Source organism: Micromesistius poutassou (assembly GCF_964030765.1).
Source record: "Micromesistius poutassou genome assembly, chromosome: 17".
Classification (NCBI taxonomy): Eukaryota; Metazoa; Chordata; class Actinopteri; order Gadiformes; family Gadidae; genus Micromesistius; species Micromesistius poutassou.
The window spans coordinates 11,927,538-12,057,579 of record NC_140287.1 but is presented as its reverse complement, the minus strand read 5'-3'; the positions used below and the strand labels follow the sequence as shown (position 1 = coordinate 12,057,579).

Below are 130,042 nucleotides of genomic sequence, written 5' to 3'. Positions count from 1 at the left end.
TTGTCCTGAAAGCTTTAAATCCAGGGCAAGGGTTAGTAAATAGATGAGGTAGTGCAGCTGGAAATATGCAGCAGAAATAATAACCTTGTGGCCTTCCCTAAAACGAGCGAGAGAAGCAAACAGCAGAAGAGAAAATTATTTTTTTGAAACTAAAGAACCACAAAAAAAGTACCCTCCCTCTCTGCTACCTCCCACCTGTCTGTTGCTATGCCATTGAGAAGTGTTGCATCTCATGCACCTGTGATGGACAGGCAGGATGGATCCCCTTATCCAATCAGTGAACTCGAAATATACTATAATACTCTGAGTCACAACAACTTCTGTCTGAGTCCTCAGTGCTCGAACAACTCACCAAAATGTAGTCTGAGATGATTCACAGTACGTGAGTCAGAGTCCTTCAAATTCAAATAAATGAAATATAAAATATGAAAATAAATGTATGTATATTATTATATATTACATTCATAATGATTCTCATTCTATTTTACCATTTTTCAAATAATTTGGTTGATTTTCGCAGAAATTTGGAATAAGCCTAAATAGTATAGCCTCGCTATAACGCTTCATGATATATGCAGGCTGCCAATAACTGTTCAAGTTATCATGGATATAAAACATTCAAACCATACTGTTTAGCAGTTCAACCCTGCAGCTTTATGACAATAAATTGCTGAACGCATCCCAGTGCACTAGCACGTAGTCTCACAGGAAACGGGGGTGACAGTTTTAAACTTAAAGTTGTTTCCAACATGACCCCATTTTTGGAAAAAGGAATGCAACCCCAACTTGCGTCTGCTTCCACACACAGACACACATCTCATTTACCCTATCAGCGTCACATCACTACTAGTCGTTTGCAAGTGGGGATGTATCATAAGCGCAGTCGGTTTGTGTACACATAAAGAGCTTTTACAAGACCTTCCAAACCTGATCATCCTGTTAGGTGCCAGTCATCATATATCTATAGCTAATAAGTCATCAATCAACCACAACTGTTCATATTAAGCTACCCAAACTTGGGGTCCTAACCCCTTAGTTTGCAAACCTCTGTCTGCACAACTGCTTCCCAAGACAGGGAAGCAATCCAGAGGGTTGTGAGAACAACTGCAATACATCCATTCTATCTAAAGTGCAAACAGCACACAATGTTCCTTCCCTGGCTGCCTGTGCTGTAGATTCACTGGGATATCATAAAAACAAGGACCACCAGGTTAAACAGTCTATCCACAGGCTGTGGCAATGTGAGCTGTTATTACATTGACTCAGCCCACTACTACCCACAGGGAGGAACATACAGAAGGCTTGATCCTATCCATGATGAAACTTCTGAAAAACAGCTGTAGCTTCTATACCCCCCCCCCCCTCCCCCCACAGTAGACTACCACTCCAGACTGCACGAGTGGGCCTCAAATACACAATCTATACTTGTTTATTATGTTTACTTGCTTACAGTTGCAATATATTTGTATTGATGTAGAGAACAGGATGCAATCCTTGTACTTGTTGCATAAGGAAAAACAGCACTGTATCGGTCGTTGGTAAACAAAAGGTACTGTTTACATTTGGATCAGATTACACCTGATGTTGGGGGCGGGGGGAAATGGACAAACACTAGGGATACCATATAAACTGCAGATTGAGACAATGCATAGAAAGAGTGTTGTGATGGCGAGCATTAGCTTACGTAACGTGCCAACTTGTCAGCCTAAATTGTTACACATCCATAACCAGGAGAAAGACAGCTTTATGATGAGCTACACATTGAAACGGCAAGTTCTGACTATGTTACTATCCATGACACAATATGTAAATATATGGCATCTATATGTAAAACAACAAACAAATCGAAAGGGGAACCTGCATCTCCCTTAAAGTGATTTTTCCCTGCGAATGATATAATTAGCTTGCCATTAGGTCTGGTTTTGTACACAAAGAGTGCTCATTATTGTAGCATGCCTCCCATGATGCATTGTGCTGCCCAAGATAAAAGCCATGGAAATTGCAGTCGGAGAGCAGATTAATTCAAACCGTTTCTTTTAGCCGGCCCGGTGGTCTTCATTTGCTGCTCTGTCTCATCTAGAATGAAAGCAGTTGTTGGTCAGAATGTTTTATCTTGGATCTTAAAATAAAGGAAAACCAAACCAACCAAAATCGATAAATCTAAGACTTTCGCATACATTTATTTCAATATTTGAATTCACAATTGAGATTATTAGAAATATGTTTGCTCTTGTCTAGACTGATATGAAATAGTTCATTAGTCTTCAATGTACTGAGTGAGCTCCTGGACATCATAACATGAACTTTGAAGAGGTTGATACAAAGTTAGAAGACCGCAGGGGTAGTCTTTCAACTATGTTTTACACTGACAGAGCTTTCGTTGATTCAGCCCATTTTAAGGCTTTTTATTATCACTAATTTGAGACGTTCTAATTTATTCTGCCTTGAAGGCAACTGTACCTCCAAGTCAAGTATAAATTACATTTGTGAGTTGAATTATACTTTCAGATCTACAGTCCTAGTGGGAATTAGGCTAATTCTAGTGCCAAATATTAGGATAATGGGATAGAATCTTAATGTGATGTGGCCACTTGTATATGGTGTTTATCTGAGCCCCCAAACCTCTTCAAGGGAACCCCACAATGTTATTTTTAGAATATACTGTGTGTGTGTGTGTGTGTGTGTGTGTGTGTGTGTGTGTGTGTGTGTGTGTGTGTGTGTGTGTGTGTGTGTGTGTGTGTGTGTGTGTGTGTGTGTGTGTGTGGAAGGGATATACACACACACACACCACACACACAAAGACTATGTGGCATTGATGCAGTGATATTGATTTAGTCAAATGCCCCAGATATTGACACACCAGTTGTATACTGTAAAGATGGGGAGGCAATAAGACCAAAGCAAGACCTACGTATCTTCAGGAGAAAAACACTCAAATGCGCTTTTTCTTTTTTGCCATGCCAAGTTGCTGTACGTTTTAAAGATGCATTTGATGCTAATGTGGAAATTGCATATTATTGTACACACACACACACACACACACACACACACACACACACACACACACACACACACACACACACACACACACACACACACACACACACACACACACACTGGCCTCTAAATCCTACATAGGGTTTTTATTCCAAGCCCTCTCATAGGGGACTGTTTGTTTTCTGCTGCTGCTGCTGCTTCCTGCCTAACCTTGATATTTTGTGGTTCTTGTTCAATGTAACCAGGTCCCTATGCATGTCCCCATAATAATAGCTTTGGTCTTCTTAAGGTCGGTTCAAACAAAAAATATTTTTGGGATGTTTTTAGTACAGAATAATCATTTTAAAACTACTGTTTAAGATGATTTTAATATAAATGACCACTTTAAAACTGTTTTAGATACATTTATATATATATATATATATATATATATATATATATATAGAAGACTTTTTTCTTTTATTTTTTTACAGAATGATCACGTTACATGTTTTTAATATAGACTGATCACGTTAATACTAAACTGTAAACATCAAAATGACGAGATGAGTTCTAACACCATTGATACAGTCCCATGGTGGTTACTGTGGTCAGTCAACACTAGACGCTGATTGACTGAGTGAGACAGCATCAATTTGATGATGTTGAATCTTGAAGACGGCTTGACGCCTACCGGAGACGTTCCAAAACACTCTGTCTAATGCAGTTTAAAAATCTGTCTTGTCTCATCATTTTGTTCTGAACCTTAACAGGCTCCAGTTATCCAGTTCCATTGTGAGGATTGTTTCCCTTATCTTTGATCCCTTTTCAGTACTATAATTATTACCCAAAACGTTTTTTTTTCCTACCTCACAATATAAGCTTAACCATCATGGATACCTTTATTCATGCTTCTATCAAATTCAGTCTCTGTTTGTTATGGTGCATATTCATTCACCGGCCTTCGAAATACAGGTACTTGAAGCTCTCAGCTTGTACATTACCATTCAGCTTGAATTCTGGCTGGATATTTGGAGTGTTGCTAGAGGAAATATTCTAAATGGCTAAATATATTTTATGGGCTCATGCTAACTAAGACTTCATGACCCTGGCTATTGGTCTTTTAGAATTACATCTTTTCAAAGCCAAGAGGTAGAAAATAAGAATTGATTAGTATTGATATTGTTAATAAGTTAAACGAAAGTTAAGTTCAAGTCAAGTTAATTTATTGTCAACATAAAACGTGTGTCCCAAACTCTGCTTAACAATGCAATAATATAAAATATAAAAATAAAATAAAAATTGTGTGTGTGTGTGTGTGTGTGTGGGGGGGGGGGGGCAGGATCTTAGGGTTTAACAGTCTTGTGGTGCTCGGAAAGAAGCTGTTCTTGAGCCTGGTTGTTCGTGTCCTGATGCTCCGATACGTCTGTCCTGACGGTAGCAGAGTGAACGGTTTCTGGCTAGGGTGGCTGTGGTCCCTGAGAATAAATAGTCTGTGCTTTTCTCCTACATCTCAGAGTGTAGAGGTCCTGTATAGATGGCAGATCAGACCTGGTGATGTGTTGTGCAGTTTTCACGACCCTCTGCAAAACTTTGCAGTCGCAGTGGATTTCTCTTGGTATGAATAAGTAAACCTATAAGACCCTGTCTGTCATTAATGGGGTGTTATTTCACACACACAAACACACACACATACACACACGCACGCACTTGCACACGCACACACGCACACATATACTCCGTTCCCTCATTGCATTCATCTCAGTATTAGTTACTTGCTGCAGTGTTGACTCATCATAGCTCTGTAGAGGTCAATCTCCTTTCATGTACACCTGGATGTGTCATCATATTACCCCTCCTTAAACCATGCCTGTTTAAGAGTCATCCAAAATAGTACAAAATAACACTTTGACCTACTGTAATTTCACAAAGCTCATCTATAACGCCTCTCAACTGTAGTACACACACACACACACACACACACACACACACACACACACACACACACACACACACACACCATACAACAGCCGCCACCCCCTGCCTTAAATGTTCTGTTTATTTTATCATCACGTGAAGTGTACCCAGATTGCCGCTGTTCCGGCGAGCTTCGTAGGATGATAGTTGGGTGTTTGCTTTCGGGAGCTCCCATTGGCAATCGGATGCACTCACACCCACACACTCATGTGGAGATCACATGCATCAGACAGACATAACATCTCCGTTGTGAGGGGCGACGCGCGGTGGCAGCTTTGTGCTCGGAGACTGAGATCCCTGAGTGCTTTGCTGTGTTTCGTCTAAATGACACACCTCCACATAAATGTGAAGGCACTCTTAAGAATACACTTACGGCAGACAGACAGACAGACAGACAGACAGGCACACACATGCAAACACACATTCAAGGGCAGACACATGTACAAGCACACAAAGTATGAACTTGTGAGTATGAAGTTAACTATTGATAAAGATCTATAATCTTGGAAAGAGCTGTCTGATGCTTTCTTTGATATTTGTTTGGATTTCTGTCTGATGTTTGACAGGGATCTGCTGAAACACGGCTTCCATTGACCTAGTTTAAATTCACAACAAAATATTTGGGGAAACAAATTACCTGTCAGGGTTGTCAGGTGTGTGAGTTTATGGCTCTATCGGTTGTGTTTGATCGGTGATCTGTTTGAGGATGGATGTCAATGGAAATGACAAGACGGACCCCTTTGTCATGGATGCTGCAGTGAAATTGAAATGAAACCTGAGACGGCCATAGAAAAGCTAAGGCATGAACTGACGAGAGAGAGGCACGGAATGACGGAGATAGGAATCAAACCGCTGCCAAAGAGGAGCAGAAAACTGAGGAGCATCACGTAATGTGTTTCCTTTTTCAGCAGTGACATTCCATTTTGAACGTCTCTCCTGAGAACATTTGCCACAGTAAACTTCCCACCTAGATTGGCACATGTTGCGTGCTCGTGAGGCATTCCACAGCCAGACAGAAACAGAAACACAGTGGCTGCACACAGCAGTGGGAAATAACTCAAGGAGGGTGGAAACTCTCTTTGTCTCTCTGCAGTTTTTCTCTGCATGTTCCTGGAAGAAGGGGCGAACCAAACAAAGGATAATAATCATCCTTGCCACAACGCACGATGCACCAGACCCGTCAGAAGGGGCTGCTGGGGATGGCCACCTTATCCGTTGTCATTGGGCTCTGCCAATCCTCATCATGGCTGGAATGGATGGCCTGACTAATAATTATACGTTTATTTGTTTAATTGTTTAATTGTTTAATTATCAAGAACAATGCAGAGAACATCAAACCATACAGGTTTAAAAACATGACATGGAAGATTTCTTTGGGGGCCCTATTTTGGGACACTATGCCGAGGGGGAGGGTAATCCAAACCAAGTCAAGGGGCATGGATTTAACATTTCAATGCATTACTCTAGTGCACTTTTAAGAAGAAAATAAGTATGATCCGTGAAAAATACTTAAGAACCCTTTTTCTCTCAAATTCAAATGAGAGAGAGCCAGTGGGGGGCTCTTTATAGCCCCCTACAAAGACGAATAGGATTTACAGAAACTGCATTTAAAAATGCCATTTTCCATAATTTAGTTAATACCATAATTTACTTTTCTGAGGCATTTTGACGTCACAATGCGAGACACCAGCGCTGAGGTGTTTTGCGGATGTGTCGAGCTCTGTCTTGGCAGCAGTTGATTTTTACCTCTGCATCTGAGAGAGGGTTCAGCTTCTTGCACACTTATAGCACCACAATGTGTGGAGCAACTCATACACAATATCGCTAAAATGTAAATATATACACACAAGGTGTCACAAGGTCGGCATTGGTCGGTAAGCCAAGGCTTTCGGTTGTATAAATTACAGAACCCCAACACATATGTTTTACCTTCTTTGCATGCATGTCGTCTGATTTGAATGGCAGATTGATCTGGCCCAAGTTCTTTGACTTGTAAGTTTTCCTTCCCAATGTATTTTGATGTTATTGAATTTTGGGGGAGGCTGAAATTCTGTCTCTTGAGTACCCCGCGTTCATCATTGTCAATGTTAATAAGGCCAGGTGTAATAGATTAATTGCCCTTTAGGCATCTGATTCGAAAACGCTGATTGGCAAAATTAATGATGCTATGTGCACATCTTGTGTCAGCAATTGGCCACGCTGCTGCACTGACTGGGCAGTGTTTCTATCGCCCCAGAAGAGATCATCAGTGGGAGGGGATGGACATGGTCACTATGATTGATATTTTATGTATAACATCTTATTGTGCAATTTAAACACACATACTCGAAATAAGTAATGATTGTTTATTTCAGAATATATATATTTTATAAAGAAAAATCCAAACACACTTTTCCCCAGAGACGGCTGTGCCCTAGCGCTCTCTATTGGCCAGCCAGCACAGATATAAATATAAAGACGAATAAGATAACAAGTAATAATAAGACTAACCCTAACACATAACAAACCAATAATAGATAGATAGATAGACAGACAGACAGACAGACAGATGTGTTTAATGTTGAGGTTGACTTTCTCACAAGACACAGCTTCCAAATCCATTACAGCACTTTAATAATAAAATATATTTTTTGAGAGTTAAAGGTTCTTTCAATCAAGAAATTTGAAATAAATAAAATGATATAAAACTATGCAACTGCATAGTCGCACATAGAGTGAAACGGCCTAGATGAACTGATTGGGAACCGAGGCAAAATGTGTGACCCCTGTCCCTTGGAAGGCTTTTCTAAAAAACTGTGAACCTAAATACCCATTAATATCCTTCCAATACAGATTAATATCTGTAATATATTAATAAAAAGTGGACAAACAGGTTAACTCTTAACTAAAATAACATAGATGGAGCTAATGATCAGTGACTTCTAAAAGCCTTTTCTGAAAATCGAGTCACAGCAAATGTTCCTAAATTTAGAAACATTTACCAATTTTGTTAGTGGTTAGTGGTTACACACAGTATGAAAGATCTCTTTATATCTATCTAGTTATATGCCAGAAATATCACATTTGACCACATAGGGGCTCATTTCAATATTTCTGTCCTATGGTTGTCCTCTTGAGGAGGCCTGGGACCAAATGTGTGTCAGTGTGTGAGAGTTTGCACGCACTCGCGCTCGTGCGTGCATGTGTGTGTGTGTGTGTGTGTGTGTGTGTTTGCGTGCCTTTTTTATAGCAAACATCAGCTTCTCGTCGTTAATGGGGCGTGTCGTCCAATCACAGTCTCAAGTTCAAGTGTAACAGGCAGAGCACCACCGTACACACCTCAAGGCATTGAGATGAGAACGTTGCCATGACCACAGAAGGGATTGACATAATGACATTATGGTATGTCCAATGAGCCAAAGCTCTCTCTCTCTCTCTCTCTCTCTCTCTCTCTCTCTCTCTCTCTCTCTCTCTCTCTATATGTATGTATCTTTCCTTTTTTCGTTTCTGACTTCAGTCATTTTGTGGGTGATTTTTTGAATTGTAAATTGTGCATTGCAGTGAAGCTATTTTTCACTTACAGTTTCCATTAAAAAGTTACAAAATTCTATTTAACTTTTATTTCAGTTTCAAATAAGAACCATCGTTCCATATCCAAGCAATCTTCATCTCTTTGTTTGTATATGTGCATATGTGGAAGTGAGTGTGTGTGTGTGTGTGTGTGTGTGTGTGTGTGTGTGTGTGTGTGTGTGTAGGATAGAGAAAGGTAGAGTATGGCCAATTCTTGGTAATCTTTTGTGGCTTTATACCTTGAAAATCTTAGTATGAATGTCTGTCCGTCTCAGTAACTCCATGTTCTGTGTGTGTGTGTGTGTGTGTGTGTGTGTGTGTGTGTGTGTGTGTGTGTGTGTGTGTGTGTGTGTGTGTGTGTGTGTGTGTGTGTGTGTGTGTGTGCGTGCACAGTGTGTGTGTGTGTGTGTGTGTGTATGTCAGTGTGTGTTTGTGTGTGTGTTATAGTAATCTTTTGGTCTCAGTCATCTTTGATGGTTCATGAGCGGCAGCCATTTTGTGTTTCAGCTTGGAGAGCCCTGAGGTGTGAAATTGGTTTTTCCTGCTCACACACGGTAACACAAAAAGACACACACTCCCACGCAAACGTATGAAGGTAAACACAAAAGACACACACTGACACATCAACACAAAGACACACACACACATATATTGTACACCCACACATATGTGTGCGCACACACAAAAATTTACTGCCAATTTAAGCACTGATGAGCTATGACAGGTAGGCAAGGATGTGTGTGTGTGTGTGTGTGTGTGTGTGTGTGTGTGTGTGTATTGGTGTGTTTGTGCACGTGCCAGAGGCTACGTTGATGACCACTAACATTACAGACCCCTGGATATTTAAAACTGAAAACTTAGATTACCTTTTTAATATTGCAGTTTCTCTCCTCACTCATCTTATTATACTCTCAGCTCCCCATGACAGACCCCCCCCCCCTCCCCCACCCAACCCCGTTATCCTTCTCTTGTCTCCTCACCCCTCTCCTTTCCTTAAATTACACATCACCTCAGCATGTAAATAGAAACAGCCCATCGCTTGTAATGACGAACACTGCAAATCAATTAATTGCAAACTAATTGGAGGGGACAGGCACACGCATATGTGCACACACACACACACGTCCGCAAATATGTTGAATAAACATATTCTGATTTTTACCACACTGAATCAGTATTGTATATATGTGTGTGTGTGTGTGTGTGTGTGTGTGTGTGTGTGTGTGTGTGTGTGTGTGTGTGTGTGTGTGTGTGTGTGTGTGTGTGTGTGTGTGTGTGTGTGTGTGTGTGTGTGTACAGACAAAAAAAAACTATACCAAACCAAATGAATCAAAAAAGATAATCTCATAATGGATAAGCCATACATCCTTATTATATATTCCATTGTTGTAATGGGTGCAGAGATTTGAAAGGAAGTTCATCCATCGTATTTATCTGCTTCACTTGTTCAGGATCATGGACAGCTTGAGCCAAGTCACTGTGTCTGTGTGAGGCAGCCGGGTGAAGGGACGAATGGAAACAGTCCAAGGTCAAAAAGAGCAGACCACATAAAAGGTTCACTTTAAGACCTCCCATGAGCCTGACCTGTACGTCTGTTTTTGTGCCGGTTGGCAAAATACTAGCAAAACATTTGGAAAGAAAATGCAGTCCACAGAGACCAACCAAGTGTCATGAGGTCCACTCCAAATGGGCAAGCTTGACCAGAGCACCTCATTTCAAGCAAGGTCCTAGAAAATGCAAGGTAGACGGGCATACTAAATATGCTTGGCTTCTATTTTTTGCCTTCAAGAGATCCATATATCCAATAGTTGTAATGAGCACTTGGAGATTCATAGAAGTGGCCTAAGACTTTCCACCCCTAGTTTAAAGGTAGATTTAAAAAGGTAGTGGTCGGTGCAGCAATTATTTTTAATTGCTATGAGGGAGTGGACGGATAATATTCAACCTGACCAGAGCAACAAAGTTCTGTTCAAACGTCGGCATGAAACACCTTCCGTCTGAACCCAAATGCTGGCAGGCGGAGTTTAATAATGAAAGTTTTCCTCTTTCTCCTCTATTATTCTATGCTGCTGTCAAACTTTCCTGCTGCTTTGATGTCATAATGGTTGCCTTCCAAGAAATACATGCAGCACCAATATGCATGTCAACAATCAACTTTGACAATAAACAGCCCATATAGATTTCCCTTTACATTGAAGGGAATACATTAATTAAATACGTTTATTTATATATATATATATATATATATATATATATATATATATATATATATATATGACACCTCAATTAACTCAATTAACTCAATTAAAACTTGAGTTTGCCCACATTGATGGGGGAATGCGAATCACCTTGCACGTTATTTTTTCTCTGTGGAGGGATGAACCTACTTTAAAGGGTACATTGTGAAGTTGTTTGTTATTGGAAAATACATAAGTAGATTATCTCTTAGTACTGTCTTAGATTATAATATAGTACAAGGAAGACAGAGAGCCAAAACAGTTATGCTGTGCATGACATTTTGAATCAATCATTCTTAAACCCGCTGGCTTATATGGCTCTTGTTTTGGTTTCTTTGAGGATCTCAGTTTGGGATATAATCCTAGGAAACTGCAAAAAGAAATACATTAGCTGTGTCTGAACTTGTTCCCTGAATAGTGTATGTTTTGGGGCATCATTTTGTAGTGCTCTTTCAGTGTCTAAATGTGGTTCTCTGCGTAGTGCACTACTTACTTACGATGCACATGCAATGTACAATTATGTAAACAAAGTGTACAATTGATGCACACTTATTTCATCAATATATCCCATGATGCATAGCAGTTTTCATTGTCATCGGATTCATCCAATAGAGGTGGTCAGACATTTACAGGTTCCTTATGCAACTGACATAAAGGGCCTAGGGAATGAGGAAGCAAGTGTAACAATTTGGTCACTGTCATTGTCTTTGAAGGCAAGTGACCCCCAACTGAACACTCAATTACCATAAAAATAAAAAAAGATATCCCAAAATTGGCGTATGTAGGCCACAACCATGTAGATAATCCCTTCTTTCATTTCATAGTGTTTACATTTCCTAAATAAGACTCATGCTCTGACTTCATGTTGACCAAGGCAAAGGGGATCTCCTGTCCAATCGCAGTGGACTGCAGACCGATTCCCACCTAGATAAGATGGAACTTTATGGATGGTAGATGGAAGATAATCTTGAAGGAAGTTCTTGTGCCAGAGATTGCTCAAAAATGACAACAAACAAAGAAGAAATCATTTGCATATGCTAATTATTGAATTAATTCAGAACATGATAGCCAGGAAAGTTCTGTCCTCTAAATGCCAAGCTTGAACAGTGCATAATGGGAGAGCTGAGATAATCACACCACAATATAACACTTTTTATGTTTAGCTCTATAACTGTGGTTTAAATGAGCTCACACTATGAGTCATTTTAATTAATTACAGGGAGGGATAGGGACATTTGGACATATGTAAATCGTCAAAGAAATTTTAACTTTATAGTTTAAACTCATATGGTTCCTCTAAAGATACCTAGAAGTTGCATCAGGAACATCAAGCTTGTTTATGTACTTCAACAATGCATTCTGGGTCTATTGAAGAATTGATACTCAAGTTGATAATTATTATACAAAATTGTTAACCCAAATGAGTCTATTGACTATTGCAGACTCACTATATCATCAACACTCACAAATATAAATTTTATTATCATAATACACATAACAATTTAAATAGGAAGAGTTGTTCTGACATTTTCAAAAGGATTGACTATAAGGGGAAGTAAACCACAGTCTTCTATTAGTGTTTTCACTGCCTCTATTTAATTGGTAAGCAAGTACACACGTTGTTGTTTACACTGTGTTTGATTATTTAATGAAATGGCTAACATCCTGACAAACAAGCCCAACAGCTAATTAGATGTTTACTTTGGATTCAGATGAGGACTTAAGACAAAATGTCACTGAATGTGTTCTTATTATTGGTTTAAGTGTAGCACCTCAACTAAAACAACTGAAAATATGAAAAAGTACCAGAATAATCTAGCCATCTAATCTTAGATCCAGCAGTCGTACTGGGTTGTAGCAGAACTGAGTGTGGGCTGGACTCCAGAAACTGCAACAGGAGGAGCTTGTTTCCTGTTTTTTTTACAGCGATATTCTACCAAAGAAAACATAATTTGCAGGAGCGGATGAAGCTTTCAGTATGTGATTTTAATAAGTGTATTTCTGACAGTAGCCAGCCACTGTCATTCCACTTCAGATTACTAGTGCAGGCCGTGTTTGTGTTAGCTAATAATGCGACAGCAACATGATTGGTCGAAACAAATATGGAGGAAAAGAAAGTGAAACACCCGGTTAAACCAGATCGGAGCTCTGCTATCTGACTTTAGATATTAATCTTAAATCTGATTTGTGACTACTAGCCATCCAACCTTTTCTCTCTCTCCCTCTCCCTCTCCCTCTCTCTCTCTCTCTCTCTCTCTCTCTCTCTATCTGTCCCTCTCTCTCTCTCTCTCTCTCTCTCTCTCTCTCTCTCTCTCTCTCTCTCTCTCTCTCTCTCTCTCTCTCCAAGTGTGTGTGTGTGTGTGTGTGTGTGTGTGTGTATTCATTATTATTAGTAAATTAGCATGCATGTCGATCAAATAAAACAAAAAGAAACAAAATCTGGAAAACGTTCATACATCATTTAAAACAATATTTGATCATACAGGAGGGGGTCAGGAACTGAGACACAGAGTCAGCTCTCCAAGAGGTTGGAAGGAGGAATTTGATTCTCTCACTTATAACATGATACACAATATGATTATGAAATGATATTATGTCTCTGTTCATTTATATTTTGTGTTATGTGATGCACTTGTTATAGGGGGACTCAATTCATCATTGGAAAATATCTCCATATTCCTAAATAAGAGAACACTATTAAAACAGGAAAGTAAATTCAGGGATAATCATAAATTATGATATGAGATGAGCTATTGACAGATTCCATTATGATATTGTAAGGCAAGGGAGACGCTCAGGACAAAGTATCTGTGCCAGAGTGAGAAACAGATGCAAGTTAATGATCCATATGGTGCAGCAGATTATTGTTGTGAATCTTGACAGACAGAGGAATAAGGTCCAGTACCAAGGACAGCGTTTGGCTGATAGACATCAGCTCTGCTGTGTGCACCAGTAGGCTTAGAGAAATTGGTCCCAACCAGTTGGTTTAAGTTATGTTCTTCCCACAATTGTTTTCCCTCAAAGAAAATAATGTTTGTTTTGGATTGCCATGTACTTTTGACTCCACCCTTCTACTTCTGTCTTGATTTTGAATTGCTGCCTTTTTGTGAACACACCTGTTGCTAAGGTCTGTCGGATTGTGCCAGTATGTTACCTGTGCCTTGCTGGAAATAAACTCAGAGAAAGTTTTGAAACTAAGCCATCTGTCTGCAATTGGATCCTTTTCTACTGAAAGCCTAACAGGTATATTAACAGCTATAGTATTCAAACAGGCAGGTTAGACTCAACTGTGGACAATTCTTTAGTTCCACATGTTGTTTATGCGGTATGAAGGCCTACACAAAGTGTAAATAACAACACAACAGAATACATTCTGCTACTAATGTAGTAGCCACTGGTTACCACTAGGATTTACTTAAAGGTCCCATGGCATGGAAATTTCACTTTATGAGGTTTTCTAACATTAAGTTGAGTTCCCCTAGCCTCCCTATGGTCCCCCAGTAGCTAAAAATTGCATTAGGTGTAAACCGAGAAGTAGCTATCTTACTCCGTCTTTGACCGGCTTCTGGTCCCGTATGACGTCATACGGGACCAGGTTACCTCCCCTTTCTCTGCTTGGCCCGCCCAGAGAATTTGGCCCGCCAATGAGACAATGAGCTAGGACTGTGTGAGCGCCACATGTGTGTGTGTGAATATACACACTGTAACGCATAACACGCAACACAAAAACGCAACCTTGCATAAAGCTCCCATTTGGTGAAAAGACTGGACTGCGTCGGGTTGGTTGAGGATCCCCGTCGGATCCCCACTGCCCGCTGAATGCTGGCCGCCCCCAGCCCCGCTGCCACGCCAGCGGTCCGTCGGAGCCCCACTGGCTGCCCGGCTCCGACGGACAATCCTGGGCAACAATCCTTTTCTCCTCCATGTCGTGGTTCCCAATTCCTTCTCAACCAACCCGACGGAGACAACCCCAGGCAACAATCGCGGGCAACAATCCCCTTCTCCTCCATTTCGTGGTTCAGTCTGTACTTAATATTGACGTGGAAGTGGAAGTGTAACTCTGCACCAAGGCTGAATTTCTTGAACGTCTTGTACTGTATTCGGGGCCCACTAATACCTATATTAAAGCATCCATAAAATAGCATGCCATGGGACTTTTAAAAAAAAAGTCAGTTGAAAAACAGCCCTTGGGGCCCGGACTGCAGAACTCAAATTAACTACCAGAAGAATAAACAAAGTCCTCCTACAGCGTGTTTGGAGTTAGGTTGCTCACTAAGTCGCCTCTTTCAAACTGATTAAGTAGTGCAAATATTCATACCCATACATGTGGCATTACAGGCTGGGATAATGATACACCACCAAAAACACATCAAACTGGAAGATAGGAGCTAGAAAAATTTATGTGCAAAGGAAATTAAAATAATAATTGTCAATGCTATTTTGCTGATGTTTTAACACATATTAAGGATGTTAAACAGCTTTTAGGGCAGATAGGAGGTAGGCCAGGGAGCATACCACTGTTGGAGCTTCCTGCTTCTCTTGAAAGAGCGGAAAAGGGAGTTGTCGCCTCCATGGGTCAAAAGGCGGGCCCATCATTCCTTCAACCTAATTGGTCCCAGAAGATCATGGAGCCTGTGCTGCTGAGGAAGTGATCATTGTTGGGAAAACAACTTACTGCGGCTTAGAAATTCACCAGAACTGTAGGACTGCATATCTTACGGCCTGCGAGTCCTCAGGCTCACCATTGGACTAGATTTTATGCATGTTCCCCAGAAAAAGACTCTCTACACTAAATTATAACTGAGGCACCACCACTGTATATGAATTTGATTGATTCCAACATTTACATTTTACTGCGTCCCTACACACAAGCTTGGTTTTAAATATCGATATACAGAAATCTGTAATATGGCTACTATATCTGGACTTTGCCGGCAATGCTTCCGACACTGTGGCCTGTTTTAATTAAAGGGGGGTTTGACAAGCTGCTGGTTTGGAATCACTCCCCCCCCCATCTTTGATATTCATGAAGTGGTACTAATTATATTCCTCCCAAAAAACAAAATCAACAGGTCTGGAATGGTCAGCCAATCAAGACAGAACAGAGAGCCGTGATGAAGAGACAATAAGAGAGATATCTGTCTCTCCATCTGTCCAATGTCCACTTTGCTCTGCTGTTGGTGAAGTAAAGTGACCAGTGGTCTGAGTGTGGTCTTAGTTGATGAGATTTCGGCCCTCCAGCGCCTTCTCTAAAGGCCAATGCACGGCTCTTATTATTACTCAAGTGGCATCGGTGATGCTAAGTGTGTATCTGTCAACGTCACTGCTGTGACATTAGGCGGCTTCATTTGAATTCAGCATATAAACTGATAAATGATGGATGGGAGTTAGCTAATTGAACCCTCCGGGACTTCGCGAGTTGGGGCTGTCGACATCTTGCTGTCGTGCAGTTGGTAGGAAAAGCATTGGAAATCTATTTTACAGATTTTAAGTTTGTGAGCTGTAACACATTTTTCTCCATTCACTCAATCAATCAAAAGTATCTTCGAGGGTCTTGCCCAACAGTAACATGCAGAATCTTAATGTCGCAGCTGGTACTGGCAGACAAATCCTTCTACTTGCAGCTCTTCTCTGGTTACCTTGTTAGCAGCAGACAACAGAAGGGATGAGTTCAGGACGAGACCTCATTCCAAGGCAGAGGGCACAGCTTTCGCAATAAATTAATTAGTTATTTTGCAGCACACACACATTGTGATGCATGGAATCCTTTTGAAACTTAAAGTTTTACATACAAAATGAGGGTATATTATCATCATCGAATAAAAGTTATAGAGCTATAATTTGTGTAATCCATTAGCAATGGCATCCGTCAACTATTAGTGGGTGAAGTGCACTGTGTGAATTTCTGTTTAGAGTTGACTGTGCCTGCCTCTTTGTGAGATTTTATTAAATTTTTTGGCTCATATCTGACCAATAAGGACATCTCTTCCCATATTGGTTTGTGAAATCCATTTTGCAAACACATTTGCGCACACTCCGTTAACATCTAGATGGTCATTATCATCTTTCCCGCACATTGAGGGGCTACGGTTAGGGGGATGTCATAAATATATGGCCTGTTAAGCCCTTTGAGACTGTCACTGTGATTTAGGACCATACAAACAAAATGGACTTGACTTGGCGGAGAAACATAGGGAGGGAGGGAGCAGAGATGAAGGGTGCGCCATTTGGGTTGTCCCGTTTCAAAATCCTTCTCTCTTTTTCCATTCTATCTCTCTCTTTATAACTCTGAACTCGTACCTACAATTTTAAGAAGGAAACAAATCAAAACAAAAGCAGGGACTGCAGAGAGAAGTTGTGAATGGGGGGCCAAATAATCATCAGTATCATTTTCAAGTATTTGAAAAGAAAAAGTATTTGAAAGAAAAACAACACAAGTGAAGCTATAGGCCACACATAGAAGATGTGTGAATTAATGAATTTATTTTTGCATTGTAAATCCCTTATGCAATATGTCCGTGTGTGCTTGTTTCGGGGAGCTGTGGATCGTGTTGGCTATATTTTAGGTAGATGAAAGGCTAATGCTGCTGTGCACAACAACTGTTCTGTAAATCAACTGTGTATACAGACGCACTTGATTTACAGCTGCTGCAGTTAAGATTCAAGGGTTATTAAGAGAGAGAGAGCAGAAGAGGGCAAGACTTTGAAACCTCCCTTGTTTTTCCACCATTGAGAACTGTTGCACCTGTGATTCACAGGCAAGCTGGATTCCCTGAATTCCCACAAGACATGCCCTGATTGGTATGAAATATGCTGGGAGCGGTCTAAAATCTAAATGATCTCATACAGAGGCAGACTCAGTCAAAATATATTCTCACATTTCTAATAAATAACCCTTAAATGATAGCTCTTAAATCTTACCTACAGCACCTTTAAGAGGGGTCACAAACTCTGAAGCCTTTCCTATCAATGTGATGCACCGTTAGCTATATCAAATCAGCACAACACACACATGTATTTTTTTAATGTGAACTGGACTATAGAAAAACATTTATATTATGGAGTACACAGTGTTACACAACAACCACGTTCACTACGGCTACAAAGCTGGAGGAAATTTGTTCAGAAAAATAACACACTGAGTAGCAATATATGAAAGTAACCAAAATAGCAATTGGCTAGAACATTAGTTCCATAAATATCTAAGCTGAACAATTATGCCAGCTCTAATGTGTAGTCAGTTTGTACATAAGTGTTTTTATGAAGATTACTGTTTTCGAGTTTTCATCTTAGAAAATGATGTGTGATATTTACTTGGTTGACTGTTAAACAGTTCTAAAAACAATTGTTATTATCATCAGCCTAAAAAGAGAGACAGAGAGAAAGAGAGAGCGAGAGAGACAGATAGTGTGAGAGAGAGAAAGAAAGGGAGATAGAGTGTAAGAGAAAGGGAGAGAGAGAGAAAGAGAATGCCTTCTGGTGTTATTTTAATAATTGATTTGTTTTTATTTCATGTGAGTCATGGATGTTTTGATGTTAAGGCCTGCCAACTCAACAAACCCAATCACTGTCTACAGACAGAGGACACACACAAGCAGCACACTGCTCTATGTTGTTGTTGTTGTTGTTGTTGTTGGGTTAGTTCAGAAGAACAAAAGAGTTACATTCAAATCAGTTGCCTTTTTTTAAAGAATTGAGTAAAAATTAAAACAGCCAGAAGCAGAAGAAAGAAGAAATCCTACCTGGGTAATGTTCCTATCAGTGCTCAGTGATCTTAGGTTTCTTTTTCATTCTGAATGAGTTCCACAGACCTGCAGGGTCAAAGGATTTGCAAGTCCTGTCGCAAATTGAAATTCTATTTTAACAAACGCACCAAAAAAAAGGTTTATTTATTTGAGTCCAATATCAGCATGAAAACGAAAAGAAAGAAACCAAAGACTTCGACATTGACTGAAATGGAAAAAGGGACATGAATAGAAAGAGGGTCAAAACAGGAGCAAGAAACATTGTGAGTGGGGGTGAGAAAGAGAGAGAGGGGGCGAGGGGGGAAGAGAGCGAGGGAGATAAATAGCAGCGTTTTAATAGAATTACCTAAAACAGCATGCTGACGCTGCCCTAGGGTGAGATACGTGTTTATGGGTGCTGAGAGAGAGAGAGAGAGAGAGAGAGAGAGAGAGAGAGAGAGAGAGAGAGAGAGAGAGAGAGAGAGAGAGAGAGAGAGAGAGAGAGAGAGAGAGAGAGAGAGAGAGAGAGAGAGAGAGAGAGAGTGTCTGTGTGTGTGTGTGTGTGTGTGTGTGTGTGTGTTTTTGCGTCAGAGAGAAAGCTTGGTAGCAAGACGTTTACCGGTGCGTAGCGTTCCCCCTCACCCTTCTCTCCCCCCGGCCGGATGATTAATGGGCCGCTTAAAATTGTGTGCACACGTACACACACATGCACACACACACACACGCATATGCACATGCGAACCCACGCACACAAATCGCAACACTCATACACACAGAGGCACACACACACACACACTTCTCCCTATTAATTTCTCAAGTCTCTCTCTAAAACACACACACATGCTCATACACAAAACACACACACACACACACATCTCCCTATTCATTTCCTACAAACTCTCTCTCTCTCTCTCACACACACACACATAGTCACACACACAAACACACACACATAGTCACAGACTCCTGCTCCTTATTCATTTCACACTACTGCTCTATGTCTCTTTATCTTTATCAAACACATGCATAGACATTACATGGTTTTTGGATTGTTACAAATCTGTCTATGCTTTTCAATTTGAACAATTACATTCATCACAGTATTTGCTGAATTGAATAAGGTGTGTGTGTACTGTATATATATATATTTATGCATAAGTTATGATTGTTGCCAAAAAGGTAATTCAATTTTTTTTTTATTGGGCACACATGCACACACATATAGACACACACACATACTTATTCCTATTAACATACTCACTTGTTTTCTTTTGTTTAGTAGAATACATGCATAATACGACTATGAAGAAAGGAATACAATTATAGCCACAAAAAAGACACTTGCATATGAATTTATTTGAAACATCCATGATCACATTATCATGCTTTCAAATAACGCCTTCGATGTGCCACAGCAAGATATGACAACATATTTTTTCAAAGCATAAAAGTTTGACTAAACATGACAAACATTTATTTCTGAAGGCTCAGTGGAACTAATGATAATATACACAACCCAAACGTATGGTGTAAAGGCTGTGTTTGTTTATATGGGCGTTCATGTAACCGACAAAAACTATCCATGCCATTAATTATGGATTTAATTAATATTGTTTTGATTGGAGGAATAATTTTAAGGTGACAATTATTGTTTACTCGTATTCCTTGCTTAAATTAGTTGATTTTGGCTTCCCAGGTTTCATATTGCTTATTTGTTCCAAACAGTTCCAAACAGTTTATTCATTGGGTGACCTGGGAATATGGACAGACAGTTGAGCATTATGCTAATGAGATTGTGGTCACTGTTCTTCTCACACGGGTCCCCTTGTGCTGTCTTTCCTGGGGCTAGGGCTCAATAGTATTTACTTGTTTTTGTTATTTTTGCATTTTAAATTGTTTCTTTTTTAGATAAAAGCCCCCATTTAATGTTAAATTTTCTCAGTGTGAATTTATTAGAAGAAAATGGGCTATTTAATTGTGATTTCACTTGGCTATGGCTTGGAGAATACATGTTGCTCAGTTTTTTTCAATTGAATTTCATTTAGATCCTTAAAACAACTTTTTGTCCTTGATTATGATATTTAAGCAGCACAAAAATAAGTAGTAATATGAACGCCAATAAATATTATTATAAAGCCAAGGCTCCACACTATCATCAACCCTTTTATCCAACAGCCACGGTAAGACACACGAGGACATGTCACTGTTGAGGACAATAACATTCATCTTGAGGTGTTAAGGCCCAGATATAATGCAACATGGAAAATGGTGGTTAGCAGCTATGTTCTGTCTGATTTATCGGACCAGTGACTCAAAGTTTTCCTCCAAACTTTTGTATATTTTGCGGTTGGACTTGAGGTACCTGTTACATAAATCAAAAAGAACATTGCCTGCTAACCGCCGCTTGCTTTGTATCGTATAACCCTGTGCAGCCATCAGTGAAGCGGCCCTTCCTGGTCCCCTGCCCCATTTCACATTTAATGTTATCCTTACTGTAGTTACTCTAAGTACATTTTATCACCTGTGCCCCCTTCCCAGATCCAGTCACCCAGAAGCTGAGGGAATCACTGTTGTGGTCCGGTGCTCAGTGGCACTTTGAATGAACACACACGCACACACACACACACACACACACACACACACACACACACACACACACACACACACACACACCTAGTACTTAAAAGTAGTTAAGTTTGTGATAACACTATATTTAAAGAATGATCATAATTTAACACACACACACACACACACACACACACACACACACACACACACACACACACACACACACACACACACACACACACAGACACACACACAAGGCACGGACAGGGGATAGAGGTAGAGAGAGAGGCATTGGAGAAAATGTGACTTTAAGAAGTGTATGGATGTCGTCCATAACGGTTTCAATGTGTGTCTTCCTCAATCTCTCTATCCCTGTCAGTATGCCTCTCTCGCTCTCTTTCGCTCCCTCTCCCAACATTCCACACCTGCGCCCTCAGCCGCATTCCGCCGCTGTCCAATCGGAACGAAGGGTCTTCTCGGTGGTGGGCGTGGTCCCGTTATGAGGTCACGGCTCGTGCTCGGTGGCTGTGTAGCCGAGAGCGGGCAGTGCGCGCTGGGGCTGTTACGGTAAACACGCAGGAAGGAAAAGTCCATGAACAGGAAACGTTTTGCGGAAGAAAAAAAAGTGACATTCGTTAAGGGATATTGAAAAACAAGACGCAGCAAAACCTTAAAACGTTGGCGTTCCACCAGAGTTTCTAGACGTCCACTGGCGGGAAGAGTGTTTTTTTGTGTGTTCGGTAATTGCGTATGAATGCGGGGTTTCTGCTTGTCGTTGGAACAAATCAGTGGACTTGGAAGGCAGACCGACATTCCACCCGCTCTTGCTGCTGGCTGCTGCTGCTGCTGCTGCCTGAGTCGGGAGGAGGGCTGAGCCTCGCGGACAAGTAACGTTCCACCGGGGAGGAAAGTTTCCGTTGTGTGCGTTCCGCACAAACCCCCACGGAGAGTACGGGAGAGACCGCGGTGCGTTCTGCACAACACCCCCCACCCTTCACCCCCTTCAACCCCACGGAGAGGACGGGAGAGACCCGAGGGACAGAGGACGTTCAGTTCGGATAGTTGAAAACACGAGTTATTCGAGTCGTGTCTGAGACTTGGACGTTTTTTTTTTTGTCGCGGTAAGGTTCTGATTGAACAACAAGCGTTGTCTGTCAGTTCGCCAAACGTTCATTTGGACTGTTAAGATCTTAAATATTGCCAGTTGTCAGGTGAACATTTTTGGTGATGTTGTCAAACAGGAGTTGAACTGATCAGTCTCGTTAGTATACTGCGTTATAACTGTCTAATATAGCAAGTGTTGGAAGAAGTCTGTTGTTGTTTTTTTGCCATCACGCATGTGGTTTACAGGCTCATATCCAACTCTATACGCAAACGTCACACCTCGACCAGACTTTAATCTTAAGTCTATTTCAGCCTATTTCGTAGAATCGCTGACTTTAGTGCTTAGAACGAGTATTATACAATAACCATCATTCCAGAGTGTTGAGTTTACTTGTGCTATTCGATCGGCGCCACTACTCGAGAACAGGACTGAAACTGTCGTGTACTCTACGAGGACTTCTTCCTCTTATTAACGTGACTGGAACTACAAAGCACCCCTTTTGCGTTCTGCTTACGCAATAACATAGCAAAAACTTGAACGGTTTACAGTGGATAATAAAACGGAAGTTTCCTCACCAGGGCCCAGAACTGCTTCCACCGGGCCTTCAACCTGGGATACGGAGTCAAGACACAGACTATTGTTCAAACAGAACTGGTGAGATGTGGGTCTCCACTGGGAACAACCGTTCGACCCATACTGGGTCTGCACCCAAAGTTTGAAAACCGTTTTTGTGCTTTACTTTTGGATGGTACTTAATTTGTTGATCATCGTTTTGGGTCATAGTAGATAGTTTCGCTCGCTTGATTTGAAGTTTGCCAAATCATGCCGTGGTCTGCTACCCTCATGTCGGTCTTACCATCTCGGACGACCTACTTTGCGCCTCTTTTTGTAGTTTGCTGGTTCATTTTTGCTTCGAGCGTCACACAGGCGTTGCTGTGTCTGCCGTGCGATCAGTCAAAGTGCGAGGAGTTGCCGGTTGGCGCTTGCAAGGGCTCGGTGGTGCCGGGGATATGCGGCTGCTGCCGCGTTTGCGCCAGGCAGCGAAACGAGTCGTGCGGGGGCGTGTTTGGACTGCACGGTACCTGTGATCGTGGGCTCAGATGCGTAATACGACCACCAGAGAACGGAGACGGAATCACTCAACATGAAGTTGGCGTATGTGAAGGTGAGTGAAGATGATGTGCAACGGAAGCGCTCACCCCATGGACATCTCACTCAGTCACTCAGTCAGTGAGTCACTCAGTCAATCAGTCACACACACACGCACGCACGCGCACGCAAGAAATAACGATAGACTACATTGTCCTGACAACTATTATCCTTCAAATAACTCGCAACAATAGTTACTTAATTGCTTACGGGCAATGAGTAAGAGGAGGGAACTGAAGGGCTACAAGAGTACAGAAATATTTATATCAATTAAATGCAGTACTACCCATCGTCCATACATATGTTTTAGTATTGTGACCAAGTCCAAATTGTGCTATTTCTTGATTCCCATGTAAAAGGTCATGATAAGATAAGATGAGTAATGTCTGAGCAGATAGTCGTGTGCTCCATATCAGAGTTTGCGCTTACTGCTATTCTGTTGATTACATGACATTGACATTATCTTCTCATTTCAAAGGCTTGGTTCAATACAAACATAAGACTGTATTTCCTGATGTAGGTTATTGAGAAACTGCCAAAGCATCTTGGCAGACCTGTGTTATGTGCCATGAGCGACTATTGCGTATGCTACAGGATAGGCCTGCCAAAAAACAGACTAAACTACCCCAGGGGATTATAATACTTGGCATTTACAAGGGTTTTTCAATATTTGGCCTATTGTTTCCATCATCATTTTCTCTCAATGACTACATTACCACAGAACACTTCCTTTGTCATTCCTCCGGAGAAGTGGTTTGATTATGAGTGAGAGCAGTTCATTACAAATAAGACAGACACCATTGTATCCAACCAGACTCTTGATCATTGTTGCTCCATATAGTGTTTAACAACCATGTCTTTGACACTCTTGCACAAATTCTTGAACACGACCAGGGGAGTGTCACATAATCTAGGTTAGATCGCTAGGAAAGATTGAAACGATGATATTGAAGTATGAAAATTCAGAAGACATTCTTTCTTCGTGGTTATCTCCTTTTCAAATCATGACATTAATTGCACAGATGGTCATGCAGTACTAGTGGTGGATTTCATGATTTGTTTGCTTGATTCAGTTCGCGTCGGTCAGTTCGCCAAGAAGAATCGTTCAGAATCGTTTGTTTGTTAATTCGTCCAGTCGCGTTTCCGGTAGCGGTGAATCGCGGTTTTCAGCTGAGTCGGTCAGACTCAGCTCCTCCCTCATGCTCATTCTCAAACAAATCACGATCATGCAATAGTGCAAACGGTCATCAATCAACACAACATTAAGTAAGTTCCTTTCAGCTGAGGAGCGCTTCATGTTCGGAATCGGGATGTTGTTGCCCGTCTGGCTCTCGTGATGTCTCAGTCCTCGAGTCTTCACCATTTAACACAGTCAGTGAACGGACAGCGACTCGCCAGTCAGTGTCAGCGACTCAGCGACTAGTGGGTGGGTCTGGGAGTCGATTCTCGGAGAACGAACGAGAAGAACGAGAGAAAACTGAAACGGGGAATCAGGTCGGTTCGTTCTTGTTAAAGAGTCGTTCATTTGAACAGATTTGTTCGCAAACGACCCATCACTATGCAGTACATTACGTTTTTAAAATGCTTTTGCTTTTGAAGTGCAGTGCAGTCATATGGAGCCCATAACGATGCATTAAACATAGCTATTAAAATGTGTTGTTGCTATTTTGCAGACATGTACGGTGACTTGTACACAATCCCACATTGAACATTCAAGATGATTAAGTGCAGATTGTTGGTTGTTGGCGGGGGGGGGGGGACTACGCTGATAAAGGATGCTCTGCCTCCGATGCGAAAATCTGAGGGTAATTCGCAATTGAGAAATAACAACAGTGGACCTGTTCGTAATTAATTTATATATTTTGACCCACCCAGGTACTTGGGGCCCTACACGCTCTGCGTACTCTGTGTATGGGGAGTGGCGGCACTGATTAAGTGGTACGGTTTTTACTCACCTAGGTTTCCATTCTTGGACATGTGAATTATTGAAGCTATACCCACTTTCTACTCCTTCTCTTGCTTATTATACTGTACTTCTTGTTCTGACTAATTCAGGAGCTAGTCATGCAAACAAGTCAATCAAACATCACAATCATAAGTGGTGCAGCAAGGGTAAAAGAAAGAAAGCAGAATGCCCCTATTTCAAATTAAGCTTACCAGGCGATGTGCGTTACAGTCGATGTCGGAGGGAGGTCAACTCAATACATGTGACTGTTGGGTTTAATAAGCCTGTCAGGAAGCAAAACTGAGATGGATGAAAACCTATGGATTTCACAGAACCAGATTTTCTTCCCTGGGGTTCCTTGCACAACCCATGTAGAAAATTTCAATATCACTTTCCACTCTGACCTTGATAGCCATTATACCAGATCATCGAGTCCAGGCCTCCTATTCTTTTTTTTATTTCTCCTTTTAATTATTTTTTTTCACACTATGCATGTCATGACGCATCCTTCGCTCGCGCGGCATTGTCTGGTGCCATAAAGACCTTGTTTGATGCGTCTATAATTTTCAATATACATTTTGTGATAGCTTTGAAGTGTAATGTCTCATGAATATGCGTGAAGCCAGGCGTTTCTGCATAATTCATTGGCTGCCTGTGAACTGAGGAACAGGAGGTCAGGGGCTGCCTTGACAGGGCCGTCTTGCTACCCGCTTGCCTTTTTCCGTGAGCCTGTCTACCTACACTGGTCTTTGATTGGCCCAGAGAATATCTAACATGGCTGTCCTTCTGTTCTAGGAATGCACAGCGAAGTAGTATCAGGTGTAGGTCCAATGGCAGGATGAAGGAGATCCTTCTGTATTCCAGTATTTAAATAAATACAAAATTCATAATGGGTGGATTTTGACAACTAACAATTCAGAAAGCAAATTTGGACCAATTACACATTTTTATTGTAGGGTCCGGTTCTCGTCTGACTTTTCACCCTGTCACTGCATGAAATGACTTTTGCCTGCCAATTTTATTTGAACTGACAGCGTCATTACAGCATACCAGCATTAACCCTGAGCAGCCTCAGCCTGACCACCCCCAACGCAGCAGGTTGAAGTAATTGGTTGGACCGAGGTTTGTTAAGCTGTGTGTGTGTGTGTGTGTGTGTGTGTGTGTGTGTGTGTGTGTGTGTGTGTGTGTGTGTGTGTGTGTGTGTGTGTGTGTGTGTGTGTGTGTGTGTGTGTGTGTGCGCATAGCCCCCAATTGGAAGCTGAGTATGCTTTCCTTTACCTTACATAGGGCCTTATAGCCATCTGTGCCTGCAACCTGCTTTAATGAATTCAGGATGATGCCTGTCATGTTATAATAATAAATGATGAAAGAAAAGAGTACTGAGGTGTATATGTAGTTGTTTTACTTTGTTGTTGTCTGTTGCAGGAGCTATGCTTTCTCAAGAAACCCTTTGCGTAGCTGACTGCAGTTCCCTATGGTTGGAAGAACAAACTTTCTTCAAGAGACGATTAAACTGCAATTTTTGAAAATGATTAAAAGATGGAACCGCATCTTGAATATGCAACATGCCAAATAGAAATGCAAAGGGCCTGTCAGTAGAGACGGCAGCTAAAATGCAGGGGTTTGACCGACTCACCTGCCATCAATAGTTCCATTAAAGCTTCAGGTTGAGGGCCAAGTTGTTGAGGGCCTTCCAATGGAGTGTGCAAGAAATGTTGTCTATTTACTGTAATGGGTTTCAGGTAGCATTATATATATATCTAGCTAGAAGGTCAGGCGATATTTATATCTTCTTACGTGACTTGTGATTTTATTCTTGCTTGTAACGCTGTGGCTATATGGCAGTTCTTCTGCACAACATCTTCTAGGGAATGAGGCTTGATTTTGTCAGTGTGTACCGAGGCGTTATGCGAGCATCTCATTGTGAGTCCCTAATCAGAAAATCTTAATCCCGCACTCACCTGTTGTAGAGATGCCTCTGAAAGTGATTTAGTTTGTTTACAAAAATAATTCCCTGTTGGTATTTTCTATTTGCCATCTAATATCCAACCGACTCCACATGGAATACTGTTTTCGTTTGAGCTTCTATTTGGTTACAGTTATCATTTGGATTAAAAAATTCTATGTTTAATTGATAAAAGATATGTCACCTTGCTTTACCTTGTTTTCATTAACGGGGGTAGTATTTTGATTTTGACTACTATTCGTCATGGAAGTTAAGGTTCTGAATGCACTCCTAATGGACATGACGCCATGCTTCCTAGAGGGCAACGTCAATAGAGTCTCCGCATATTTATTGGCTATGCGTACATGTGCTCCCATTGGGAGGTTTCAAACCTCCCATTCACCTCCTCCCAATATGCTTAATTGGATTGAGATCTGGTGTCGTTGCAGGCATTTGCAGTTACAATGAGTAACTGTCATGCTTGGGGAAGTTAGCTTTAAATTAGCCATTTATTTGAACCATAATCTGAAAATATGCAAGACTAAGAAACACTGCTAAACGATTTCTCCCATTAAATGTCTTTGAGAAAAATAATAAATGAGATATGGAATCCAAACATATTTTGAAAAGGTCAACGATACAGTCCTCCTATCCGTTAATAACTGATCCACAATAACACTACATATAGTAACTATACCAAGCAACATCTCAAGGTATGAGGATAGAGTATTTATTTGTTATCCATTGTGTTCTTTATCAGTTGGGTATTCCAAAAATCACACATTTTATTGACCCTTTTAAGCAGACAATTGTTAATAAAATTGTTCTAAAACTGGTTAATATGTTAATTGGTACCATAAGTTGGAGAATAATGATGAAATGTTGATAAGTTATCAGATATACCATTATTAGATTAAGCAAATAGTTAAAATGTGTTTGTTTATATCAAAGTATCTAATTCAAAGTGTATCTAACATAATTGATAAGGCCAATTGTCAATTTTGGGTTAGTAGCATACTTTCCAACCTTGAGCCCTCAAATTTAGCAAGATTTTCCATAGCCACCAGGGTCTGGTCCCTTTGCTAGATTCTTGAGACTTGTAAAAGGTGTACTGTGCATCATTAAGGAGCAGATAGCAAATCAGTCAAAAAATATCACCCAATATGTATTTTAAAGATCCACAAAATTCAATTTTTTATGTGTTGCATTATGATGAAATAGTTACTTCATATTGTACTATTACAGACAATCCAATAAACAATACAAATACGTATTTTCTCAGAATTCGGGAGAATTGCCAAAGAATTCTGTCTCCGGGTAACTTGGGAGAAGGCAGTGACTCCTGGGAAAATCATGATGGTTCGCAAGTAAGGAACAGAGTGTAATGACCTTTCAAGGTGAAGTCTCCCCCCATTTGATTGGACAAACAAGACTTTCTTGCAGTCATGTTGAATTTCACAAGTTTTGATGCATTATCTTGCTCATCAGGTTGGGCCATTCTGAGTTACCCAGGTTTATGCATAAAGTACACATTCTGACAAGCAGCAACTTAAATGTTGCTGAATGACTTGACTTGTTTCAACGATTGTTTCAATGTCATTCAAATAAGATGATTGCTCATCTGGTGTCCTGCCCATGGCAGCCTGATTACTCCCTGATCTCTGATCGGAAATTGTATCATTCCTCACCTCTCCACTGTGATTGCTGGTGTCGGATGAGCGTTCTGGTTGAAAGATAGCTGCTGTGCATCACCCAGTTGGGCGGCACACATTGGTAATGGATGGGGTGTGGTATCACAAACACACTCTATTTAAAGCACTAGTGAGTGCCCTGAAAAGTGCTGGAAGGAATTATTATTTTTATTATAATTAAACTTGATTATGCTCAGAACTGTTTCCATCAAATAATGAATTCCATAAAAGAAAAATGAAACCATAATTGGCTCTGACATCAACATGAAGGCAGTGACTTCTTTAGAAAACGGCTACAACTCAGACAAATGACTGGGAAATACAGAAGACGCAATGACCCATGGCTGCACAATTTGCTATATATCTTAGCCCAAGGAGCTGCACGGACAATCCAAGGGCTCAGGCTAATGACAGTACAGACAGGTCAAAGGTCAGTGGTACAAGAAGAGGGGCAAAGGCACAAGCTGTAGAACACACACAAAAGAAACTTCATTCCGTTTCACCATTACAGATGATCTGTGTTGTTGTTGAAAGACTGCACAGCCTTCCACATATAGCAGCTAAAACCATTAAGTGACTTCTGCCATCTCAGACCCTTGCAGAAGTGTGCAGAGAGTACATAACATGTGGCAGTGGAATTCTGACAGTGTAGGGTAAGACTTTTCAGCATCTGAGTAATGTGGAGATAAGGCACATTCCTCACTCATGCAGTCAGGGGATGCCCAAGTAATCTTCAGAGTTATGTCCACAAGAGAAATACCGAAGAAATCTTCAAGGGTATGAGTGTCAAGGAAATGTTAACAAAAAATAACAGTCAAAGAATGTAAATGTTATGGAGTCTACACTTCATAACACAATGAATAATCAGGTAAAACAACAAAATTATTATTGTTGCTCAAATGTTGCTGTTAAAATGACTAATGAAGTTAAATGTCTTTCAATGATATTGGAGGTTACACCTGAGAAATGCCTGTGACATTCCAGAAGTTGTTAACGAAGCCACGAGACCACACCAGAAACAACATTTACGCTGTTGTTATCCCAACTTCACTACTGTGTATTTGCACAGAAAATCCTGCAGCTATTGCAAACGGCGATGACTAAGGATAGGCCACAGGTGGAGAATACAACAAAGGAGAGAATGTGGCAGTTTGACTGTCCAAATTTAGACTAGCCTTGCACTGCATCTCAGAACGTGTCCGATGCTGGGTGGAATGTACTCCAGTGGGTGGAGGGGTAAATTGTTACCATGTTGGGTTATGCTTTGGATACATTTTTCAGTAGATCTGGAGACAAGGGTAAGAATGCAAAATTAGACACACACTTACTGCTTACTTAGCTTAACACAAGGTTCAACTTGGAAAACCAAATGCTTGACTTGAGGACACATAATGGCCAGGTCACCCTTTCAGGGGAGAGATTTTTTAATCTCAATGGGTTTCAACCTGGATAGATAAAGCACTAATAATAAAAAGAATAGAGTATATTCATGAAGACCGTGATAAGAATTGATTTCACTTTGTGATAATATATCTCCTGAACACATTTTCTTTGATGGAGCCCGGGATCATTGGGCATTTTGGGCACACACCAGACCCCCCAAACCATGCTTGATCAAGCCAGAACTTGTTCAGGTGGCGTGTGCTGCCAGTTTCACACAGATATGATCTCATGCACAGCCATCTTGGGCAGTGTTCGAGTGTGCTCAAAACCCTGTAGCGTAGTGGCAGCTAGCCTACAGCCAACCTTAACGGGCCTTCACTGCTCCTCCAAACCCTGCTTGGCAACACAATAAAGAATAAGGTCATTTCAATTGATTACAGACCGATATAATTAGAATCTGAACGGAGACATGAGGCGTTTGAAATGTTTGTTTCATCCATACACATTTCTGATCTGGTGTATGTAATGCAATTGGCATGAGAAACTTATACCAAATGTCAACGGCTTACCTCAGTAAGCCGTTGACATATAACGTCTTGCACCCTTTTTAAGATGTAATATCGGCAGATGATATCCGTCAATCTTAAGTTTCGAAACAAGCCTGTGGTAAGATTATTATTTTATTGTGAGTTGTCTTTTCCTCAATATATGTTCCTGCAGACCATACATTGCTAATCCTCATGTTTTGTACTGTTTTTCAGTGCTGGATATCTAATAAAAACGTCACCTTATTATCCCATTTTTAGTCATTATCTGTGGCCGCACGGCACTACACAATAGCAGTGTGGGCGTCAATACCCCCGGCGTCTCAAGTGAAGTGGTTTAGATGTTCATAGAAACAGCTCCCTACCCATTGTTATGTCTGAGATAGGCTACATTACACACTTGTTGACCTATCAAAAACCTATCACTGTTGAACAAAATAGACTATGAAAGCCCATTGTGTGCACTGTTCCACCTAGTTCATTCACATTTAGATGCTGGACCATGCGACCATCTCAAAATAGTTTTGAGTAATATTATTATAAGGGTGTTGTTATAGGCATGCTAAACCTCTTTGAAAAAATAGAGGCAAAGTTGGCAAGCAATATGAAATCATTTTAGAAATACTGCTGCAAATGTACAAAAATATAATTTCCTCCCCCTTTTTTTATTTATCTATGCACATTTTTTAACACGTATTCCTACTTCCACATAATTGAGCTGTCCTTAATCTCGAGGAAGTGAACAGCGAAACGTGGGGGCTTCAATACACGGCAAAGTGCCTTGTATTATTTCCCGTCACGTCTGCATATCCAGTTAAATAATATATTATTTTTAACCACAGAGAATTGTTCAAGATCAAATGATTTATTTAGGTATCCATTTATTTATCAATGTCAGCCATTTCATTTATTCATCAGGCAAAGGGTTCCTTCGAAGAATGCAGAGGAGGGGTTGTACACCGGTGCGGATACACCCAAGCCTCCTTCATTTCTCGTGTTATCGTCGGTCGGAAGTTCAAGCGCACCGATGTGCTCGTCCCCAGAGTAGTTCCCCCGCCTCACCGGCTGACTTGCATTTCATGTTTTGATACATGCATGCTTTGCTCATGAGAGAGAAAGGTAGAGGATATTATTAGAGTAAGAAATGTGAGTGAGTATGAATATATATACAGATCTGCATTAGTACAAGTAGGGAGGCTGGCGTTCATTCTAATTAAGTGCTCATGGACTAGTGCACTCAAATTCAACGCAGCTTCTAAATGAATGGTAATATACCTTGATAATTATTGCTCAGTATCTGTTAGTTAACGTTACACTGGCTGGGGTGAGGGTGAGTGGGTTAGGGTCAACACTAACCCTTGTTTAAATTGATATCTTAGTTAACATGACCCCCATTAGTAAATGAGGAATAGACAATTAGTTGACTGTTAGTTAATGCCTTCTACTGTAAGTGTTACCTATTTATTTAATTGAAAAGAAAATGATCTTTGAACTCTAAAGGAATAATATATATTTTCTTATAGCTTTACTGAGTCCTCTTGTTTTTTTGCAGTTTTAACGATAACGGTCAGCGAAATGTTTTTATTCAACACTTTTAAAATGTATTGCAGGAATATGGCAATAAACAAAACTAAACAAACTCGACCACTTTTTGGCAAATAGTTAAACTGATGAAACTTGGTAGTAAGCTGATATAGCAGCCCAGGCTCGTGTGAATAGGACACCATGGTGCAATCAATGACATGACTTGAAAGCAAGTGTTCATAAGAGGATTTGCGAAAGTGAAAAAAAGCTGTCAGTGGAAATCCTTTATTTGCTCTTCTGTATTACTGTGTACACAGATAAACCCTAACAATGTGCCAAGACTCATGTGGTGGACACGCCGGTGTCTTTCTATGCTAGATTGTGTGTGTGTGTGTGTGTGTGAGTAATGGCGAGGTGGTTTAAAAACAGCACTCGACACACCTGACCTTGTTCTGATAGACAGAGATCAGAGAGCACTGTTTGTTACTGAGGTAGGCTGCCCATATCACCTGTGCATGGACCATGTATGAAAGACCAAGCTGACAAAGAACCAGCCTCTAGCTACATGCATCCACAATCTAGGCTGTAGGTGTAGGATCATAGCTCTCATAAGTTGGCAGCCTGGGACTTGTACACCAGCTAGCTGTTACGGAGCTTACCCAAGAGCAGATCTAAACAGCTGGCAAGGTATTGCTTAATCCCTGCAACCATGGGCAGCCTAACAGTGGGGAGAAGACAGCACATCCTGTACCCCTGAAGTCCCTGTATGTCTGTAAATCTCTGCATATTTTCAATTCCAATGGAAATAAATGTAATTTGTGAATTCATTGTGTGTGTGTGTGTGTGTGTGTGTGTGTGTGTGTGTGTGTGTGTGTGTGTGTGTGTGTGTGTGTGTGTGTGTGTGTGTGTGTGTGTGTGTGTGTGTGTGTGTGTGCCATCTGACGAACCTGCCAAGCCTGTGTAATTTCAGAGTTGCCAGCAATCAGTTCTGTTTTTACACTTGATGGCTGATGCCCTGAGGACCAAGTCACAATTGGCTGGATGTGGTCAGCGGGGGAGGGGCAACATCTGCATAACTAGCATATAATTGCCAGTGGGCAAGTGTTCCTGAGCACATGCTTTGTTTGCATGTGCATATGAAGAGTAACTAGTGCACGTAATCAATGTCTTCCAATGTGGTTGAGATATGTCTGTGAACAAGTGCTACCATGGAAACAAAAAGCAATTCAGCAAATTTAAAATTATATTTTCTGATTAGTCCATTGGATGCCACGGAAAATGCATCACTATAGGTCCAACATACACTATTTTAGATTTACATAGGGTCTGTGTGTGGACGGGAATGTGGTTTTTCGTGTGATTCTGGCCCAATAGATGGAAGGCAAATGCAAAAATAAGAATAAAGCATAGAAACATCTAGCACAAATCCCTAATTTAAATTATTTGGGTTGTGCCTTCTATGTGAAAGTTGGAAATCTTGTTTGAAAGAGGGTCCTCCTGATATGAAGTTAGTCGGTTTTCAACTGCTGCTTGGAAGCAGAAAGGTAATATCCACGGAAATGCCATGGAAAAACATTACATATTTTTAAGTTTAATATTATAAGGGTGTTTCATTATAAGATTGCCGGTAATGTTTAATCATTCATTAAGCCACATGAGAATTCTCCTTTTGCATGCAGAGGGTAGTCACAAACCTTATATTCATAACTTTATATTCTGTTTGATTTGGTGTTTTGGAGCTGTAGGGTGGATGGGGTGAGAGATTAAAGAACAAAGTTCTTGTTTGTAAAGAAAACCCAAATTAGGGTGAAAAGTTCATTGCGTCACATAATGGCACTCACTGAGTATTAAAGATCAGCCAAAAGTAAAATCGATCCTGAGGGACATAATCATATCTGATGAAGCACAAGCTATCACAACTGACCTCACCTGATTTGATCATCCCGTGATTCGACCCAAACTGAAACCACAAATGTGTTAGCCTGTGTTTGATGATGTCCCTCCAGGGGTGGTATTTTGCTATTTGGTGTAACTCTTTTAAAGCAGAAATCCTACGTTGTGTCGTCCAAAACAACCAATTCAGATCAGAGCAGACGGATCCAACAGTCAATGCGTTAGGCAGTCCATCAGTGGCTAGCACATGGATGTGTAAAGGTGGACTTATAAGTGCTCTGTATCAGGCCTAAACCAACTAAGATCACATTGTTATTGAAGACACAACGCCCAAACAACTCGAAGCCAAAGCGTCCTGCAGCCCCACACACTCAAAGTTAATCTCACAGTGATCCAGGATACAGGGTTGGTATTCTTTTTTGTAATTCTCCCTCCAAGGGATGAGTTGTTTGTACGGAGATGTGATAAAATGCTGTCTCAATAGACTATGATCAAAGACAAACAAAAACACATTTCTTTATTATCTTCTCCTTCTGTTGTCACCCAATAATGGAATTGTTTTTTAATTGAAAAATGTTTTCATTCTTTATCCATTTGAACTTTTGCTCTCAAATGCAAATCCGGAACTGAAGTGTGTGACATGATCAGTGCTTCTGATGGAGATAGTTTGACACACACACACAACCACACACAACCCCGCAAACAAACACAACCCCACAACCCCACACACACACACACACAACCCCCCCCCCCCCCACACTCACACACACACACACACCCACCCACACACACACACACACACACACACACACACACACACTCAACCACAGCCACACACACACACACACACATTCCCATTTGGAGGAGGTGAAGGTGCAACAAGTCAGTTGACGTAGCCGGTATGATTACTGTCCCCCATCTGCAGCAGCCTTCCCTTGCTATTACAATCTGAAATGGATCTCAACATTTTCATAAACGGCTTTCGTACACCAGGGGCTCTTTTTCTGCTGCGAACATCGAATTGTAAACGTGCCCGAGTTTGGTTTCAGAATAAGATGTCGGTTTTTTTTACCAACGATTTATTTATAAGCACAACACCATCCAAGCGTCTTAACATTGTGGGAATCTAATAAGCAAGTCGCACATGTTTTTAAGGCCATTTCTGTTGTAGTATAATCTCCTTTTGCTTGAATTTTAAACTTGAGGTACCAGATTTATGCCGTCTACAATCTTAATATGGCCCTATCTGACAGCTTGCGTGCGATTCCCAGCCACAGATAGATTATTGTAACAAAAGCTTTATCTCTCACTCTTGACTCCTATTACATTCCACTGCCAGATTGGGGGGGGGGGGGACAGAATACATTGAATTAATATTTTCTGGCCCTCAAAAGAGAAAAGTGAATATATCTAGCAAACATGTCCGCTCATATGACAAATATAATCGTGGGATGTTAATGATAAATCATTTACCTTTATTAATTGCCCTGAAGAAGTAAAAATAAATTATTCACTGACGGTTTTGGTTTGGTATGTTCTGTCCTGTTAGTCTAGAAATGGCAGTAATTGCGCCCCATTTCACATTGTTTTTTTTGCTGCGCCAAGGTCAGGCGGTCAAGCAGCCGTTTAATTTTCTTAAGATTTCTGTATCACACCGCTCCTAACTTTAACTGTGTATTTATTTATAAAAGCAATAGCATATTTCACTGAAGCCTAAAAATATGTTGATTGATGGAGAGGGTGGAAATGTTGTAAAGCATTAGGCACACGGTGAGTGAACTCGATAGTAGGCTAAATTGCCGGTGAAGGGTTCGAATTATCTTTTCATCTTTAAGGGGGTCTCTCTATCTCATAAAAAAAATTGGTGCACCGCGCACATAGCCTTGCCATGCGCAAAAGCGTTGGTATTCGTAACCTCTTCTTTAAGTTCTACCTTAACATTTCTTGTGTTTCCCGAAACGTTCTTTGCTACGAATCTCTTTCGTAGGTCGTTTGTTGGTAAGGTTGGTCTGAAGTGCTCGTAGTGCTCGTAGGTTACTGCAGTCTCTGCAGTAACCTTTAGAAATCCCTGTTGCGCATGTTCATTCCAAGTTTGCATCTGTAGCCAATTGAGGCCAAATGAAACGCCATGTTTGAATTAAGGATATTGTCTCGGCTGTTCTTTATTTTGGGCCGTGGGTACAGCAGGCAAGGTCAGCTCGACTCACTAATTTCAAAAACTCGCAATTTTACTCGCAAAATTATTTTATTTATTTTACAATTCAAAAATGAACAAAACTGTCTTCTAAATTAAGGAAATTATACTGGGAAACGAATTAACCATTATAAGCAACGAGTGAACTTAATAAGCGATCAAAATACTTTTTGCAACCAACGCCTCTTTCCCTTGACATTTAGTTTTCACCTTAAATATGTGACAGATGTAATTAAGGCAACCTGGTCTCACAGGAATCTGTGAAATGAGTCGGTCTACGTCCCGTTTACAAAAAATAATGTCCATAAAAGGTTTGAATATTAAGGGCTGCCTAATATTCGTTTGAATATTATAATTTTTTAGAATTTCGAATAACGAAGTTTGGAGTCAAAGCCCTAGTCCATACACAGGTAATCAGTTACGGCGTTTGTTTTTTCATTCCACCCCTGGGTTTTTTTGTCGTAAGCTTTGGAAAATGCCTGCGGAAGCGATGTCTGAGATGCAGAGACAGTCTCGTACAGTGTGGAATGAGAGCTTGTGAAGGGACGCAGGTGCACTTGCTGCGCGGCTGCATGCTTGCGCAATAGCAGACTACCTGAGAAGGCAGTATCGCTGTCAAATCTGTCCCTGGGAAAAGTAACGTTGCGCCAAATTGAAAAAGGAACTACGTTTCGTTAGTATTTTCCCATATATACCATATTTTCAGTAGTTACGTGTAACTTGACTTTTTACATGAACAAGTAGTTACCTAATGTGTTACACACAACACTGTCTACTGGTCACACCGGTGTCACGGTATCGTCAAAATCCATACTGTTGCCGTACCGTACACCCCTACTTTGATGTTGGAAATGGATGTGGGAGGGAGGGTATGACAGGACAAGAGGAAAAGACAGTCTGCAGGTGGAACATTTAGAAGAAGTCAGATTGCAGCCATTTCTTCTTTCAGGTGGGGGTGGGGATTGCAAGTTGGCCTGTGCATGTGTGCATGCTGAAGCATTTGACATGCACACTCTAGGGAAAGGCCTTGAAATAGGTAAACACATTTCTGCTCTGCTGCTACCCTGATGACAAGAGACACACACACACACACACACACACACACACACACACACACACACACACACACACACTCACGCACACAAATGTCAGAAAGGAAACATCCACGTAGCCTGAAACCCTGAGAAGAGATAGCGGGGTCAGCTGTCTGTCCAAAACTTTTTCAACCTGAACCGAAGAGGATAAGCTGCCACGCTGAGTTTGAGAGCTGTCACTTTACTCAACCCCATAACCTTTACAATGACACAAATATCTGTTTTTGTTGCTGTTCAGAACCTTCAATGCCTCTTCATTTCAGTATTTGCTTTTTGGCTTGTTGAATTCATGAAGCATAGCCAAAAATGCAAAAATATAGCTCAGCATGGTGCCAGGTAAAGTGCATTGAACCACAAACTACGCCTAGCTCAGACTTCACACATAAAGCCTTTGATAAAGACGAATACTTGAAAATCTAGGTGTGAAACACAAGAGTAGGACTAAAATAATAATGCAATTGGCATGAAACTAGTGGGGCAGGCTGCAACCATGCAATTTGTAACATTGGACGACCAGCCACTAATCAAACAGAAGTGTTATAGCAATTTTGGGGGCGGTGAAAGAATATTGAGGGGTTCGGAGGGTGGGAAAAGGTGCCCCAACCCCACTGGCAAGCTCCCTAATTGGTGTATTCTGTTCTCCTATTGGCAGATGAAGACTGGGAGGAGGGCCAACTGCTTGGATTTGAGCCCTGCAGCGAGAACCTGATCACCGGCTGCAACATCCAAGATGGCCGGTGCGTCTGCCATGCCTTGCGCACGTGCGCCAACCCCTTCCAGTTCCCCTCACTGGACAGCTGCAAGACAGCCCTGCGACAAATAGAAGGTGCGCCTCATTTTTTCCCTTTCTACTTTATCTCCTGGGCCGTCCGTCTGAACCTAGCTCCTCTGACTGGTGCCATTGTTTACAGCGAGGAGTTACGGCTTCCGAAGCTGCCATCTTCCTTACCGCCAGGGTCATGCCCACTCTTTGCAGTTGTCAACATTGTTTAACACCGTCGGTGTGCCTTCCCCACTTCCTGCCTGACTGTTTTAGTGTTCATGTTGATGTGTGATCCCTCGCCCAGAAACTTGCTGCACTCACCCTTCTCCTGTGATGATTCCTGTCTCTGTTGCATTTCGCTTCATGTCTCGCCGTCCCACTGGTTTTTAAGCAGAGTGCACATCCCACCCATTTTATTCAAAGGCCTTGTTTAAAACCGAAAAAACAAAACCCCATCAGTTAGTTTAACTGCAACGATGCTTTAGATTTGCATAAAATAGACCACCATTAAACTATGCAACACAAATGTATTACAATGCAGCCACGCACCTGTGCACATGAATGGGCACATTAAATGCAGCGAGAGAAAGAGAGAGACTGAAAGCCCAAATCACAAATTAACAAGTCTTACACAATTACTCCTTTTCCAATCACCCATGCACCCACCAAGGTAGGCCATCGCACACCGGTCCGGACAACACATGGGGTCGATTTGGGTGAGATAAGCAGAAACCATTTCTGTCTGGCTGCAGCCCCTGACAACATCGAGATGGGCAGATATTCTTTAGCTTTAACTCGCCAGAAAACGTTGATGCGTCCGAAAGACGTCGACACTGCCGAAAGACGTCAAGACAGTATTGAAGTTGTATGTTACAGAAACCGAGGCAAATCGGTCGGGCTTGGTTAGATAGTTACCACTGCGACTACAGCGAGTATCTTAACCCTCTGATACAGGAGGTGTAGAGTTTACTTTCAGAGACTCCTTGAATGATGACGGAGGGCTGTGGCAGAAAATGCTAGACTATTCCATTGTTGTGCTACCTTCGGTGTGCTGCGGACATAACTGGTCGACATCAATGGGATTGATGAACCACTTGTAGTTTCATTTAATCTTGATTCATAATAAATCTCTACTGTTTTTATAAGATTGGTTTTTTCTGCTTTCGGGGGAACGGTTGTGTGTTTATGCACACATTTTGTGCTGCTGCAAAACAACAATATACCTTGTACAAGGAGGTGTGTGTGTGTGTGTGTGTGTGTGTGTGTGTGTGTGTGTGTGTGTGTGTGTGTGTGTGTGTGTGTGTGTGTGTGTGTGTGTGTGTGTGTGTGTGTGTGTGTGCGCACATGTCCATCCATTAGTCCTTTGACCTACAGTATTTCCGAGTTCTGAATTGAACTTCTTTTACCTTCGTTCCTACACACTTGTTTTCCGTTGCTGTTTGAATGGTGGTGGGTGGATGGGAATGTTGGCCTCATTATGTTTTCAGTGTTTCAGCACATGGTGGAGCTTAAAAATCTGTAAGACGACATGAAGCCAAAAATTATAATGCAAGCATAGCAAATTCCATTCCCAGGAAAAATAGTCTTCAGTGTCTATGAGTTAAACAGCTAGCATGTAACTCCATCTTGGAAGTTGCATAGACTTGACTGTTTATTCTATTATTATTATGGCAATAAATAATAACATGTACATATTATTATTTACGTACACATTACGTTGATTGTAACATCAAAAAACTAGGTTAGGACATTTCAACTGGCACAAATTGATATTTGTAAATTTAATTAACATTTCGGGGATTTAGCAGATGCTATTATCCAAAGCGACTTACAACATGCACATATTCACAAACCGAGTCCACCATATGCAAGGCGACACTCAGCTAGGAGGAGCCGGGTGTTGAACTAGCAACCTTACGGTTACAAGGCAACCCGCTCTACTTCATGAGCTAAGCCTCTCAAAAAAAGGAAGTCCTGCACAGCCAAATGGTTTTCCAAACAAGGTACAACCTGTTTTATATAATACCCTCCTCTTAATTATGCTTATGTTGGGGTATTAAGATTCCTCAGGTTTTAATCCAAGGATTGGCAGTGTATCAGTGCTAGTGCTAGGCCGACATGCCACAGAAAGGATTGTCATTGTTTTAACAAAGACAATTAAAATAAGGGTGTTTAAATAAACATGTTCAAATACATGAACAAATAAACAGCAGCAGAATGCAGATACAAAGTAGTCCTGAACCATTAAGACGCGTAATGTTCACGGAGAAACAGTAGAAAATATTTCAGGTCAACATAGGCGTACAAATAAATTTAATGCAATGTTTTACTTTCAAACTGAGATATGTTTTGTAGATATGTATTCTGAGTTCAAGCTCAAATACATAGTCTCAAGTGTTGAGAGTTGTTAGCAGGTGTAATTGTTGTGTACTGTGCCTCATAATCATTAAAAGATTATGCCATCTGTGTGTGTGTGTGTGTGTGTGTGTGTGTGTGTGTGTGTGTGTGTGTGCGCCTGCTCAGGGCTTACCACGTAGTAATAGTGTTTGTCTTTAAGTGATTGTGTGAGTATGCATATGTGTAAACATTTGTACAAGTGTATGTGTTAGTCATTTGGGTGTGTGTGAGGGTGTGTATGTGTCCGGCCACACAAAACTCCCAACAAAGAATGCATGGAATGCTGTGAATGTCCTGATTCCCGTGTTGTCATGACAATTGGGTAACGATTACATAAAGGGAAGTTCCGTTAAACATAACAATCTGAGGTTTTCTAGTCTGTGCTGGCTGATAAAACATTCTTGAAAGTAATCATTCTGAATGTATAAATTAACTTTTTTCTGACAAGCCATTGAAATATTTTTGAAGAATAACATTCGTTTGGGGTCATACTTTTTGGCTTAAATTATTTTAGTAGTTTTCAAAAGGAAGTTGTGTCAAACCCCACGTCTTTGGTTGGATTTGTTCTCTTTGACAGTTGATTAAAGATACGACTTTGATCCCACTACTGCCCCTGGGATACATTGCAGTTATCTGGGTTAGGGTTAGGGTTATATAAAAAAAAGGACACACACCTTTAATAAATTATCTTCCAAACTCCTGGTGTGTGGTTTTCTCAACAAAAAGCCTCCATTTGTTACCAAAAGATCAACTCCAGAAAGCATAGATGGATAATAGAAAACTTCTGAAGACAAGAGTATAAAGAAAAAATAAATTAGAAAGCTGAAAACAAACAGATTTGTGTGTGTACGCTTTCTTTCTTTCCACATATTTTCCCTCTCTCCCCCTTTCCGGACTTTTCTTTTCCTTCCTCACACACTCTTTCTTTCACTCTCTCACTTTCAACAAAATAAGGGAGGAAATTCTTTGCATTCCTGTGTGTGTGTGTGTGTGTGTGTGTGTGTGTGTGTGTGTGTGTGTGTGTGTGTGTGTGTGTGTGTGTGTGTGTGTGTGTGTGTGTGTGTGTGTGTGTGTGTGTGTGTGTGTGCACATGTGAAAAGGCCACGTTTAGGCTAGTTGTATCTAGTGGTGGCATTTGGCATATCTGGTTTTATGTGAATTTGTATGCTTAATAATGTTCACTGGTGGCTCAAATAGGAACAGATGTTTAGTTATTTTAGTAGCGCTTCCTGCCTTTTTTTGTGGATGCAAAAAAACTGATCTAAGCACATGAACTAGTAGTTGCACCTGGGACAGTTAAATTGCTACCAAGCAGATGTACACATAATTCAAAAGCTGATTCACACATATGCGTACTTAAGGCTATTTTGTTTTTAAAAAGAGGATTTTATTTGATACCGTCTGTGCATAAATATATGTGTGTGTAAACACATTTGCATGTGCCAAGCTCCTACGTGTGGCTTGTGTACCAGTCAGAGATGATATGGCTATTTGTTATCGTTGTTTAGACTCTGGCGACGATGACAAAACGACAGAGAAGAGACATAGAGAGAGGGATGGGGAGGGAGAGCAAGAGCGAGATGGCGCAAGCGAGATGAATAGGCTTGTTTATCGGTCATACGTTGCCCTGTTTCCACCAGCTATTTGAAACCAAAACAAACCACCTTTTGCTCTGGGCAGCTACACTGTGCGTGTGAGTCTGTGTCTGTGTGTGTTTGTCTCTGTTTCTGTCTGAGTGTGGCGCAGGTGGGTGGCAGAGAGCGTTCACATCTGCTGCGGCTTATTTATGCCTCTCAGCCATTTATGATAATAATCATTTGTGCGTGTGTGTGGGGGTGTGTGTGTGCTGTAGACAGGGATTGCAATAGGTGCCTTTGCTCACAGCAAGAGCTGACTATTAGGTACATGCAGACACCCACACACGAAAACACCCACGCACATGCACACTGTGAGGGGACTCAAATTTTCTGAACAAAAAATGTTATGGAACATAGCTAATGGCTAAAGAATTGTTCTAACCAAACTTAAAGACTGTGGTACATCACAGAACATAATTCAAACCGCAGACAGTCATGGCCTCTACCACAAAGTACTCACCCCACTAGACAAACATGGGGAATATGTATGTAACCAAAGAACGAAAATAAAATGAACAGCACATCAAACAAATTTATAACCTCAATTTCAAGTTAGATCACTATACAGCCAATTGATGAGTTAAGTACTCTCTATTTCCTATTACAAAACAAGAATGGACCTAACATTTCCTTGAGTAAACTATTATTTTATGATTTGATTCACTGTATGAGAATACTACATGACACAAAAGCTATGCGTTGTCACTATTTGGTTTTCATGTGTGCAATGCATTATCAATGATTGGTGTAGAAATCCTGTAATATACAACTAATTACTTAACTTAATTACTGACCTGCATAACTGTATGGTTGGGTATGCAGTCCCTTATGCCCCCTCCTCTGGAGTCACGCTGGGATAGCCAGACAATTCCAAGAGGTAGTATTTGAAGGAGTCCAGAGCCCACTTAACAACCATGCATTCCTTTTCCACAGTGGAATAGCCAGCCTCACAGGGAAATCGCTTCCGGCTGAGGAAGGCTATCAGATGAGGCATCTGTTTGCAGTGAACAGTTCTGTCCAAAGTCGAGTCTACGCAAGACTGGGTTCCTACTGAGTGCTTGTTGGATGTTGCGAAAAGTCTGCTCCCCTTCCTCCATCCGCTGAAGCTGATTGTTGTTTTTGGTTGAATCCTCTCTGTAAGGGTTAGAAGCATTCAGATGAAGGACTGTTTTTTTTTTTTGGACAGGACTGGTTTTCTTGGACTTTCTGAATTTGGGGCCTGATGACTCTATTCCAAATCACATAGCCCAGATACTCTGTCTCTGTTTTGGGGGTTGACGTTCAGGTCGGCTGTCTGTAGATGGGCAAGGATCACTCCAACATACTTCAGATATTCACTCAATGTTGTGCTGTGAATGACAAAGGCATCCAGGCAAAATATGTTAGTCCAAGTCCAAAATCGAATAGTACGCCTCTGAAAGGTAGCCGGTGCGCAATGCTACCCAAAGGGCAGAACAGTACAGTCCCCATGGGGTCTGAATGCAGTCAATTCAACAGGTTGTTGGCTAAGGCAGTTGCATAGGTCAATAATGGTTAAGAATTAAAAAAAGCCTTTCCTGAACTCATCAATGTGAGAAGTGGGGTATGAGTCAAATGTTGAGATATTATTCAGGTAACAAAAGACAATACAGAACCAGATTTCACCATCCTTCTTGGGGACCAATACGATTGGATTGCCCCACTCACTTCTAGTTAGTTGTTGACAATGATCCCCATTGCAAACAGAAGGTCTACCTCCTTCCTCATGGCCACCAGGAGACTCTTGAATCCTGTGGCTCAAACATCTCATTGGTGCCTTACCTTGTAATTCAATGTCATCTACAAGCATAGCAGTACTACCAGGGTTCTCCTGTAACACATCTGGATCAAAACATGCTCTCACCTTGAACAGCTGGTTTTCTGAGAGGCAAGGGATGAAGAGGTTGGAACTCGTTATATATGGTAGGGAGTAGTTCTTAAGCCCTTAAACAACTGGTGTACGTCCTTCAGCAAATTGGACATGAAGTTTGTGCCTTGGTCCGTGATAATCTCACAGGAAAATCCTTCCCGTTCTAAGAGCTCTACAAGGCAACAGATTTGACCTTGATCATTTTCAGGGGGAAAACCTCAGGGTACCTGGTAGCGTACTCTGTGATTACCAATAGGAAGTCATTTCCTGACTTGCTCCTCTCTGCAGGGCTAACTTTATCCTTCCTGAGCCATTCAAATTTGATTAGGAAACGTTCACCATCGTCAAAATCAGTCAACTCCTCAAGCCTTGGTTCTTTAAAAGGAAGGCAAGAGAGAGAAAAAATGCTAGAGGACATTTGTTTTTAATTATAAATACATTTAAAATCATGACAATAAAAATAAAAAATAAATAATAACATATCTATAAATACATATATATATATATATATATATATATATATATATATAGATATAGATATAGATATAGATATATACAGATATAGATATAGATATATATACCTGTGTGGTCTACGTCCCACTTATGCCACCACATACGGAGAAGGAGACAAAGTTAGGGTGGAATAAGAGTTTTATTGACTCCAAATTTTATATGAACAAAAAATAGAGCAGAACATGATTAATCTGTGTAAACTGTTCTAACCCAAAAATAAGACTGGGAGGAAATATAACTTGGGGTGCACGATAATTATCGGGCCGATAACAGTCAGTGCCCTGCTCCCACTAAGGCTAAATGAAAGGTCTTATCGTAACCCTAAAAGTACACATCATACAATCAATTACAATACATGAGTTCACAACTGCACGCGGATATAGAAAATGTTTTTTTTAATTATTATGTTACACCTTTCCTGCTGTCGGCTCCCAGACCGTAGTCGAGGAGCACAGTGTCGATGTTCTCTCGGGGGTACCACCCTTCCACTTTGACCGGCAGTAGCCGCGTTTACATGGACACTGGGTCTGCTTATAGGTCGGAATATGGTCGGAATGAAGCGGCTGCCGATGATTGACAGGCTGGGTACTTTATTCTTAGTTTCACTAACGTTACAATACACGTTTGCACAGACACAACCGGACTCGTTCGTTACTTCACTAAACTGACACACGCTACCGCTCGCTCTCCTCGCTCGTCCACTCACTCACACACACACTGCCATTCCCGCGCGCACACATACGCTACTCTCGTAACCGTGCGTTCACACCAACGGTGCATTATGCCAATTCATTCTCATCAACCATGGCCGAGATAACCACCATTGCATGTCTTTACCTGTTGTGGAAGAGGGAGAGACGTCGGAATGCCCGTCGTTAATGGGTTAATAATATAATCCGGAGGCACACACCGCTTTGTGCCGTGATATTATATATATTGTATATATATATATATATATATATAATATCATATAATATTATATATAGAGCTCCGGGAGTCGCAAACGGCAACAATCACTTTCTCCTCCAAGCTGCGGTTCACTGCGGAGTGCAGGGAACGGTTGGCCCAGCCGGTTGAATGGTGTTTGGCTGTTTTACGTTACTTCACCCACGTTACCCACAGGGAGTGAACGCTGATTGGCTGTCTCACGCGAATGCCGCAGCAAAGTTCAAATATTTCAACTTCAGCGAAACTTGTCGCGTTGCAAATCCACGTGAACACACTCGCCGTTCACGTGGAAAAATGACGTGCCGTCAATCAAATCTTGCCGCAGGTTTGTGCCGCGTCAAATTTCGCCCGATACGCGTCTCTACGTTGACTTTGTATTGAAACGTGTCGCCCCGCAACGTTTGGTGTGAACGCACAGTAACACTTATTATTGACAACAGTTAGCTGAACATTATAGCCTTCCACTCCCTGTTTTCTCAGTTAAACACAGATATCAACTACATTTGTCCCAGCGTTTGTTAGATGTGAAATGAAGCAAAAAAAGAAGCTCTCTTCCTCCTGTAACGCAGTCGTTCGCAACGCCTTTCTTATTCATTGTTTCTTCTATTTGTCTGTAACTCATGCTCCAATCTTTCATCGATTGATGCGGATGTTGTGGATGCAACGGAATATATGATGCATCGCTGCAGCAACATTTAAGATGATCGCGATGAGTTCTGCCCATTCTGCCTCCGTTGCTGTCTGCGGTCAGACCAAAACACACCTGAGTGACAGGGGCCGTACTGTGAACCTCGACCCTACGTCATATCCTGCCCCTTGCAAGCCAGCCCCCCTAAACCCCCAGTTGATTCTACTGATGTCTGTGCGACAATGTCATGATCTTAGGTCATGATCATATATATGGATATGTGTGTGTGTTATCGGTATCGGTATCGGCCTTTAGGAGCTGAAAGTTATCGGTTATCGGTATCGGTTAAAAAAAGTTATGCTGCATCCCTAAATATAACAGAACATAATTCAAAATTCAGACATTCATGACATCTACCATAAAGTCCTCCCCCACTAGACAAACATGGGGGATATTTATATTCTATGACAAACCAAACAATGAAAATGGGTGTTAACATCTTCATTGTATTGTAACCTAGAATGATTGACCACTAATATATAAATAAGGCGTTTATTAAAGTAATACTACAGTCTAAAATATTTGACATTGTATATTAGACATTGTGCTTTAGGACGAAGAGTTTTTCTCCTAAAGCGAGGGGTACATGATCAGTGTTCTGCAATGCACCGCTGGCTAAGCTAAACTTAGCGTTGCCAGGCTAGCGCTCTCAGCCGAGTCCCCAGCTCTCTAATCATGCATCCGTTTTCACGAAGGGATAGTGGAAATTTGATCGCCACACACACTATCTATCCTTTCTTTTGGTATGAGCGCTGCATTCAAACAACTCAAGAGTTGAGGAGGAGCATGCAGGTCCTGCCGGCCACGCTACCTTGATAAAATGAACAAACAACAAATCTCATATTGCGTTATTGATCAAGATCCTGCGTCTGTGTCATAAGCTCTCCCCGCCGGTCGAACAAAAGGTTGCGTGTTAACGCACTGCATATCGTTTGGCAAGGTGGGGAGATTCAAGCTCAAGCATACCTATTGTTATTTAAAAAATATATTTCTGGGGGAAGGTCCCCTTTGTATAGTTTAGTCGTGTAGTATGAATAGTAAAGCTTGGTGTATCATAGATGCTCTTTTGGCTAGATATGCCAGACTGAATTGCTGGGGTATTTAGACAAAAATTCCAGCTGGTGCCATTAGTGCTATAATTGCTGCATTAACTCCACTTTCTATCTCATTGAAGGATTGAGTGTGTGTGTGTGTGTGTGTGTGTGTGTGTGTGTGTGTGTGTGTGTGTGTGTGTGTGCGCGTGCACGCACTACGGCCCCTTCCCTGGATGGTGTGCACAAGCCAGCCAGTAACAAATAACCAGGATTTTGAAGAGTGCGTCAAAAATATATTTGTATTCCCTCCAAACGAAAACAACTAAAGTTAACAACAATACTTAGAGGAAGAGGACACGGCAAACCGGGGAAGGGGACTCTCAGTGGCAGAAGCCTGTGCTGACCTTAAACTACTAAAGCACAATTCTGATCTGGGAACAAAATTGTGAAAACAGGACTCTGGGCCTCCATCACCGTATTGAAGAATAACCGAGGTATTCAAAACCACCTGTCCCTGGTACACATTCTTCCTCTGCACCTCCAGCACACCTATGTAGGCCCGCCCATAATCACCTGTCGTCTCCTGCTCCACGACCTGGGAGAACCTATTCGCAGAGTGAGCAAGGGAAAACCAATGGAAGTGTGTAGCTCTGTGTGTGTGTGTGTGTGTGTGTGTTTGTGTGTGTGTCATTATGCTTCTGTGTGTTGGGCATAGTCTAAAAGGTACACTGAAGCCTCCAGTATAGTGGCATTGATGTGCCGTGAGCGGACAGTCCATGCATGGCCAGGGTATTTATAGTCACCATTTGGCCCAAACACCGGTCTCAACGCACAGTCATGCACCCTCCATGCAGACTTTCAATGCTTAAGGTACAGGCAAATCGACATTGGAACATGGCTAGGGCCTTGATGACAATTGTTTTTATTCACGCACAGCGACTATGTATTAGGAAATTAGAATCATTCTATTATTCACACAATATACCAAACACCATTTCAAGATGCATCCTCAAACTGCACAGTAGACATCATACCCAAAAGAGAGAAAAGTCGGCCGTTTTATTATAAATCGATCCTCGGTGTTAGAAAGAGCAGTTGCAATAACCGGTGTGTTTCACTTCATGTGGTATTGTCCCGAAGGATTAATTTCAGTGTTTGTTTACTCTTCGATATCTACTGTGACTGGAGTGTACACATTGTCTTTTAAGTGAACAAACAACCTTGGTGATATTTAAGTCTCTTGGCAATGGATCAACCTATTACAGTCTACTGTTATAGGTCAATACTTAATACTATTAAGTAGAAGGGCTCCAACTGGGAAGAAAAGTAAGGAAAAACACCAAGTACCTTTTCTAGGACTGATCAAATAAAGTCAAATACAATCTTGGTCGGCTGAAATTCAACCAACTCTATGACTAATCGAAAAAAGAAATCTGTACCTTATCTCAAGATTACTTTTCTCTGCCACAGTATATTCTAGTCTACCTGCTATTCTAAATATCACATATTGCTGTTTATACATACAAGTGCTGTTTGGAGAAGGTCAGTTGGCTTCAGATCTTCAGATCTCTTAAACTCCGTTATAAAACGTCTCACACATCGGACGATTCTATCTTTTGTTCTGGTGTTTAATACAATAGTTTTCAACGGATGGAGCAGTGATTTGTGCGTTAAACATGGAAGTTGATTGAGAATCGCAGACAACATGAAAAAAAAATAACTTATGCCCTATTTTCGGTGATACACCTACATAGATTTAATTACTTTACTCTTGACATACTTTTCGTCTTTTTTTAAAATAAAATAGTGCCAGACCAATGACTTCTTTGGTATCAATAAGTCTGGAGCCAAGGGCTTCATTATGTTTCGACTAGCAGTCGTCCTTAACTTGGGCTAATTCAAAGTTGTGAAATCCGGGGTGTTTTTACCGCCGTCTTTTAAGTTGTATAGTCTATCAAACCAAACCATATGATTATTAAAAAATAAACTACAGAGCCTTCACTATTATTTGTATTCAAAATGAATGTTATTTCTAACACAATATATCACTCAAAAATAAAGTACATTGGCCGGCATATGTCCCTCCTGCCGCTGAAAACAATGGATTTTTTCCTCATGAAAAAGACACCAGCGAGCAATGCTAATTTGGTCCATATCCACCAACCAACTGACCAATCAACCAGAACTTGACTAGCATTCAAGAGTTGTTGACCTTTTGACTGCCACTCTACATGGAACTCCCACATGTGTTGCACTTTAACTCTTATGGTCTCACTCTGGTGTGCTTCCACCTGGTGGAGAGTACAAAAAGACACGACATGGCAAAAAAAACAACTTAAAAATTTCAGCTGTGTGGGTGTGTGTCTCTGTGTGTCTTGTTATATAACACCTCAACATGTTTGGACTTTACTTTGGAATGTACTGATCCTCTTATTCTCTCCTCTCTCTCGCACACACACTTTCTCATTCTCTCTCCCTCCCTCCCTCTCTCTCTCTTTTCCTTTCTTCCTTACAGTAAAACGGAGGCCATAATTCATGTTTCTGTGTGAGAGAGCAGGCCTTGTTTTCTTTTTTTGTTCATCCACCTGCTTGGCTGAGTATGCACGCATGCGAATGGGTCATTTTACAAGCGTGTGTGTGCACACACACGCACACACGCACACATACACACAGGAGATTGGGACCATGGCAAAGAACAGAACGATTGGAATGGGCTTTCATTCCCCTTTGTCCTTGCATTACAGTTTTCTGTTTGATTGTCTCTCTATCCTCCAATTATGATTCAATTGATATACTTCACTGCCCGAGCCCCATTCTTGTCCCATTTATAAGTCTTTGAATTTGGGATTGTTTCCATTTTTGTGATATCAATTATTGAGGTGCGCCTGGTGTCTTCATTGGGTATGCATGCAGCAGCGAGCAAGCTTTCTCTCTGTACGGTCTCTCTGAATAGCCATTTGAAAGAAGAGAGAAAACGAAATGGCTCGGAAAATGTGACATGTACGCGGAACCATGAGCCCTTTTTAAAGATATCGACTGCGGAACGACAGGAGAAACGGAGACGGCGGGCGGCAGTCTGCGTTAAGAATCATTGGGTCCCCGGAATGAGAGTTTTTCCAATATCTTACATCTCCTTTCCTAAAAGGCATTCCAAAAGGCCGCCGCTGCCAATCAATTGATCATGCCTTGAATTGAATACTGAAGGCAAAAAACAAATCACCGTCTGCTTATCCACTTTGATAAGTGAAGACTGAGCTGGTCTGAGATTTTACTGAAGTGAGTTCCGTATTTGACAAGCACCCATTTTCATTGTCAGGCCAACCGTAAAACTGCGGTTCATTCTGAACCTGTTCCACAATGTCCCTAAGGCCTGTAAAAAAACATGAAATGTATTTGCATTCTCAGTCCCTGCTTACAAACATGCTGAAGACACAAACATTAGAAGAAGTGTTTTTTGGAAAATGTTATTGTTGTCTATATAGAGATTTGTCTTTATAGAGTATAGGGAATTTTTCATACATTTAATGCATATGCAGTTTTCGGATATAATACAGGAAGGTAGTACGGTGTTCTTACACAGTAATATTCTACAAGTGTATTGTACCTTTTCCTCTTCTTATTTGTATTGTATTCCTCATGAATAATGTATTATGGATACTAGCAATTCTAGTGGAGGATAACTGTGGATAAGAAGACATTAACCTCAGATTTTCTTTTTAATAGGTGCAATAATTAAGACCGCTCAATACGTGCCATAATACAGCCTATAAGATCTACTTTGCCAAGGAAAGCGTGGGTCAGCACTATGTTTCTCCACACATGCACACACACGCACACACACACACACACACACACACACACACACACACACACACACACACACACACACACTGTTCAAAATGTTAATCTCAAAAACATCACAAAGTAATAATAGAAATGAATCGGCAGAGAGGGAGACAGAGGGAATGGCTAAAAGACAGGAAATGGAGAAGCAGAGGTGAATTGGAAGGTATACAGTGAAAGTGTGCAAACTGAGATAAAGGGAGAGAGAGAAAGAGAGAGAAAGAGAGAGAGAATGGTGGCGATGACGGGAGAGAGGGAGAGCAAGCGCCAGGGAGGCAGTCCATAGGAAAGCTGTTGCCGGCAAAAGGAAATGTTTCTCTGTTCTTCTGTCAAGCTACTTCAGCTACTGTGACATGCCTGGCAATCAGCATTGTGGCCTACCAAGGCGTGCGTGCGTGCGTGCGTGTGTGTGTGTGTTGGCACCAGTGTAAAACTAGTGTGTGTCAACATGAGTGGGAAGAGTGTGTGCATGTGGTTGCAACTTGAAGTGTGTGTCTTTCAGTGGTTGTCAGCATGAAGTGTGTGTTAAGCTGTCACAGCTGGTGGTGTTTCTCGCTGAGGGTGAAATTGTTCATTTTTGTGCTTCAGTCTAAAGCTGGCACTCTGCATTTCAATGCAGACACACACATCTTTCTCATGCACATCACACCTAAACACACACAATCTGTCTAGCCCTCTCTGCCTCCATTTTTCAGCCTATGGAAGTTGCCTAATTGTTTACTTTCTAGTTGTTTGTGATATAAAAGATGTGACGATCCACAAACAGCACACAAAATAGTACGCACACGCGCACACACGCACACACTCACACACACACTTTTAATAGGTACAATAATTACAACCGCTTTTTGGTAATTATATTGCCTACAAGATCTTGGCCCAAGTTCGCTACAGAAAGTGAGGACCAGCACCATGTTGCCCCCGAATCCCCTTCCTTCCTATCGTTGCAGTAAGCCTCTTCATGCACGGCTTCCCCCGTCCCGTTCCAAAGTTCAAGCTGTGTCACAGCTTTAGGCTCGGTGTTCTTGGAAATTACATTCATACTTTTTTCCTTCGCTCCAGAGTCAGGGCTCTTGTGTGCCTGTGAGGGTCTTTATTGGGAAATGCCTCTGAATGGGAGTCGACAGACGAGACGTTTTGCCTCCCAGTGTTTTTGTGCTTGACAAGACATTGATATATTTGCCATAAGACCCTGAATGTCTTGCGTTGAATTTAGAATAGGGCCTGTGGATACGAGTGGGTGTACACTGTGTTGTACCTATGTGCGGCATGTTTTTACACAGACTGAGGTGTCGGGGAAATGACTTTTGTAATTTTGTGGGCTTTTCTCCCCACTGATGCCCTGATAAGAAAAAAAAAAAAAACATCTCCAGTAAGTGGCGAGGTGGGCTAGGTGGGAGAAAACTTGGGTGGACTAGTAAGAAAAAACCTCGCTTTGAAACTAGCTCTCACGCTGAGCTCCTGCGGATCCTGCCTCCAGCACATCTCTCACTCTCTCTGTCTCTCTCCCTCTCTACCTCTACTTCTCTCCTTCTCTCTACCTCTAAGTCTCACTTCCTCCACCTATTTCAAATCAAAGTGCTTTATCGGCTTTAGAACACGCTATGCTTCATCCGTGGATTGACGTTCAAATGCTGCTGTAAAAAATGTAAAAAATGCAGTAGCCAGCGATTTGGATCCTTTTTCACACAGCAAGCCTGTACACAGTTTGCACTGATCCCCCACCCCGCCCCCGTCCCGTGAGACGCAGCCCTATTGGATAGATTACATTTTATTGTTGCTAAATCATTTTGCCAAACGTTCCGTATCATTATAATTGGCCATTATAAAATCAATATAATAGGCCATCAGAGAAGCAGACCCAACTCTGCAGCCTCGAAACACTGCTTCGACGTTTCTCTTATTCTGTTCATGTTAAGATAATTAACGATGCATAAAGTATTTATTCGTATAAAAAATATGCTGTTTTTATCTCATGATTTACTCATCTTCTAAGCGTCGCTTTTTTATTTTACTATGCAGGTCTTCATGCACATTTTGCAAAAAATACCATTTATTTGTGTTAAGTGTGTTAAGGTTTAAAATGGGTTTGCACTAGACCTATTAAAAGCCTTCACAGGGGTCAGTACGAAAGCTCTTCTATAGTCTCCACTTATACCGACCAGCAAGATCAGTCAAATGCACCTACAGTCCAGTGCTGCCAGCTCCCATAATACTCACCTGGCCAAGCTTTATTAAATATGGAGCCGGTTGCTAAGGTAACAAGTCACAACCAGGGGCCCCGTGGTAACCCATTAGTCTCTCTTCTGTTATTATTGTTGTGTTCAGTTTTCTCACATGACATTCAAGACCACCTACTCTATTTTATAGTGTTGGTTTCGTCTCATGTTTATTCAAAAGTACATGCTTGTCTGAAATTCTAATAAGCTGAGTGAAAATGAATTACTAAGCTGCCGCGACTCAACAATATTATGCCGTGATACTCAATTAAAATACAAATCGATCATATCAATGATAGGCTTGGTTCGCAACATTGTGTCCAATTGATAATCAATGCTAAGTGAATAAATCAAAGTGGATGAGGATGACTGACATGCTTCTCGAGACGCCATTACTGTTTCTCCAGCGGCGGCATAGACTACGATGCCAATCACTGATTGGCCCGTGTAAATAATCAACTACGGCCCAGTCCCTGATTGGCCCCCGATTACATTGTTATTACCGGAAATCAATCTGGGCGGCTAGAGGTCCAGACTGATGACCTGAAACAGAATGTGAAGTCATGTGATCAGGATGGTCTGCAGGCTAGGAGACCAGTGGAGACCGAAACATCCTTCACTGTCTGCAAAACTGTGCTGTCTATGCTGTCTGCCGGTAGATAGATAGGTAGCTGTAGATAGATAGGTGTATACTTTATTGATCCCCAGGGGAAATTCAAATTCACAGTTGCGTGAAGATGTCACACACAGCATACGCATATGCACACTGTCAATGCATATGAACATGCTCACATGGAAGGAGCATGGTTGTGTATTTATTAAAGGCACAAGATGGTATGGTGGCTTTGCTGGTGTTGAAGCACATAGGGGTCTGGGTTATAAATACATATAAACTGCAACAAAAATCCTTGAAACCGTCAAAGCTCCTTTCTTGATTCAGCAGTTTTTATCTTTACTTTTCAGTATTTCTCTGAAACGTTGTTAAAGGTTAGGTCGGATGTCGTTGTATTCTATGTTCCCCCGGCTCACAGGTGTAGTCCGCCTATTGATGGATTTAGATGGTTTTACAAAAATACAACCATACAAAAAACCTCCACAGGTTACATTGGTCAGCTGAGTCCATTGTCGCGATTTATTAGATTATGGTGCTTTTCTCTTCAACATCTATTGATCAGGCATGATGGAGTGAGTATGTATAGTATACACACACGGTGGCATAGAGATTTGTTAGTGAAAAGCCAAATCCACCGTGAGGGTTCTTGAAGAGTTGGAGAATGATCTATTATTATTATGTCACAGATGGAAAAGTTGGGACATGGGAGGACGCTTTTAGTGCGCAAATCCTGTCAACAAACTAAGTTGTCTTTTGTTGGAACTATTGAAGGGCGGAGACGGAGCTTTGCTCAGGTGGAGAAGGAACGAATGAAAGGAGCAGTCTCACGTGAGACGTCTCTGAGTACAGAGCGCAATAGTCACAGAGAGAGAGTTAGACACAGCTGAGCAGAATGAGCGTGTATTTCAGAGCACTGATCCGACACCGAGCCCAGAGGAGGCGAGGGAGGAAAACAGAAGGCAAGAAGATAGGGTGATCAGGTAGAGAGAAGGAGGAGAGAGGGAGGGAGAGAGGAGGAGAGAGGGAGGGAGAGAGAAAGAGAGGGAGAGAGCGAGGGAGAGAGAGATGAGAGTGACATGACAGAAAAGGGGGTTAGGAGAGGACGTGCCTGTGTGTGTGTGTGTGTGTGTGTGTGTGTGTGCGTGTGCGTGTGCGTGTGGGGAGCAGTGGAGAGAAGCGTGAGGGATAAGAGATGAGAGGAAAGGAAGAAGGTAGGAAAGGCTGGGTGGATCATTGTGTCGTTGCTTCCAACAGAATCCCCCATGAATAAAACAAGAAGACACGCCGCCCCCTCTCTCTCCCCTCACCTCCACTCCACTCCACCTCCTCAGGTCCTCACTGCCCCCCCCATACCCCCCAACCCTCGCCCTCTGATCTGCATACATACCCCAGTGTCACCCACATATATCTCTCTCTCTCTTCCTCTCTCGTCTCTCGTCTCTCTCTCTCTCTCTCTCTCTCTCTCTCTCTCTCTCTCTCTCTCTCTCTCTCGCTCTTGTTTCTCTCTCTTGCTCCCTCTCTCTCGTTTCTCTCTCTCGCTCCCTCTCTCTCATCTTTCTCTGTCTCTGTCTCGTCTCAATCTTGTCCCTCTCTCTCACATCTCTCTATCTTGTCTCTCTCTCTCTTTCTCGTCTCTCGTCTATCTCCGTCACTATCTGTCTCGGCTCTCTCGTCTCTCGCTTTCTCTCTTTCTCTCTTTCTTTCTCTCTCATCTCGTCTCGCTCTCTCTCTTTCGCTCTCTCTCTATCCGCTGTGCTGCAGAGCTGATAACTAGAGCTTGTTAGCTTTCTTTCGATGCCTCTTCATTTCACCTTTTATTGCTGTAATCTCGTTGCATCATTTGTTCTCTTTTTTTCTCTCTCTCCCTCTCTCCTTCTCTCTCTCTTTCTCTCCCCCCCCGCCCCCCCCATACCAAATAATCAAAGAAGAGGGAGAAGAGAATAGAAACACTGCGGTTTGGATTAAGGGGGTTTTACTGGCCAAGCTGGGTCAGCACTTTACGACGGCACGTCAGCAGGGAGACAATGGAGCACGGTGCGGGCGGACCAACAGGTAGTCAGACACAGGAAGCAAGGCAGTGGGGAAGGCCGTACTGGTGTTCCGATACCCACCATGGATAGGCCCCGGATGCGACAGGGACGGGAACGAAAGGAAAGGGCCCCCGTCTTTGTTGTTCTGAATATCGTAAAAAAAGCTTCATCTCGGAAAGCATTCCAACCTTCGACTACACACGGGATGTCTCTCATGTGTCGTGCGACGCTGCAACGTTCTGGCAGTGTGTTGTTCCCCTTTACGGTTGGACGTTAGCGCACAGAGAGACGCAAGGAAATGAGAAGGGCGTTTAATGGCTGCTCGCATGACCTTACAGTTAAAAAACAGAAAGGCCCCAGCTATAGTATGTATTGTTGTATTGTGTTGTCCTATTTTTAGTGGGGACTTTAGGTACCCACAAGACCATTAGAGGTTTTCATTGACTTGTTTTTGCGCACACACACCGATACACACTCGCAAATGAACACATGCCAACCATGATAAGCCCCATCAATTACAGTAATGCTTTCTTATTGATGTTGATCCCTAGCAATATTTGAATTTCTACAGTGACTAGTTGAAAGGTTGTTATGGCAACCACTTCACATATTTCATGATGGATTATTAAATGTTTGGTTGCCAAATGTGTGCTCAGTTTTGTCGGCGTGTGTGTATATAAGGTCCAAGAAAATCCATGGTTGCAGCACTAGGAGTTCATTTGTTTTATAAATGTGTTGCAATTTAGAATTTAGAATTCGGTTAATGCCTGAAAAGTAGTCTTCACAAATGTAGCCCTCATTGAATCATTAAGTAGTAGTAGATCTGGATAAAAAGACCCACCATGCTTCACCCGGGGTCTTCTTTAAAGTTCTCATCAAGTTACAGCACGTTCCACAACTCTTCCCCGCAAGTCTCCCTCCAACGGATTTGAGCCGTTAATAATCAGATTTTCCCATCCTATTTTCTTGTAGTGGGTCATTTCCATATTTCCTTTTTTCCTCTCCTATTCCTGGGTATTCAGTTTGTTTACCCCGGGAGGGATCCACAGGCTCTTTTTATTTGTTGTGTGTGTGGCTGTGTGTGTGTGTGTTCCCACTCTTTCATGTAGTATTTTTTTTCTTAAAGCTTGACTCCGGGTCAGTGAAATGGGATCAATCTTACTGGCCACGTATATCTCATATTCATCTTTATTCCAATATCTGACAGCGTTCACGGTGCTGGATAAGCTGCCATTATATTGTCTTGTCAATTTCCCTTTTCCGTGCTCTGCCCTCTTATTGACAATTCTGTTTTGGATCTGAGCTATTCTGTTCAGTTTGAAGAATGGCTGTGGCCAATTTCCTATAGAAAGTTCCAATAAACAAACGTTGACACATATGAGCTGCATTTTCCACATCTCTCAGATGAACATAGTGTAACTATAGCTGTCAACACTTAAAAGCTGAAGTGTGGTGTAACATCAACGGACCGGACCAACTTTGTATCTGCCTTATACTTAGCTTAGGCTGCTGAATCAGTATTCAGATGACTTTAGCGTTGGGTGGGTGTTTTGGCCCAGCTCCACTGGAGCCATCAAACCTTGCTTGTAATGAGGGTCCAATCAGCTTCTGCGTCGGGCTGGTGGGGAAACGCTGCCGTGACAAACAGTGGAAGGCGCTCCGCTGCCCGTCTTGTGCGGCTCCTCCGATTGGCGCCACCCGAGCGCAGAAAACATGTGCGTAGCTTAAATTCCCGATTTGAATTTTTCCCACGTTGTGAAATTGTAAAAATGTTTGCTTGCGGAGCAAGGAGAAAGGGCCAATGGCGCGATGCTAATGGCGACACAGTGAGACGTTCACAAAAGAGCCCCGGTGCCTGTGTAGCATTCCACTTCTGTTCAGTTTTTCTTTTCTCTTTTTGTTTAAAAGCGTGTTCTATACTTTTCTGTTTCTTTTTGTTCTGTTCTTCTATTCTGTTGTATCGTCTTGTGCCTCTCTCTGTTCCATTTCATCCTGTCGTGTCCATTTTTGTGTCAGGCTTTATTTCCCCTCCATGTTTCCTCGATGCCAGGGGAACTGCCAGCAGAGAAGGAGTTTCTAGAAATATTGGTGGTGGCTCGGAAGGGTTGGGATGTTGCAAGTGAGAGAGAGCTGTACCATCAGGGGAAGAAGTATACAGAAGAGTGGGCAATTATGTGGCTAGAGTAAAGGGAGAGATGTTGGATTTTCTTCAGATATTTAATGTGTGTGTGTGTGTGTGTGTGTGTGTGTCGGTTTTTTAAGCTCTTCTCTGTCAGCAGTCTATTCTGATGTACTTTTTCCCTATTCTAGGACAGAAGGCATTTGGCTATCATGAAAAAATTCAATCTGTTCTTTTCTTACGTTTTTTCAACTCTTAACTCTTTCAAAGAAACGCCACTGTATCTTTTGAAAGTCCTTAATGTAAGAACCAATAGGTAAACAAATGTTTGTATTTTGCTACTAAAATCAATTTTATTTTGGTCTTTAGCGTGCTGGCGTAAGAGTGGTAAATTAACTGCATACAAATTGATACCAACATGTGAGATTTTAATATCGGGGGCTGGTCTCTTTTGGGATCAATTGTTCAGTGGACAAACATTTGAGAAGTATGATTTGTGAAACCTTTGGTTTTTGCAATGTACCTCTACCTCCATGCACAAGTATAGGCTGAAAATAGCTGATCACTCTGTTGGACAATAACTGGTGTCGGTGACCTTTTGAGGTTCCCCTGATTAGTTTGTGGATCTGGAGATCGGGTAAGTCTCTGTTGAAGTGGAAGTCGATGTCCAACCAAATGGAATCCTCACAAACCAGAGTTTCAGCCCAAGCTCCGAACTCCGAAATTGTTTTTAAAAAACGATTTGTGTGCCTATTATTGCCATTTAGCGCAGGCCTGAATACTTCTCAATTCAATGTTTTCATAATGAAGAACTCTCTGGGGCCGTGTTTGTTAAATAACAGACAGTAAAACAGTCAAAACTTCTGCGTTAGTGCACATGTTGTGCTTGGCTGATGTGTGTGTGTATACAATCTTGGTTGGGTATGTGTACTTGAGTATGACTTGTGTTTGTGTTTGGTCGTGTTCTTCAGCTTAATTAATTTTTTGTTTGTTATTGTAGCAATATAACAGTTAGAGAGTGTAATCGCTCCTAAACACAACCCCTGCAACACACACACTGCCTCTTCTTCCATGCTTTCTTCTTCTAAAACATGCAAAGCCATACTTACAAGCACAGCCGTATAGAAGGACAATCACACACTAATACTCTCACATTCTCAGATCTTCCCCTTGAGAGTTGAAGACAGAGAAACTACAAAGGCTTAGCAATGAGTGTACTACACTTGTTCTTTACTCTCTCTCTCTCTCTCTCTCTCTCTCTCTCTCTCTCTCTCTCTCTCTCTCTCTCTCTCTCTCTCTCTCTCTCTCTCTCTCTCTCTCTCTCTCTCTCTCTCTCTCTCTCTCTCTCTCTCTCTCTCTCACACACACACACAGGTGCTGCATAGCAATACCCCAGACCGTGGCTCTGTGTGTGAATGTGGTATTATTTCAACAGTATCTACAAAGTATGAAGCAATTGTACACCTAGAGAAGGAATATCGATAGCATAAATATATGCAAAAGAATAATTCTCGCATTTGCATTTGTTCGCATTAGCAATTTGTATCTCAGCTCAATTGCAGATGAAAAAGCCCAACAACCTCTACCCAACATATTTTAATGATATATCTATATTATTTAAAACTAGTAGTGCAGAGGTATTGCATAATTAAACATAACACCGGCGATAACTCAATATTGGGTGAAGGTTGTGCTGATCTGGTGGGCCATGTAGTGGTAGAACAGGGCTTACAAGGAGCCAGCGTCCGTAGGAGAGGTCCTAACACGTGGCGCTTAACACTCTGCTCCTCCCAGCCTTTGGAGGTCGTTTCCAGAGAGAGCCGGTTGGTGATGGAGGCTGCACAGGGCGTGACCCCTTGGTCTTTTCTTGGGGGAAGTCTCGGCTGCTCCTATCAGCGCCGGCCTTAATTAAGCACCGTCAGTTCATCTGACAAGATAACAGGAGCGCAAACAAGAGCAGGGGGCCAAGGGGGAACGAGCCCGGGGTGCTGCCTGCAAGCTAACATCATCACCCCTGGGGTAATGAGACATATTACCTTCATCAGATGTGTACCATCGCCATGGCAACAGAGGCTTACTGTGTGTGTGTGTGTGTGTGTGTGTGTGTGTGTGTGTGTGTGTGTGTGTGTGTGTGTGTGTGTGTGTGTGTGTGTGTGTGTGTGTGTGTGTGGTGTTCTTGGGATATCTGAATTATTTCCCGAACGGGAGTTATATCCTCTATTATAGAAAAATCCAGAGCGGAAATGTGATGGAACGCTGGAAACGGTGAAGTCACAGTGCCGGACGCTGACCGTTGATTCGTGTTTGGCTTTCAGCGAACAGATTAGCACGAGCTTGGCACTTGGTGTGAGTGCTTTTTTAAATATAATGTAATATATTTAAAGGCCCCCAGCTGTTTTCATTTCCACCGTGAGACTGCAAACCACCAGGACTTGTGTGTGTGTGTGTGTGTGTGCGTTTCTGCGCGCGTGTGTGTGCGTATGTATGTATTAATCAAAAACACAGAGAACGAATATAACTAAATATTCATATGGAACGGTTTCCCGAGGAGCTAGTCTTGCTTCTGGAGGTCCATACTATTGAATAAAATAACATTTCAGACACACACACACACAGACACACACAAATCGACACACACACACACACACACACACATACACACACACACACACACACACACACACACACACTTTGGACTTGTCTGTCAGTTAGGATGAGGTGATTTAAGGATGAATGACAGCCACAGAAGCATAGAGGTGCCTGTGCAGTGTACACATTGTGTGTAAGGCACCGCTGTGCATCCTGTCTGGCTGTATGACCCGCCTATACTGTGTGTCTGCCTTTGCAAGTGTGCATGCCTCACACTGCCGCACAGTCTCAGAAGCCGGCGACGGGAAAACTTCAAAATAAACATAATGTAAATGTCCTTATCTCGTCTCAGCCGTAACCGCAGGCTCTGTCACTGATTTTAAAAAGTGCCGTCAGTTCCTGTTGTTCACTCCACTGTGCGCTGTCTCTCATTTCTCTCTCTCTCTCTCTCTCTCTCTCTCTCGTCTTTTCTGTCTCTCTGTGTCTCTCTCTCTCTCTCTCTCTCTCTCTGTCTCTCGTCTTTCTCTGTCTCTGTCACTGTCTCGTCTCTCTATCTTGTCCCTCTCTCTCTCACTCACTCACTCACTCCCTCTTCTCTTTCAGCTCTCTTTCCCTCTCTCTCACTCTCACCCTCTCTTCTCTCTCTCTCTCTCTCTCTCTCTCTCTCTCTCTCCTCAGCTCTTTCACTCTCTCTCTCTCTCTCTCTTTCTCTCTCTCCTCAGCTCTCTCTCTCCTCAGCTCTCTCTCAGCTCGCTCTCTCTATCTCTATCTGCTCTCTCTCTTTCTCTCTCTCCCCTCCCCTAAAGCTTGTTGCAGTGGGTAGAATCTCTACGGACTTTACCAGGCCAAAGCGTTACCTAAACATATGACATCTTACCTAAAACCTGACCATTTCTAACCCAGTATGGCTAACCATCGTTTATCGTTTCTGATCGTTTACTTCAACATGTTCCTCCAACACGATGCCGTCCGACAGTATTAGCCCCAACCATGGTACCAAGCACAAGTCCTAACTGAGATTGTGGGTAGCAGCAGTTTTAATCCCTGGTTTCCAGGCCTTTGATGACTTTGGCTCCCTTCTTCTGCCACGTGTTCAGAGGCAGAATGTCCATGGAGACCAGTTGGGGGATTTGGCTTCCTTCACTATGACAGCCATGAGGCTCAGCCTCTGAGTGCCTAGAGACACCAGAGCGATGATCTCCATTAGTGAGCGCTAATTTTGTATCCCATAGGACTGCACATTAGGGATACAGTACATTATTTCGATTGACGAGCGATATGTTGTTGTGTGCTGTCTTAATAAATATATATATATTGTTCATATTCTATTCTATAGAATATAAACTATATATTGTCTATATTCTATTCTATAGAATATAAACAAACTTACGTTTGTTTATATTCATTAATAAATCATTAATAAATCATAAATCATTATTCTGAACTTATTATTAATTATTCTGAAATATTACAACTGGTGAACAATTCATTCATTTTAATTATTTTGTGTTGTGTAATAAAGGAACACTTGCATGCTAATTATATTAAGTTGTCTTGCACTTCACCTTTACTTTTGAGTATGTTGCATTTTCAAATACATTATGAAAATGTTTTACTGATTGGGCAATTAATAGTGTGGTTATTCATTTAAAAACGTGGACTTTAAATATTTAGTGCAATGTCTTATGTAAGGCTCTGAGGAATGAAGAAGGACATCTACTGTTTGGTAGATGCTGTTCTGCAAAGTTCCTTACAATACCATTCCCTTATAAATAATAAGGGGGATAATCCTTTTAGAGGGTGAATTCTTAGCCCCTGGCTTGAGCTGGAAATCAAAACATAAAAATGTGTTTTGGGCTGAGTGTTCGAAGAAGGATGGGTAAAGTGTAATGTTCTCTCCATGGTTATGGCCCACCTCAACTTTGTACATTTGTTATTTGTATGTAGCACACGTTGCGTATGAGCACAATAATAAGCGATGGTGTTTTTAAAATATTTATAATGCTGCTTGGCGTGCTGTGTGGGGCGGTACTGTAAGTGTCCAAGAAGCTTATCCCTCTTGGAAATGGCCAACCAAACACTGTGGCATTAGCATGCTCTCTCAGCGCCTGCATCGCAATTTGCTAGAAATGCCAAAGCCATCTGTCCGCTATTAGTGTGTGAATTCCCCTGTAAGAATAATCAGGGTTTTTTTGTTGAATGCACCTCGATTTGAGACTGCTGCCGGCTCATTTCTGACCAATCAGGTCATCTCTGCCCTGATTTGTTCAGGAGAATTCCGCCTGTTGACCACAGGTGCGTGAAATGCAACACTACTCAAAGGTGGAGAAACACAGGGAGGGAGAGTGGCTGTGTTTTTGGTTGTTTAATGGCGTGTTACCACTGCGCGGTGCGGTACGGTTCGGTGTGGTTAGGTGTGGTACGGTTCGGTGTGGTTAGGTGCGGTACGGTTCAGTGTGGTTAGGTGCGGTACGGTTCAGTGTGGTTAGGTGCGGTACGGTTCAGTGTGGTTAGGTGCGGTACGGTTCAGTGTGGTTAGGTGCAGTACGGTTCAGTGTGGTTAGGTGCGGTACGGTTCAGTGTGGTTAGGTGCGGTACGGTTCAGTGTGGTTAGGTGCGGTACGGTTCGGTGTGGTTAGGTGCGGTACGGTTCAGTGTGGTTAGGTGCGGTACGGTTCAGTGTGGTTAGGTGCGGTACGGTTCAGTGTGGTTAGGTGCGGTACGGTTCAGTGTGGTTAGGTGCAGTACGGTTCAGTGTGGTTAGGTGCGGTACGGTTCAGTGTGGTTAGGTGCGGTACGGTTCAGTGTGGTTAGGTGCGGTATGGTTTGCGTTTCCACAGCCAAAAGTGGGCGTGGTCCCAAAATAAGCACACTTTGCCGAGCTTAGCCGTACCTATTTTTCGGTACTCTCGCGGTCTGAAAGGGTGCCGAAAAGTTTGTTTCAAAACCGTGCTCTCTTCCTTCTCTTTCCCTTCTCTTTCCAACTCTGGACTTGGTGCACACGGCGGCGTGAATCCGCTCACTCCTCTAGAACCCCAGACTGTCCCATCACCTCATCGTAACACACACAATGCCCTTACAATGCTGCTTCTCCCCCAGACTCCCGTCCCGACTGCTCCAAGGCCCGGTGCGAGGTGCAGTTTTCGCCCCGCTGCCCCGAGGACTCGGTGCTCATCGAGGGCTACGCACCGGCGGGCCAATGCTGCCCCCTGCCATCCCGCTGCGTCTGCCGCCCCTCCGGCTGCCTCCGCAAGCTCTGCCAGCCGGGACACCTCACCATTCTGGTCACCAAGGCTACAGGCCGCCCGGGCGAGTGCTGCGACCTCTACGAGTGTAAGCCCGGTGAGTAGGTCGCCTTTGAAATTCCACGCTCGTACCTTGTAATCTTTCCAAGGTTTTTTTTTTTCTTTTTTTTTTGTGAGACAAGGATCAAAGATAAGTTTTAAGACGTGTGTGTGTGTGTGTGTGTGTGTGTGTGTGGAAAATTCCTGGAGGGAAAAACGCAGGGCTGCCATGTTCTGCACGTTCAGCCGATTGTGGTGGTTAGATTGTTGATGCACTGTAGAGCTTGTTGGCCTTATAGGCCATATTGGAAAGTTGGGTGGGTATAGCTTCTAGAAGCTTTGGGGGAAACTATGGAAACCCATCAAAATGTTTTCCTACGTCGCTGGGTGGGGAAATGGAATGCAGGACTACCAGTAATGCATTGATTGGATGGTTAAGGTGAATGGGGTCTATTGGGATTTCGAGAAGCTCCAATTCTGGTTCTACGCACAGACACCGCTGTAACGGTACTATACCAGATGTGTGGTTAGGTGTACTCATTTAATACTGTAGTGAGAAGAGTGAGACCTGGACTTGTTCCCATGCAGCCCATTTCATTCATTCATTTGCATACTTGCTTTCAATGTCTGGATAGGCTAGGTAGTCGCAACGGCTGTAATCATATGTTAAAGTTCTCCATGCGACCACAGATGCATGATGCTGGTTTACAATTTGTGACGTCAATGTGAGAACCATCCTAATTGAACAGGATCCCTGCCAGGAGCCCCTCTCCATTCAGCTCCACATCGGTACAGCCAATGAGGTCTAACCAGGTGTGCATGGTTAAACAGTGACGTGGATCATGTAGCCTCCTCCAAAAAGTCTTACACAAATTTGGTGTATATTGTTGTCTCCAGTCTACAGCGTGGACTGCAGTGCCGTGGAGTGCCCTCTGGTCCAGCAGGGGAACTGCCCACTAGACAGCTATGAGACCCAGGTCCGACTGACCGCCGACGGGTGCTGTACTCTGCCTACTAGGTGAGACAGAGACGGGCATGTTCAGAAAAACAAATGGGTACAATTTCGTTGTTGGCTCCCTGATCATCGATAAGCTCGATCGCCTGTGCATTAACTTCTCGGCAAATGAGTGTACATTTACTAAGGCAAATCAAGTCTGAATCGAATATACAGTTTCATTGACTTGGTGAAGATTAGGCTCCGTCTTCATTGTTTATCAGCCTTTTTTACAGTTTATGTTGAATATAGCGGTGTTGGGTTTTCCTCCTGTTTAGTTAGTACATTTGCACGGAAAAGCCATGCTATGCGTTTATGTGACCAAAGGGTGAATTTTACTCTAAAACATATCATGTTGAGTCTGTTATCGAGAATATTTCATTCTGAAAAGAATGGATGTTGTTTACAGAAATATATGTATTCGGAGGATATGTTCACTGCCTCTTAACACCTTATACCATTAGACCACCAAAGTGTTCGTTCAGCTGTTATTCACTTGACAGCTTGCAGGAAGTCTAGAAGCAGAATAGATAAATATTCATCACCTACCTCCCCCCCTTCACACACACACACACACACGCACGCACACGCACACACACACACCCATTGTGGTGAGTTCAACAGAAAGAGCTGCTGATAAAGCAGCCTGAATATTAGCCGGTGAGAACTGATGTGTGCAATAACTAACAGAGACTACCATGTGATTCAACAAGCCGACTATCCGCCCTGCTTCACTGCTTTCTCTACTGACGGAAACGTAAATGCTCTTTCATTGTAGAGTGAAAATGAATCATGGGCTGTTGTGTTTGTGTGTGTGCTGTGTGCGTGTGTGTGTGTGTGTGTGTGTGTGCTTGTGTGTGTGTGGGTTCTTGCTTGTGTGCACGTGCTTGTGTGTGTGTGTGTGTGCTTGTGTGTGTGTGTGGGTGTGTGCTTGCGTGTGTACAGGTGTGAGTGTCTTCCAACAGGTAGCTGTGTCGTTCCCTCCTGTCCACCAGGCACCTATCCCCAGATGGTCGCCAACGGCAACGGCACTCCAGGGAGTTGCTGTGACCACTACCAATGTGTTAATGGTGGGTGAAACACACACACACACACACACACACACACACACACACACACTTACTCTCACATGCACACATTGGATGTTGTGACAGTCACAGGATTTATTAATATTTTCTTTTATATGTAGTAAAGCATACAATTTTACATATCAGTTCCAGAACTCCCAATTATAAATAAAAACACATGAAGTTGTGGAGATCATTTGATGTGAATATTATTGGGAGTGATCTGAATACCATGGGTGATGCTTAGTGTTGAGTTTGTCTGCCTACGGCGTGGCAGAGGCTGCACTATGTATGCCTTTTTTTCGCAAGACAAATTACGATTTTTCTAAGTACGATTTTATGGGTTTGTAAAACAAAGAGAGGCATATTCTTTAAGGAGCGGTTTTACCCCTATTAAGCCCCCTTAAAACAAGATGTTGCAAAAGAGCGTATCTAATCATCAAAGAAACAAATAGGGTCTCCAGCAATGTTTTTCTCCTTTGTACAAAGAGTGAAGCTATACAAACGATTATGCTCTATGGGTTTGAAACAAAACAGAACCCAAATATCTTGAAGTCCCAAAGCTACAGCTTTGAAGTAGTGAGGTAAATATTGATGAGAGGGAAGAAGAGAGGGAGAGAGGGTGAACGTGGGAGAGAGACAGAGAGAACCAATGGCATAAGAGACAGCAGGTGCAGCACTTATAACATCATCAGTCAAACAAACATCTGTTCATTGCTACGACAACTCTGTCACTATGGCAACGTGCTGCACAGAGATCTAGCAACAGAGGGGTGTGTGTGTGTGTGTGTGTGTGTGTGTGTGTGTGTGTGTGTGTGTGTGTGCCTTTCACCACGGTGAAAGGCATTGTGCGTCTGTTTGAATGCGTCAGTCCAAAAAAAAAATCTTTGTGTGTGTGCAAAAGAGAGGGAGATATAGAGAGAGCAGAGAGATTGAAAATCAATAGAGAGCAGCTGTAGGGTGCATCGCGCTGCAGTCCCGATAGCCAATAATAATCCCGTCTGACCCAACACTATTGGAATCCACTCAGGAGCCCCATTTGCACCTGCAGTTTAAATCATTTTCTGATTCCGTGTTCAGAAGCCAGTGGCGTTTTCTCCAGAGGAGGAAGGGGGGAAGAACGGTGGGGGGTTTCAACTAGAGGGTCGGTAGTTGTGAGCAACACTCGTGTCTCTTCCTCATTGTGTCTGCTGTGAAAAACACAGTCCACTTGGAAGTCGATTAGTTTAAGTCTTCCTACGGTACTCACAAGAAGATATGCGCTTCAGGGGAAGAGGTTCCTTAATATTTATTCCCACCCCCAAACACACACGCACACACACACACACACACACACACACACACACACACACACACACACACACACACACACACACACACACACACACACCAGACACATCAATTACTTTTCCACACTGCCTGCTGCTGTCGCTGTAAAAGTAAAATGTCACAGGGGTAAAATGTTTCTTTGCTTTGCTAAAGGCTTAACTTAATTTATTTTGAGTGAACAGAACTCTCAGGGAGTTGCCTAGATCTATTTGAGTGATTGTAAAGCCGAGCAAAAATACAAATAATAATCTTTGTATCAAATTATCAACCTTTTATTGAGGGCCGAAGTTGCTGCTAAGTTGTAGTGTAAGAGTAGTGTAGTCTAGTAGTGTAAGAGAGGAAGCAAGCAGAAAAACACCCTTTTCCTTATGGATGTTAAAGGAACATGGAACAGGCTGTGAAGGTTTCCTTTTTCCGCTTCAGCACGCACATTTGGGAATCATTCTGAAAACGTATAAGCGATGATGGGCAGATGAGAGGGTGAACGAGGAGTGTGTGTGTGTGTGCGTGTGCCCCCACTACAAGGGAGATACAAACTACAAAAGTACTGCTTTATGTGTCAACGTAGTGGTTGAAGGAAGCCATCTGTGCTGGAGTACATGCACAAAGTTAATATCATAGACTCTCTGGCATCTCTTTGGAGTGGTCTTTCTCTTAACTCAACACACCACACATATATACACACACACACACACGCTCTCTTACTCACTTAATTATGCCATAAAAGTTTGATGCAGAGTACTGGCATTTTGAGTTAATTTGTCCAAAGCTGCTCAGCTTGGATACACACACACACACACACACACACACACACACACACACACACTTACACAGATGCAGAGCCTTTGTCTGAGTGTGTGAGAAGGTCACACAGATCATTTGACTAACAATCCATATGACATAAATGAGCACTTACCTGAATCTATAATTACACAGAAAGACGCTCACACAATCACACATACACAAAATCACACAAACACACAAAATCAGAAATGCACACACACGCACAACAGTCATGCATACACAGACATCCATGAGCACCATCAGCAAAGCACATTCTGATTATTCGATTAATCTATTGATGCACAAAATTAAAATATTCCCATATGATGATTCTGCACCTATTAAGATTCACAGGGGAATGTTGTTATAAACTAGATGTAAAGTGGTAAAGTGGTGTTTGTATTCATTGTCATACTTACATTTGCTCTAATAAATGAGTTATTAACACAAATTGACATCAAAGTCAAATTAGAGAAAACTGAGTGCTAAAATACTCATTTGAAAGAAAAATGCCATGTTAACCGTAACAAGATTCGATCCATTCCTCTATCTGCTAGGGTACATTAGCTTTTATCGGCCGGTCACACAGTGAGCCGCAATTGGGAGTGAGGGTGCAATCACGACAACTTTGAGCAGTATAACTGTCCTTTGTTAACAGCCCAAATAGAAAAAAGAAAAAAGAAAGAAATGAGCAGGGAGGGAAGAATCCAGTTTTAATGGCTGCCAAGCATGTTTGGAGCCAGTGTTTTTGAATCCTGACAAGCCTTGCGTGCAGGTTGTATATGGACTTTGGCTGGTGGAGGGATCTGGCAAAAGGGAAAATCCGACTTTGGAAATGGGGTGAAGCTCGTTAAAATGAACGCTACCACGTACACACACTGAAACACGTGCCGAGTACACAAAGGTCTCTCTTGGCATATGCCAAATTCAAGATGCTTTCTGAGGCAGAGCAGAGGAAGGGAGGAGAGAGATACAGGGACAGAATGAGAAGAAAGGGGGCAGGGGAAGACTGAAAGAGGAATGAGACAGAGGGCGGGGGGGGCTCACAGACAGACAGACAAGGACAGGATCGCCCAAGGCAAAATCAGTGAAGTGACCTCCATCTCATCTTTCAAAGAAATGCAACTTCTTCTTTTTTTTTTTTTCACCAAACTCCCTTTCTCCGTCTAAATATTTTTCTCTTGAACACTTTTGCTCTCTTGTTGAGACATATTCCACTTTGATTAAAGCCTTCTCTAATGGGGGGGTGATTGTTATTCCCCAACTCCACCAAGGTTGTCTGCCCTGAACACCCCATACATGCCATCAGTCACATCCAAATGGGACACACGCATCATTGCTAAAGCACGGATGGTCATGGGGAATTTGATGGAAGGGAAAAGCGGGGTTTGGGTACAGTAAAGGCCAATGGAAAAACTAGGCCTTATCCTCCTCCAGGCCTTCTAATACTGGCTATTTTCAACATGAGCAAACTGGACCCAAAAAAAATGCTGGTAATCCAGCCTGTGTATGCGTCCGTGTTATCCCCTTCTCTGTGTCATGAGCCAAAGGGAGTTTGGGAGGGAAGCAGGTGAGGTCTGACAGCCTTAAAGCCCAGCCTCACAAAAGATGGTGACCGCTCGCCAAGTCTCAGCAGCAAGTGGCTGTCACTAGTTCTCCAGGAGGCTTTCCATTGGTCATTAGCGGTGTTGTCTCGCAGCGAGTGAGAATGGGATGAATTCCCATTTATTTCGGCTTTTGTATGTGTGTGTGTGTGTGTGTGTGTTTGTGTCTCACCACAAGCAACACAACATGGAACCCAAGAGGAGGCTTTCACTCATTCCCTCACTAGTTGTCTGTATCTTTCAGCCAGGGTGCCTTTCAAGACCAGTGACTCAGTGGGGGTTGGGTGTGACACCTGGATTCTGGGATCAAGGCTTGGGTTACCATATATCTTTCAAGCGTATCTGCAGTCTTTCTGCGCTGATGTCTATGTGACCACAGTGACATATCTGTGTGAAACACCATGGGGGAATATATGTGCATGTTGATAATATCCCCTTTCTTACGCTGGCTCCACACAGGCAGCATTGCCATTCCACTATACTCGCAGCAAGAGAAAGAGAGTGTGATTTGCCAGTGTATTTCGTACTAGAAACGATTGTTCGGGAATGTTATTAAAACACATACACGTTAACGTGTTATATTAATTAAACTGTATTTGCCTATTTTTGCGATACACATATACACACTGTATAATTAATCCTTCCGAGCATTCAACTTTTTCCTTATCACAACAAGCTTATTATTTTTTTTTACAAATAAATTCCCAAAGTGGCATATATATTGACAGACATCTAACAGTTTCTAATTAAACATCTATGTAGCTGGAAAGACCAGTGTGAAATTGATTGGCTACATTGGTACTTCAAACCTTAGCTATTCTTCTATTGTGCCAAGTAATCACAGATACATGTGTGCATCATAGATGTCTATGCATATAGCATGTAAACATGTTCAGTGTGAGACATTCAGCACTTTAAAGCGTAGCAGTTCAGTAATTCCTGTGGCAACCTCTGAAATTCGCCGTCAACTCCCAACTGCCTGAGTGAATTCAGCGTTCACTTTAGTGGATCATCTGTAGTAATTTGATCTTAATTAATGTTGCTTTATTTCACCTTGATCTGATTTTAATGATTGGTGGATTTTAATTCATTCATTCCTAGAAGTGTTGCTACACAATTAAACATGATTATTGCATGCGAAATGTTAAGCTGACATCAAAAAATGTAAATGTATGTTAACTTAACGTTTTTATCCAACAGAAGAAAAACTATGCAGTACATTCAAATAAAAGTAATAATGACACTACTTTTTAACCCAATTTTCCGCCCGGTTTGCGCCACCCACGGCAGGTTCAATTTTTAAGTCTGGGACACCCTCTTCCTTCAATAATGAAAAAAGAAAAATAGGTGGAGGGAGAAATGATGGCGAAAGGGAGGGGATTGGCAGAATAGAGAGCGCAGAGAGCTAAAGTACAGGGGGGAAAGGACAACGCTCTTAACCTGAACATGGGCTGTTGAAAAACAGGGATCAAATGTGTGTGTGTGTATGTGTGTTAGCTTGTGCCTTTGGTTGCTATGGATACCAAGATGTGGCAGATGTTTTCTGTTTTCTTCAGACATACACAACACATGTGTGCGAAGAAACACACAAACCCAACCCATACCTGTAATATCTAGCCTGCGTCTGTCAGTTTATGTTTACAATTCAGTGCAGGTGTTCTTTATCAGTCTTTTCCACATGTTCTCTCCTCAACCATTCCTGCACCTTTTTGCTCTATCCATCATTGTTTTTGGCCTCCATATGTTCAAAGTTGTTCCCACACCCTCTCATTCATGTCAACCGCTCCTCTGGATTATCAACAAAGAAAGAGAGGTTGAGCGATCCACAAATGCATCGGGGGAGGCAGCCAGACATGGTCCTCAAACACATTGCACTGTGGGAAGGGTTTGATTTTCAACTTGCGGTTAAAACTTGGAAAAACCGGGCATTGGCCAATGCACAACAGGTATGCAGCCCCAACCAGCCCTAGAGTACAAGACTACATGACTCTGGCCAGGTGAGGCTGTTTAATCCAGTCACACCCACTCACAAGCATCTTAGGTCAATTTAAGCCCCCCCCCCCCCCTTTTTTGAATATACCTTTAGTATTCTCCTTCCATTAGTTCTTGCTAGGAGTGTCAATGAGCCGTTGCATAACTTTCATCAAGTATTTGCTATTTGAATGTGCATTGTTAATAAAATACCAATCTCTTACATGATCTTGGGATTGTACCCTCCCCCTTCTGTCGTTTCATGGTAGACACCAAGTCAGTGTGTCTGTTTGGAGGGGTGGAGCGCGAGGAGGGCGAGCTCTTCCAATTGGACGGTTGCCGTTTCTGCCGATGCAAAGGGGGAGTGGCCAATTGTTACCATGCCCAGTGTGGTAAACTGCGTTGCACACGGCAATACACTCCTCCCGGAGAGTGCTGCCCCGTCTGTGAGGGTAAGACTCACACACACAAACACACACACACACACACACACACACACACACACACAGACACACACACACACACACACACACACACACACACACACACACACACACACACACACACACACTATTTCCAGCTTACCTAATGTTTTGTTTGTTTTTGTTTGTTTCCATATACTGCTGGAAGCCGAGCTATCCATGTCGTTTACTGTTACAATGATAAATGGGGAATGTTAATACGAATAAAAAATGACATGACACATTGACACCACCATTCCCAATCGTTACAAACCGTGAGTAACTGTTTCACCCCTAATATATATATATATATATATATATATATATATATATATATATATATAATTATTTTTTTAAGCAAGCATGGCAGAATCTTCGGATCAATGAGCAGGCAGAGATTTCCGATTGACACACTCTGATTGGCCTTAAGGGTCACAGGCAACTCAAACTGCATAAAATCCACTGACACGTTATATTATATATATTATTCCATATTTCACATATTTACCCTGCATAACCAACAGATTCCATTCAATCTGTATAGAAAGCCAGCCGTGACTGCTTGCACTCGGTAATGGATGTGAGGTATCTTGATTCAATGTTACACACTGGTGAATGTGTCCAGCACTGGCCTGTGAAAGTTGTTATTTCAGATCGCACCCTACCCTAACGCGGAGAGAAAGAACACAACGTGCTCTTTTGAAAATGCATCGATTCATTCAGGGGAATTGTTTGTGCAAGTGGCAGAAACACACATCCCTTGTTTATGGCGTCCCTGCTCGGTGTGGCTGTGAATGCATATGAATGTTTCTGCATATGCAACGGCTATCACAAGTTTATCCGTGATCGTACACATCTCCTATTTAATATCACTTAAAGGTGGCATCCGTTTTGAAAATCTGCCTCTTCAGGCATCACAAGTGGGTGTGTCCACCTAGATGTGTGCTGGATAGATCAGTCTACCAGCCCTCCCAGTGGACTGTAGCAAACGTTGCTCATCCATCCGTCATACATCGAGGTGGACACGCCCACTTGTGATGTCAGAAGAGGCAGATTATCAAAACGGCTTGTAATGGCTAGACCCTCTCACACCTGGTGGTATAATATGTCACCTTTAAAGATTTTCCAAACTATTTTTTCAAAAATGGTCAAACTAAGATTCCGCCCCATCCTGACCCGCAGATCCCATCTTCCCCGCGCTGAGCGCCGCCGGTTGCTACGTCAACGGCCGCATTGTGGGCCACGGCGAGCATTGGCGTGAGGACGACTGCACCTTTTGCCAGTGTGTGGCGGGCGAACGGCGCTGCGTGGCCGCCGCCTGCGCCCACAACTGCCTCAGTCCGGTCAAGGTTCCCGGGGAGTGCTGTCCCGTGTGTGAAGGTAAAGACGCACGCACACACACACACACACACACACACACACACACACACACACACACACACACACACACACACACACACAGAGACACGCATTCAGGCCCACACACACACACGTGTGCACAAACACACATACCAAGACACTCACGCACACACACACACACACACACACACACACACACACACACACACACACACACACACTGAAATACAACTTTAGGGTAAGTACAATCTGTAAAATCGTTGTGTCCGAAGTCGTAAAATCAGACCCAACAAATTGGCGTCAAGTATTCACATCAGTTACGAGGCGAATATGATGCATTATTCAATGACAATTTTGCCAGTGAAAGAGACTTTCAGCCCTCAACCTATAAAGCCGGATGAAAACAAGCTTATGCTCCGTCCTTTAACCCAACATATCATATGTATTCAGAGGATTCAATTATAATGGAGTTTCACTCTTTAATCCAACTGTAAAATAGTGTAGCGAATGGCAGTTCACAGAATGAAAGTAGGTCATCACTCTTTCAGAGAAAGTTAGTATCCAATACTAAACTTTTTCTATACAACTGCACCCCGTGATGGTGTCAAAAGCAACCTAGATTCACGTGCATGTAATTAATGGCTTTTAGCACCGACTGCTATTGAGATGAAGGATGAATGCATGCAACAGATGGTGATAATAGGTCTCTGAATGTATTTCTTTCACTATGGATGCAGTAAGAGGACTGTGTTGAAAACCATGATTTGGCTATTACCTCCACCATTTCCTCCAACCTGTACGGTGACCATGGTGACTGACAAAGACTCCTTATTGTGATTGGTTAGACAAATTGATTTTGCAGGCTGGAGCCGCAAAACAATCACCCTTGGTGCATTTCAAATTAATGTCGCTTTTTTGGCAAATGGGAATCGTGTCGGATGTAGTCAGTTCCATAATTTATTATAATTATTTTACTGACATGGGAAATAAAACTCTGCATCTAAAAATGTCATGTTGCAGATAGTTATCGTGCAAATATCACCAGCTGTGTTGTGCTTTACCCACCTGAAACAAACACAAACACACAGCAAGACAACCACACACACAGACATACAGTATACATAAAATAATATGCATATAAGACATGCATTCTCTGTTGTGCAGCAGGTATTCCGTATTTTTCGAAAGTAGGCTTTTATTCTTGAGCGGCTTAGGTAGATTTTGCAAACACAAATATTTCAAAGAAAAAACTATTTTTCTGTGATTTGCGTTTCAGTTATTAAATCTGATGTTCCTAATGCTTTCACGATGTAAAGCCCATATGCTAATTTACATTAGAGGTTTGCGAGTAAAAGATGTATAGTAAACATTTGCATCACTTTATCACTTCAACAACACAACCCCATTTTGCCGCACCTGCGGCTTATAGAAAATGCATCTTTATCTTCAAAAAATACTGTCCACATCACACACTTACATCAGGGAGTAAGTGTATATGCACGGCTTAGTCAACATACAACTGAATAATAGGTTATGGTTATTTCCCTGTAAGCTGGTGAAGCCCAGATTAAATCTTTGTGATTGCACGTTTGTGTGAAAAGCTTGCGCACACAAACATCAATTAGATCAATATTTTTATCGTTGTGTAATTAAAGTTACGGAGAGTCGATAAAAGTGATGTCCGCACACCCCTTATAAATTGATGTCAAACTTGGCCACAAACAAATATGTGAAAAAAACGTATTTTTATTATGTTGCCTTGGAAACAGACGGAATACAAATGGCTGCAGAGGTACAGGCACGCAGGTGTTCATTGCTGGCCCAATTTTTTTAAATATGGAAGAAAAATATGTGGGAATATGGTTAAAAGTAACAAAAATTTTAGTTCTTGACTTTGGAAAACACAAAATAATACGGTATGTTGAAACGGGTCATATAAACGAGAAGACAAGGTAACACCAAAGACACTGACAAAAAGTAAGAGAGTAAAGTAATAGACTGAAGGGGTGTGTGTGTGTGTGTGTGTGTGTGTGTGTGTGTGTGCGTGTGCGCGTGCGTGCGTAGTAGCGTGTGTGTGAGAGAACGAGGGGCGAGTGCAGGGAAGCTGTTTGTGGCAGTCACCTTGAGGCAGATGGCCACAGTGTCAGTTACTGTTTAATGAAGTTCACACACACACACACACACACACACACACACAACCACTCACACACACACACACACACACACACACACACAAATTAGCTTATGCTTATATTCTCTTTTATTTCCTCCTTCCTCTCAAACACACTCCCTCAGACTGTTGGTGTTTTTTTCTCTCTTCCTGCTTCGATGATTTTCCGATTCCCATGAGAGAGACACATGCCTTGTCTCTCCTCTTTCAGTCACCTTACACACACATACACACACACACACACACATACACACACACACACACACACACACACACACACACACACACACACACACACACACACACACACTTACACACCGCTTCTTAGCCATCAGAGCCCTGTCTGTGCCTGACCTTGGCTATCTCACCTTCTTTCTTATCCTCCTCTCCGCTCCTCCTCCTCCTCCCCCCCATCGCTTCCTCCTCTGTCCCTCCTCACATATTTGACCATCAAGCACTAAACGACCACTGATGCTATCTGCAGCTATCTCCCTACAGCAGGAAACAACACCGCTGATACGATCTTCCCGGGCCCTCCTCCCACGGCCACTAGGGGGTTTCCCCGCCCTGCACTTTAGTGGGCGGGGCTTGTGACATTGTGTCAACAAGTGTGATGGAATGGCTTATCACGGCTAGATATAAAGACAAGCCACATCGCCAGCCAAGTGCCGATACCATTTTATTGTCTTCATTTGTCTGTATTTCGGAGAACCTGTTTATCTTTCTGACATGACAACTTTTCCACGTCGATTGAGATGTGTTTCAAAATTGGGTGTAACACAAAAATTCTACAAACTTCCTGTTGGGCCTTTTGGTCTCGAGTGAGGCTATTTGGGAAATCCCAGTCGTGTTTGATCCCTTCAGGGTGCGCAATAAAAACAATATTTTTCAAAAGAATGTCTTCATTGTAGTAAGCTGGCATCGCCAGACGAATTGCAAACTTCAATTCGTCTGGGGATGCCAGCTTACTACATATATAAATATAAAATGAACGTTCATTTTTGATTTCCGTCACCAACGGGCACAGACCAAAATGCCTCTGGACGCGATTGGATAGGCCTACAACCAATCACAGCAGCGAAACGGGTGACGCAGCACTGAGCAACGCAAAAAACACATATATTCTCCCAACAAAAGCTTTAGGGAATATAAACCGTCCAGTTTGTTCAGAACTGTTTCAAAAGCAAAATCAACAGACATTCTACATCAGCGGCAGCCTTCTTTGTTGTTGTTGGAGTCCCTCTACCACGCTCCTCTGCACCGTCATCATGTTTATCCCGCCTCTTATTAGATAAGTGGCTGTTATTGGTTGGGTCTATCTCAAAATCTTCTTGTATTGTAGGGGAGCACGACCCTTGAATATAAATTGGCTATATTGTGCAGCCATTGGACAGGTGTGTATGTGTGTGTTCTTTTCATAGTCAGATAGGGGGCTCGTTTTCTGGTTGAGTGGTGATTATGAAAGGCAGGTAGGAACGACCAGCTCCCCCGACTCAGGGGATGGTGACAAGATGTCCGCAGTTCCAGTTTGTAGCGTTTCTGCAGGAAGTAATTATCACCGAGCCCAGGAGCGCTTTGTGGTGGCGCTCGCTGCTAGTTATTGCTCCCGTGCAGTTGCTTACGCTGTGTTTGGTTGCCGTGACAACGTTGATGATTGCCAGTGTCTAAAGATGATGGTCAGACATGCAAATTGACCGGCGGCCCACAACACACATCCCACACAGTACGTAAGTGATTCATAAAATATACAAAATCAGTCAATCAAAATCATACACAAAATCAGTCCTAGTTGCACACTATGCCTTTGCCTGCCCTTGTAAGAATCATCCCAAAAGTTGTAATTATTGTAAATGCTCATGTAGAATTGTCCCAATTTATTAAATTGGACATCATTCAGACAGACCATTATATTTTTTCTGTGTAATGCTTACTGAACTCTGGGAGGATGGGATGGTGCAAATGCTAAGTGCTTTCCTAAGTGTATGTGATCAAAACACACCTAAATTTGTAGCTCAGAGAATCGCACACTCTCACACACACACACACACACACACACACACACACACACACACACACACACACACACACACACACACACACACACACACACAAGATAAAGCAAGGTCCATCATAATTCATAATTATTTTTTGAAATATAAGAACAACAAGCCACAAATGGTTTTATCAATGTCTATATGAGTCTATATGACTCATAGATGTGTGCAACTTCAAACACGGTGTCATATTCCTGTAGTGGTTAGGGTGTCATTGTACTCGAGTCCTCGTGAACCTCAGGCCTCCTGACAATGACTTTAGAATGGGAAAACAATCCAAAAGATAAAGATGGTGCCTGAAGAACATAATTCAAAGCATCTATTGGGGTTTTAGAACTCTGCCAGTGGCTGTTCTCCCAGAATAGCTGCATATTCCATGAGCCATCGTGTCTCTTATTACAAAGACCTACCTAAACCCTGCATGTTGTGAATGGGGCTATTAGAGTCATATTCTAAACGTATGTAGAAATGTACCATCTACACACTGATGCACGGATGTCAGTTCTATAGAGCAGTGTTTCTCCAACAGGGGTATGCAAGTCCCTGAGGGTCATTTGAAGGATTTCAGAGGTACTTGCGACATCAAAGAATATATTGAGTACATTTTGATGTTCTGATATTGGTTATGAGTGCAAAATACTGCCATTGTAATATAAGTGTGTTGAATAGGAATAATAACTTATAACTTAGGAATAATAATAACAAAATTAAAAACACTGAGAATACTACAAGGTCTGTATATCTTTCTGCATATTTGCACCACCCATGTTCACGTTTATATCAAGTAACGTGCACATTCATTATTTATATTAGTAATTTTCCTCTACAAAAAGTTTTTTTGCTGGTGAAACGGAGTGCTTGGCTAAAGATAAATATCCTACTGGGGCTACATTAGTAAAAGTAGTTTGAGATCCTCTGCTGTATAGCACAATCGATAAGGCCTGGTTCAGAAGGCTTAAGTCCTGCTCAGCATTAAGAGACAAGGATTCTGGATTTTCTAATTAGAACAGTTGGGCCAGTGCCAGGGTGCAGCAGAAACATGGCTGGACTTGCACCTTGAAAATGTGTCCTTTTTATTATCTTGGGTATGAAGTCATAGGGTATGAAAAGCGTGACACATTAAGTTATTCTGTATTTTGTTGGTATGTACGCCTGTGGAAATGCCTTGCCCAAGTGCACCTTAGTAATGGATTCAGAGAGGAGTGTACGACCATTACGATCTTTCTGCCAACCAACCTCAGTGTCACGGAGGTTGTTGGTTTTGGTTTGAGAAAAGTTTAAAATCCTCTCTCCGATGGTTACTAGTCATTGGGATCCTGGCTCTTCACCTGTTAAAATTATGTTCCTGCAGTTATGCTGAAGTACTAAAATGTCTAACCATCTGCTTCAATTTTGTGTGTGTGTGTATGCGTGTGTGTGTGCGTATGCTGCTCGTGCTTTAGAGCCCAGCTACATCACCATGGCGCCCCCCACCTGTCCTGAGGAGAACTGCCTGCTTTCTGAGAGCGACTGTCGCTACGGTTACCCCACCGACTCCCGGGGATGCCAAGCTTGCCGCTGCCAAACCAGTCAGTAGAACTTTGTCCAATATCTAATATATTAACACATACCACACCACTTTGTACTAAAAAACATGTCACTGAAGAGACAGCACCTTGCCTGGATATTGTTTTTCAACGGAAAAACATTGGTGCTGGGTGATGACACATCCCCTGTCATCAGTCTTGACCAAAATTCATGTCCCTCTATATTTTAAATACACTGGAGCGTTTTTAACGCTTGATTTGCAGAATGAGGTTCTGATGTGATTTCTAATAGGTCACATTAAAAAATTGTCTCATTCATGTCGATATACTTTCATCCTTCGTGACGGGGCTAGTTTTTTTTCCGCAGGTGGGAAATACACTACACTACCCCCGAAAATTGGTTCTTTGTCCCAATTTTATAGTCTTACGCCACTAACTTAGAAAAATAACCACTCAGAAAATGGACTAATCCCTCCAGGAAGAAACGATCCAGTTACAAAATGGGAAGTTTAATGGAATGTATTTCTCAAGTGATTACGTTTGTATTTCCTGGAACGAAATGGTATTGTTAAGTGACGCTTGAGCCTTTTTAATCGCAGGCTGAAACTGCGATTGTGTCCTGGTTAATGATTGTTATCAGTGCATTTAATCAGAGCATATGTGTGAGTGATTCCCGCCCTGATCTCTCTGTAATGGCCCCAGAGTTCCGCGGTTCCGCTCTGAAACGTCCCTAAATGGCCCCAGATAATATATGACTGGTTTTCTGTCTCCCCCGCCTGGAAAAAACACGGAATTGAGTCTTGAGGCTTCCAAAGGCAAAGCCATGAAATTCCGGACGATTCATTATTGAGCTTCAAGTTCATGAAAAATGTATAAATATAAATTATAAAGAGAACAACGTTGCAGATGCCAAAAAGTCTTTACCCGCATCACAATGGCCATCATGGCTTTGTTTACCGTGTACCATAACAGGTCCAGAGAGAGGCTCTTCTCATGAACTGCAAAAATTAATGATCATTATAAGGTCTAATTGTTACTAAACCATGTCGCCAAATGTCATATGGAAGTCTAGCACTCCAAAAGTGTAGCTCTTTACCCATGACAGAGGAAGAATACATTGCATGTATGTTGAATCACATGTCTGTGATTTTGTGTGTGTGTGTGTGTGTGTGTGTGTGTGTGTGTGTGTATTTACTTTTGGGTGTGTGTGTGTGTTTGTGTCATTTTGTGCATGCATGTATATGATTTTCTGTGCGTGTGTGTGTGCAGGAGAGGAGCACTGCAGTGCGCTGATGTCCGGATGCAGTGTCAAGTGTGTGTTTGGCCGGCAGACGGACGCCGATGGCTGTGAGACATGCCAGTGTCGCCCACGCCACAGACGATGCAAGATCCTGGTCTGTGACCGGGCCTGTCCCTTCGGCTACCAGTAAGCAGGCGCCAACGTCTATACACACACACACACACACACACACACACACACACACACACACACACACCGATCAAACAGATACGTCTACGTTTCCCCAGACTTAATATGAATTCCTTCATTTCCCAGGTTACCATTAACCATACGTTCGTATAAGAAACACGCGCAAACGCGCACACACACACACACACGTGTGCACACAGGCGCGGACAATGGGGCACATGCTAGACGTACTATATCCACACGCCATTACTTTCCTTTACTTTCTCGCTTTCTCCATCTGTCATTTCTGGTGTATTCGTCATGTTCCAGCCCCCTTCTCCATTCCAGCGCACAGCGGGGGCCCCGGCAGGCCTCGTCTCGTGCCCGTCATCTCCCATTCTAATTTAAGATTGATCTCCACCAAACTCTCTTGACACCCCCCACCCCAGCCACCGAGCCATCGCCGCTTTGGTCTGAATTATTCATTGTCACGGTGACTGCGTTGTCACGGCGGCTCTGTTATTATTATTATTATTATTTGGCGCACCGCGATAGGCCGAGATAGCAGCTGTTTATCAGCCAACCAGACGTTGAGCCAACGCGGACAACTTCCTGATTAGGAAAGTATCGGAGCATGGCAATAAGGAAGGGGAGTGGGGTCAGTGGAGGGGGTATAAGAGATATAGAAATTATATCTTGACAAAGGGGAGCTGTGGATGGGAGAGGGAGGGGAAGAAGGAGGAGAGGATGAAAGCCATTGGGTTAAACGGATGCTGTTGACACACCATTTCAAAGTAATGGCTCTAGTGTCTTAAGCTCATTAGAGGTGTTTCTTTTCTTGGAGTGTGAACAATCACAAATCAATGCCAAATATAATTTCAGACATTACAGCCTTGTTTTGCATATAAAGCCAAGCATGTGAGAGTTTAGGTTTAGGTTTAGTTGCTTTCGTACATCGAGTGTGTTTTCGTACCACGCGTGATTGTGTTCTTTCTATGTCATTCTAATTATTTCAAGAGCTGTCTCTTCCCTTCCTGTTGAAGTGTGGATGCATGTGGATTCAGAATTTAATTTGTTCATATTCCTGTGCCCAAAAGTGCTGCCTTCAACTCCCACAAGGACCATTACTCACAAGACTCATTCTGCCTTTGTCAGAGTATTTGCGAGCAGTGGTTAAAATAAGCTTGTTGGAAATTCTCTCCACTCTCTCCACTTTTTGAGAGAATTACAGACATGTCTTCAAGAAATATAAAACGAAACAATGTTTTGTTTTTCAGTGATGCACGTCGGTGTCATGGGCTCAAGGATAATTGAACTGCTAACCAGCCACAAAAAAGCAATCAATGCTTTGGATTGGCTTGGAGTGCTCCAAAAAAACCACACACTTTTCAGTGCATGTTTCTATGGTTGGATTGTACCATAGAAACTTTACTTTTAAATGAGGTAGTGGTGACATCAAAGAAAAATACCCCCCTCCTAATCTTTAAAAGGGGTTGGGCCAGGTTTTTGTCCATACATTTGTACTTCTCATTCATCATAGTGTTGTGTCCAGAACTTATCCAGCACGGAAGGAGCAGTATTCGTATTTGTGTTCACATGGGTTTCGTTTGTGTGTTCTGGGTATTGTACTCATACATTAAGGTTTGAAGGTTAGTCATCTCGCTGGCCTTCGAACACTGGCTCAGCTCTGCATTGCGTTCACAGCCACAGTGCTGGGGCTGCCTATGGCTTCTAGAGATGTGTTGAAAACGGGACAAACTGACCCAAGGGCATCAATAAACACTTGTACTAATTCCTATGTTCATCACTGTTAATAATTCAGTAGTAGTAGTTGCTGCTTCATAATATCAATATCTTTCTTATTGTCATTATCTCCACTGACTCAATCCTGCTCTCTCTCTCTCTCTCTCTCTCTCTCTCTCTCTCTCTCTCTCTCTCTCTCTCTCTCTCTCTGTGTCTCTGTCTTCGTCTCTGTCTTCGTCTCTCTCTACTCTGTCGCCCTCTCTGACTCCATGTCTCTCTCTCTGACTCCCAATCTCAGTAAGAACAGGCACGGCTGTGACACCTGCAGATGCAAGAAATGTCCAGAGGTGCCATGTGACCTGTCCTGTCCAATGGGCTTCGAGACAGACACTCTGGGCTGTCTGCGCTGTGTGTGCAGAGGTGGGTTAAACCATGATCGGACTGGATAATATACAGACTACTAAAGTTTGACAAGAAAAGATTCATGAATGTTAAGTCTTAAAAGTCAATCTTATGAAGACAAAGACAAATTAACAAACCCCCCCCCCCCCTCCCCGTCTTCAGTGGTCTCTTCCGAGGCACCGTCAGGTGGAAAGGGCACGTGTCTGTCCATGGACGGCCTGCATCACGATGATGGCGAGAGCTGGCACGATGGCTGCCGTGACTGCTATTGCCACGGCGACCGGGAGATGTGTTCCCTGATCTCGTGTCCCGTTCCCGAGTGTGAGAGTCCCGCGATCCAGCCGGGGCACTGCTGTCCTACTTGTCCAGGTAAGTCTTTTCCTCCTCCAATTCCATTACATATATATATATATATATATACATATAGTTGATTGTTGTTGGGGAAGGGAATTGGCAGGGACCCCACTATTCGTTATGACAACGGTTTTAGGGCACCAATTCGACGTGGATTGTGATTTGGCAAAAATTGCAATTCTTTGAAAATATCATTGCGATATTATGATTTTTTTGGTCCAATAGATTTTTTGTCGGGCTTCAACCATGGGTATAATGTTGGAGTTTGGGTTCTATAGGTCCGTCGGTGTCCACAATTGTTTTTTTTATATGAATGTGACTGAAAAGAATCAACTATAGGCAAATACACTATATTTATTTATAAGTTTCCACTGCCCCGTGATGCTTTGTGCAAATTGTGGGCTTCACTACCGGTCACTACGAGATCGATGTAAACAATCGCCGTCAGTCATTCATTAATTCAATTATTTAATTTTTTCCGGTTGTAAGTACATCCTCGAAAGGCACACGTTGTTCCTGAGCTTTTTAAAGCCATCATTTTATTCAGAGACAGAGCGACTATATACAGTGATGTGATTAGCCTGCCAGCTGATCAGCTAAATCCACAGCTGAGGCGTCAGGCTCTGTGGGCGGCCAGAAGTGTGGCCCACAAACATTTCCCCAGTAACAAACCCAGGAAACTTGTGGATAGTGTATCACTGTCAGGTAAATCACTATGTGATTAAAAAAGTGTTTTGGGCTGAGAGTTTTAGGAAAGAGGGGGTGTTATCCCTGTGGCCACACACCGTAGCGTTATACTAAATGTGTCCGGGAAGCCTAACCATCGATGCGGGTATTAAAAAATCAAATTGATCGAGAAGTCATCAAACCTTCTTTGATCATCAGTTAATCTTTTAAGTAATTGATCAAGTACAAATGTTAACTGCTTAATGATTTAGAAATATATAAAAAATATATAAAATATTTGATATAAAATATATAAAATATAAAATATTTGGTTGAGGGATCATCATAACATACTTAACATACATAATTTTTCTATTATTTATGACATTTTGTAGCCTGGTCCTACCAGAATCTCTTACTTCATTTCATTTGCACAGAGAGTCTGGCCACTCTCCATTGACAAACGTTAACTCACTTGAAGGCGGGTGTCTGTTGGAGTTTAATACTATTGGATCTGCCCAGTGCCACTCTGGATCTGCCATAACCAATCGCTGACGTTTGACTACGACTCAAACCAGCGCACAACCTCAACGTCAATGTTCTCAGCCACTCCCTCTGTTCGCTGATTGGCCCAGCCAGAGATTTGGCTGAGAAAACTCACGAATATACTGCAGACCCAGACGTAGTACTGAAGGGAAATGAAAATTGAGCGGAAGTACGGAGGCGGGCAGAGCCAGGCTAGACATTTTGCAGACCAAATGATAAATCGCTGAATCTGAAAAAAGAATAGTTTGATTACTCGACTGTGGAAATAATCATAACTTGTATCCCTAGTACTGTATATGAAGATATGCAGTCCAAGAATCCATGTTTTCCAGAAACATGCCAAAATAGACTAGTGGGAACCTTATAAATGTGTCTTGCACATTTATAAGGTTGTATGTCTTGTAAATGTATGTCTTGCTTTATAAATGTATTCACATATATATATATATATATATATATATATATATATATATATATATATATATATATATATATAGTTTATGCAAACACTGATGAAAATTGTTGTTACCATTAGGACCTTGCGTGTCGCATCGTAGCGACAGCCTTGTCTGGATCTCAGCAGACCGTAGCCACTTGCATTGGCTTGACATCACATTAGCATAGCTTGTTTGCCTCGTAGACCAGAAAGTCCCATTCATTATGTTTCCAAATCACGTCATTGCTGATCCCTACACGATATCTTAAAGCAACCGGTTTGACAGAAGACATGCTGCAGAGCACTCGCAGCAGCAGCAGCAGCAGCACGCCTACATCAAAAAGATGCATCAAACCTTTCATCCCTCGCCCCCCCTCCCTCTCCTGTTCAAGCAATGCTCTACACCAAAGAAACACGACAGACGCTAACAGTCTGATCCCAGCAGACCGGAGCGGCGGCGGGCGTGGTCCCTGAACTCTTGTTGAACTCACCATGGTTCCACCGGGACGTGTGGTCTGTCCGGTCAAGTTTATCCTTATCCAATCGACACCCTGGTCGGTGATGGCAGTGTGGCACTTTCCACACAACGCTGGCTCTTGTTTTGGACCAGAGTGCTCGCTGTTCTTTCCTGTTCATGGTCTTAATCCCGAAGCACACGGGCCGATGTCGGAAACCCGTCCAAAAGGGACTTGGGACGAAGCAAGCGGATAAATCCTCCATGTGCTTTGCTCCGTTAAGAACAATTTCATTGTATTTTTGGGCCGCGCCAAAAATATGAACATGCTCCCTGTGCCTAAGGCATTATACTTCCTTGTCTCACATCATTGGAGAAATGATGTTTATTTACTGATGCACAATCTACAATCACACATGTTATATATGTGATATTTTTTATAGTTTTTGTTTAATTTAGTTTCTATTTCAAGGCTCACCACTACCCGACAATGTAGGTCTTCCACCAACATACTTTTATTCTGTCATCTCCTCCACTGACTCCATCTCACCTCCATGTCTCTCTCTCTTTCTCCCCCTCCCTCCCTCTCCCTCTGCCTCTCTCGTACCATCACCACCACACCAGATTCCCCCGTGCTTCTCCCCACCCCCGCCCTGGGGGGGGTCCCGGCGGACTCCTCTGTGTGCGTGTCCCCCGGGGGAGAGCTGTTCTCTGGGGGGGAGGTGTGGAACATGGACCCCTGCAGCCAGTGCACCTGCAGGCGGGGCCAGACCCTATGCGAGAGTGAGGCCTGCCCGCCGCTGCTCTGCCAGCGGCCAATCAGAAGCCACGACTCCTGCTGCCCGCACTGCCCTGGTAAGAGACCACATGTAAACTCTCATTGGGATGTTTTAGTTCTTTGTTAAAATTGTCTGTATGTAAATGTGTACATCGACTGCTATCGATAAGCCTGACAATGAAGGCTTACACATTTTTGGCAAAATCACACAAATACTTTAAACCGTGCAAGAGTAAGTCCATTAAAGATATTTGAGAATATTATATTGTTACGGGGAATTATTCCTTCAACTTCCCGGAATTTATGTTTCCGAAATATATTGGCATCTAAACAAAGATTTTTTAAAAAGACGTGACTTTACTGACGTGAAATTTACAATATTTCAAGCATTTAAATTAAAAATGCTTAAATCATTAAAAACCTTTCTCTATTTGAGCTACAATTGGTTTTCATCAACCATCGGCCAATTAGGAGAAACCAACTTGGAAGACTGTATTGAAACGTTCTAAGTTTCGTTGCATGTATGACTGTTAACGAGTTTGTGAACCGAAACACAATTTAAATCAGATTCTTCTTGTTTTCTTCTTTGTTTACCAGTTGGTTTGCAACTGGTAATCAAAATAAATAAATTAAAGGGATACGCTAACGTAGCCTGCATTGTCTCAGCAGCATCTGGAAATGCTGGCAGCAGTTATTTGTTGGAAGGAGAGCCAAGTTCACTAGTGCACACACACACACACACACACACACAAACATATTTACATGCCTTTATGCACACACACACATTTGGCAGTGGTGTAGGACAGGTGTGAATGTGACGGCAGACATCTGTGTGCAGGGTTTTACACTGGCTGAAGGTGAAGAAGTTCGCTCAAATAATGAATACATCAGTGCTAAAAACACAAACACACACACACACATTTATTTTCATAACATACAGTTTGTGCATAATCAGTTGTCTGTTGAGCCATCAGTGGGTAAAGGGGCAACTTAGTATTGTTGACGTCCACTAGAGCAGAGGACTTCATTATCATGTACCAATATGGTCAGAGCACCGCTCACTTTATACTACTGAACTACTGAAATTGGGTGCTTCTTTTCATGAAAAAAGCATCATTACTACCTGGCCGATTTTAGGTTTGTTCCTTAATATATCCTTTATTGAAAGATTTTACCCTGGATTCAGTTTGGCTTTTCAGCGTATCTCCCAATACATCGAATTGTGTCCAAAGTAATCTGAACATGTGCAGGGTTAAGGTAATATATTGTGCCTCGTAGCAATAGGAATGATGTAAGAAGGGTGACATTTTGCTGTGTCGCCATCTATCCCGCTGTAAAAGGTCATGGACGAACATTTCTAGTTTGCTGTCCTTATGTTCTGGTGAGATATGGTCCTCATTCTCCTGCACCTAAACTAACTCATATTGTGTTTATGTGTGTGTGCATGTGGGGGTGTGTGTGTGTGTGTGTGTGTGTGCACGTGCCTGTCTCTGTGACGTGCCTGCGTGTGTGCGCGCGCGTGTGTGTGTGTGTGTGCCTCCACAGAGCACAGCACTCCCACGCTGGCCGCCCTGCCCGGCGGCGACCCTGACTCCTCCCCCTCCCCCAGCTCCGGTGGGGCGGGCTCTCTGTGCCACAGCGCCGGCAGCGGGGGGGACATGTTCCTGCCCGGCGAGTCCTGGAAGCCTGACTCATGCACCAGCTGCATGTGCGCGGCGGGGGCCATCGGCTGCTTCACCGAGACCTGCCCGCCCACCTTCTGCCAGCGGCCGCTGCTCAAGAAGGGCCAGTGCTGCCCCTACTGCCTGGGTGAGGACACTGCGGCCCACCGCTGTGTGCCGAACACACACACACACACACACACACACGCCATGGCTGTGGCCCAACCTGCGTATCACAGGGTGTACTGTTGGTTTGCGACCAGATTAAAGTAGAGGCAATGCTTAATAATAAGGGTACGATAAGTAACCATTGATGGATATTAGTTAATACAGTAATACTGAACCCTTATTGTAAACTGTTACTACATATGCATTTTTGTGCGTTATTTTTTTATGTATTATTTACCGGCATTGTGTTATATATATATATATATATATATATATATATATATGCATTATGTTGAAATGCATTATGGGTTATCCAAGCGAATGTACTGCCCATAGTTTGCACACTACATATTTCACCGTTCATAGAAAGTTATCCGGGTACCTTTAGAACCTTTTTAGTTTTTTGCATACTAGGTGCAAATACATTTTCGGACACATGTATACTCTGGCCTACTGCGCAGTATGCTAGTGTGGGGATTCGAATGCAGCCAGTGTCTGCACCTTTACCTTATCTGAGACTGCTGCGGAGAGATCCTGTTATCCCCTCACCACCCTCATGTAATTTTGCATACGGGCATGTGATTGGTCACTACACAATCTAGTCGATACCTCTAGGCTGTGATTAGGATCCAAGACGATGTGATGAATAATGAATAGTTGTGCTAATAATACATATAATGCATAATAATGCTCACAATAATTGTTTAACATTCACATTGCTACTGTTGTAGCAATGATGTAGCAATGATTTCTTCTCTTGTTGAAAATTTTTAATTTTAATTTATTTTATTGTCCAGTACTTTTTCACTCTCACACCTGAATTAGCCCTCTGGAATTCAGTAGCATTTAAATACCAGCTTATCTTAATGCAATTCAATTAATATTTTAATCTAAACATGAATTAACTGTCTGAACCCTGAGGTTGACTGGAGGAACAGATGACTCATTTTGTAAAGCCCCAGGCATCCTACATTTTTTTGTCTCTGGGTGACTGTGCTTCTCCACCGGCAGTCCCTAGACTCTGGAACAGGCTTCCCCTCGCATCAGAAAGGCCCACATTCAAAACTTGCCTCCAGAACCATCTTTTTCTGTAGCCTCTTTTTTATATCTTTGTCTCTGATTAGCTTGATTTTCTTTTAATCACTTACTTTGATTGTGTGTCCGCTTTTATTTTGGTCTCCTTTGCTCGGCTCCTTGTTCAATCAAGTTGTTTTTAAGTTATATGAAAAATTAATCTCTCTCTCTCTCTCTCTCTCTCTCTCTCTCTCCTGCTCTCTCTCTCTCGCTCCTCTCTCTCTCTTTCTCTTTCCTCTCTCTCCCTCCTCTATCTCTCGCTCTCGCTCCTGCTCTCTCTTGCTCCTCTATCTCTTGCTCCTTCTCTCCCTCTCTCTCTCTCTCCCTCTCCCTCCCCCTCTTCCCCTATCTCTCCCTCTTCTTCTCCTTCTCCCTATCTCTCTCTCTCTCCCCCTCTCCCCCTCTGCCCCCCCTCCCTCCCTCCCTCCCTCCCTCCCCCATTCGGCCCCACCAGACTCCCCCACCCAGCCCCACGTGCCGGCGGGGGCGGCGGCCTGCCACTTCAACGGGCGGCAGTACGCCGACGAGGAGCGCTGGGACATCGACGCCTGCACCCACTGCTACTGCCTGGCGGGCCAGACGCTGTGCTCCACCGTGTCCTGCCCCGCCCAGGCCGCGCCCTGCGACAAGCCCCTCGCCAAGGAAGGCAGCTGCTGTCCCATTTGCTTAGGTATGGATTACGTGGAATACACACACACACACCCACGCACACACACACGTTAGCACGAACACATACATACGTCTCACGCACGCACACACACACACACACGCACGCACGCACGCACACACACACACAAACGTATGCTGGGTAATTTGCATAGGTATGGAATACACACATAAGCATGCACACACACACATACATATGTGACACACACACGCAAACACACGCTGCCTCATTTGCATAGGTATGGCATACACACATAAGCATGCACACACACACACACACACACACACACACACACACACGCAAACACACACTGCCCCATTTGTATAGGTGTGGAATACACACATGAGCATGCTAACACACACACACATGCACGCACGCACACGGACGGAGCACTGAAGCAAAAAGCGTCCAAAATATATGGGGGATGGACACATTGTACATGATACATTGACGATGATGCATGATACATTGATTTCATATTGGCCTTACATTGGCATACAGGCCTTTTTACTATAATATTTGACTGTAAATATTGTTTATTTTTATTGTTAATACATTGGGAGAAACCAGCCGGGGTTAGCTGTATTTTGAAATTACCCTACTGCAAAAATCCCACCCCTCACTTCAGGCCTCCCTCCAAAGCCCCTTCCCAAAACACGGGACTCATCTTAGCTTTAGCTCTGCCTAGCCTGGGGGAAGACTCCTGTCTTGCGCAATGAGTGCATGGGCAGAGTCTGTGCAGGTACCCGGGTAGGCAGCTAGGCCATCCAATCTGATTGGAGGGGCTTATTACAAGGCCTGCGTCAGCCGAAGATACTGAACGCGGTTTTGTTCGGTATCGTTTGATTTATTGATTGCCTTGCCGGGACGTAACAAGCATTTCTACCAATATGACGAAAAATGCTTTTAATATAAATTGCCTTTCCTTGTGTTAAGCACTTTGAGCTCTCTTAAAGGTCCCATGGCATGCTATTTTATGGATGCTTTAATATAGGTATTAGTGGGCCCCTAATACAGTACTTGAAGACGTTCAAGAAATTCTGCCTTGGTGCAGAGTTACAGCCACTACAAGCCAGTCCCACAATGAGCGCTCCACAAACGCACCGTTTTTAGAGGCGGGTCAAGGTGGAGGGTGGGGGTGTGGCCCTGAGCAGCTTGCGGCCACAGTACCACGCGCTAGTGTTTACAGTGGAACGCTGAACACTCTGGGTGCTCCGGCGGGATTCCTGGAGCTCTATATCTAAATAATATCATATTATATTTAGATATCTATACAATATAATATATATTATCATGGTCAAAAGCTGTTTGCACCTCCGGATGATATTATGAATCTCAAACGACTGTGTCGGGTTCTCAGACGCCTCTGGTTCTTCCACTTCCACGTCAATATTAAGTACAGACTGAACCGCGAAATGGAGGAGAAGGGGATTGTTGCCCGCGATCGTTGCCCAGGGTTGTCTGCGTCGGGTTGGTTGAGAAGGAATTGGGAACCGCGACATGGAGGAGAAAAGGATTGTTGCCCAGGCTGCCACCGGGGCTGCCCGCTGAACGCTGGCCGCCCCCCGGGGCTACCCGCCCAGCCCCGCTGCCATGGGAGCGGTCCGTCGGAGCCCCACTGGCCACTGACCGCCCCCGGGGCTGCCTGCTGAACGCTGGCCGTCCCTGGGGCTACCCGCCCAGCCCCGCTGCCACGGCAGCGGTCCGTCGGAGCCTCGCTGGCCGCTGGCCACCCCTGGGGCTGCCCGGCTCCGACGGACAATCCTGGGCAACAATCCTTTTCTCCTCCATGTCCAGTTCCCAATTCCTTCTCAACCAACCCGACGCAGTCTAGTCTTTTCACTAAATGGGAGCTTTATGCAAGCTTGCGTTATAGTGTTGCATGTTATGCGGCATAACACCAACAGCAGAATGGTTATCCAAATAACAAAAAACACTTGCGTTACAGTGTGTGTATTCACACACACATATGTGGCGCTCGCACGGTCCTAGCTCATTGTCTCATTGTCGGGCCAAATTCTCTGGGCGGGCCAATCAGAGAAAGGGGAGGTAACCTGGTCCCGTATGTCATCATACTTGACCAGAACCCAAATCGAAGCGTTTCAGCGATCCTTTTTTCAAAGACGGAGTAAGATAGCTACTTCTCGGTTTACACCTAATGCAATTTTTCGCTACTGGGGGACCATAGGGAGGCTAGGGGAACTCAACTTAATGTAAGAAACCTCATAAAGTGAAATTTTCTTGCCATGTTCTCAGAACTTTGACATTAATCTAACCCTTTTTGTAAGCTACGTGGGAGTTGTATTTTCCATAAATTTTATTTCATTTATTTACGCCATCATTTCATGTCTGCAAGGTGATTAACCTCAAGCTGTACTACACTGTTAAATGATGGGATTAGTACGAGCGCATGACATTTAGTTTAAATGTCCCTTAAATGACAAGGAACATCTGCTGTTTTTAATCAAGGCTTAAATGTTTAATCATACAGTTCTGTGTGTGTGTGTGTGTTTGTGTGGGCGTTTGTGGGTGTACTCTTGTGCTTGGTTGTGTGTCTATACTTTTGTGTTCGGTGCGTACATACTCGTGTGTGCGTGTGTGTGTGTGTACATTCTTGTGTTTCAACACATGTTTGTCTCTGTGTGCGCCTGTGCAGAGACCTTCTCTCCAACCAACGTACCGATTGAGAAAACCGACTTGACTGGGGAACGGAAACCTGTGGCCTGGGACCACCCCTCCCACAGTCCCAACGACCTGCCCCGTTTCAGAGGTACCACACACACACACACACACACACACACACACACACACACGGCCCTCAGCATGCCACACGTGTAACACATTGTACTGTTTTGTCCAATAAGTTTTTTTTTTTAATTCATGATCTCCTATTTTGGGTAAATTTTCACACAATATACATGTTTTTGTCAACCAAAGCTCTGTGTTTACACACGCTATAAGAACTACTCGGTGAGTTGAAGTCCACTGAAGCAACCTGATTGGTTGTCCTTAGCAACGGCTATGACGGTAGGGTAGGAACACGGAAGTCTTATTTCAAATCAACGATGGAAATGTGGCTGTTTATTAGGACTTCAATTAGCCCGGGAAACCAGACGAATCTGCAAGTTTTATTTACTCTGGCATATGCTGCCGGCACCTCTCCTGTTCGGACGGATCTCCCTCAGACCTGGCCCGGGTCGGACCAATCACAACCAGAGTTATACACTCTGTATTCATGTATTTCATCGTGTCCCCACAAAGAAATCAACACCTGATTCAACAGAATAAGTTTCTTCGGGGGGGGAAAGCTTTAAAGCACAATGATCCGTCCCCGACCTGAGATCAAGGGAGTCACTCCCCGCCTTGTGTCGGCTCCTCAGGTGACGTGAGCGGGCTCCAGATGCCCTTCCTGTCCGGCTCCCCCAGAGTGGGCTCCCAGGGGGGGCCGGGGGTCAGCCGGCAGGAGCTGACGGCCACCACCGTCATGTGGGTGGTGCTGCCCCTCTTGCTGCTCCTCCTCCTCCTGGTCTCGGCGCTGCTCTACACCTCCCACAGGAGGCGCTGGCTCCCCCTGCAGTGCAAGGTGTGTACGCACCTTGGCGCACACACACACACACACACACATACGGGTGATGTGTTTCATCCTTCGAATATATGGAATACAACAGAATATGTGATCTATAAATCGAGTTAAAATTGTAACGCTTATACAATCCAGCGCACATACTTAAACTTATATATATAATACATAAGTTATGTTATGTTATATATATATGTTAATGACATCATTGTGCTGAGTCCTTAGTTCTTAGTGTTATTGTCCTATTATCGACACGCCGAGTATTCCGAGTATTCAATCTGCGATGTTTCCCCTGCAGGCCCAGTGTTTGAACAACCGCCTGTTCTCCGGGCTCGGCCCGCGCAGCGGCCTGGCCTCGCCCTCCTCCCCGGAGGACCAGGCGCTGTCCCCGCCGCCGCGGCCCGGCCAGAACAACCACCCCCGGGTGCTGCGCATCGCGGAGCCCGAGCCGCGCTTCAGCGGCTACTACAGCATGAAGGCCAGCAACCTCAACAACAACCTCAACCAGGACGCCTTCTATAGCACGCCGTGACCACGCACACCCCCACCCACACACACCAGTACACACACCAACACACAAACACACACACACACACACACACACACGCTCGTGCGCACACATGCACACAGACACACACAATGTTATCCTCGAGTATTCAGAAAGATGCAGTTCCATTCGCAAAAGCTTGTATACCGCACACTTTGACGTTTAGAGAAAAGAGTGAAAGAGATGAAGATAGGGAAAAGGTTGTTGCAAAACTGTTAGGCGGTCACATGACATACATGTACACACGTACGCATATATTACACACACGTGCTATAAACGGCGAACCAATATGGTGACCGATGATTGGGTCAGAGGAGCATAATCCAATGATACGCTTAGCAGTGGAGATATCCAGATCTGTCGGGATCTGCCACACTAGATTCATTTCTGACGAGGATAAGAAAATGATCTGGTGTTAATAACCAATTATTAACCAACGACAATGCACACTGGTCTTTTTCTCGTTGTCCTGATTGAAAAAAAAGAAGTCTATTTTGGTATATGGTATGCCTATAAACGCACATAAACACACAGACATGCATGGACCACACCACCCACCTAGGATACCAGTGCTCAACTACAACAACACCTGTCTATGGCTGATCAGCACATTATCGACGCCCACACCTAAGCCTGATCAGTGAAGGAGCAGGCAATACACCGTTGAGGTTTGACTCGGTGTTCCTGACACCATGAATACTGGCTGAGATAAAACACCTCTTCAAAGTCTCCATGTGGACCTCAGAGCGTGTTTCCCCCACCCCACCCCACCCCACTCCCAAAACGTTTGAAATTCCACATTTTGTCATCGTCGAGGAAAACGCACGGAGGAGCCGGTCGTCAAGCCCAACGCTCTAGAAGAAAGCACAGACGGACGGACGGACGGACAGACAGACACCCCTTGCTTGTGGTGTTCAATTCAACGCTGGGCGAATGGACCCAGATGAAAGATGATGGTGGGAAAACGAGAGAGGCCCAGCGTGGAGAGACACGGAGAGGGGTAGTGATGGAGTGGTGGACTTCTGTGTGCGATGCCTGTCCACTGCCTCTCTGCAGCCCCAAACAAAAATGTTATTCTTGTAATCTTTTTTTTTTTTTTTTTTCTGAAGGGCTCCTTTTATTAGAGACCAACAGTGATATAGCTAACCAACCCCCCCCCTCGCCCCCATTACTGAAACACTCCATGACCTTGGCCAGGTGGAGGTGTGATGGGGGGGGGGGGGGGGCGCTGGTCATTAACTCAAGCACTCCCATTCTATGGACTTTATACATACACATACATTCACTCTTTACACAAACCACAACGCATGACCGTAGGGGCTGGTTTAGTCTTGCAGGGCCTATTGGCTTGTGACGGATGTGATGAGGCTACGTAATCACGTAGACGTACCGTCACATCCCTCCGGTGATGAAGCTCGCTGAAGATGAGCTGGTTGTCCTTCCGGAATCTGCCAAAAATATAACTCGGTGGAGTCCCTCATGTCAAGTAAGATTTGGCCTCTTGAGCCAAAGCCAAACGTTGAGTTGTGTCTAACTTCCTCTGGCCCACGATGACTATGACTATTCCGATTTATTTGGGGTTGAGGGCTGTTGTTTTTGTTTTGTTGTTTTTTTTACCCAGTTTTCAGAAATGATTTATGTCTCAATTACGAGATCGAATCACTCTTGCTTAACTCGTCAATCGAGTTCCCCCAACCCGGCCAGGAATGACCCCGTACGTAGAAGCGTCTTCACATGCCACCGGACGGCCCAGCGACCACAGGGGGTCGTCCGGTGTTTTGTTGTGTTTTTAGGTGACCCGTTTGCGTAGATGACGTATTTACTTCCCAGAGAACAAGTCGAGCCGTTCCAAACGTTGACATTTTCAGTCCTCGTGGCCCTCAGTGTGAACCCTCGGTCTCCCAGTAGAATTGTTATACGCCTGGCTTCCAGGAAACGGACGTGTCAGTGATTGATTGCACTTAGAAAGTATTCTTTTTCTCTCTCTTTCTCTCTAGCAGATGTATTAAAATTGGGACAAGACAATGGTCAGGGTTAGGCCTCTGAGTGTTGTGACACAAATGTTAAGTGGTTTTGTTACTGTGTAGGACTGGAGTGAGTTCACTTTAACTGTTCAATGAGTTTATCGTGTAAATATAGATATTGTGTATTTTTGGCCTGATAACCAAGCACTTTGTCAAGTGTTCGCCAGTCAAATGAAAATTATTTACTTTTTTCTCAATTAATAAATAGGCCCACAAAAATACGCCAAACATTATTTAATTTGACGAAAATCCCCTTTCGAGATAAAAAAAAAGGATTGAATCATTAATCGTTTATGTTCTACACGTCAAAGCATTTACAAAATACTGATGAATACAAGCACACTTGTTTGCTACTCAACCTACAAAAATGTGGAATGGTCCGGAGAAGGACACATGGTGTATAGAATTCATGATAGTTGCAGTATTTTATGTCAGTCCCAAGGCTACTAGTCCAGAATCCCTGACCTTGTTTGCCTCGTTTCACAGGCTTTGTGTATTTGAAAAACTAAAAACACTAAGAATATAAATCGCAGAGCATCCAGCTTCCGTCCGGTTGAACTGCGGAAGCATCTATGCTTGCTTGTTGCTGGTTACGGAAGGTAGACAGCGTGTTAGCCATGTCGCTCTCCCTTCCCACCCTGCACCCTGTCGGTCGATGTGTACGTCTGTACGCGAGGACTCTGTCTAATGGGTTTTTATACTTATAGCTATTGATTGGTTATGGCGGTCACATGGCGTGTTGAACACCATCAGGAAGACGACCCACCATGAAATCCATTCCAGTGACGTTAGCCAAAATGCAATGATCCCGAGTGTCACTCAGGATCCCACAGTGTCAGTGGGATCCAAGTCTTGTTGGGAACAAGTCTTTTGGCCATTACGGCGCAATGTACTGACCATAAGAGGAATGCTGACTTGGTACCAAATTGACATTTGAGATAAATGAACTCTCACAGAATGAAGTCAAAACAGTCTGGCTCGGGCTAGTATGCCATCATGCTCCATGATGTGATTTATAACCCCACGGTGTAGTAGCCAATGGGATGAACTCTCTGAATGGAAACTCTTGGGACACTAGTTGACAGGCTGCAATGTGTTTGATGAGCAATTGGAACAGAAGTCCTTAAGTCATGTGCGGTGCACCATACACTATTGCTCAACTCAAACCTTTTGACTTTGTTGACATAACTCTGTAAGAGTCCTCTGGTGTAATATTGTCATGGAGTGACAATACTCATAAATATGTCCAGTGTTAAACAAAGACCCTCTCTCAAGCACTCTCCCACTATCACTGTCTCCTCTTCACAGTCATTCAAATGTAGAAAAGAAAAAAGCACAATTGGAATGCAAATTGCCATTTTAGAATGATTGGCTTGACGTAATGCTTTTTTGTCCCACAAATATTTTTTATCAAGTCATATAACGTAATCACATTGTGATTGTGAAGTGTCTTGTCAAAGTAAATTTACATAATATTTCTCAAAGTATCGTTTTAGATACTTTGTTTTAGAGTATCATTTTTTTTTTTAAATACCCCCCCCCCTCTCCCAGCACAGGGACCAATAAGAATCAACCCTAACAAACGAATCTATTTAGAAGAAAAAACTACTTTTTTATTTATTGTGTTTATAATTTATTTGCTGACCGGTAACTGGAAGATGAATGAGGAAAAAAAGAAGAATGGGGCTCCCCGTAATACTTGTTGTTATTGTATATTAACGAGAGTTCAATTAAAAAAAAAAATATATATATATATATATATTTTGTTGGACAAAACCAGTGTCCAGTCAGGATGAATCAACAACAGTAGTCACAATTGTCCAATTAGATCCTCTGATATTGTCTTTTCAAGGGCCCATGAATTGATTCCTTTCGCAGTGAACAGAAATCGAATGCTCATGTGACCCCCAACCACCCAAACATTGTCCAATTAGAACTTCTGATTTTGTTTTTCAAGGTCATGGGACATTGTCCATTCGCAGTGAATAGAACTCTAAAGCTCACGTGACTACGCCCCCCCCCCCCCCCCCCCCCCCCCCAGGGAGTTCTGGTCAAAGAGGGCCGGGAGAAGTTTTTAATTATCGTTATTATTTTTCCTCGTTGTCTACACCGGAATCATACAAAGAAAACACAATACCTACACGCCTCACACCCTGCACACACATTTACGATATTGTTTGCAAAGAGTAGGCCCTAGGCCTACAACTAGAAAGTGATGGGATGTTATGGGTTCCGTCTCCCCCCTTTGTAACACAGAGGAAACTACTCTGTGGATGACTTTATTTAATCATTCAATGCTATTGATACAGATTATAATGATGCATCGATGACTCCTCAGCAGACAGCTTTTATTGCCCAAGGTAGTTCATGTATCATAGGTTTTCTTTCTTTACAGCACTATAAATAAATGATTTGAAAGTTGAAGCGATGCTGTCTGATTATTTATTGGAACCAACATGTGTTTGAACCCCGAGCTATCTTCTACTATGCTGCCTCCTTTATTACACCACCTTGCGTTGCGTAACACTATCACCTTCATCCGCTACATTGAAGTCAGTTTGTGCAGCTGACGCAAACGGCAAAACAGCCAGAGAAGTCTTGATCCTATTTCTGTTAAATAACGGCAGTGCAAAATAAATGACAGCATTTTCACATAGGCCTACGTTGATTTACAGGGATTTCATTGACTGTATTATAATTAATCTTGGCGTCGAATAGAAGGCAAAAGTTTCTGAAAATGTTAACCTTTAATACTGCGTGAAGCGGCCAAATAGCCCCCTCATCCAACCCCCTCGGCGCGCTCAGTTTATCCCCGTAAAGCTTGATCTTCCAACACACTAACCAACACAAACACAATTACCGCATGCATGCACACACACACACACACACACACACACACACACACACACACACACACACACACACACACACACACACACACACAATTACAGCATGCACATAAGCAGAATGACCTCACACACTCGCATACACATAAGCACGTTTACACACACACATACACACACAAAGACGCGCACACACACACGCACACACGCAGAAACCAAAACCTTCACGCTCACCAACACACGTTCAAACTGCTCTCCGTCTCTCACTTCACGGTCATTCGGGGAATGTCTGTAACTCACATGATTGCTCTATGACCAGAAGTGCAGTGGCAGGCACGCACACACACGGATCAAGGCCCAGAGTAAAGGTTATAGCCTAATGATTCTTCGGTTTGAGTGCGGGAAAAAATTGCATGCATGCAAATTGAAAGTGAACTCTAAATATCTCCATAGGCCTACACATTCATTTATTCCAAACATAGTTTTATTTGTTGGATTAAATTATTTTTTGAATATACTGTGGCAGTGGCACGGGGACGACCAGACGAGAGCCCAGGGTATTGGTTCACTCTTTGAATGCTATTATAACGTATCATCACATGATAGCCTATTATAGGCTACATATTTAATTTCAAACAAATACATTTGTACCCATTAAACATAGGTAAAAATGAACGAGAGAGAAATGCTGTTGGCTTTGACGTTGAATGAAATTAAACAAAGATCTGCTTCAAGCACAATTTAGGATGGACGTTGCAGTTGAATATCAAAACAATTGGGAGTAAATCAAGACGGTGATGAACCACTCAATGGAGCAGGCCTAACGTGTGGACGCCAGATCGTCCCATTTCTTGTTGGTCGAGCCCTCCCCCTTCCCCTGTTTCTCACCCACACTCTGCCTATCAACAAGAACTTTTCAAGGGAGCATGCATGCAGCCCTGGTCCGGCTGGTCTTACGGTGAACCACGACGCCTACCAAGGACACCTTGCGTTGTAATAGATTAGATGCAATCAGGCGAATTGATTTCTTTTATACTACAATTATCTTGGGGGACACACACGGAAATGACAGCCCAGCAAGTATTCGCTCCTTAGCCAGGACAAGTATTTTCTACATCATAAAAACGTAGGTAAAACACGGGTTTGACGAAGGCGTGTGTCTGCTTTTAAGGATTGTTGCGGCTTACAAATATAATGGTTCATATTGTGGCTGGGGCTTGTTGTGTTAAGCGGTCGAATGAGTCAATGTTCACCTTGTAAACTACATTTTCCTGAAACGACATGATCCCGACGACCGAACAAGTAGACCTACAACTAAACTGAAACAAATCTAGACCCTCACTTTCTGAATATCGAAAAGTATTAAATCATGAAATGAAGTAGGCTATGTGGGTAACAAATGTAGCCATGAACTAGAAAAGTGTTATAAACAATGATGCTTTTTTTTCTTCTGAAAGCAGAACGTCTGACTTATGGCATTACACGAAATAGTGATAAAGTACACCTTCAGACATACAATGACACATGTTGCCTCCTATAGACTGCCAGCAGACTTTGTGTTGTCTTTGAAGGATTCGTAAGAATGTCCAAACGAGCGGCAGCTATGGAGGGGCCGCTACGCGGGGTTCCGTTATCCAGACGTTACATGAGACGGAAGAGGCGGGACATGATGCATGTGCAGGTCTGTCTGGTGCTCGGAGTCCTAGGGATCACCTGGGGAGTGTCTGCACTGACTGACGGTGAGGTTCAAAAACACGATGCTCCTGTGGTTTTTACAGATTTCGGGACACAGGCAGCAATTTAGATATCAGTCAAAGTAACGGCTTTAAGGCAAGATGTTGATGAAGGACGCTATGAAATTGGAAGATAAAATATTGGATGAAAGAGGCCTGTGCATGGAATCTGTAAAGGTCAATAGGCGTATATTAACGATAAGAATGTGTGCATGTGTGCATTATAATACGATTCAGTGTGTGTTTGTTTGTTTGTTTGTTTCAGTCTCGAGGTTACATCTTGAGTCATTCCCTGGAGCGTCTCTTGACCAATCACAACGCAGGAGGCTTTTGGCTGTCACCAATGGCACCCTTGAGATCAACTGCACTGAGCCAGGTATACACACACACACACACACACACACACACACTCACACAAAGTTGACCAGGATATATATACTTATATATATATATACTTGACATTTAATCCACAATGCAGTGTGACTCATATTAAATTGAAATCGTCTTCCTCAACCATATCAGATGCAAAGTCACATTGGGCATTGTGTATTGTTGTCTTGTTTTGCCACAAGCCCTGCACAAATGACACACAAGCACATGATTTGTTTATAAAGGCAAAAAGACTGCATGGAAATCAGAATCAAATCAATTTCTATGTCTTTGGGAAAGTAGGACACATTTAGATTGTTGTGCAAAATCATTGTTCTGGTTTGGGGGTTCAGCTATGGGAGGCAGGGTTGTTATCCCACATGTGGTTCTGTGTGAGAAAGGAAACATTCCAGCGAGATATGGGAGGAAATGGATAGAGATGCAGTTTTTGTTATCATCAGATATCTAAAATAGTATAACTTGAAACAATGAAAGATAAGATCGATGAACACATATGTGTTGTAGGCTATGTTTTTTTCAAATGGTTATTCTAATGGTAATTTCATTGTGCACACATTTTGGATATAATGCATTTATAACCTGCTCATATACGGTGTATATACGGTGTATATGAGCAGGTTATAAATGCATTATATCCAAAATGGAAGCTTGACATGAATCATTTCCCACATCGCTCACTGTTCCAGGAGAGCATTCACAGAACAATTTTGCAGATCAATGGCACTGAGCACAAATAAACAATTGTGATAAACAATAAAGACAATTGTGAAAATGATTAGGCAAATAAACACTAAGGCATTCATGATTTTACTATTTTATTGTGGCTTATATTGAGAGATTATATCACTGTTTTTAGATTCACCAAAACTGTGTTGCATGTCCTCTAGATCATCAATGCATACATTGCATTAAAGTTGAAATTTGTATTCAAGTGTTTAATTGGCTAATATAAGATAGTACTTTATTAATCCTAGACAGAAAATTGGTGACTCTCCATCCCCCCCCCTCTCTTTGTGTGTGTGTGTGTGTGTGTGTGTGTGTGTGTGTGTTTGGCACAGCATCAGTTTTGAAATGAAGCATGCTGATTCCTTATGGTGATAACACTTAAAATTGCAGCGCAATAAAAAAGCATTAATTCACGCACAATTAAATGAATGAAAAATTATGAATGGACTCCACATTGAATTGGCCTCCACTTCAAGTTGACCTAAATATCGACCTACTCTCAAGTGGTCTTTCAACATCTCCTAAATAGTAGGTCCAATAAGTAAGGGATAATCACCTCAAGGCAGGGCAATAAACAGTTTGATATGCCCGGCTCGTGGAAGGTAAGCCGTCCACGAGCCGGGCATATCAAACTGTTTATTGCCCTGCCTTGAGGTGATTATCCCGTTTATTCTACTTCTTGCTTGCCAACAGAATAAAACAATTCAAATACTTTAATAATTATGCTTTTTCTTATTCGTATTGCATGCTTATTAAATGTATACTCTGTTTGAGTTCATCTCCCTCAAAAAGTAGTCCCCTTTAGAACTACGGTGAATAACGTTAGCTCAGCTGTAGCTAATTAGTTTCTATAGCAACCACACAAGGCTGCATCTGATCACTAGTTTAATAACGTAGTTGCTACATTGTATCTCGCTTGCGAAACTATGTATCGACTGACCCTCCGATAGATTTCCGACATATTTTAGAAACTTTTTTAAACAAGATTTATTTTTACAATGGACCTCATGTTTGAAATTTCTGTGATAGAAAAAAAATACAAGTGGTATATTGATCTACTATTTGATAACTCTGTGCTCAGTCAGAAGCAAGTACAACCGACAAGTCAGCGGGTAACCTGCCGTGTTAATGCCCTCTTCCCAGCCAAGCAGAATCAAGCATAAAATGAAGTAGAATAAAGAAGGTTAACCTAGTAGCAAGGCAAGAGACACGATTAAACCAGACACTTTTAATACCGCACCATCTTCCATGGTTCCATGATGTTGGTTGAATTCACAGGCGTTCCTTTGAAATGCTTGATTTTAGTGCAATCCTCAATTGCTTTATACATTTTTAATTATGAATGAATGATTTCAGATAAACCTTACCTACTAGATGAGGGCTATTAATTACATGTATGATTGGAATATATGTGGCATGCCTGTTTAGGAACTAAACAAACAGCTTTTTAACCTGTTACTGCTTACCGATGTTCATGATTATGTTCCAAGATTGCTTGAGAAAACGCTGCAAAAGTACCGGATATGGTATTGCGTATTGTGGATATCTCTGCTCATTCACAACACATGTATGTTTCACCTCCCTCCATCTTCATGTGATTTCTGTTCAATGAATACGCTTGTGACAAATATCAATGCAGTATCTGTATGTGTTTCTTTGTGTGTGTGTGTGGGTGTGTGTGTGTGTGTGTGTGTGTGTGTGTGTGTGTGTGTGTGTGTGTTTGTGCGGACGCATGGGTGTGTATCTGTTTGTACGCCTGTGTGTGTGTGTGTGTGTATTTGTGTGTGTGTGTGTATGTGTGCTTACGTGTGCGTGTGTGTGTTCAAGCAATTCACCAGTTCCCCACAGACGTCTTCTCCAACAGCCAGAGGAGGCAAGGAGCTGTGGTGCTGCACATAGTGGCAGTGAGTGACTCAATGCAACTTCATTAAGATGAACTGAACATTGTGAACTCTTGTTTCTGCTTGACCCCTTGTTTGTACTGCTACATAGGCAGTGTGTCAGCGGCGCGTTGATTCCCTGTGTGTACTCTGTAACTCTGTGGAATAATGGGAAAAGTCTCTCATGTATTCTGCCCTTCCAATGTCTTCCCCTGATCACTGCTCTATCCTCCGCTGGCTTGAGGCGTTTGAGACCCTGATGAAAGGAATTGTCCTTTCATTATTGGCAACTCACGAGGGATTTTTCTTGAAGCCTCTGAGATTGATGTGAATGCATACATGATGTAAAAGTTAAACCCCGTAGACATATGCATGTACCCCGTTTTTAGTATCTATACAGAAACATTCATCATGTTTGTTCAAATTTGTTGTCATTTTGCTGATCCGCGCTGTGATCAGGACCTTGGCCTTTACCTTCACTCGTTTAGTCGCTCCCCGTGCCCTGATGTAGCAGCCCCGTCATTTGTGCTTTGAGCAACACTTGTGTTTTCCCTACGACGACACCTCTGTGAAAACGGTCTATTCACATGACAGACTGTTGGGCGTCAGGTAAATGGAGTGTAGTGACACGTCCTGTCAAAGTAGCACAAGCCAAATGATCACATACCCTTGAACTGACAAGAGGATGTGAAAGGATGACACAGTGAATGAACGCCGTTCATTCACCGCCGTTCATTCACCGCCGTTCATTCACCGTGTTTTTTGATACCTTTTCTAAATATCTTAATCAATATCTTTCTTGTCTTTCTTTCTTCGCTTATCCTTTTTATCAAGACATGCAAAAACTGAATGAGTGCTGTGTTCCGTGCACACTGATCTTGATCTAGAGCTATGGCTGAGAACGTTTGTCATCTTTAGATGGAATATTTGTCCTAGCTCTGTTGTGTTTTCTGTTTGCTCTCCAGGCTATGTACATGTTTTTTGCCCTGGCTATCGTGTGCGACGATTACTTTGTTGTTAGCCTGGAGAAGATCTGTGAGGTAAAGACACTTCCTGGGCTTGATCACTACTTTAAGGAAATCATTAATTCACGGGACAGCTTGTATGCCTTAGAAAAACACACTTACAATGTGTTAACTGAACACGTGTACGTATGTGTCCAGGTGCACAGGCATATGTGTACGTATCTACCTTTTGTTTTTCTTCCTTCTTTTTTGTTGTTTCTTTTGTTCCAATAAGGACACTACAGGGTTAGCACTTGAATTATTTTGTCACATCATATTGTAATTATATCTACTTTTGTTTATTGCATCGATGCTGCCCATGTTTTGTACAAAAAACTTGAAAAATAAAATAAAATAAAAAAATACAATAAAATATGTTACCTGAGGTTCACATTGGAACGTGAGCCATTCATTTTGGCATTGAATAGTCAAAGAAATGAGGAAAGTAAAATATAGTCTATTCACCATGTTTAAAACAAATCACATGTCTTTGTGTTCCCTCACCAGTCCCTGAAAACGTGTCCTTACATAAAGCTGTGCCAAATAAACTGTTTATCTTGTTATTCTTCTGTGTGCATGTGCATGTGTTTGTATCCCATACAGAAACTGAGCCTTACCGAGGATGTAGCAGGAGCCACTTTCATGGCCACCGGAAGCTCCGCACCGGAGCTCTTTGCGTCTATAATAGGTATCACACACTCTTTCATTTAGCACATCATCACACAGCAGAACCAAATGAAACACTGTTCGCTGTTCCCTACGTTTGTGTGACCATGACAAATGAAGGGGGATTGCAGAGTTTAATGCTCTGGCGTTGTCTTCATGTTGGGAATTATCCCTTTGTCCCATGGTTCTGACCCGGGATTATGTTCCAAGGCAAACATTGTTGGAATTCACTGAGGGATAAAGGACAAGCTTGCTTGGCTTAGGCTCAGCTAAGTTGTAAATTCATTTCCACAGAAGCATTTTTTCTCTTTCAGTACGTGTTCTCCGATAAATGAGGGCACACAGGCAGAAGTTTTTCACTCTTCTTTCCCAGAAGAATTTGAGGGAATGAAAGCAGAAAATGTGAAACAGCGAACAAGCGAGTGTGTGAGTGAACCACAGGATGTAGAGGATAGAGCCTTTGCAGTTGCTGCTCCACGTCTGTGGAACCATCTCCCCCTGGATTTCAGATCCGCCCCCTCCATTTCTGCCTTCAAATCCAGGCTAAAAACCCACCTTTACTCCCTGGGCTTCCTTGTTCCCTAACCCTGCACTCTTGTTCATTTTCTGTATTTCTGTGTTTCTGTGCCCTGATATTGAAGGTTTCCTTTTATTTATGTTTTATATAATTATGACTATTGGTCCAATGTGTTTTATTTGTCTTTTTCGTTATCCACTGTACAGCACTTTGGTCAGTTTATGCTGTGTGTAAATGTGCTTTATAAATTACATTTACTTACTTACTTTACTTAAGCAAGATTCAGAAGATGTTTTGCTTCAGAGATTTGAACATAGCAGACTTTCTGTGTTTTGTTCATGATATTAGAAAACTAAGCAAAGGTTATCCATGCCTCTTAGGTCGGGATCATGTGGGTGCGGGTGTAATGGCAAGTGCGAGTGCGAGTGCATGTGAGGGCTTATTGGTGTGGGTCTTGTGGTTAAATCACAAGACCAATTGCTCCTGTGTTCCTCCACTAAGCCTCCAGCTAGCAAGACCAAACCCAGAAAAGCAGAAACAAATGATCATAAAGACCTCATATGCAAGTCAAGAAATCCCAAGCATTAATGAAACCAAACCAGTAGGTGTCTAAATCCAATCCCAATCCAACATTATTTGTTAAGCCCTTTAAAACAACCACTGTTGACCAAAGTGCGAGAATAAGTGAAAGCATCACAAATACAAGACAAGAAAAACAGCTCAACAGGACAACATAATTATTAAGGTGAAATACAATAAGATAAGAAAATAAGAAAAGAAAAAAGATAAGATAATGTCAATGTCTTTGTAAGTGTCAAAAGCCAAGGAAAAAAGATGGGTTTTGACAAGGCATTTAAAACTAGACAGAGAAGAGGCCTCTCTGATGTGCTGGGGCAGATTGTTCCAGAGTTTTGGAGCCACAACCGCAAAAGTACGATCCCCTCTGAGCTTTCGTGTAGTTTTGGGCACATTCAGGAGCAGCTGATCAGCTGACCTGAAAGAGTGTGTGGGTGTGTAGGGGTGTAGAAGCTCAGAGAGGTACGGCGGGGCAAGGGCATTAAGGGATTTAAAAGTAAATAAAATAATTTTAAACTGAATCCTAACTAAATACCTAAGACCTCTGTCTTATTCATACTTTCATTTGTCCATTTAACCTTTGTCTGGCAGAGCTGGAGTTGTGACTATTGTAATTTAATGAGGCCAGAAACAACTCTTAAACATGATAGATCCCTCCTCAGACCTACAATATGTGTGCACGGCATTGTGTTCATAAGAAGTATAGTGACTTTGATCAATATCTTCCTTCAGGGTAAATCGGGCCTATGTTCTTCTGCCCATTCTGAGAGAGTAAATAACAGCAAGATTCAAATGCTTTCTAGACGTACTGATGTACTTCCTCGCTATCTATTAGGTCACTCATTGTAACCCTTCTATCTGCCAGGTGTTTTCGTAACGCACGGCGATGTCGGGGTCGGTACTATCGTTGGTTCGGCTGTTTTCAACATCCTTTGCATCGTTGGAGTCTGCAGTCTATTTGCTGGTCAGGTGTGTGGCTATCTGCAGTCTATTTGTGGCTCTCAGTCTATTTTCTGGTCAGGTGTGTGGCTATCTATTTGCTGGTCAGGTGTGTGGCTAACTGCAGTCTATTTATGGCTATCTGCAGTTTATTTGCTGGTCAGGTGTGTGGCTAACAGTATATGGGTTACAACAACAAAGTACATTATTAAAATTGCTGTGTTTTTCTTTTCATTGGCCGAGTACTTCTGTTGTACTTCTATATTATTTCTTCCATCAGATAGACAAAGGATGTTGGTTATTTAAGTATAAGTAGGCATAGCTTTGCACCCACTGATATACTGACCAATTTATATTTAGTATTTTTTGTCTTCTGAACAGTACCATTCATACATTTTTTAAATTAAAAAATATTTTTTTAATTGATCGGTCTCTCTTTCTCTCTCTCTCTCTTCTCTCGCCAAAGGTGGTCTACCTGACCAAGTATGCAGTTTTTCGTGACTCATTTTGCTACACATTGTCTGTTCTGGCCCTCATGGCAGTGAGTATAATATCCTAGCCTAATGCTTGTATTTGACATGGCGTTCAGTTGTTCTTAAGATAATAACTACAATTAAATTCATTGACATGAACACCACTCTCTCTTTTCTTAGTTTATCTATGATGGACGGATAATGTGGTGAGTAAAATTTTGTAGATATCTAACTTTTTCTCATGTTTTTTTAACTGTTCTTGTTATTCAAGAACAGATTTAGGCAAGGTCAATAGAAAAAACTATCTCAAAATGTGACTCAAATTTCCAAAGTATCTGTATTATTAGAGGCAAAAACATTCATATTCTGCATGGAGCCTTCCTTCAGGAAATGTGTGTGCTTGCCTTTGTGATGCATTACTTTAAAGGTGTATTTCCTACATAGAAATCCAACAGGACACATGAAATATACTTAACATCACCACACAATATCCATTCTTTATAGATGAATGTAGCCACACAATGGCCTGGATTACCCACAACCTATTTTCTTGTCTAAAAGGTTTTGTCTTGAAATCCTTCTGATTGGTTGCAGTGACATGAACTTAATATAGTTGAAATCAACTCACTTGTCAGTTGGTCGCCTCATAGGTTAATTGCAACTGGTAATCCTGATGGTAAATCATCACTTACCTTTTTCAAAGTCTGTGAATAAATACTTCTGATTATCCCATAATTCAACACATTCAGTTAAACTGTGTTTGTATATGTCTCGTGTGTGTGTGTTCCAGGTGGGAGAGTTTGGTCCTCGTCTTCATGTATGTCGGATACATCCTCGTCATGAAGTAAGGCCACTGGAGTTCAACTCATGTCGTTCTCAGTTGGGAGAAAGACCTAAAAATGTCAAGTCTTTTGCATTTTTTGTTTTTAGGATTTAAATTGTAAAGAAAATAACAGAACTTTATTGCACCTTTTGTAATTGGCAGCTAAATTATGCTAACTTTCCAGAGCGTGGCAGCTGGCTGACGGGGCCCACTGCGATCAGCCATCAGGGTCCAGCAATTTCCGACAGACTGATGTGACAACCTGAAAGAAAATGATTATTATTTATTTGACATATTAATTACCCCCTTGTTTCATTTCCTCTGCTGGGTGTGCGTGCGTACGTCTGCGTGTGTGTGTGTGTGTGTGTGTGTGTATGTGTGTGCGTGTGGTTGTGCGTGTGTCAGGTTCAACAGCAGTATTCAACGCTTTTTTACCAGGGGTGGCTCAGGAAAAGCCATAACCAATGGCAACACAGCCTTTAACTCAGATGACTATAGTTTCCATGGCGACGGCAATGATCCCACCAAGCGCCTATTACCAGAGGGTCAGTAAAACACCCTCTCTATACTAAGATCAGAGTTTCGCCAGATCACACACGGCCGGGCCCTGTTTATTTGCTATTAGGGGGGGTGGGGGTTGTGGTTGGGCTGAGCTATTAAAGGTGCACTATTTTATCTTCCATGAGTGTGCCCTAGGCTGTGAGGCGTCACTGTAGATGGACTCAGCCAGCAACCCAATGTTTGGGGGAAAATGAAATACTCTCAGAGTGGGACGAAGGAACAATGAGACACATGGATCGTAGTCGGGTGTGCTGTGCGCCATTAAAAGTCACAATATAAATGCAGCAATAACAGTGTTTGTCTGTGGTCCTTGATCACCATGCAGCTGTTGTCATGTGCTGCTACTCTGCTGTCCTCTTGCGGTCACTGCTGGAGTCTCCTCTGGCTGTCTGGCAGAGGGCTTTGCATAAAACCCCCCTCATATTATACCACCAGGTGTGAGTGTGATTAGCCATCACAAGCCGTATTGAAAATCTGCCTATTCTGACATCACAAGTGGGCGTGTCCGGCTTGTAACGGCTAAGAGCAATGGATAATCACACTCACACCTGGTGGTATAATATGTCACCTTTAAAAAAATTGCTGGCAAATTGCCTCCTTTAGGTTTAAAGGACATATTATACCACCAGGTGTGAGTGTGATTAGCCATTGCTCTTTTATCCATAATACATCTGGGTGGACACGCCCACTTGTGATGTCAAAAGAGGCAGATTTTCCAAATGGCTTGTAACGGCTAATCACACTCACACCTGGTGGCATAATATGGCACCTTTAACCATGCATTTATTCTGAGTATATCCATCTTGGTCCAGATTTAGTAGTCAACTTCAGAACTTTTATGATGATACCCTTTTTTGAAATAGAAGTTATCTATTTAATTTTCTATTCTTTATTTACATGTGTGTGTGTGTGTGTGTGTGTGTGTGTGTGTGTGTGTGTGTGTGTGTGTGTGTGTGTGTGTTAGGCCCTGCAAATAAGATGACATCGGGAGAGGAGGGAAGCCATGAACAAGTTCTTAACTCACCCTTCAGAGTCCCTGGTAAAGGAACTGTTTCTCTTTCTGTGAAAAAATTATGTAATGCTGTAGTAGAAAAAAATAATAATCAGCACAGCTAAATGATGATTGAATTATTACCACTCTTTGTCCTAGGAAGCCCCATGGAGATATTCAAGTGGCTAGTCTCCTGGCCAATCGTCTTACTCCTCTTCCTCACTCTCCCGGATATCAATCAACCACGCTGGGAGAAATATTTCCTGGTTGCCTTTTTTGGCTCCACTGTGTGGATAGCGATCTTCTCTTATGTCATGGTGTGGATGGTACGTGCTACATCTAAATAGTGATGTTTAGTTGAAGTCGTCCTCTGGAACTCGCAGTGGAAAAATGCAGTGGGAATACATAATGAAATTTGTAATGTAAAATGTAAGTCATATTGCTTAAAATGCTTTGCATTATATTTTTCAGCCATTAAACGTTTACAAACCAGTCACATCTGAATCAGAAGATTATCAAACATTCAATCCCTTCCACAGTACATCGCTTCTACAGCCATCAAGTTTGTACGCGGCCTCTTTAGTCGCTTAGAGGAAGCTGTCATGAGCATGTTGTGCGAGTTTGAAGTGTGTTGTGCTAGACACTTGTACCTTGTGTGATGTGCGTGCTACGTCTTGTTGATTTGTTCTGGGTTTACATTAGGTGACGGTGGTCGGCTTCACCCTGGGCATCCCAGACGTCATCATGGGCATCACATTCCTGGCTGCCGGCACCAGTGTCCCCGACTGCATGGCCAGCCTCCTGGTGGCACGACAAGGTAATGCAGTGTGTGTGTGTACTGGTGCATAAAAGGCTTTGTTCCAATTGGTCCACTTGTGCCCTATAAAGTAACCTAATGAAGTCCAATTTGTAGTCTAGCCGTACTGTTCACAGACGTGACTCCACAGGGGACTGCGCTGACAAACATCAAGAAAATGTCAGAGCATTTAGGGGGTCACCATTTTGTTGAATCCAAAATGTGAGTGTACAAATCTGGTTCGCCACATAGTGAACTACTCAATACCCATAATGCACCTTTAAGGTTTACAACTTATAGATATTTATTCCCTCAATATCTCTTGATTCCTAGCAGTTTTTACTGTCATTTGATTCATCCCAATGGAGATGACCGGGCCATACGGGTTATTTATGCAACTAAGCTGTCACAGATGGCATCAAACATGGATTGTTTGTGTAACAATACATGTCACGCCAATGGATTTCCTGCCCATAATTAGGGTCTGAATTCCCCCTATAATTGTTTTCTAAATAGTGCACTCTGTGGCTGGCAGTGGCTAGGGAAGTAGAGTAGGTCGATTAGCCGCCAGAAGGTGGCTGCTTCCATCTACGGCTACTCTTAGCTGAGTGTTGAGGGGTCCCTGAGCACTCCACTTAACCATAACTGTTCCCGACAACCTGGCCTTTGCTGTGCACGGTCGACACCATTGTCTGAGTATGGGTGAAAGCTGAGGTAATAATCATAAAGCGTTCGTGAGTGGCCACGGGGCTGAAAGCGCTATATAAATGCAGTCCATTTACTATTTGTGTTGGGAACAAGGGAACATGTGAGGCAATTTGAATATAGTCAGAGTGTTCTGTATAACAGAACTAGGGAGAGAGTTGAAGCATGGTTATAATATCAAAGAGATATCCAAGTTATGGATGAATAAGTTCATGACAATACTGGTCTTTAATCATGTCCACACATGATTAATAAACGTTTCAGTAATGTAGCATATACTGTCAATGATGTCGACATCAAAACAGCCGATCTCGTTTGTTGATTTTTTTTTCATCTTTATGTCGGGTACTCTTATATTGTGTATAATATTTTTTTCTGTATATTTTTGAGTAGTTTTATTCTCATTTAGAAAAATGTAATTCTACTACTGTACTGTACTACATATGTCGCCAACATGCACCTCAGGGTGTGCTGGTCCCTGTATACACTTAGGACTTTGAGCAGTAGCTCCTCAGAACACCAGTGGAATTTAATTTAGTCAAAACAAGAATTCAACGCAAACAAAATAGCCATAGTTAATGGCAGAGCATGACCTATATTTGGTGCATTGGATTGTGAAGCACACATTTTTACATTAAGCTCATCTCTCTCTCTGTCCATCTCACTCCATCACTCACGTATCCTGCCCAGGCCAAGGGGACATGGCCGTGTCCAACTCTTTGGGCAGTAACGTCTTCGATATCTTGATTGGCCTAGGAGTTCCCTGGAGCATCCAGACCCTGGCTGTCAGCCTGGGATCCCAGGTGAGAGGCTGGCTTGTTGAGTTGTTGATCATGTTGTCCCCTTTGAAACCCAAACTACTCCTCTCTTTCTTTCCCTGATACTTCATCTGTAAAGAGTGAGTCCGTAAACAAAGAAACCTTGTCCACGTACCCGCTGGTCTATTTTAATCTGCTGTACATCACACACACATTCCTATTCATTTCATTGATTTGGAAGTTGTTAAGGGTGCTTCAAACAAAACACTTCAGGACAAAACTACCCACACGTATTTCGTTAGGTTTTACTTTCCTGTAAAAACTCTACATTCTGGATAAACTCCAACGTTTCCAAAGACACAATTGTAATTAAATATATCATAAGACATTCGAGGGAGAATGCCAAAGACAGGATAGGCTGAAAACACTTGGTTGATACAAATATAAATATAACACAAATACACAAATCAATGTAGTAATATGACATTTTAATCTTATTTTTTTGTAATTTGTGAAAGATCTGACATCTCTTGTTTTTACTCCAATTACTCCAAAACTGGCAATTGATGTTGAATGAATACTTAATACTCATACTGAATATTCTAATAGACTGAATTTAAGTAATCCACCAGAAACCCTCACAATGACTCGGCTCACTTAATTGTACTCTTGGTACTTGGCTCGGAGCTGGTTTGTGTAAACTCTGGATTTAGTGCTTAAAGTGGTGCTCAGGGCTAAGTATTGGACCTTGGGTATTAATCCTGTTTATCGGTCTTTAAGCCAAGGCCCATGGGTAACGTTGGCATGAGAAGGGTAAGCTAAATCTTCCTAAATGTTCGGTTGAACTACAAGAATTATCTTCTCGCTCTTCTCATGTGAGAACAACCATTTATTCTACTGACTGCCTTAGTGGAAATAACTTGCTGACAACCTTGGTGGGTAATTAACAAATCCTAGGTATACACTGAAGTGGGCTGGTAAGCTGTGCTTTATCTTAGTCACTATGTTGTGTTTATTTTATGACTCCCTACTGTACACCACTTTGACCAATTACATTTTTTTCTTTATGTGTAAATAAATATGACATGACTGTTGTGTGGTGGCGCATAGAGCAGCTTGCAAATGAAGTGTCAGGCTTTTAAAAGTCTTTAATCTCAAACGGTTTGCAGAGCAGAGAAGAGTTTAGGCAATCCAAAAGGAGCCCTCAAAACGACCAAAACAAACTTATCTAATTAAATTAATTAACTAATCTGACAAACTGGCAAGACACACACATTGGCAGGAAATTGATATCACAGACAAACAAACAAATACCAAAGAATAGTTACACGTAGGCACAATCAACTATTTGACAATAATGAGGAGCTGAAAAAGGAACAACTGAGGCCATCTGCTGGAATAAATAAAAACTACACAGATACCAACAGACTTAAACAGTTCAAAGTGGGACACAACATCTGTCTTCTCATCTTTCAGGTTCTGATCAACAGCAGAGGGCTCTTCTACTCTGTGGTGCTACTGCTGGGCTCTGTGACCTTAGCTGTAAGTTACTAACCCCCCTCCATGTGTGTGTGTGTGTGTGTGTGTGTGTGTGTGTGTGTGTGTGAGAGAGAGATAGATATCTATGTTCTGACAATGAATTGCTATAATGTACAAATTTTATGTTTATTTAATATAAGGACCCCTTCATTGGTTTGTATACTAAACCTTCCCTTGTTCTCAGGTCCTTGGTATCCATGTAAACGGATGGCGCCTTGATATTCGTCTAGGGGTGTATGTGCTGCTACTTTATGTCATCTTTCTAACCATCTCCATTTTAATAGAATACAATGTTTTTACATTCATCAACCTGCCCATGTGTTTAGAAGGATAAATGTGTGTGTGTGTGTGTGTGTGTGTGTGTGCGTGTGTGCGTGCGTGCGTGCGTGCGTGCATGCGTGCGTGCGTGCGTGGTCCCAGTCAGTCCCTGACAAAGCCTATCGTATCACGCACATCTGATGCTGTTAGGCTACATGTAAAGCAGCTCCAGCATGCCAATATATAATTCACAGTCTGTGTGTGTTTGTGTTTGTGTTTGTGCATGTGAGTTAGCTAATGTGAGTATTTGTGAATTTGGCTGAGGAATTTAACAATTACTATGGTGAATGTTGGTCTGTATCTTAGCATTGTAGGGCTAGATTTGATATTTTGTAATACCATGACAATCAAAGGACATTTTACGTGTATGATAGCATCTGCCAGAAATTATTATATTAGACTAAAATTTTATTAAAAGAAATTTGAGGTAATAGGATTATAAAATAGCCTTCTAGTATAAATGTTTGAATGTTTATTTTAGAGTTTATTTCTGATCTGACTGATGAATAACTATCAGGTACATTTGTTTTAATGCACCGTAATGTCTGTCCTCTTTATGCCAAAACACACAGGAACTGCTTTACTGAGCAATTGTATTTTTAAATACAAGGACAGCCAACTTTCATTTGTTTATAGTGATTAGTTGAAATGTGTTACTTGCTTTAGTTTGTATGCAATGACCAAGTATTGCTCAACCAGAGGTGCTGCTGTCCTTGGGTTTTCATTTGTTCAGGCTGGTTACTATACAGTAACCAATCGCTACACCTCATAAAAATACACTGGAATTAAACTACTGAAGCAATGTTTTTAGGTATTATGCATTCATTCATTATGCATTTGCATTCCAAAGGTCTGTCTTTAGGACTGTTTCTTTATTTAGTACCAAAACGTAAAATGTGGTAGTTGTGTTAATACATTAGTTGTGTTAATACATTAGTTGTGTTAATACATTAACACAGTTGTGTTAATACATTAATTGTGTTAATACATTAACACAACTACCAAAATGTAGTTGTGTTAATGTATTTCAGCATACATTATGTATTGCAAACATTCATGAATCCGTTCAAAACCTGTGGGAATACATTTATCATGAATAATTAATTAAAAAAAGTAAATGGCATAGGCCTATTTGCCACATTTGTTTGTTTGAGTTTGTGTGTGCAAGCCTAGGTTATAGCATATAATTACTCGATATCAATCTGATGATCTGAAAGAGAAATGTGTTAGAAAAATTCGAGATGCTGATATGCTGCTTAAGGACATGATTCGAGTTAAATTACACATATTTTTGGTTGAATATCATGAATGATTCATTACTTGTTGCGATGATCGGTGTCTTTCTCGCGAGAAAATATGTATTCACGCGACAGGATATCAAATCGGTTTGTTTTTGTCGACCTGTCGAACCTTTAAACGTAGCCAGTTGTTATAAGCAGAGACACTATAGAAGGACTTTGTTATAAGCCTGCTGTACTGCTCACACTGTACAGGTCAGTCATGGTTGTTGTGTGCTTATTGCGATTAAGTGCGCAGTTGTTGTGCGTGGCATTCATTTTGTTGAGTTGCGACCAGAAACTAGCTGAAATAGTCAGTTTCGTTTTAGTTTAAATATCAAGCTTCCCCCATAACGCTCTTCACAATATGCTCAACTCAAAGTTCATGACAATGCATGACAGACAAATTGAGGTAGATGTGATTAAATTCGTCTAACACATGACTGCTTTATGTGTGTTTGAGTTGCTTTAACAAGGCAGCCTGACCTGTCGCGGTCAAAAGTATAATTTTTAGAAGTAAAAAGAAAAAGTAAACAATTACTATAGTATCCGCATGCCTCCGCTGCGCGTCGGGACGGACAACGCCCCTTAACTGTGGTATAATGACCGTATACCACAGCCTGTCGTGATCTATTGCTTAAATGTAATATTTGTGAAGGTGAACTATGCTGACCGCTGCTGGAGTTGCTAGAAGATCCATGGCGATCCTCCGACGCATCACTACGTCTGCCGTCGATTCAGGTGTGTGTATATTCCATCACACCTATTCACAAGCACACAGTTGTGTGTCCCTTCCACCTATTTAGAATTTTTGGTTAAATATCCACTTACCATCAAATACCTTTATTAAGGAACTTAACAAAAAGCCATGATGACCCTAACCCACGTGTTTGGGTCTTTTAAAATGTTAGCATTGTTCATTTTACTTTGCTGTATAAAATCCTTGGGAGTAAACAAACAAATCTGACATGGAGTAAAAGCATAATTTAGCTAATAACTATGTTTTGGTTTTTAAAAGCTTCTTTAGAATCATGAAGTGCATGGTAATCAGCTCTTCTTTCTACGTTGTGAGAGTGCTCATCCCTCTTTGGGCTATTCTACAGAGTAGACCCTAATCATACATTATGGTTCCACTTTATCCCTCGGGTCCTCTTTGCACAAAGCTGTATGCTATCCAGTTACGTACTCTGATTTAGATTTAGATTAACACAAAGGAATCATACATTTTTTGCAGATACTCAAATGCGTGTGAGAGCAATCAACGCCTATAATCATCATTGCACTCAACCACAGATGTAAGTGCTGCAAGGCAAAAGCAGCCACATACCAGACAGCCTACATCGACAGATCACACTCTGCTAACTAGCTGTGTTGCGTTGCAGGCAAAGAGTTGGTACAACAGAAGAAGTGTCTCCCTTTGTCGACTGTTGGCACAAGTCCATTGTTTTTTCTATTTGTTTATCTTTGTATGTCTATTGTCTATTGTTCTAATAATTGATTACACAGTGTCCATGTGTGTACGTGGCCACTACTCTCTCTTCAAGGAACTTGGCCACTACACTCTCTCTTCCACTACTCTCTCTTTAAAATATATGGTGATGGATTGATCCCGGTCCAAATCTTGATTTAAAATTAAAAAAATTTAAAGGTAGGACGCAATGTCAATAGGATACGATTCTTTTACATTTTGATGGTGGGCAGGGACTTGCTCAAACAGAGCCTTTGGTTAATCAGTCTACCAGTTACCGGTTAACCAGAGTCATGAACACACCAGAACATCCACATAGAATAGCCATCCACATAGAAAACAGATTGAAAACCAAGCAGAGACACAGAGTCCAGCTAGGTTACATATTATCTAGTCTCTCAAATCAGACCTTAGATTAATAATCTAAAGTCTTGAGCATACAAATTCCAAGCTTATTTAAACCGTGCTGCGTATTTGTATTGGCCAATCATGTTGCCTGAGGCAGGGATCTCTAAGCATGTAATTGGCTATTAACAGCAAACACAAACTCAGGCAGCACTAGTGAACTGTAAAAAGGTGTTGGTAAATGTTCAAATTCAACACCGTTGAGCCTGGCCACTGTAGAAAAACACAATTAAAATTCACCTCTGAAAACTCATTATCTCTGTAATGAAACAGGGAAAAAACATCCCTCTGCCCCTTTGAATTTTTGGTTTCCTGCCAAAAAAGTGCTGCTTTAACATAGTAGGATTGCTAAATCTGAGATTACATATTATGTAGCCTACCTCAGGTTTGGCTCAATGCTTATGAAGATTTCTTAATGAAATGCTTCAAGACCATGGGTGTTGGGGCAAAGTGCAAAGTGAAAGAAACCAGAGCACTAGTTTAGCCAAGCACACAGCAAAGTTACAAAGTGGTTTGTGCTAGAGTAGACACTATGAACTATGAACATCATTGCTGTAACTCGTCTAATTTAAAGATTTTACAGAATAGGGACCATCCCTGTTTTGCATTGTTTACATAGTATAGTATACTATGTAAACAATACTTGTTTATGAATGTATTTCTTTAGGACACCAGCGAGCTACGGTCGTCGTCCTGCCCAGTACTCTGGCCAATGACTTCCAAGCATTCTGCTCAAGGAACCCCGCCGCCTTGTCGCTGCTTTATCGCAGCCAACCAGGAGAGACCTCTTGCCTTCCACTAGCCCCCAATGTTGATATACGGTAATGCACACAGATCATAAAATGATTACTGATGGTCAGCAAAATTAATCGTATCGTATCATAAACGATACATATTCTGTGCATCAGATATATTGGCACATACTAATGTGTGGATGATGGCTGGAGTCACACTGATTGGACTCTGGGGCTGGGTGAGTAATCAATGTGCATAGGTTAAACCAGACATCACCACACACACACTCAGGAAGCAGACCTTCTGTCTGTATCATTATACTCAACCTTGACAATCGGCTGGTTTGCAGCATCAGCACCATGCATGAGGATTGTTATGTGAAGAGATGCTCTCAGATCTAGATAAAATTGAATATTTGATAGTTTATAAATATATATAGGCCTTGGTTTTAACAAAGTCATCCAACATAGTTGGAACAGTTTTCCTGTCTATCAATATCAGTCACTGAAAAACGTGGGGTTTGGGTCAGGAATAGAACTTACAACCTGATGAACTTGGGAAACCTAATCAAGTCCCTCTGAAAACAACACATGTTACGTTTCAAGGGCAATTATGTTTGCTTTCATCCATTATGATATCAATATATATTTTCTTGAATTGCAACTCAGCTCTGGCTCATAAATAAATAATAATATTGCAATTGGATATTTTAGTGTCTGTGTTCATTTAATGACCATGACTGACGTATATACCGCCATGATTCCCTTTGAATGACACATAACCAACATTTTTGATTTAGCCTCTTAAATATTGTATTGTATCCAGTTAGTTAGACAATACCAAGATGGAGATAGCTGCTATATTAATATTAATAACCATACAATATATTTCCCCCATGTCACTCACTCTTTCTTTCTTTCTTTCTTTTGTTTCTTCATTCTCATTGTCTCCCAATCTGAAGCAACTATATTTCCCAGTACTGTGTGTTTGAGAATGGCCATCTGCGGAACACTGTCCCCAGTCTGGAAGGTTTCAGTGATGATTCAAGGTAACCGATGGACAGGACAAGATATGGTGTCAACAGCCAACTTATGGGGCAGACTATTGCAATGCAGTAGACCTCAGTCAAACCTAGGGGATACAATCTGTATTTGAAGTCTCAGGGACCTAGTTAGACGGTCTAAAGACGTCAAGGCGCAAAGTCAAAGTACTTTGTAGGCGGTTCTACGGCTGGCGCAAATCTAAAATGGGTTGGGCTGAAACCTGTAGCTTTGCGCCGGGTGCAAACTAGCAACCACACAGGACTTTCTACACACGTTGGTGTAGAAAGTCAACACCAAGTCGGGTGCAAGATAGGGCCCTCAAAGTTTCAGTCTCAGAGTGCTTCCCAACCTCATATTCAGATTGGATATCAGTACACGTCTGACCTTAAACCTTTTAGCCATATTATAAAAGGTAGAAGGTTGATATGTTGTCAATGATCAATCACGTGAATGTAGTCTAGAATTTCACACACCCCACCACAAACTCTGAATATTCTGCTTGGATACATTGGTGGAGCCACTATAGTCAGTCAGCACCTGGACTGTATCATGGGGCTGGTGGTCTAACCATGCCTATTGTCTCCTGGTCCCCAGAGCTGGAGCTGACCCTGTGGTAGTGCGGTCAGAGGGGCTGGGGGCCTGCTGGCTAGACATGGTGTGCTTCTACCTGGGCAGCAGCTTTGGTTTTGAGGGCAATCTCAGGGAAGCAGGAGTTCCTGACAGGAATGTGGAGCAAGGCAAGAACGGCATGTACAAGGTACGGGCAAAATATATATTAAAAAAAAGAAAATAAGATAAAAAAGGTTCTGTGATTTTACCTATTCTTATTTTCTGTACCTGCTGTTAGGCTACAGGTACAATGTTATTCACACACTTTTTGTGTGTGTGTGTGTGTGTGTGTATATGTATATGCGTGTATGTGTGTGCGTGTGTGTGTCATGCTATTTGCTTGTGTGTTTTTTATTTCACTAAGACTGCAGTCCCCTGTGTTCCAGTGGGAGTGTTCAACTGCCCCCTAGTGGTCACCATGCGTCCGGTTCCTGCTGGCATGGTGACCACTGCTGCGGAAATAACACACCTCAACCCACACGCACACGGAGCTCCTATACACATAGGAGACCCAGGTACACACCATAACTAGCAGGCTGCATTTATTATACAGACGTTATTATATTATGGAAGCCACAACAGGCTGTCCCATTGGAAGATAATGTAATGATTGTTCTAATGTGAAAAATAACCAGACACCTCTGGCTGACTTGACTGATTGGCTGATTGGATTTAATTGGCTGACAGATTTTTCTACAGAACGCTGTAGTATAAATGTGTTCATATACAAATTATATGAAAACAATCATTTGGATCTAGGTAGTACAGAGTATAGCCTTTATTATAGTGTGTGTGTGTGTGTGTAGCTCTCCTAGGCATACGTGACCTGTCCAAGCCAGACTATGGGGACCCAGTAGAATGCCATGCTGGTGATGTGCCAGTCTTCTGGGCCTGTGGAGTGACCGCCATAGAAGCAATACGCAACAGCAGTGAGTCAAGCATGCTCTCTCCTAACATGCATCACATCTTTTTCACAGCTATTTTACAATTTGGTTGTAGGTCAAGCTACTTTATGCTCTGGTTTAAGCCTATACTTGATACCTTTTTTTAATAGTGATTATTTTTGTAAATTTTTTGTTACCATATTTGCATTCATTAAAAAGATCTAAGAGATCTCAAGGTATTTTCTTTTATCCATGGTTAAGTGCTATGGTACCCGAGATTCTTTTATATTTCCAAAAAAAATTCAACAAGGTGGAATATTTCTTTGCCTTGTTAAGCTGTTTTCACATGAAACATTTATAAGACTAGGTTTGCCTTGGCAATAAGGCAAAATGTGAGTTGACCTCCAGCCTGCTAACTGTTATTACCCTCATGATCACGGTCTTCTTTGTCCATTTTTCTCATCTTGTTCCAGAACCTCCTATGGCCTTCAGCCACTCTCCAGGCAGTATGTTCCTGACAGATATCCCAGACTCCCCCCTTCCAACCTCCCAGCTGAGCCCACACTGCTTCCTGGTCTCCCAGGATCCTTTGCTGTACAGCCTGGCTTCACAGGGGGCTGTGGGGAAGATAAGGCAGCTGGAGAAGGTGATTGGAGAAGACCCAGGTACAGTAAAACATGGAAACATTGACATCCATCAATGAGTTTTTAAAATAACATATTTGTTCATGTTTCTATGACAAGGTGTAAGATTTGCGCCTGTATCGGTTGCGTTAATTTAATTACCTTTGCATCACACTGGTTCTATCCACAGGTAATCGCGGCATCAAGGCTCTTTTTGTGCAGGATGAACTTTTGCATTCCTGTCTTGCACTTTCCCACTCTACCTCTGTTGCCATAACAACCGGCTTCCCCACACACTACATGCACAGGTATTTACACTCACTCATAATTGCAATGTCTCTCTCTCTCTCTCTGTCTTTCAATGATAGTCTAAATGATAAAGCATACACATTGTTATAAGGATGTTATAAGGATTATATTAATACAACAACACATTTTACTCCTGCTCCTGGGATCCCCCCCCCTCCCCAGCCCACCTGATGAGACGGACGGCCCACCGGGGGCCCTCGCCATGGCAACTATGTTGATTGCCCTCGGCAAACAGGTCACCATGGTAACGGACAAGAGAGCCGTGCAGCTGAACCAGGAGCTGGTGGAGGAAGCTGTGAGGACAGGTGGGGATACTCCATCACACAGACCCCCTCCCCACCTACTGACCCTGAATACTGCTCCACCCATTCATGTATGGAAGGTTACCAAAGCCTTAGTTTCAAGTTTATTCCACTGCTCACTTGGTGATGTGTGTGTGTGTTCAAAGTGTTTCAGTATTTAAGGCTTTGTAATGCAATAAAGTTGCATGATATCACTGTGTTGCAGTGGCTCTGTACTCATCACTAGATATTGTCCATAAAAAGTACTTTTACTAAGTTTTTTTGATTCATGAATGTTGGAAATTAAATTAACAGAAATGTATTTTTAATACAGCCATGTGACCCATCACCCAACCCCCTTTTAGGTGTTCTGAAAACCACAATCCCATTGGTCACTTTTGAAGACAACGGGCCCGACTCCGCCCTCCACTTCCTGTGTCACGAAGGAGACCCCACAAAGCCCAGGTCGGCACACCGGACACATTCACCAGCATGGACAATCCAGAAAAGGCCCCACTATTCCCTACTATTCCCTACGCCTTTTGGCAGAGGCGTCATCGTAGGACAAACACAAGTGATGTCCTACAATGATGCAGACCCATATTGAGTGTTATGAGTGACACCTGTGTTTGTCCAATGATGACGCCCCTGTGAAAAGAGCCTATTGTGGGTTGTTTTGATGAGCAGGTTTGACCACCTGGTGGCAATAGAGCGCACCGGTAGGGCAGCGGATGGAAACTACTACAACATGCGGGGGGCCAACATCAAGCATCTGGTGGACCCCATCGACGACCTGTTTGTAGCTGCCGCGGACATACCTGGAATCACTACCATAGGTAGCCTGATTAGGAAAGTGTGTAGGGTGAACACACAATGTTTTTAGACTTCAGTGATTTACAGAGAATATAATAATAATATCACAATGTGCCACCATGTTTTCCCTCTCTGTCTCTATCTGTCTCTGTCTCTATCTGTCTCTGTCTCTCTCTCATAGGAATTGGGGACGGTGGTAACGAGTTAGGGATGGGCAAGGTTAAGGAGAAGGTGAAGGCCCTGATGCCTAACGGAAGCCTGGTAGCGTGTGATGTGGCAGCTGACTACGCTATCACGGCTGGTATGTTCATACGTTATGCATGTACATTCAACATTCATATATATTTCATGAACATTAAGGACAACTCCGTGAAACACCTCTTTAACAACCTGATACCATTTATACTGTAAAGATGCAAATAATGTCATGAAGCTTTGGTCATGTTGTTAAGGCCTGCCTGTATTATTTCACCTCTATTGTAATCTACACACAAAGCACCCCCCAGTATCCTGCCGTGACAAGTTTATTCAGACTCAGACACAGTATATATATTTTGATGCTAAACACAATAACTGGCTTGACACAATAACTAACTCTAATCCCACCTCAGTCTGCAAAACACAGTTTTCCCCATTCGTCACATTTCCGTAGTTCCTACTTGTGTTTTCCTCTTCCATCTTGGATGATATTGAGGAGTTCAACGGGGCAGTGTCACAGCTGACCTTCGTGTGTGCTCTTGTGGCTCTGCCCTCCTCCAGGAGTGTCCAACTGGGGGGGGTATGCGGTGGCCTGCAGCCTCTACCTCCTCTACACCTGCCCCACCCACCAGCGTTACCTACGCAGAGGAACCGAACCAGCTACCTCCCCCGGGCTGCTGGACAACCTGGTTGCCTGCCTGCCCTCTGTGGACAAGGTGAGAACAAAACCAAACCTGGACATTACCCCCCGGTGCCATTAGTAGTCAGTATTTATCCTGTGGTGATTTGAGGTGGAGAGTGCTGGAAAGTCCTCTTTTACTTTCACTTGGATGTACGCCAGTAGAAGTGAAAGCACTCGTATAAGAAAAAAACAACTTGAGTACAAATTAAGTCGTTTCAAAAGTACTTTGTAACTATTTTAACAAAGCATTTTCAAGCCTGTCTTGAATTTTGTTTAAGTACGTTTTTGTTTTTTTACGAATGAGTGACGAGCGACTTGCGCGATTAGTAACTGTCTAACCAATCAGACATCAGGTTAATTCAGTGTCACGACAGGTAATGTAATTTGATTGGCCTGTTGAGTGATGTGGGTGTGGCTCTTTAACTAATTGCCTTATATAAATGTTTACTTCACTACTTTATAATACTTAAAAGGCTTCTTGATGACGGTCCATTGAGTAGTAGCAGTTGTAATAAAGTTCCTTTCAGCCCTGCTCATTGATCAAAAGACCACATATGACTCCACGGTCTCCCTCTCTGTCCAGGAGGAGGCGGTGTTGGCCAGCCTAATGCGGTTAGGAGTGCGCAGCGGCGGGACCGGTAACCTAGCCATGGAGGTGGACGCTCTGCCCTTTCACCCCACTCACTCTGACCTCATCAGCAGGCTTGTGGCACTCACGCTAGACTCAGGCGCCACCGGCATGCCCTGAACACCATCAAGTGTCCCCCAAGCAGCAAGAAGTATGTTTAAAGGCAATGTCATGTTTTTAATATATTCTGAGACACCTTCCCAGTTCAACAGTCGACTCTGCCCAGCTGAGCGTTGAGGTGTCTCTGAGCAAGACGTGTGACCCTGACAGCTCCCGACGAGCTGGCTGTTGCCTTGCATGGTTAACTCCGCCGTCGGTTGGTGAATGTGTGTCTGCACCATTGTAAGTTGTTTGGATAAAAGCGTCTGGTAAATGCCTTAAATGTGATAAAGCAAAATACACAACAAAAACAACGTATAACACGATTCCTAGAATGATATACTGACCTGTGTTTTGATCTCAAAATGATTTATAATCAAGTAGTGTGAATAGAAAAATATATCTATACATAGTATGCATGAGAAAATGAAACAATACACATTGAGTATGTTATTTTCATCATAGTGGACATACCAGTCCTCTATGGTCCTTAATCACCTAGCAGCCATCTTGGTATCTCTGAGATAAGCAATGGCTGAAAACATTTGGGATTATGTTAGTTCATAAGAATATAAAATATACAACATAAGGCTAGTCGTTTTTACATGTTTTAATACCGAAATATTACATATTTACGTTTAACACACCGACTGTGTCATTGGAAGTACTAAGCGCCCCCTAGTGTTTAAATTAAGTATTACGGTAACAAATGATTACAGTTAAGATCACAATGAAGCAAGTAAAGCCAAACTGCTGTATGGTTGAAAATATAAAATCAAATGCTCTTTATTTATTCCGTATGGTTGTACACCGCTAGAGACAGGGTTAGGGCCATCGGAGCACAATTGGGACGAACATTTGTCAGTTACTCCAATGGGGAAAACGGAAAAAAAAACTTTCCAGATTTGAACGGAAAATATATATATTTATTTCAGAACATTTTCTAGTGTTTCAAAAAGTACAGCCAATAAAGGAAAGGTGTGCCATGTCGACATCTTTTACTTGCTAGTGAGGTTTTATTCTGTACAGGGACAATTTGTACAAAATTAATCTAGATATACAACACTACATAAACAAAGTAAATCATATATACAATATTAAATGAAGCCATATACAGGTCACATACAAAAGGACACTTGTTAAGCTATAGTAGTTTGGAAATTATGTTAAAACTAGAGGGTTAGGAGCTGCAAAATCAATCATTTTTTTTCAATACAACATATGGTTCTCAAATGCACCCTTCAAACATCTCTTCCAGCAAGCTCAATTTCTTCTTTAACTAAATGAGAAAATAATTTGATGGAAGTCCTTTTCTCCAGGGCGAGAAGGTACATGTTAACATGATCATTTAAAAATGTACATCTCTTTAAATACAGTATCCCAAGGTGCACTGCCAGTAAACCACTCAGCATCTGGCATTCGCACCAGCATCTTTCAGCATTTGTCTTTTCTTTGCCAAATCTCACATCCAAAATTTGCAAACGCCAGGAACAAGACATGAAAGAAATAAATCATCACGATGAAAGAACTAGCCAAAAAGGTCTTCAATTCCAACAACGGCAGTGATTTCAATGTGTGGAGTAGGATAATAAAAAAAAAAGCTAACTGAACTACAAAGAAACAAACCAGGGAAGTGAGACTGCAGGTCTGGACTTCAGCGATGCTCCCAGGAGCATCCCGACACAGGAATGGTACAGAATTGTTCACTGATTTCAGAATGTAGAAGCCATTCAAACGTGTGGGTTCTCTTTTTCACCCATAAAACATCTCTATCGCTGCAAATCCATTCAATAGTATTTGGTCTAGAGGATTTCCTTTGAGGACAAAAGAAAGCAAGAAAGAAAAAAGGTTTTCCATGGACATTCATGTCCATTATGTCATTTTTAATATACAAGCAAACGCATCCAAACACATACAAAGAGTCCTCTTAAACCACTGATACACAAACATGGCTGGATATCACAGATCCAAGTGAATGAAAGGCCAACCCAGCCGATCGGGCGCCACCACACTCCTAGTGCGACGCCTTCAGCTGGAATTTATTAAAAAGGTTCTTCTGCAGGAGGGGAGAGGGCGTTCTCTAACCCGACTCAGTGGGAACCTTCAGAACGAGTGTTGAGAAGAGACGTTTTATATGAAAGGCGTGAAGTGCCTCCAAGAAGGCACTTCAACGTCACGAAAAGAAAGGTCCCCTTGGGGGGGCTAGAATGTTCTGGGGGGGGGGAGACTGGAACGTTGTGGAACAGCTTGGGGGGGGGTGGGGGGGGGGACTGGAACAGGTTGGCGCAGTCTGGCAAAAACAGGATTTAAGTTCTTCCCAAATAACAGTATTGTAGTTAAGTGACAAAATGGCATTGACTAATATGTTCAACATCATAGAAGACACACGAACACGTTTAAAAACAAGAAACACATGATTTTGGGCTCACTGGCGTTCACCTAAACACATTTACCCCCAGGAGCTGCTGTTTCAGCCAATCAGCGAGGCGCCAGCGGCTGGTTCAGCCAATCAGAGGAAACAGAAAAAGGAATATTCTGCTAGAGACAGCGCTGTCCCAGAAGTTTAGATTGTCGTGTTTCGTTCCCCTTTAAATATTGCTAACTCATAAGTACCAGTTTGAATCAGTCACTATCTCCATACGCTGTTCTATGAAAGGTTGGTTTGCCAATAAAAAAAAACAACGAAAAGGACACATTCACCGGGACAGCAGACAGAAGAACACAAACTACAGAACGGTATATGGCACGAACCAAGAAGACCAGTAGAGACTCGTTGTCCATGGGACCACATTCACCTGGCCGTCTCCCGGGACCCGAGGCAGCAGACGGGTCTGGGGGTCTGGTGTCTGACGACCTAGAAAAGCTTGTGCTGAAACACCAACGACAAAGAAAGAAAAAAGGCAAGAGGCTGTGTGACTCCGGCCGTGTCATGTGACCCCGGCCGCGTCATGTGACCCCAGGGTTTCTGTTGGGGCATCGCCCAGGTAAAACATGTCATAACCATGGAAACTAAGAATGAAAACCTCATTCTTGGCACCGACTGACGTCGCTGGGATCGAGGAAAGAAGGAAAAATTTAAATAATCCACAAAAAAAGACAGATTGGTCTTCAAGTTGCTGAGTTTTTGCTTGATCCCGAAGACAGAAATACAAAGTACGCCCAAAAAGAAAATACACAAAGCAAGCGGAGAACAGCGAGAATTTCATGAAGTCATTTAATCTGTTTCTGCTCATCCGTCTCATGGTGGACTCGCACTTCACAAGGACTTCAGAGGGACTCATGTTGAGATCTTTCAGAGGGACGGGATTCAGGGAATGGATTCTTATGGCGCGTTTCCACCAGCGGGTCGGTTCGGTATGCAAACGTTTTGCTCTTTGTTCATTGTGTCGTGCTCTTCTTTTTCCTTGGATTTATTAGCAGGCTACACTGTGTCGGGCTGCTATGAGGTCACGATGCTCACATAGCTGCCGCGGCTATCGCCATCCGGCTTAGACCCCGCCCTACCGTAAGGGTACTGTCGGTGGTGGTAACGCGAGCCGTTACTGAGCTGGGCCAAACCGCACCTTCACTACTGGTCCAAGCGCACCCGCCGGTGGAAATGCGGCATTATAAATAGTCCCGAGGAGAAAACAATAAAAAGTGTCCGGAAGGAAGAAGAACCCAGTCCCCCCCCCCCACCCACCCAGTCCCATTTTGTTTTTAGCAAACTTGTTATTTGCTAGCGAGTGACTGCAGGCTCCAGGTGGCAGCAGACAGACCCGGTGTGCTGAAGTTAACCATGACAGGCTGAGGAGGTCTGAGGCCTCCGGGAAGAGGAGAACTGAGCCAGCCTCCTCCCCCGAGTCCTACTTGGCCAATCAGAGCCAACATGACTTGGGGAGGGGGGTGGGCACAGTGGGGTGGCTTGCTGTGTGGTTTGAGGCTCAGAGTCCACAGACTGACCGGGCGCCTTGGGGGTGGGGGTGGGGGTCGGGGGGGGGATGACGTTATGGGGATGGGGACCTAGAGTCCGTCGTGGGGGGGGGGGGGGGGGGGGGGGTCAACATGTCTTCGCCTCGGCGGGGGGAGTCCAAGGCTTTTCGTGGTGTAGATGTCCTGAGGCAACTCAGACCTGCGGCTCACCAGTGGGCCCTCTGTCCGCTGGGCTCGCTGTAGCTGTGGAGGTCAGGGTCAGCAGGGTTAGGGTCAACAGGGTCAGGGTCACCAGACTAAACGGTTGTAAAATATCAATAGCCTCCAAATATTGTTGACGATTCAATTTTTTTCCCAATTGCCCCAACTTTTTATAATCCAACATAAAAAAAAGTTTAATAGTTGCAGGATTTATGGTCAAAAAGAAGATCAAAACATTATGTTGGACCAAGACTAAAGCCATTTGCAATGACAACAGCACAGTCCGTCCTGTGCCAATCACAGACATACAAAACAGACATTCAACAGGTGAAGCATCCGTTTATGATTGACAAGTGAGAAACGGGAGCGTCAACACATGTAGAGAGGTGGTGAGATAGGGAAAGAAGCCAGTTACCTGAGTGGCGCCTTCCTCAACTGTCTTTCTTCACCTCTGAACATCTTCTATCGACGGAGCCTCTGTCTCCATTGCTACAGGACTACAGCGGTCAGGGGAAGGAACACACACAAGGAACTGGGTTGAAAGAAATGACGGAAAAAAAATACTTTCAGCAGCATGCAAATAATGTATAAAATCAAAATGTTATTTTGTTTTCATTCTTAAATCGGCTTGATTAATTCAATAAAATTGAATAAAAATGCATCTATATAACGTGTTCAGCTCAGCATTTAAATCAAAAGATTTATGACCATTTTATGAAAGGCCATATTCTTCACTAAAGCTAAGGGTAAAGCAGGATGATGATAAAAAAAGCTACAGCAAGCTTTCACACACACACACACACACACACACACACACACACACACACACACACACACACACACACACACACACACACACACACACACACACACACACACACACACACACACACCAACTGACCTGTGGGTTTGATTTGGCAAGGTTCTCAATCCTGATCCAAGCCTCTTCCCGCTCTTTCGACTTGGCCTTCTCTCTGTATCAACGTCAAAATGTCACAATGTCACAATGTATCAACTTATGTAACAGCGTTGGCTTGAGGCAAAACAAAGAAACAACTTGAGGAAAACACAAATGGTAGGCTACACCAATTATCCAAACAACATCATCTTTGTTGTGTTGTTGAGACACATAATGTTTTTCTGTTCTAGAAATATGGATATGTGACCCTGGTTTGACATGTGCACCTAATCAGAAAAGCCCAGCCCACAAAATAACATTGTTTTAACACCCAGAAAACTGAGCTGTTGACCCCAATGAGGTGACTACAAGTTATCCCTTTGATGGTGTCTCATGTCGCTAAATCCAGAGTCCTCATCAGGCTGATCACGGGGAGCAGCGCTGCCGCTGGCCAGGAGACCTACTTGTTTTTCTCCGCTCTGAACTGCTGGGTGCAGTCGTCAAACAGCTTCTGGTTCATCTCCATGAAGAGCTTCAGCGCATTGTAGATCAACCCGTGGATAGTCCTGAAACACGAGCACAGGGTTAGATAATCCTGGAGCACATGAGCACAAGGTTAGACAGGCCTGAAACACTTTTATGCTAGAGTTAGGGTTAACCCTAATGCTGCGAGGGTTAGGGTTAACCGTGATGCGGTGAGCGTTCATCTGACATCAAGTTAAAGTTACATTTACCCTGGATCCCAATGCTGAACGATCAATGTTCTCTAAAGCTAGATCTCAGCCGGTTCTCACTTGTTCCAGTGGGTCTTGGAGTTGCGGTACAGTGCGGGGAACATGATGGGTAGAA

The 130,042-nt window shown here is 42.5% G+C and overlaps 4 protein-coding genes across 7 annotated transcripts in view; 3 read left to right on the top strand and 1 right to left on the bottom strand.

The window, feature by feature from the left end:
* The first annotated feature begins 21,603 nt into the window (after window positions 1-21,603).
* crim1 (cysteine rich transmembrane BMP regulator 1 (chordin-like)) lies at window positions 21,604-98,314 on the top strand. 2 transcript variants are annotated; one of them, XM_084482452.1, is made up of 17 exons: window positions 21,604-23,301; window positions 38,152-38,325; window positions 63,880-64,122; window positions 64,962-65,082; window positions 66,004-66,128; window positions 72,082-72,264; window positions 73,456-73,653; window positions 79,299-79,424; window positions 80,652-80,808; window positions 82,832-82,953; window positions 83,098-83,304; window positions 86,016-86,246; window positions 87,715-87,978; window positions 89,527-89,742; window positions 92,396-92,509; window positions 93,120-93,322; window positions 93,618-98,314. In XM_084482452.1, the coding sequence occupies exons 1-17, from the start codon at window positions 22,959-22,961 to the stop codon at window positions 93,849-93,851; spliced, it is 3,261 nt and encodes a 1,086-aa protein (XP_084338578.1). In that variant the 5' UTR covers window positions 21,604-22,958; the 3' UTR covers window positions 93,852-98,314. The 2 variants fall into 2 exon arrangements, with proteins under 2 accessions (XP_084338578.1, XP_084338579.1); XM_084482453.1 differs by lacking the exon at window positions 38,152-38,325.
* A 1,388-nt stretch (window positions 98,315-99,702) lies between these two features.
* On the top strand, window positions 99,703-114,429 carry slc24a4a (solute carrier family 24 member 4a). Of its 2 annotated transcripts, XM_084482651.1 has the most exons (17): window positions 99,703-99,859; window positions 100,305-100,472; window positions 100,732-100,842; window positions 103,410-103,486; window positions 104,428-104,502; window positions 105,070-105,154; window positions 107,091-107,194; window positions 107,631-107,705; window positions 107,818-107,843; window positions 108,428-108,481; window positions 108,866-109,005; window positions 109,986-110,060; window positions 110,172-110,338; window positions 110,715-110,829; window positions 112,204-112,316; window positions 113,748-113,813; window positions 113,995-114,429. In XM_084482651.1, the coding sequence occupies exons 2-17, from the start codon at window positions 100,316-100,318 to the stop codon at window positions 114,142-114,144; spliced, it is 1,590 nt and encodes a 529-aa protein (XP_084338777.1). In that variant the 5' UTR covers window positions 99,703-99,859; window positions 100,305-100,315; the 3' UTR covers window positions 114,145-114,429. The 2 variants fall into 2 exon arrangements, with proteins under 2 accessions (XP_084338777.1, XP_084338778.1); XM_084482652.1 differs by lacking the exons at window positions 99,703-99,859; window positions 100,305-100,472 and adding an exon at window positions 101,915-101,950 and having other exon boundaries at window positions 100,733-100,842.
* A 1,054-nt stretch (window positions 114,430-115,483) lies between these two features.
* On the top strand, window positions 115,484-124,796 carry dglucy (D-glutamate cyclase). Its single transcript, XM_084482321.1, has 15 exons — window positions 115,484-115,621; window positions 116,064-116,146; window positions 117,946-118,099; window positions 118,975-119,061; window positions 119,651-119,813; window positions 120,030-120,180; window positions 120,472-120,594; window positions 121,023-121,214; window positions 121,363-121,480; window positions 121,644-121,786; window positions 122,128-122,227; window positions 122,450-122,598; window positions 122,757-122,876; window positions 123,335-123,489; window positions 124,039-124,796. The coding sequence occupies exons 2-15, from the start codon at window positions 116,071-116,073 to the stop codon at window positions 124,201-124,203; spliced, it is 1,896 nt and encodes a 631-aa protein (XP_084338447.1). The 5' UTR covers window positions 115,484-115,621; window positions 116,064-116,070; the 3' UTR covers window positions 124,204-124,796.
* Window positions 124,797-128,205: 3,409 nt separating this feature from the next.
* The window catches only part of LOC311362468 (serine/threonine-protein phosphatase 2A 56 kDa regulatory subunit gamma isoform), an 11,946-nt gene continuing 10,109 nt past the window's right edge, over window positions 128,206-130,042 (bottom strand). The window contains exons 10-14 of one of the 2 annotated variants that reach the window (XM_084482322.1): window positions 129,988-130,042; window positions 129,658-129,759; window positions 129,197-129,269; window positions 128,711-128,827; window positions 128,206-128,337 (exon numbers count right to left, since the gene is read on the bottom strand). The exon at window positions 129,988-130,042 is cut by the window's right edge and continues 73 nt beyond it. In XM_084482322.1, the coding sequence (XP_084338448.1) occupies window positions 128,741-128,827; window positions 129,197-129,269; window positions 129,658-129,759; window positions 129,988-130,042 (317 nt within the window). In that variant the 3' untranslated portion in view covers window positions 128,206-128,337; window positions 128,711-128,740. The remainder of the gene's footprint in view (window positions 128,338-128,710; window positions 128,828-129,196; window positions 129,270-129,657; window positions 129,760-129,987) is intronic. The other variant, XM_084482323.1, reaches the window with a different exon arrangement.

What these genes read in the sequence shown, in the direction of transcription:
- crim1 (XM_084482452.1), top strand. Translation starts at nt 22,959, where the DNA reads ATGCCGTGGTCTGCTACCCTCATGTCGGTCTTACCATCTCGGACGACC. An exon ending in CCACTACCAATGTGTTAATG is followed by an intron (nt 66,129 to 72,081) that starts GTGGGTGAAACA and finishes GTTTCATGGTAG; the next exon opens with ACACCAAGTCAGTGTGTCTG. An exon ending in AGCTTGCCGCTGCCAAACCA is followed by an intron (nt 79,425 to 80,651) that starts GTCAGTAGAACT and finishes GTGTGTGTGCAG; the next exon opens with GAGAGGAGCACTGCAGTGCG.
- slc24a4a (XM_084482651.1), top strand. Translation starts at nt 100,316, where the DNA reads ATGTCCAAACGAGCGGCAGCTATGGAGGGGCCGCTACGCGGGGTTCCG. An exon ending in GCAGTCTATTTGCTGGTCAG is followed by an intron (nt 107,195 to 107,630) that starts GTGTGTGGCTAT and finishes CTCTCGCCAAAG; the next exon opens with GTGGTCTACCTGACCAAGTA. An exon ending in CTCACCCTTCAGAGTCCCTG is followed by an intron (nt 110,061 to 110,171) that starts GTAAAGGAACTG and finishes TCTTTGTCCTAG; the next exon opens with GAAGCCCCATGGAGATATTC.
- dglucy (XM_084482321.1), top strand. Translation starts at nt 116,071, where the DNA reads ATGCTGACCGCTGCTGGAGTTGCTAGAAGATCCATGGCGATCCTCCGA. An exon ending in GCAAGAACGGCATGTACAAG is followed by an intron (nt 119,814 to 120,029) that starts GTACGGGCAAAA and finishes TATTTCACTAAG; the next exon opens with ACTGCAGTCCCCTGTGTTCC. An exon ending in GGAGGAAGCTGTGAGGACAG is followed by an intron (nt 121,787 to 122,127) that starts GTGGGGATACTC and finishes ACCCCCTTTTAG; the next exon opens with GTGTTCTGAAAACCACAATC.